The 136757-nt window shown below is 40.8% G+C and overlaps 5 protein-coding genes and 1 long non-coding RNA gene across 10 annotated transcripts; 2 read left to right on the top strand and 4 right to left on the bottom strand.

Moving 5' to 3' along the window:
• Window positions 1-8147: 8147 nt before the first annotated feature.
• Window positions 8148-8818, bottom strand: LOC119908074 (lactose-binding lectin l-2-like). The gene has a single exon (XM_038725811.1). The coding sequence runs from the start codon at window positions 8736-8738 to the stop codon at window positions 8250-8252; it is 489 nt and encodes a 162-aa protein (XP_038581739.1). The 5' UTR covers window positions 8739-8818; the 3' UTR covers window positions 8148-8249.
• Window positions 8819-12272: 3454 nt separating this feature from the next.
• Window positions 12273-12892, top strand: LOC119907127. The gene is made up of 2 exons (XR_005445077.1): window positions 12273-12445; window positions 12540-12892. It is a non-coding gene; the product is annotated as an uncharacterized LOC119907127 (long non-coding RNA).
• Window positions 12893-18137: 5245 nt separating this feature from the next.
• On the bottom strand, window positions 18138-80522 carry rapgef5a (Rap guanine nucleotide exchange factor (GEF) 5a). Of its 3 annotated transcripts, none has more exons than XM_038724733.1 (26): window positions 80165-80522; window positions 67958-68008; window positions 59168-59274; window positions 58555-58676; window positions 57130-57307; window positions 49475-49556; window positions 49275-49323; window positions 49051-49124; window positions 45245-45421; window positions 38290-38435; window positions 37265-37365; window positions 33632-33710; window positions 33375-33519; window positions 27260-27351; window positions 27103-27133; window positions 26540-26618; window positions 26132-26281; window positions 25739-25836; window positions 24431-24553; window positions 23731-23909; window positions 23542-23632; window positions 23392-23442; window positions 23146-23233; window positions 22971-23035; window positions 21951-22005; window positions 18138-21562 (listed from the first exon to the last, which is right to left on the bottom strand). In XM_038724733.1, the coding sequence occupies exons 1-26, from the start codon at window positions 80306-80308 to the stop codon at window positions 21444-21446; spliced, it is 2676 nt and encodes an 891-aa protein (XP_038580661.1). In that variant the 5' UTR covers window positions 80309-80522; the 3' UTR covers window positions 18138-21443. The 3 variants fall into 3 exon arrangements, with proteins under 3 accessions (XP_038580661.1, XP_038580662.1, XP_038580663.1); XM_038724734.1 differs by having other exon boundaries at window positions 57130-57304; XM_038724735.1 differs by having other exon boundaries at window positions 67958-68005.
• A 19650-nt stretch (window positions 80523-100172) lies between these two features.
• LOC119907781 lies at window positions 100173-108273 on the top strand. The gene is made up of 10 exons (XM_038725465.1): window positions 100173-100188; window positions 100280-100458; window positions 100598-100693; window positions 100795-100938; window positions 101656-101838; window positions 105965-106025; window positions 106117-106310; window positions 106445-106540; window positions 106637-106780; window positions 107465-108273. Exons 1-10 carry the CDS (start codon window positions 100173-100175, stop codon window positions 107702-107704), a joined length of 1353 nt encoding a protein of 450 aa, XP_038581393.1. The 3' UTR covers window positions 107705-108273.
• A 1313-nt stretch (window positions 108274-109586) lies between these two features.
• tomm7 (translocase of outer mitochondrial membrane 7 homolog (yeast)) lies at window positions 109587-113879 on the bottom strand. The gene is made up of 3 exons (XM_038724627.1): window positions 113713-113879; window positions 110796-110844; window positions 109587-109951 (listed from the first exon to the last, which is right to left on the bottom strand). The coding sequence occupies exons 1-3, from the start codon at window positions 113813-113815 to the stop codon at window positions 109936-109938; spliced, it is 168 nt and encodes a 55-aa protein (XP_038580555.1). The 5' UTR covers window positions 113816-113879; the 3' UTR covers window positions 109587-109935.
• Window positions 113880-115023: 1144 nt separating this feature from the next.
• On the bottom strand, window positions 115024-136196 carry fam126a (family with sequence similarity 126 member A). Of its 3 annotated transcripts, none has more exons than XM_038724624.1 (12): window positions 136031-136194; window positions 127263-127344; window positions 126448-126549; window positions 125818-125997; window positions 124873-124953; window positions 124661-124776; window positions 123261-123356; window positions 122373-122489; window positions 121571-121658; window positions 120133-120295; window positions 118703-119046; window positions 117115-117252 (listed from the first exon to the last, which is right to left on the bottom strand). In XM_038724624.1, exons 2-11 carry the CDS (start codon window positions 127311-127313, stop codon window positions 118748-118750), a joined length of 1293 nt encoding a protein of 430 aa, XP_038580552.1. In that variant the 5' UTR covers window positions 127314-127344; window positions 136031-136194; the 3' UTR covers window positions 117115-117252; window positions 118703-118747. The 3 variants fall into 3 exon arrangements, with proteins under 3 accessions (XP_038580554.1, XP_038580552.1, XP_038580553.1); XM_038724625.1 differs by lacking the exon at window positions 136031-136194 and adding an exon at window positions 132819-132983; XM_038724626.1 differs by lacking the exon at window positions 118703-119046 and having other exon boundaries at window positions 115024-117252; window positions 136031-136196.
• Window positions 136197-136757: the final 561 nt, after the last annotated feature.

Genomic DNA, 136757 nt, shown 5'->3' with positions numbered 1-136757 from the left:
ACAGTACAAAGCTTCAGTGTGTCCTCTCTTTCACCGTGAGCTGTATTTTGTTTTGTTTTAACATACAAACAAGAACATTGCTTCAAACATTACTTTTACACAGTCATGACAGTGGACGTTAAAACACTAAATACACCTTCCTGTTGGTTTCCTGCACTGGTAGACGAAGTACACAAATCCTGTACTTGAGTAAAAGTACAGATACCCGTGTTTAATATTACTCCACTAAAAGTAGAAGTCTTTTATTTAAATTTCTACTCACAGTCTCACAGTACAAAAGTACTTGCTTTTAAAAATACTTAAGTACTATTTCAGGGGTTTCGGACATGGCAAACTTTACTATTTATTAAACAGGTAATTATTAACACATTATTATTATAACATTTATTAACATTTATTATAAACAGGATGTTCTTTCAATAATAATAAAATAAAAGTTACTCAGTGTGTGTGTGTGTGTGTGTGTGTGTGTGTGTGTGTGTGTCAGTGGTGGATGAAGAATCCAGTAGAAATGAAAGTACTATGACCACACTGTAACTGAGGTGGTGATGGCACAATGGATAAGACAAATACCTTTGGTGTGAGAGGTGCGGGTTCAATCCCCACTGTGGCCATCTACCATTGTGTCCCTGAGCAAGATGCTTAACCCCTAGTTACTCCAGAGGCGTGCGACCTCTGACAATGTATAGCAATTGTAAGTTGCTTTGGATAAAAGCGTCAGCTAAATGAATAAATTGTTTTAAATGTTTCTTAGAAATGGGAGGCCAACGGACAGGACCTCCAGAGAAACAGGAACATGCAGTTAAAATCAGCAGCTGAAAAATGCTGATTCCAGCAATGAACTAGTAAAATTTGTGCAACCTTCTGTGACAGCCTCTCCTCCACATTCTTGCATTGTGCATAAAAGAACAGAAAAGGAAGCAGGTGTAGCAAGACCTGCACAGAACTATTGCAACTACACCACCTAGGGGAATTTCGCCCACAGTAAATTCTACGCCAAATGTTAATATCCTAAGAACACACAAATTCATCAAGGAGGGTTTTCATTCAAAAAACTATGAAAATCTTTATTTAAGTAATCATAAGAAAATACACGATTCTAAATTGCCACACGTCAGACTACATAAAATTAGCACACTGACAGGAAAGGGGGAAAGGGAGCAGGGCTGTGGCATACCGCGAAGCGGGGGAACCCAAAATAAGGTAAATCATTTTGGGTGACAGGAAAAACCTTTCACTACCGGCCTGTGCAACTTCTCAGCCGTGGCAGGGAGAGCAAGGCAAGACCAATGACAAGTGGAAAAGGAACAGACACTTAACCCTTGTGCTTTGTTGACCAAATTTTCTCTTTACTTCTGACCCAATTAAAACCAAATATGTCTTTATATAAGGGCAAGACTGAATGTTTAGGCCAGGGGCGATTCTAGGATCAGACCTGTAGCGGTGCTCAGCCCCTAATGAGAATGTAGCATGCGTACAATGTCTTGCAAAAGTGTTCACTGATTGGTGGAGAGTATAAGTAGGCCCACTAGAGAGGAGCTGTTGCGGAGCGGGTCAGTGAAGGGCGTCACTTTGTGTTGAAAAGTGGTGGGGACATTAGGGTTCAGGTTAGAGGGATGATTATACATTTGGGTCATGAGAACAAGACAAGAAGATTTTTAGCACTATTTAGTAGATTCAGTATTTGATGCAGAAATATATGTGCGGAGGGTCTGGGGGTCCTCCCCCAGAAGATTTTGAGCATTAAACTTGTAATTTCCTGCATTCTGGAGACATTGTCTGCTCCAATTTACGGTGGGAATGTCTGTTTTTATATGAAGGAAAACTATATTGCATTGCATGTTTTCTTATTGTGTAAATCAACATTTCTCAAAGCATTTTCATTTGTTAGTTAACATTTGTTGGTGCAAGCTGTTTTTTAGAACATTTTTAACAAATGCTTTCAAAAAGTGATGGGGACAAAATCAGCCATTTTAAAAAGGGGTTCGGGGCCAGCGTCCCCTGTTTAAATGACCCCTATGGGGTCAGTGGACCAATTAGGGTCAGACAGCAGTGTGGAGCTGTGTGCTCATGTTTACTCCCTCAGAGGGTGTTAAAAGCGTTTCCTAATTTAAGTGTTCAATCTTGTGTTTTCAGTTCAGTCTTGTTACATGCTTGCTTTCTCTTTTAAGGAAGTAGTTTTCTGTTACTGATTGAGTTTAATTTGTCACACCAATACCACACTGTAACTGTGTGCTACTTAGAAATGGGAGTCCAACAGACAGGACCTCCAGAGAAACAAGAAAATGCAGTTAACAGGGCAAGAGAGGGTTTTTATTCAAAAAATATGGAAATCGTTATTTAACTAATCATAAGAAAATACACAATTCTAAAATGCAACACACCAGAAAATACAACACACTGGCAGAAAAGGGGAGCAGGGCTGTCGCATACCACGCAGCGGGGAACCCAAAAAAAGGAAAATCCTTTTATCTAACCACCTGTGACACGCAAACAAAAAAAGGGAATCGTGAAGAAACATCACCACCAGGGACTGCTGCCTTGACAGCAAGAAGAGAGGAGGATCAATAAAAACCTGCAATGGGTGCTAGGAAAAACACTAGTGAAGACACTCACCTGAGCACCGATGTGATGTAGATCACATGTAAGCTAGCTGTAAAACCAGACCAGTGTTTCCCACAAATAGGCTTTACTTAGGCGGGCCGCCCAGGTATATTAACAGCTGCACAAGTAAATTCGGCGAACCATTTTAAATCTGTCTGCATATAATCGCTGCGCACCTCCTCTCACTCGTCCACTCTCTCTCTCTCTCTCTCGCAAACACATTGACAATGGACCCGTCTGTGAATTGAATGGTTAGAATCATAAACACCGCTGCACTGTCCAACACAACACTGTCAATGTAAGTAAGTAGTCAGTAAGTAAAGTTTATTTGTATAGCACCTTTCACAGATAAAAAAATCACAAAATGCTTCACAATAAAATGTAATACAGTACAATGTAACGGGGTAGACCTGTATCAGCCAATTTTGAGTGCAGTGGTAGTGTGAGGGGTGAGCACTTAGAGCGAGTGTGCATTTGGTGGGTGTGGTTTTGCACTTGGGTTAATTGCATGGGTATGGACTAATGGCAGACAGGTGTGCTTGGGCATGACAACCATCTGCAAACAATTTAACCAGCCACCCACTGGGCTCAAGAGTCTTCTGTTTGTCTCCTGTGTGCAGATACAGAGTGATTTTGACTGTCTTCTTCCCTGGGGGTAGCTCTTGTTATGTGGGCTGGTGGTAGTGTCTCTATGGGATGGTTTATAAATTGATGTTGTTCAGAGTCTTCTGTTTGTCTCCTGTGTGCAGTGTGCGGGTGTGCTGAGGCTGCTGATTCTTTGCAAGAGTGTGGTACACGGCTGGGTCGTGGTCTGGGGAGCTGCCAGTGTAGCGCCACCGCTACTTAGTAGAGTTACCAGAGGCCCAAGCAGTGAGGCTACAACCAACCAGCCTGTGACCAACAGCAGACCCGTTCCTGTTGTGTTTGGCTTCGCCCACGCAGGAAGACGAAGTTGAGCACACCCAGCCATGACGAACTGCAGTTCCGTTTAACTAACAGTTTCCCCCATTTGAACTCTCTTTTTAACTATCTTAGCCTCAGTCTTGTTTTAACCTTTACATGTCTATTTTATACAAATAAATTTGGAGGTTATATTTTGTACAGCGTGTTCTATTGTTGCCTGCTTATTTTATACACTGGTTGGTCAATTGGGAACTAGTTTGGGGGTGTTACAACTTCATAGTAAAATACAATGCATAAGAAAATTTTAAATACAAATAGAAAACAAAAAGCAAACTCTCCCTTAACTAAAGCCTGCTTGAGTTGCGTTTTAAAAGAATCGACAGAATTCAGACAACGTAGAAAGGGAGGCAATGCATTCCACAGCCTAGGTGCCACTGCTTGGAATGATCGATTTCCCCCCCTGGTTTTAAAATGAGTGTGGGGAACCACTAACAGCCTCTTACCTGATGACCTCAGACCACGGGTCGAAGGAACTTGACCGTGCAGGGCTCTAAAAGTAAGAACCAGGATTTTTAATTGAATTCTATACTGGACTGGTAACCAGTGAAGTGATGCTAAAGCAGGTGTGATGTGCGCCCTATTGTTAATGTGAGTTAAAAGCCTCGCAGCAGAGTTCTGACCAGCCTGGAGACGGTAAAGCTCCTTCTTGCTCAAACAAGTAAAAAGTCAGTAATCTATGCGAGAGGAAATAAAAGCATGAATGATCATCTCCAACTCACCCATTGACACCAGTGTTCTTAATTTGGAAACATTTCTTAGTTGGAATGAACAATTTCTGACTAATTGTTTAGAGTGGTATTCCAAGGACCTCGCAGAATCAAAAACAACACCTAAACTCCTAAGTCAGCAATATGCTCTTTAATCTGAGGTATTGTACTTTCAGGGGCAATAATTTGTTTTTCTGTTTTCTCTGAGTTCAGAAGCAGGACGTTGTCACAAAACCACTGTTTGATACTGGTCAAGCAGTTAATTAAAGAAGACAATTTATGGAACTCAGTTTCCTTAAACAAGCAGTACAATGTCATCCGCATACAGATGGTAAGATATGTCACTGATCTGACTAATTATCTGTCCAAGAGGAATATATACGAAAGGAACAGGATGGGTCCCAAGACAGAACCCTGAGGTACCCCACAGACAACCCTGCAGTTTCAGACATGATCTGATTTACATAAACACTACAACTTCTACCAGAATGGTAGGATGAAAACCATTTTAACACTGATCCAGACATCCCAACCAGATCATGAGTCTATTTATTATAATATTATGATCAGTATCAAAGCAAATGAAAGGTCCAAGAGAACCAAAACTATGTATTCCTTAGAGTTAGCTGACATCAGAACTTTGGCTGTGTTCGAAACGGAAGGCAGTTGCCTCGTTGCCTCTCTACCGTAATAGACAGCTGCCTCAGAAGGCATCACTTTCAAGTGAAGGCAGCTACCTAGCTATTGAAAAGCCAAACGGCTAACAGACGCCTCAGAAATCATACTAAACAAACTTGGTTGGTTACATTCACAGGCTGATATGATACTTCAGTGTTTAGTTCTCGCTAGCTTTTCAAAAATCGAAGCGAGAAAACTACTAAAAACCTTTAAAAACGTATATTTGTGTACAAATTGTCCCCATCTTGAACAGTTTTCGAAAGCTACAGTGGCCGCAGCCGCGCTGCTTTATGGGTAATAGTGAGGGTCAATGCTGCCTTCAAAACTGGCCGTAACTGGGGCAGCTTGAAGGCATCGCAGGAGACAGGAAGAGATCGTTTGAGCGGCGGTTTCAAACAGCCCTCGATGCCTCGCTGTCCTGTTAGACACCTTCTTTAAGTAATGCAGTTTCTGTGGGATGCATTTTACATAAAACATTTTTTAAGGACAGGCTTAACAACAGCATGTTTAAAAAAACAAGGAACAACACCAGTTAAAAGTGAAGTATTAAGCAACTCTACAATACAGGGGTCAATAGAATCAAAAAATAGCACGTAGGGAGAACATCCATAGGACAAGATTAGGGTTTCAATGTATGTAGTAGAGAGGTGATGTCATGTAATGTGACAGGTTTAAAAGAGGACCAAGAATGAGCAGGTCACATGCAGAGTTCTGAGAAATTGATGGTGAGATGTTGGCCCTGACATCTCTGTTCTTATTTACAAAGAAGTGAAGGAATTCATTACAGTCCGATTTAGGAGACACAGGATTGTGCTTATTTTAGGATATAAGCTGAGAAAAGAAGTGAGTTCTCACAATTCTCAGCATCTTATTTAAGGTAACCATATAGTTTTTTTTTTTTCAAGACTTGAAAAATCTGGTGCCATTTTATCTAAAATAGCTAAGCACTGATTATTAAAAGACTGGATAAAAACATCTGCATCACATCAGTGAACACGGGTCAAACAAGCAGAGAACCTCTGATCATCAGCATCATGATTGATAATCCGCCTTTGGACCCTAATTCTCAGGGACGGAGGATCCAGAGGAGACCCACCTTCATAAAAGTTATTAGCAAACATGTAAGGAGCCTAGCTAATTAGGATAGCTATGTTAACGTTAGAATACAGCTGTCGAAGTTAGCACGTATACATAGCTTGTGGTCAAGAGGTGCGTTCGAGAGGACTGTGGCTGACTTTTGCTGACTTGAAAGTCTGTGAGCTGCAGGCGACTGCAGGGGTGGGGTATGAAAACAGTAGCCTGTAGCCATGCAAGCCCAACTTACCACACATCTCCACAAACACACATCTACTACTTATGCTACATTTGTGTACAGATGGTGAAATAATATAAGCAGTAGGCCTACCGTATGTAACAGCAAGGGCATCACTTTGGGTTGAAAAGAGGTGGTGATATAAGGTTTGAGAATAGGGGTGATGAAAGACTTTGGTCACGAGTACAAGAGCAAAAGACACTATTTATAAGAAGTATTTGATGAGGTTTTAAGATTTTAAACTCTTAATCTCCTGCTTAGTTTTTTTAAGAGTACACATAGCCTACAAGAAGACCAGGGGTCTCCGTCTTACCGATTCCAGCAACATCCATGAACACAGAACATTGCAGAAAAATGTCTTCGCACACACTGCTCTCAACATTGGAATACACGTGAATAAAAACATTACTCACTAGCCAACTTATTTCTGCTCTCCTTGCCTTTCCTTCTAATATTTCCACATAAGCACTGAACATACACCTCTGCTGCAAAGACAGAGGATCGCCCTTTTTCCCTCTCCCTGTATTTGTCGCCCTGTTGGCCAAAATGACACAGCACTCGCAATTTCCACCCGCAGGTGTGTGGAGGAGGCTTGTTAATGAGGAAGCAAATCGAAACCGAAACCAAAATTGTACCCAGTTGCACCTGCAACAAAGTGTTCACTGTTGCTTTACCTGGTCCGTGCTTGTGAAATATCCACCGTCTGAACCTTATAACGTAATGAATGATCATTTCCCTCAGTGTTTCTCTGCAAAATGCTTAAATGGGTCGCCAAATATAGTTAATGTACCTCAACGGCTGCCCCAGTAAAGCTGATGTGTGGGAAACACTGATGAATTAACATCAATCGGACTGGCCCACCCCAAAACAAATAGTGCGGCCCATCTGGCATATGCCAGAATCTGGCCTTGGATACGAACTAAACCATAAGAATGCGTTTTTGAGATAAACCAATTGCATACAACTTATCTAAAAGTAATAGTGATCCACCAAATCAAAAGCTTTCTTGAGATCAATAAAAAATAGCCCCTGTAAGATTACCTTTATCAATGCTGAAAACACATCATTAGTTTTAAAAGAGCAGCAGTTGTTGAAAGATTAGGTCTAAAACTGGATTGAAATAGTGAAAGGATAGTATTGGTCTTAAGATGCTGTGACAATTGATTTAATATTAGTTTCTCATATACTTAAGCAGTAGAACAGATTATTAATGGGACCGATGTCTGAAGTGTTTGTAATGGCTTTTCAACTGTTCCTAAACTGTTTAGGATTTTTTAAATTATTAGAGAGACATTCTTTATAATAATTAGATTTTGCGTTCTGGGTCATGGTCTTAGAAATATTTCTTAGTTGTATGTTAGTTGAGAGGAATTTCTGCAGGTGAAATTTAAGACAGTAGTTCACAGTGGCTCCCTTGATCTGCAGGAAACCTCTCCAGACCAAGGAGTGCCAGGATTTTGTTACCTTTGGACAGAACCATATCAGCCTCTTCCTCCTGTTTGCAGCCTTTTTAGTAAACTAAGCTAACAGACTGCTGACTGTAGCTTCACATATAATAATCAGTAGATGATGGACAGAAAAAATGAACAAATATCTAACTTTACATGAACCTGCAGGACACAGAAAGCTGTGAATGAAATGTCATTATGTTTACTGGATAAGGCTTTAATTCTAATTCTCCTAATAGTAGCATACATGTTTATTTTGCACAATGAATGGAGATTATCATTATTATATATATATATATATATATATATTAGTAAAAGTCATTTTGAGATGATCAAAAGGGGTTGGGAATACTCCAATTGATCAACAATTGGAGTGAATGTCCAACATTGATGAAAATGAAGATTAGTAAAATGACTTCTTGACACACACACATGAAAAGTATACATTTGTATCTTTATTGTGGAGGTCTAATGCATGTCAACAGAGCAACAGGTTACATTGACCAGGTTGAATCATGACATATGTAACTATCCCAGTTACTGAGGACTGGTTATGTGAGATACACAAATAGAGGTACGATTCATAGAACATGGGATGTCATTCCATTTCAGATCAATCACATAGTTTATGTGAACACAATGTTCATTTCCCCTCGCGTTGTCTGGCTGTCCGGCACTCCAGATGTCAAAGTCCACTGCAGACCCATCAGACCACATCCAGCTGCCTTCTTTGTGGACATCACTGAGTCCGATCCAGCTTCTTGCCTTCACCTCGTGGTCAACGTTTTTGGTCAGGGATTTGACAAAGTCCTCTTCCTCCAGACTGTGGATGGACACCAGGTTGGCTCCCTCTGACACACAGTTCAGCTCTGCATCAGCCCAGGTCATTGGTGTGGCGACGTATTTGTAGTAGCGGCCGTTGAAGCTTTGCCAGCCAGAGTTGCCAGGCTGTACTCTCACTTGATGGTCATCTGAAGCAGACACAGCACCCAGAGCCAGACCAAACAAGATGAGGATCAACAGCATGTTGGTGTCAGAGACTCTGTCCAAGTCTTCGGAGTATGTGATCTTCCCGTTTGGATGTTATCAAATATCTTGCAGACACAGTTGAAAGGCCACTTTCTTTTATACGCTTCAGAGAGGGTGTGTTTTTGTTAATGTTGGTGTAATATCATTGGTCAAATGTCCTTGGCAAACACTTTCAGTTGGAAACAACTACACGGTATCTGAACACGAGCCAAGAAAAACCACAAGCTCGCCCCAGAGATGTCACATAAAACATAGAATTTATTCATTTCACTAATAATTGACGTAGTAAAATACAGCTTTACAAAATGCATGTGGCTTCAGCTGTCAAAAGATTGAGGGAACACAAGGTGAGCCGTATTGCTTTGTGGTTGACTAACATTTACAACTGATGAATAATAACAACATACCAAACATGCGCATTGATTTACACATTAACAATATTACAACAGTACAAAGCTTCAGTGTGTCCTCTCTTTCACCGTGAGCTTTTTGTTTTGTTTTAACATACAAACAAGAACATTGCTTCAAACATTACTTTTACACAGTCATGACAGTGGACGTTAAAACACTAAATACACCTTCCTGTTGGTTTCCTGCACTGGTAGACGAAGTACACAAATCCTGTACTTGAGTAAAAGTACAGATACCCGTGTTTAATATTACTCCACTAAAAGTAGAAGTCTTTTATTTAAATTTCTACTCACAGTCTCACAGTACAAAAGTACTTGCTTTTAAAAATACTTAAGTACTATTTCAGGGGTTTCGGACATGGCAAACTTTACTATTTATTAAACAGGTAATTATTAACACATTTATTATTATAACATTTATTAACATTTATTATAAACAGGATGTTCTTTCAATAATAATAAAATAAAAGTTACTCACGTGTGTGTGTGTGTGTGTGTGTGTGTGTGTGTGTGTCAGTGGTGGATGAAGAATCCAGTAGAAATGAAAGTACTATGACCACACTGTAACTGAGGTGGTGATGGCACAATGGATAAGACAAATACCTTTGGTGTGAGAGGTGCGGGTTCAATCCCCCACTGTGGCTCATCTACCATTGTGCCCCTGAGCAAGATGCTTAACCCCTAGTTACTCCAGAGGCGTGCGACCTCTGACAATGTATAGCAATTGTAAGTTGCTTTGGATAAAAGCGTCAGCTAAATGAATAAATTGTTTTAAATGTTTCTTAGAAATGGGAGGCCAACGGACAGGACCTCCAGAGAAACAGGAACATGCAGTTAAAATCAGCAGCTGAAAAATGCTGATTCCAGCAATGAACTAGTAAAATTTGTGCAACCTTCTGTGACAGCCTCTCCTCCACATTCTTGCATTGTGCATAAAAGAACAGAAAAGGAAGCAGGTGTAGCAAGACCTGCACAGAACTATTGCAACTACACCACCTAGGGGAATTTCGCCCACAGTAAATTCTACGCCAAATGTTAATATCCTAAGAACACACAAATTCATCAAGGAGGGTTTTCATTCAAAAAACTATGAAAATCTTTATTTAAGTAATCATAAGAAAATACACGATTCTAAATTGCCACACGTCAGATAATACTACATAAAATTAGCACACTGACAGGAAAGGGGGAAAGGGAGCAGGGCTGTGGCATACCGCGAAGCGGGGGAACCCAAAATAAGGTAAATCATTTTGGGTGACAGGAAAAACCTTTCACTACCGGCCTGTGCAACTTCTCAGCCGTGGCAGGGAGAGCAAGGCAAGACCAATGACAAGTGGAAAAGGAACAGACACTTAACCCTTGTGCTTTGTTGACCAAATTTTCTCTTTACTTCTGACCCAATTAAAACCAAATATGTCTTTATATAAGGGCAAGACTGAATGTTTAGGCCAGGGGCGATTCTAGGATCAGACCTGTAGCGGTGCTCAGCCCCTAATGAGAATGTAGCATGCGTACAATGTCTTGCAAAAGTGTTCACTGATTGGTGGAGAGTATAAGTAGGCCCACTAGAGAGGAGCTGTTGCGGAGCGGGTCAGTGAAGGGCGTCACTTTGTGTTGAAAAGTGGTGGGGACATTAGGGTTCAGGTTAGAGGGATGATTATACATTTGGGTCATGAGAACAAGACAAGAAGATTTTTAGCACTATTTAGTAGATTCAGTATTTGATGCAGAAATATATGTGCGGAGGGTCTGGGGGTCCTCCCCCAGAAGATTTTGAGCATTAAACTTGTAATTTCCTGCATTCTGGAGACATTGTCTGCTCCAATTTACGGTGGGAATGTCTGTTTTTATATGAAGGAAAACTATATTGCATTGCATGTTTTCTTATTGTGTAAATCAACATTTCTCAAAGCATTTTCATTTGTTAGTTAACATTTGTTGGTGCAAGCTGTTTTTTAGAACATTTTTAACAAATGCTTTCAAAAAGTGATGGGGACAAAATCAGCCATTTTAAAAAGGGGTTCGGGGCCAGCGTCCCCTGTTTAAATGACCCCTATGGGGTCAGTGGACCAATTAGGGTCAGACAGCAGTGTGGAGCTGTGTGCTCATGTTTACTCCCTCAGAGGGTGTTAAAAGCGTTTCCTAATTTAAGTGTTCAATCTTGTGTTTTCAGTTCAGTCTTGTTACATGCTTGCTTTCTCTTTTAAGGAAGTAGTTTTCTGTTACTGATTGAGTTTAATTTGTCACACCAATACCACACTGTAACTGTGTGCTACTTAGAAATGGGAGTCCAACAGACAGGACCTCCAGAGAAACAAGAAAATGCAGTTAACAGGGCAAGAGAGGGTTTTTATTCAAAAAATATGGAAATCGTTATTTAACTAATCATAAGAAAATACACAATTCTAAAATGCAACACACCAGAAAATACAACACACTGGCAGAAAAGGGGAGCAGGGCTGTCGCATACCACGCAGCGGGGAACCCAAAAAAAGGAAAATCCTTTTATCTAACCACCTGTGACACGCAAACAAAAAAAGGGAATCGTGAAGAAACATCACCACCAGGGACTGCTGCCTTGACAGCAAGAAGAGAGGAGGATCAATAAAAACCTGCAATGGGTGCTAGGAAAAACACTAGTGAAGACACTCACCTGAGCACCGATGTGATGTAGATCACATGTAAGCTAGCTGTAAAACCAGACCAGTGTTTCCCACAAATAGGCTTTACTTAGGCGGGCCGCCCAGGTATATTAACAGCTGCACAAGTAAATTCGGCGAACCATTTTAAATCTGTCTGCATATAATCGCTGCGCACCTCCTCTCACTCGTCCACTCTCTCTCTCTCTCTCGCAAACACATTGACAATGGACCCGTCTGTGAATTGAATGGTTAGAATCATAAACACCGCTGCACTGTCCAACACAACACTGTCAATGTAAGTAAGTAGTCAGTAAGTAAAGTTTATTTGTATAGCACCTTTCACAGATAAAAAAATCACAAAATGCTTCACAATAAAATGTAATACAGTACAATGTAACGGGGTAGACCTGTATCAGCCAATTTTGAGTGCAGTGGTAGTGTGAGGGGTGAGCACTTAGAGCGAGTGTGCATTTGGTGGGTGTGGTTTTGCACTTGGGTTAATTGCATGGGTATGGACTAATGGCAGACAGGTGTGCTTGGGCATGACAACCATCTGCAAACAATTTAACCAGCCACCCACTGGGCTCAAGAGTCTTCTGTTTGTCTCCTGTGTGCAGATACAGAGTGATTTTGACTGTCTTCTTCCCTGGGGGTAGCTCTTGTTATGTGGGCTGGTGGTAGTGTCTCTATGGGATGGTTTATAAATTGATGTTGTTCAGAGTCTTCTGTTTGTCTCCTGTGTGCAGTGTGCGGGTGTGCTGAGGCTGCTGATTCTTTGCAAGAGTGTGGTACACGGCTGGGTCGTGGTCTGGGGAGCTGCCAGTGTAGCGCCACCGCTACTTAGTAGAGTTACCAGAGGCCCAAGCAGTGAGGCTACAACCAACCAGCCTGTGACCAACAGCAGACCCGTTCCTGTTGTGTTTGGCTTCGCCCACGCAGGAAGACGAAGTTGAGCACACCCAGCCATGACGAACTGCAGTTCCGTTTAACTAACAGTTTCCCCCATTTGAACTCTCTTTTTAACTATCTTAGCCTCAGTCTTGTTTTAATCCTTTACATGTCTATTTTATACAAATAAATTTGGAGGTTATATTTTGTACAGCGTGTTCTATTGTTGCCTGCTTATTTTATACACTGGTTGGTCAATTGGGAACTAGTTTGGGGGTGTTACAACTTCATAGTAAAATACAATGCATAAGAAAATTTTAAATACAAATAGAAAACAAAAAGCAAACTCTCCCTTAACTAAAGCCTGCTTGAGTTGCGTTTTAAAAGAATCGACAGAATTCAGACAACGTAGAAAGGGAGGCAATGCATTCCACAGCCTAGGTGCCACTGCTTGGAATGATCGATTTTCCCCCCCTGGTTTTAAAATGAGTGTGGGGAACCACTAACAGCCTCTTACCTGATGACCTCAGACCACGGGTCCGAAGGAACTTGACCGTGCAGGGCTCTAAAAGTAAGAACCAGGATTTTTAATTGAATTCTATACTGGACTGGTAACCAGTGAAGTGATGCTAAAGCAGGTGTGATGTGCGCCCTATTGTTAATGTGAGTTAAAAGCCTCGCAGCAGAGTTCTGACCAGCCTGGAGACGGTAAAGCTCCTTCTTGCTCAAACAAGTAAAAAGTCAGTAATCTATGCGAGAGGAAATAAAAGCATGAATGATCATCTCCAACTCACCCATTGACACCAGTGTTCTTAATTTGGAAACATTTCTTAGTTGGAATGAACAATTTCTGACTAATTGTTTAGAGTGGTATTCCAAGGACCTCGCAGAATCAAAAACAACACCTAAACTCCTAAGTCAGCAATATGCTCTTTAATCTGAGGTATTGTACTTTCAGGGGCAATAATTTGTTTTTCTGTTTTCTCTGAGTTCAGAAGCAGGACGTTGTCACAAAACCACTGTTTGATACTGGTCAAGCAGTTAATTAAAGAAGACAATTTATGGAACTCAGTTTCCTTAAACAAGCAGTACAATGTCATCCGCATACAGATGGTAAGATATGTCACTGATCTGACTAATTATCTGTCCAAGAGGAAATATATACGAAAGGAACAGGATGGGTCCCAAGACAGAACCCTGAGGTACCCCACAGACAACCCTGCAGTTTCAGACATGATCTGATTTACATAAACACTACAACTTCTACCAGAATGGTAGGATGAAAACCATTTTAACACTGATCCAGACATCCCAACCAGATCATGAAGTCTATTTATTATAATATTATGATCAGTATCAAAGCAAATGAAAGGTCCAAGAGAACCAAAACTATGTATTCCTTAGAGTTAGCTGACATCAGAACTTTGGCTGTGTTCGAAACGGAAGGCAGTTGCCTCATTGCCTCTCTACCGTAATAGACAGCTGCCTCAGAAGGCATCACTTTCAAGTGAAGGCAGCTACCTAGCTATTGAAAAGCCAAACGGCTAACAGACGCCTCAGAAATCATACTAAACAAACTTGGTTGGTTACATTCACAGGCTGATATGATACTTCAGTGTTTAGTTCTCGCTAGCTTTTCAAAAATCGAAGCGAGAAAACTACTAAAAACCTTTAAAAACGTATATTTGTGTACAAATTGTCCGCCATCTTGAACAGTTTTCGAAAGCTACAGTGGCCGCAGCCGCGCTGCTTTATGGGTAATAGTGAGGGTCAATGCTGCCTTCAAAACTGGCCGTAACTGGGGCAGCTTGAAGGCATCGCAGGAGACAGGAAGAGATCGTTTGAGCGGCGGTTTCAAACAGCCCTCGATGCCTCGCTGTCCTGTTAGACACCTTCTTTAAGTAATGCAGTTTCTGTGGGATGCATTTTACATAAAACATTTTTTAAGGACAGGCTTAACAACAGCATGTTTAAAAAAACAAGGAACAACACCAGTTAAAAGTGAAGTATTAAGCAACTCTACAATACAGGGGTCAATAGAATCAAACAAATAGCACGTAGGGAGAACATCCATAGGACAAGATTAGGGTTTCAATGTATGTAGTAGAGAGGTGATGTCATGTAATGTGACAGGTTTAAAAGAGGACCAAGAATGAGCAGGTCACATGCAGAGTTCTGAGAAATTGATGGTGAGATGTTTGCCCTGACATCTCTGTTCTTATTTACAAAGAAGTGAAGGAATTCATTACAGTCCGATTTAGGAGACACAGGATTGTGCTTATTTTAGGATATAAGCTGAGAAAAGAAGTGAGTTCTCACAATTCTCAGCATCTTATTTAAGGTAACCCTATAGTTTTTTTTTTTCAAGACATTGAAAAATCTGGTGCCATTTTATCTAAAATAGCTAAGCACTGATTATTAAAAGACTGGATAAAAACATCTGCATCACATCAGTGAACACGGGTCAAACAAAGCAGAGAACCTCTGATCATCAGCATCATGATTGATAATCCGCCTTTGGACCCTAATTCTCAGGGACGGAGGATCCAGAGGAGACCCACCTTCATAAAAGTTATTAGCAAACATGTAAGGAGCCTAGCTAATTAGGATAGCTATGTTAACGTTAGAATACAGCTGTCGAAGTTAGCACGTATACATAGCTTGTGGTCAAGAGGTGCGTTCGAGAGGACTGTGGCTGACTTTTGCTGACTTGAAAGTCTGTGAGCTGCAGGCGACTGCAGGGGTGGGGTATGAAAACAGTAGCCTGTAGCCATGCAAGCCCAACTTACCACACATCTCCACAAACACACATTCACTACTTATGCTACATTTGTGTACAGATGGTGAAATAATATAAGCAGTAGGCCTACCGTATGTAACAGCAAGGGCATCACTTTGGGTTGAAAAGAGGTGGTGATATAAGGTTTGAGAATAGGGGTGTGATGAAAGACTTTGGTCACGAGTACAAGAGCAAAAGACACTATTAAGTATTTGATGAGGTTTTAAGATTTTAAGCATTAAACTCTTAATTTCCTGCTCAGTTTTTTTAAGAGTACACGTAGCGTACAAGAAGACCAGGGGTCTCCGTCTTACCGATTCCAGCAACATCCATGAACACAGAACATTGCAGAAAAATGTCTTCGCACACACTGCTCTCAACATTGGAATACACATGAATAAAAACATTACTCACTATTCTGTGCTGTATGACTGTTTATGCCAAGAGTCTTAATGTGTCAAAAATGGGCCGAACCATCCCCTGCTGCATTAGGGGTGTTGACCTCTTACCTTCCAAGAGGACGACGACACAGATTGGACCCAACTGGACGAAACACTGAAGATGCATCTTTCTAGCACAGCCATTCAACTTAGCCATAATGAAGACACTCACCTGAGCACCGATGTGAAGAAGATCACATGTAAGCTAGCTGGATAACAAGACGTAAAATACGTTTTGCAAATAGTGTTCAATATATAGCATTATGAAAAGTATGTCTGGGCTACAGAACTGAACTAGCTACAAAGAAAAATCATGGTATTCGGAGGAGAAAGATATGAATGTAACTTTATGGAATAGATTCAGGCCAGCTAATATTAAAGCAACATTAGCTGTTAATAATGTTGTTAGTTTTTCTTAACAAAAGACCAATGTTGAAAACAGAGCAACATTTACACACACTGCTGTGTTGCTTACCTTTGATGTGAGGGTCATTTTATCTCCGTTTTGCATCTCAACACGTTCTCACTCCCGACTCGTCGCATACTGACGCTTTGTCAAGGCCCTTTGGCGTAGCTTTTTAACGCCTTGGGTACCCATTTTAGCGCCATTTTTAGACTTTTAGGGCTCCGTGGTCACTTACCAACAACAAATATGCAATGTCCGGTTAGACTTTTAAAATAAATTGCAATTTGGTTAGATTTAGGCACAAAAAGTACTTGGTTAGGTTTAGCCAACAAAACTACCTGGTTACGGCTAGGAAAGGATCATGGTTTGAGTTAAAATAACTACGTATGTCAGTAAACACGTAAGTTAACTTACGTCACTTACGTATCTTACACAATTTACGTAACTTGCTTAACTTAAACAAAAATATTTAATGTAGACTTTTTGTTTCACACAGGAAACGAACCACGGTCTCCTGGTTCAAAGTTGGGGTTCTGGCCCTCCTTCCACTCCAATCACCTCCTCACTCACTTTTCTGTTTAATATCATATACCTACCTTTAGCGGTACAGGGCTTCCCAATGCGTTGAACTACAACACTATAGGGATCCCCAGTGCGTTACAAACTGATGCTGATGGGTCTTGACCATGCATCCATATGTGACGAGTCAGGGAGTCAGAAAGGGTTGGTTTTTCAGCAAATTTCTGTCCAAGAGTCATGGGACATATGTAACGTACATAAGGTCAGGTACACCTTTTCAACGGTCATACGTATGTCGTTTTGGGACAGTTAATAACCTACTTGTTTTATTGTTTAGGGATGAGGACGTATGATTTTCTTCATCTGCACGGTGTCTTAGCAAATGTACGTTACTTAGAAATGGGAGACCAAGGGACAGGACCTTCATTGAAACAGGAACAAGAAGTTAAGATGAGGCAACTGAAAAGGGCTGATTCTAACAATGAAATTGTGAAATATCTCAGACCTTCTGTGTGACAGCCTGTCCTCTACATTCTTGCTTTGTGCAAAAAAAGAATCGATAGGGAAGCAGGCTTTTTGGCTGTGGGGACCTTTAGTCTTTGTAACCTCTTACGATTTTAAATATGATAATTTCTGACCTAGTTTATTAGGGCTGCAATTAAATATTCTTTCAGATTGGTCTGCCAATGATTATCTCAATTAATCATTTTATTTTATGTCCAATGCCCGTCACAATTTCTCAGAGTCCATGGTGACCTGATACAACATTTAAGTGCTGAATAATAATCACTAAGCAATGTTAAATAGATAGAGTCCTAATTAACAAAATGTATAACAATAAACAGTGACTGGGGATCTGCTTCAGTTTGCTGATGAGTATTTTTGTAGCGGTGTAGCAGCAAAAAATTAGTTCCAGTACTGCCCTTATTCACATGATGGCGTGCCACCGTCCCCCTAAGAAAACCCTTGTGCTATAGAAATGCCCTACACTGGTAGTTAGTCTCTAATTTGGTAATGCTAAGTAATAAGTTGTTAATAATCATAAGCATTCATGCATTACAATGAGTTCAGCATTACGAAAGTCTACTGCAGCATGTCAACCCTTTCTTATATGTCTCGTCTCATCCAGGTTTTGATAGGTCAGTTTGCAAAAAAGTGACGTTAAAGAGCGCCTCAACTTTATGAAAAGCTGAACATGTTTTAACAAAAGGTACCTGTTAAGGTTACCCTCAGCCCTGTATTCTCTGTGACACTAACAATTACACGGTATCTGAACATAAGCCAAGAAAAACCACAAGCTCGCCCAGACATGTCACATAAAACCTATAATTTATTAATTTCAGTCAAATCTGACATAGTAAAACGCAGCTTTAAAAAATACATGTGGCTTCAGCTGTCAGAAGGTTGAGGGAACACAAGGGGAGACGTATTGCTTTGTGGTTGACTACTTTTTTTTCCCATTTACAGCTGATAAATAACAACATACCAAACATAGGCATATATTTACACATCAACAATATTACAACAGTACAAAGCCTTCAATGTGTCCTCTCTTGCATTGTGAACTGTTTCTTTTGTTTGTTTTAACATGCAAACAGGTTTTAAACAACACTGCTTTAAAAAAAAACGTAACTTTACACAGTCATGACAACGGCTGATAAAACACTAAATACACCTTGCTGTTGGTTTCTTTCCGATTACAGCATCTGACCCCAGAGGAAACAGACAGGCATCGTCACACTGACTTGCTCTTCTGCTGCCCTCAAGTGGCCCCAAAACAAAACAACAAGTACTTTGACATTCCAGCATCATCTTCTAAAAATGCAATTCCACATGGTTGAACCTCTCTGAACATGGCACATGAACGTTTGTCACCTCAAAATAAATAAATAAACAATATATTACAATAAATAACTAGTATAGCACAATTATTCTGCTCTTTGAACACGATGCACAGAGGTGTGTTTGTGCATGTGTGCGTCATGTACAGGTTAATAGTAAAAATAACTACCACAAGGCCTTTCTTTGACACTGAATATGAACAGATCATGGTGTGACTATCAGCTCCAGCAGATGAAGAATCACTGACTTAGTTTTGTTTATGACTATTCTTATCATTGTAAAGGTGTATATGTAAATGTAATATTTGTGGATATAAATAACTCCCTGTAAAGGAACAATCTCAAGACTCACGTGTGTTATCTCATGGAACACTTCCAGAATAATAAATAGACTTCTTTATCATTTCTTTAGATTTTATATCTGAATAATAAATACTTAAATGGCTCAAGTAAGCTTCCAATTTGAATTAATCAATTTGCAAAAAACTGACTCCACATTCAGTTTAAAAGCATCTACAAGAATATTTAAGACAATGACTATGCTGCTCGTCACAAAAGAATTGTGGTTAAAAGTGAATCTTCACCTTCATATCTTCTCTGATGGTTTTCTTGCAATGAACCAAAGATGCGTTTGGCACAAGAACAGTTTTGGAAATCTAAGTCCTCGCTTGTCTATTTGATTCTTTAAGATCTACAAGAGAAAGCAGGTCTGTGCTCTGAAAGATGAAACACGTGTGGCAACAACATTTATATTATTATAGTATTGCACTTTATCCCCCATGTTTTCTAACTATGCAAACTATGCAAGACGTGCACCGCTACATAACATTTAGGAATCACACTCTTTAGATGTTTCCTCCTACTCAGCAGAAATGAACCACTGAAGTGACTGGCTATGCATGATGCAGATACAGGGCACAGACAAAATAACACAAACATTAATAAGGTTGAGATGTGAAGACTGCTCATGGTCTTATCATTGTCACTCCCCACATCCCAAGCTGCATTTCCTTCCTGGTGACTACAGACTAACTACTGAGTGAATCTTATCAACAAGACAGGCAGCTCCATCACTGATCTGAATAACAAATAGATATTTCCCACTTGTCACGGCCTTATCAGGAAGATATTGTCAGAATTGGATGATTTGTTTCGTTTGAAATGAACACATTTATTTCAGCCAATATCTAATTGGAGGGCCAAAATAATGAGAACCAACGTTAGAGTGATAACTGTACTACCAAAAATCCTGCTGGATTCTGACCATAACAGAGGAAGTCTTTGCCGTTTACACAAGACCACTTCTGAATGAAGTGATCTTTTCAGTCAGTAAGAATGAATCACCAGTCAAAATCTCCCCATGAACATGATTTTGTTGAATAAAGCCATTTCTTAAAGGTCTGTGGAGTATCGCTTTGACATTTCTGTTAACATAATATAACTCGAGGATTAAAAAAATAAAGCAAAAAAAAAAAAGCTCTATTATGGGGCTGTGTTTCCATAGCAACCCAGGGTGAGTAGGCTTTTATCACGCACCCTTGAAATCAGTCATTATAGTGTCAGCAAGCATCTCTGCGAGGAGTCAGATGTGTTTTACATGATCAAAGAGCAGACATCATTCCAGGTCTCATTCAAGGAAATCAAATTCTGTGATTAAAAAAAGACATTCATTCCTAAACAAACCAAGAGCTCTACAGTACGTCTATGCTGCAGGACTCAATGTGACATTTGGCAAAGTAAAATGTATAGGTCCATGTTATTTAAAGTATCAATGTAAAATTATCATTATCTATTCACACAAAAACATCACAGAGAGACAGAGAGAGTGTTTGGCTAAAAGTCAACCAGGAGTAAAATGGAAAAAACAAACAAAAAAAACAAAAACAGGTAGAACCAAAAAACACTTACTACTCACTAACAGTTTTTGAACTTTGCACGTTCAGGAGATCTTTAGTGTTTCAAACATCACATTCAGTAAATGCTCCGACAATGCTTCCTTCACGTGACAGATACAATACACTGTTAATGTTGCACCAACCCACTGAGGCTGTTAGGTCATCAGTGGGAAAAGGCAAAAAAGCAAACAAAGTGTAGGTATGTTAAAGTGTTGTACTGCTTCAACAATGGCTCCTGCTTCTGTTACATAATATGCCACCACACCATAACCAAAGAAAATCTGTATCATACACCTAAATATCTATGGCATGTATCCTGGAATGTGGCCATCAGGTTCTAAACAAAGCTAACTCCTCTACAGTCGGTTTTGTGTTTGAAAACTGAAATGATGAAGAGGCTATCAAGTCCTTGGTAAAAAGGAACATTCCACCTGCTGAACAGGCTGATAAATAACCAAAAGCTCAACACGAGAACAAAAACATATTCAGTCCAACAGATACTGTACAAACTAATTACAGCGTCCTCTACTCTAGGTCTCAGTTTGGCAAACCTCCATCTTGCTGTGCAGAATCTCTTCCTGCAGACAGTTCACAGAGCGTGTATGAACTTTATTTCTTTTATAAGCACATGTTCAGTGTCATAAAGCCTTTGGAGAACAGGTAGTGTGCAGCTCTGTGTCAGAACACATGGCACCCTATTGTCCACTTGGCACCACTGCTGGTCATGTGATTTTGTTACTGTGTATGTGTGAGTGTGTGACATTTTGCTGAACAAAGCGTCCTCCATGTCTCACGCACTCTGGGTGCAAGCATTTCCACTGCGCTGTGTTTTTGTGTGTATGTGTCTATGAGGGCATGGGTGTGTGTGTGTTGTGTGTGTGTTTAAGCGCGTGGCTCCAGTTTGTGTGACAATTCGAAAAGAGTCTGCTGATTGTCGATAATGTGCAGGTAGTGAACGCTCGCCCTCACCTCTGCACTGTCAACCCCGATTACCTCGTTGCCTAAGAGACAGACACAAAACACGCACATTAGTCATGCAGGAGAGCTTTCTGACATGAACACACATTCGGTACACACACACAGACTGTATTACGGCCATATAAAGAGAATAAAAGCCTGTCTGGAAATGGTTGCTTAGAAACTGTAAGAGAAAACTGAGTGGGAGAAACAACACTCAGGTACAGATGCAATACACCAACTCAGGTGCAGATGGCGGTAGATTCCTCACAATAAATGCATTCACCAATGCAACACCAATATTTCATCCAACACTAACAGTTTGTCACAAGAGGGGAAACATTAAGTCTGAACAACCCCTGTAACTTAAACTATCTTATAATTTGTGATGTCTTGACTGATGACTTCACTCAGAAGAGTGAGAAGACTCACCTGGCTGATCGCTTTGGCAGTGGCGAATCATTCTCACTGTGTCTGCGATCATATGCTGTTGGTTTAGAAGAAGACACGTTGCATCAGCGCAATACCAGACAATCAACACTTCACAGCAGATTTGTACTTGCCCCATAGCACTAAATATCAACATAAATAACATCTAGACAGTTTTATTCAAAATGATGCAAAGCCTCTTCCTGAGCTGTCACCTAATGAATTTTGACCTTATTTTTCTTTATGGCAATACAAATGTAAGTGTGCAACAGTTTTACTTTTAGTGATGGTGAGGTGAGTGAAGTTAGAGTCACCTGTTAAACAGAAAGCATGGCACTTTTGCACAATAGAGGTTCGTCTAAGTGAATTTTCAATATATTGTATAAATAAAGGTTTCAATCTATCAGTTAACTCATTGATCTGGAAAAATAGCACGTTCCCTTCCGTCATTGGTCACTTCCTCCTATTCTCAGACCTGACAAATTTACCTGTTTCCACTAATAAAAGTTGCACTTTTTTTATGACCACAACTAATTAACTAGCCATTAATGCTGTTTCGGTGCTTCTGACTGATTACGCGGTTTGTTTCTTCTTTTCCCAACTTGTAAAAACTCTGAAAGTTCTTCTTTTTTTCCATTTTGGCAACATGCTGCTCTGTTTAATTACTGTGAAACGAACATATGATGGGAGCAGCTGTGGCTCAGTGGGTAGAGCTGGTTGGCAGTGGGATCACCAGCTCCTCCTGTCCACATGTCCAAGTGTCCTTGGGCAAGACACCGAACCACAAATTGCTCCCGCTCGTCAGGCCAGCACCTTGCACAGGAGCTCGCTGTGAGTGTGTGTGTGAATGAGAGGCAAATTATAAAGTGTATATAACCCCTTTACCAAAAATCACTTGGTGATGCATCTTATCGTATTATGAATGTAGTGACCAGATGACAGTATAACAATCACTCATTTAATATGTGGCCTTTGCTGTGTTGCATTTTAAAACGCAAACATTGAAAGGCTGACTCAACTTACCAACTTCTCAAAATTGACCAGGTTGTCATGGAAGGTCTTATTTCCCTCATGGATAAAGGTGATATCTGAGAGCAGGGAATTAGTATTAAGTATTAGGGTTCATTCTCCAAAAACAATAATGTGTGTGTGTGTGTGTGTGTGTGTGTGTGTGTGTGTGTGTGTATAGAGATGATACCTTTCAGGAGAAGAGGCATGAAAGGGATCTTGGGAGGTTTCATCCTCTTGAAAGATTCCCTATAGGCTTTGTGGTTCAGAGATGGATCCTGAAGAAAGATGGGTGGTAGATGGGGAAAGACAGAAAACAAAGAAAACAAAAGGATTGGAAAAGGAGATGGGACTTCAACATTTGATAATTAAACCAAAAGGGGACCATATATAAAGCTCTGCATCTATCGCCGTTTCTGTACAGTAAGTGTCTCACCGTGATGAGCTCGAGCTCTGAGAAAAGCTTCTTGAACTTCCCTGGACATTTCTGAAAGGAAGGTGTTTGGTCAGAATTCAATTTAAAATACAGAGCTGTGTGTGTAAATACACTCGCAACGCAACGCAACGCAACAACACGCACGCTTACCTCCCAGGTTTGATTGAGTCGGCTGACAGCTGCTGTGTTAAGACCCATGATGATGGCAAATGCAGAGTTCAAATTTCTTTGGGCTTTACAACTATAATTACACAGAAGTGTGAAAGTGAGCATAATGAATAAAAATCTAGCTGCTGTTGATACATGCATTTTTATTTGTATTTCTGTGTGTGTTCTTACTGAGCTGCGATCTTGATGAACTTCTTGAGCAGCTGTACTCTCTTGTTGAGCGATACACACATGAGCACCTCGGACATGACCCACTGCTGGACCTCGTTACAGCGCTGGAGCAGAACTGAGAGTGCTGCCGTGTGGCCGGTACCAGCAGCACGACTGAGTGTGTAGTACACCAGCTCTTGCTGCATGTGGTGAGAGGGAAGGGTGTGAGTCGAAGGTTTTCAGAAAAATGCAACACAAAATGTGTACTCCCTTCACCTCAGGTACCATAACATTATTTTCATTGTTGATTCATCTATCCATTACCTTTTCATTTTCATTATTTGTTTATTCAGTCACAAATCTTCAGAGCCCAAGGTGACATCTCAGTATAGCTCATTTTATCCACCAAATTGTCAAAAACCCGTATAAAATCAATTAATATCATCAATCATATAAAGCAGAGAAAAGCAGCAAATTCTCACATTTGAGAATGGAAATCAGCCCGTTTTCTACCCCCATTTTTCAAAATGACAGCCGCTCAGCTGCAGGAGACTTTCTGTACTCATGATCCAGCAAGTCTTATAGAGCATTTGCATTTTAAATGCTTATGTTCCAGCAATCTCTATTATGAATATGAATTTATTATTATTTAAGTATGTGACACACCACAAGCATATATTTGTGTGTTTGTGTGTGTGTGTGTGTGTGTGTGTGTGTATACCTCATGGATGGATTTGAAGAGGCTCCAGTCCAAGTGTGTGAGAGCAGCTGCCACATCCCAGGTGTTAATACCTAAGAGTCGCACCGGCCTCCTGCTTAGCTCAGCACTGTCTGTTAAAGGAGGCTGCACACATACACAGCAGAAAGTTAAGTTAGTACATAGAAATATAAATAACACACAGGTACCGTCTATTTACAGGAATAGGGCTATCTCTACATAAGCTAAACAATCTCACCTCATGGGCGGCTTCAGCTAACACAACATTCAAAAAATTTAAAAGAAACAAAAAACAATATGGCACAAGTCCATGAGAGCAGTGCCTCCAGCCTACATACAAGCAAAATTGAAAGCCTACAAGGGGTGCGGTGATCCTAAAACATAACTGTTCTGTCCAACTCTGGTTCCAGGCCACTATAATAACTACATTTCTGCATGTGAGCCTGACAATTTATGTTAACTAGTCATGGGTCATTTGTGGGGTTGTGATGGGGTAGTGGATAAAACACATGCCTTTGGTGTGAGAGACCTGGGTTCACACATGGATGGACACATCTACCAATGTGTCCCTGGGCAAAACACTTAACCCTTAGTTGCTCCAGAGGTGTGCGACCTCTGACATATAGTGATTGTAAGTCGATATGAATAAAAGCGTGAGCTCAATGAGTAAATGTAAATGTAACCCAGCAGACAATATGCAAAATAAAATGAAATATTACCAGCCTACTAGTTGGACAGTAATTATTTTGAAACTGGAGAAATGCAGAGGATCTACTGGTTTCTTAATGACAGGCTGCTAAATATACATATCAAACAAGAAACCAAAATCCCTAGAAAGGAACCAAAATGCCCAATATTGCAAAATTCTTTAAGGATTCACAACTGAAACTCTACTGTAAAAAACATGCCATTACACTTAACACTTGGCCCTGAAACAGCAGTTTCAAATCCTTCTGTCACGGTTGGGCAATAGCAAAGTAATTGTGGCTCATACCTCTCTCCTATCGAGTCAGAGTTGATAACAATCACACAGCCTAAATTTTTCCAGCTTGCTTATAATGCGTGACTCATCGTATTACTGTGAAAATGTGTCAGTTGGGGAATTAAAATATTAATTTTCACACCTGCTTTAGCCTGAAGACAATACAGAGGCCAACAACAATATCAAAGGGTGCAAATGCCCAAATAATCCTATCTTTGAGAGCTTGAGGTTTGTTTCAAACCTGCAAGCTGCATCTTTAGCCTCTTTTAACGCTTTTGAAAAATTGGAAAGATTGACTGAAGCACAAACAGGACAGTGCATTTACGTACCAAGATCTCAGTGAGATCCCTGCGACAGACCATGAGCTTTCCCTGTGGGGTCAGAGACTCTGAATATACACAGTCACTGGGCTGTAACACTCTCCGCTCTGCAGAGACAAATATATACAGAAAAGAAGGATAAGAGAAAGATTATGATAATAATTTAGAGCCAAGAGTGTAGAACAGTAATTCCAAACCAGGGGTACTTGTACTAAACTAATTAGCCAAGTAATGGATAAAATAGACTGCTACAATAATACATTAACAGTTGAAATAGTATAAAGTATTGGATAAATTGTGAATATACAGATAGATAATGGTTAAGCATTGTAGAAATGGTTGTAATACCAAAAGGTAATTTATATGTATTGTATGTTTTATTTTGTGTGTTTGCGTGCATACCTCCGGTGTGTGAGACCACAGCAAGCACCATGTCTTCTTCTGCTCTGTCCATTTTCAGACCCACAATCCTTAGCAGCTCATGGGCCTCAAGTGAGGGGTGTGTGTGGATACTCAAATAGGAATCAGTGCTCACGTACACGCAGCAAATAACTGAGAGACACATGGAATTTATTAATTGTGAAATACTGTAAAATCCAAATGAAGCAGATGCTGGAAAAACGTACAGAGGAGACTCAAGTTAATTTTTGTCAAGTGCTCAACAGACAAAACTGAACACATATTTAAGAAATTTGCATGTGCACTTTGTAATTAAAACTCATAGCCTTTCATTATGCATAACTGTCCTGGGGAATGCGTTTTGTGTTTTGTATGTATGTGTGGGTGAGTGTGTTTGTGTCTGTTACTCACCCTCTCTAGTGTCAGTCGGTAGACTTCGTAGTTGCAAACTGTTTTCCTTTAAACTCAACTGCTGATACGTTTGTTTACTCTGACAGAGAGAGAGCAGAAGAAGCACAGATGTATAATAAAGTATTTATTCTTCACTGAATATAGTTACGGACTGATAACATCTGTAGCATAGCATTGGTGTCTTCACAGCTCAATTATCACAATTTAACCTCTATGCCTTATTTTAAAATATAAAGCAGTTTACTGTATGACTGAATGTAACTCTTTTAGTTTTCCTATAACTGGCTAAATTCATGGTATACTATTGGCATGAAAGACTAATTTAAGGTACTGGAATTGATACTCAACATCACCTGACACAATCAACTTATCCTGCATACAGGGTCGTGGGGACTTAGTATTCATAACATTTTTATTTATTTGTACCATTTAAACATTTGGAAGCTAGCGCCTCAGGTTTAAAGTAATAGCAATAAAATGTAGCTGACAGTGCCAAGCAGCATCGATGTAGTAAATATTCCCTCTCACCACCTCCACCTTCACCCCCCTTCTCTATGGCTTACCTTTTGGTTTGGAGGGCAGTCATCCACAGTGCTACAGGAAAGAAACAAGCACAACAGTGAGGAGGGGTGAAGGTAGGCATGGGGAGAAAAAAATCAAACACACAGACAGTCATATTTAATAGAACAAAGTCCCTATGCAGCAGACAAACACACTTACTGTCTGCGGCGCAGAAGTTTCTGAAACTCCTTCAGGTCTTTCTCCAGAGTGGGGAACTCATACAGATCTTCTAAAACACACCTGTACAGGGTCTGACAGAGAGAGGGAAAGAGAAGAAAACCAAGATCTATGACATCACACCCACAATTACAGGTTGTTGACTGATGGGAAAATAGTTGTTTTATCTGGCCCATCAGAAATGCTGGTAACTAGTTGCAGGAACAAGATTTGAATGTCTTAGTCTTTGGTGTTTGAATGTTCTCAGACTTCTACAGTCTACACACAGCTGTAGGATAGCACATAAATCTCAGCATGTCAGAATTATAATCGCTAAAAAAGTATAATCAAGTACAAATTATGCTGCATAGTAGGGCTGGGCGGTATATCGGTATATAATATATACAGTTTATATAATATATACCGATATAATTTCAAAAGAGATATGAAATTAGACAATACCGTTTATACCGATATAGTTTGATGCTGAGTTACTCTCAACAAGATGGAGGGAGACACGTGGCAGGGGAAGTGGGGGAAAAAATGGAGTCAGAGGAGAGTGTGGAGAACGAAGAAGACACAAGAGGAGTTATGAATAGGAAAAGGAAGAAGGATAGTGTCTCAAGTGATGGCAGCCAATCAAGAAGAACTGATGAGAGCCATCAAGTTGGTATGATAACAGTGACAAGAACGGATGGGATCTTCAAGGATTCGCACCAGGTTGGAAGATTCATTGGAGATAAACTCGGAGATGTTCGGTCCATCAAGATAACAATGAGTGGGATGGTTACCATTGACTGTATGTCAAGGCGTCAGAGAGAGCAAGCTTTGAGGATTAAGATGTATGATTACAGCAGTGTGAGATGCTTCCCACTCGGGGCAGAATACAAAAAGAAAGGAGTAATAAGGCATACCGCTGTCAGTGGAAGATGTGGAGTTTCGGGGCATTGAAGGTGTTAGTGAGGCGAGAAGACTGACAAGATTCCATCAAGGAGAATGGGAGCAAAGTAATTCCGTGTGTTTGACTTTTGTGGGAGATTTGCCAGAGAGGTTATATTTAGAATACATGTGTTACAGGGTAAGGCCTTATGAAAGAGCTCCATTAAGGCGCTTCTGTTGTCAGGAGTATGGACATGTAGCAGCATTATGTAGAGGAGACAGGAGATGTGGGAAGAACAACTGTGGAAGAGGGGAGTGTGAAGAGGAACAAGTAAAATGCATTCACTGTGCAGGGAATCACCGTGCGGGGTCTGCGCAGTTTCCGGAAAAATTAAAACAAATAAAAGTGAGTAAAATCTGAGCAGAAGATGGTCTAACATATGCCAAAGCTACCAAGAGACTGGAAAGAAAGCAGGAACGAGCAACAGTGCAAAAGGAACAGGACCCGAAAAAGAAGGAAGATGATCAGAATATATGCATCGACAAGAAGCGATTTCTGGCATTTATGGTGGTTAACTGTGAGCAAGTCAGAAAGGATCAAGATGGTGTTGGATGCGGCAAGGAGATTCTTGGACACTGTGGACATATCAGGAGAAGAAATTGACACTACACTGAGGGAAGGATTTACACTATTTCAGAGTCTGAGACATAGAACGGACAATGCATTGAATAGGAGTCCTTTAGGGTGGTCACTGTAAATACACTGGGAAAACTATTTCATTCAGTAGGTGGCGGTAATGCAACATTTTAGATGCCAACCGCCATACAAACCCAAAGAAGCACAAGAAGCAGCAGAAGAAGAAGCGGAAGATGAAGAATGTTTCTCAAGTCTCTTAATTGCATCCACGTTTCCCTCCCTTGTGTCTTTTCAAGCCAGGAGAGAAGGAACAAGGAATTATGTTTTTAGAGACATGAGATGTCCTTTCCTCCGAAGCGTCACGTAAAGTGACGTCCGTTTCTGATGATGGTGGCAGCTGATCACTGATGGATCAGCTGTAAGTCAGCTGTAGAGACTTTTGATGGAGTTTGTGTCGGTTACTAATGAAGTCTCACAGTTATCAGTGCAGAGCAGCATGATTCTGTTACCTGTTTAACAAACACCTGCACATGAAATTATAGGTTACTCATAGCTTATGTCCTGCTCAAAGGCACAGGATAATTTCTACTGGCACAATGCTGATATTATCTGCATTTATATTTGTTGATTCTGATTGTAAATCCATTATTGAATAACCCAGAATATGATCATGATGTCTTGGGATTTATTAGCCTAAATGTTTCAGGGAAATTGAAATGAAGTAACTTCTATCAAAGGTGACGCTCAGTTTTTGGCTTTCCATTTATTTCCTCTACTGATATCCTTTAATACTACTTGTGTGCGCATTTTACATCACTCGTCATCGATCAATCACTGCCTTCCATCATATCAATCTGACGCTTTTTTGTTTTTTAGCGCAGCAGTGCTTTCATTCACACACTGGCTGCTTTCATCAGATGCTTTGCTCGCTTCATTAGATACTTTGGTGCACTTTAATGACTTGTCCGACTCCTTACATGTTTACTATGTTTTACTGTTGTCTATTTCAACTAAACACGTGAATAGAAAGGACGATAAATTATGTAAAACATGTTTCTTGCAGACAGACTGTCTCACTTTAATTGTCTCCATAATAAAAGTTGATGGGAGAAATTTAAAAACAGGATCTTTCTAATAAATAATTAAAGTTGTGTGCGGGGCTTTTGTTGTTCAGACCTACAATGAACACAGATTTTAACAAGACAGTGAATCATAAAACAACTTAAATATAAGACTTTGCAGCGATACACTTTTTAGTTTAGTTTAATGTTGTCTGTTGTAATGTATCAGATCAGTCCGATCAGCTGCAGCGTCCAATCAATATAACGACTACCCATTAAGGGGGCGTGTCGGTCAGTAAAAGACTTCCGCGAAGGATGCACTGGTGTATCCTCGCTCATAGCTCCTCAGAGATCGCTCCTCGATCCTTGCTCCTCAGAGCGCAAATAAGAGCTTTGGGACGGCCTGCTAGATGGCGGAGCAGAACAACTTCTGATTCAAGCGAGGATCGTGGAAACGACAAATGACAGACTTGGGGCGAGTTCAATCTCAAAACGTTTTGCACCAGTTTGCAACGTTTTCTGATTGAACAACATGTTTCCTTGCAACGTTGCGCAACATTCTGCAACGGGCTTCGAGGTATGTTTTCTCCCGTTTGGAGGGCGTGTCTGAGGTGTTATCCAATCAGCTGCCACAAGTTTGTAAACACAACGGCGTTAGAAAGGCAAGAAAATGCAGTGCGCTTGCGTACACAGTAGGGTGTTAAAGGCACCACCGTTTCCGTTTTGCCACAGTGCTGATCGACACTAGTGATGTGCGATACCACTTAATTCCTATCCGATCCAATACCAAGTAATACCCAGGCTGGTATTGCCGATACAGATACGAATACTTTTTACATATTTTATTTCTAGTTTAATGTGACCTCCCCCCTCCCGTTTCTGTATTTATGAGAGAAATAAGGAGCAGGCTGTAGCCTTACCAATTCAAAATAATAGCTGCATAATGACAAGACATCAAACTTAATATCCTATAACTCATATTCTTTAATTAGAATGAAAATATCCTGCTCAGAACTGCTGCTTCATAACATCATCATATTATTTTGACTTAATCGCAGATGTTTAGCTAAGTTTGCAGTGTTGCCAAAGTATTTCACTGTCTTTGCACACACAGCTCATTATTACCTTCACAGCTAAAATACAGCCAGACATGATTGTTTTTACAGTCAGCCATAGACAGTATTCAATTGCGGGAAATGTAAAGGGCTGCAGCGGCTCACTTCAAAGACGCTCCGTCACAGAGCCAGCGCAAGCATGACTTTGACAGGGAGAAGGAAAAGTAGTTCCTATCAACCGAGTAACCTATAATTAGACCATCCTGGTGACAGTAAGATACTTATAATAAAAAAAAAAAAACACACACTCACTACAGATTACTGTGTTTAGATATAGATTCTTTTATATGAGTATCGATCCTAGAGAAGGAAACGTTGGTATCAGAAATATTGATACTTTAGGATCGATCTGCACATCACTAATCGACACTGTTAAAGACCTGGCTTGTAAAAACAAAAGCACGGTTCATTCAGTGTTTCCCACACATACACTTTTACTTCGGCGGCCGCCCAGGTTAGGTGACACACGGTTGCATTTATCAGAGAAAAACAGTGATTATGTTACAAGTCACGACACTGTGGATATTTCACGAGAGCGGACCAGGTAAAGCGACCAGTCAGATGTTATTCGTTAGCTACCATGTTGGTTTTGTTTTGATAGGCTACGTCTTCAACACGCCTCCTCAACATGCAGCTCAGCTGCTGCTGTGAAGGGAATCAACGGAGGAAAAATCCAGAAGACAAGTTCTGTTTCCTTTCGGTGACTTTAAATAGCCTAGCCTACTACTGATGGAGAAAGTCACTGAAGCGGACATAGACAGACAGAGAGAGACGGTAAAGCACCTTTTCCACTGCACGGTACCAGCTCGACTCGCCTCAACTCTACTCGCCTTCTTTTGGTTTTCCATTGTGGAAAAGTTGTACTTGTACCTGCTATCAGGTGCTTTTTTCGTATCACCTCCGTCTTATCTTTCTTTACATTCTGAATAATGTTGAAACGTTTTAACTTAAATCAAGAGACAGCTGTGTGTGCGTTGCATTGAACGTTACGTCGCGGCAGTTGTGTGTGGCGTTCGCTATGACGACCGGTTAGATTGAGGGGTGCTATCTCTGGGTATTATCTGCAATGGAAAACGGACCACGGTCAAACCGAGGTGAGTTGAGCTGAGCTGGTACTGGTAATGGAAAAACGGCATAAGAAGCGGGGAACGCTGATGTGTTTGCAGCGGAGACGTTAGGTCTGTGAGTGGGAAGAGAACTGAAGGAGGCGAATTCAATAAGTGAGTGATACTTAAGATGTAGAATGGAGTATAATTAAAACGGTGAAATAAGAAACAAGCTAAGTTACTAAAAGTAGTAAAAACATGCCCGCTAAAACCGCCCTCCTCCCCAGCCCGCTTAGCAGAAAATATCGACATATATTTTAAAAACAGAAATATCAGACAAATCTGTACTTTGTATAACATCAGGTGACTAGGCACACACTGTAGTGTGTGTGCATGGCAGGGAATTAGCATGAAAGCTCAGGAGGCAGTAACACAAACAACACACACACACACCTGCTTATCGCCGTCATTGACCCACCATAGTCTCTCATCCCAATTCCCCTCTCATTCCTCTGTTACTAGGCAACTATCACCTGGGTTACACACTCTATATGAGATTAAACCCATGCAAACCCTCGCACTTTGGTTTCCACGGCAACCTGGCATCGAGCTCTGGAGCCGTCAGGTTACGGAGGGACGAGTGATTGATGAGTGTGTGGATGGGCATGCGGGTGATCGTGTTGTGTGTGCGCGTCTTTCCGCGTCACGTTTCATTCACGGGTATTCAAATCCAATTCAGCCGACCATGTGAAAATACAGCAGGAACACAGCGGATACAGGCAGCATTTGTCGTGAGAAATACAATAATGTGATACTACGAATGAGTACGTTTGTGTTTTCAATGTTCATGACTGTCCTGTGGAGATAATGAACTTGTACAATACAATAAGCAGCAAAATACTTTTGGATACTTTTATGGTTATTTGTTGTTTGATATAATGGATGTTTATAATTTTATATAATAAATAATACTCCTCGTTCCTCATGATACATCATGAAAGTTCCTGTATTTTTGTCTCTCTCTTAGTGCTTTGTCAGAAAGAGATGAAAACATCAACAGAGTTTCCCTGTGGAAGAAAGCTGACACACAGTTCAGTTCAACAGGAGATGCAACAAACAAAAAGATGAGGCAAGACACACACACACGCTTTTCAGCGCTCTGTCTTTTTCCAAAAAGTTTTTGATGTCCTGTCGAAAAACCCCATTTAAGAAAAAGCGGAGAGATAAATGAAGATGAAAGAGACGCCTTCTACAGTTCTTCAGTGAAATGCGTGAAAGGACACCCGAGGATCAAACTCCTTGTCTCTTGTATTTCACTGATTTAGAGTAAGAAAGTTAGGAAAAAATCAGATGTGGTGGTGAAGGCGAGTAGCGCCGTACCTTCATGAAGCTCCTGACGTGCTCCTCATCCTTGAGAAAGTCCTTGTAGAGCCTGCTCCAGTGGGAGACCAGCTGCAGTACCTTGCGCTTCCTGAAGAGGGTGTCTTTGCCCTCCTCCTGGCCCCGGCAGCGGGCAGTGCTATAGGTGACAGCCGTCAAGGACACAACAGAGAATGTGTGTGTGTGTGTGTGTGTGTGTGTGTGTGTGTGTGTGTGTGTGTGTTTGTGATTGTGTGTTTGGTTGCCAGTAAGGATATTGTCCCAGTAGAGCCTGACAGAGGTCATTGGTGGACATGAACACCAGGTAGGTCAACAGGAAGTCATCCAGCAGCATTTCTGAAACATAGGAAACACATCAGTCACTACAGAGGCAAAGCGGTCCGAATAAAGTTCTTGTCACATAAAAGTATAATTTAGTTTCTTCCTCTGTCCCTCACTTCATCTCTGATCAGCCACATTACAAATAGACTTAACTTCAAGAATAATCCTTCCGGTCCCTTTTCATTTGCCCCTATGTAGCTTTAATGTGATAATCAGTAATTTTACATCAACAATTTGATCAGTGACGATGTGTAAGGGATGCCTTGTTTTGTTTTTGGGGCCCACAAATGTTTTGGGTTTACTTTCAACACTCATGATGTAATTTTTGTCCACAACAGGCAACAGTTTTCAGTTACAAAGCTCAAAAAACTCATGAAAGGCTACAAAAGGCAGAAAAAATAAGCAACAAGCTGGTGAAAATAGTGGAGCATTTAGCAGAATGTGTACCATTAATATGCACTGTCCCTTTCATATAAATAAACAAATCAACTTAAAAGGTGATACAATGTTTTATGGCTGTGCCCTTGCGTCATAACAAAACAGTCTTCATGTCTTGTGCATAATTGTATACACATTCAGCCTATTTAGCTGAAGCATGAGTTTGGGATTGCAGAGGTTAAAGGTTGCTTGCTTACGTTGCCAGCCACTGCCAATTAATTATTTTCCAACTACACCACAGTCCTGATGCTGATGGTATATTTTTAGTGTTTACGTTTTAATAAATGATACCTAAAGATGCCCTCCCCCTAAATATTAGCTATGACTGCTGCTTATTTTGTCATGGACATGTACTGTTATAAATATTTAGGATTTGAAAACAAGTTTTCAGGGGCTTTAAGAAAAAGCAAACCTTTTAGTCACTAAATATATACAGGGTTTTCTTTCTATTGGCTCATATTATTTACTTCAAAAACTAAAAAAATTCTGATGTGCAAGTGAGACGGAAAGAGTGCGTGTGTGTGTGTGTGTGTGTGTGTTTGTGACTCAGCAGGTGCTCAATGGGTAAGAACAGAGTATAAACAGCCCTAGTGGCAGATGGGTAATGAGCCATTGTTGGTGGTGTGAGGGAGCTATGGTGTGTGTGGTGTCAAACTCTTTCCCGGGGAAAATGTGTGACCCAAATATGGCTCTGTCGGGCAGAGAGCAAAGAAATCAATTATAGAAGACTGAGCAGAGGCCGCGGCATTAATATTTGATCAACTGTCTCCTCTTTAGAAATAAAAACATAACTTTTCTCGGGAAATATTTTTAGGCAGCTCTGACTGAGCTTATCACTTTTTCAAAACCCTCATCTCTTACATTCATTTCTTGTTTCTCTTTTGAGCCCATCTGTGGATGCAGAGTTCCTCCTTGACCAGCTACCAGTCTTGTTTGCCGCTCTCACTCATCCACCCCCCTTCCATACACCCCCGGCTTTCATTTTCTCCTTCTCGGCAGTTATATTTCCTCCCCGCTATGACTCTCCTCCTACGCTCGCCCTCTTTCAGCTCTCTGTGATGATAAATATCCATTTTCATCTTCAACATATGCCCTCTGCGTTTGCCTGCTGGCACGCACAAAGTCAAACACATACACTCATAGACACAGCAAGACACACACACACACACACACACACACACACACACACACACACACACACACACACACACACACACACACACACACACCCACCCTGATGAATAACTCATTCAGTTCTGACCTTGGGGACTTTATCTCTTGTGAGAGAGAAAGGAAAAAGGGAGAAACTGTGTGTGTGCTGAACTAATCGCAGTAACCTGATACTGTGATTTTTGTTGTTAGTGTTTTCATGTGTACATGGGGAGGGGTGGTTGGGGTAATCACGCTCACTCTCTGTGGAAGCATGTTCGAGCCTGTTCAACATGCTGCACAGCTAAGCCCGCTAAAACAACACATTGATGCTCAGCACCACCCCAGAAGGCCTGCACACTTACACACACTGATACACTAATCTGCTCACCCTTCATGCTTATTCAACACACACACGGAAACATGCACACACACACACATACAAACATACAAAGATACAGAGACAAAGACAGCCAAACAGGCAAATACACTTGATCTGCATCCCTGCTTTTGCCTCTCCCTCTGTGCCCACAAAAAAATAAAATAAAATCAACCAGGGCCTTGAGAAAAAAGGTTGACTTTTCTCTTTTGAGTGAATAAATATCAGGCAGCCTTCTTCCACAAAGACCATCTTAGTTCTCTCTCTCTCTCACTCTCTCTCCTACATTCATCCCTCTTTCTTCGTTTGCTTCCTGCAATTCAGTGAGATGGCTCCCTGTGGACCGCTGGGAACTGGTGGTGCTGAGGAGTTGATAGATAAAGACGCCTTGTCTTAAAACGGCACAAAAAGCAGGTTTTATAAAATACAGGTTGGGACCCAGATATCCCTGTGTGGTTGAAAGTATTATTTTACTGGACGTGGGCACGGTGGTACTGAATTAAAACTGACTATGACAAGAAATGTGTTCATATTTTTACTAACAGGCTTCTGTCTATTTATCTATGCAGGGAAGATGATCTTATCTAACAATATTTTAAGATAAATGGGGGCACATATTGTAGTCACCATTACAACCTAAGTCAGCTCACATCCACATGCACTTTGATTTATGGATTAGTCAGTCAAGAGATATTTAAGCTTGATAAATAGTAAAAATGCCAAATATTCTCTGGTTCCGGCTTCTCAAATTTGCAAATTAGGGAGAGAGACATGCAACACAGGTTGCCTCACGGTGCCAATTGTTCACTTTTTTTTTTTATTACTTTCTAAAATTTTATTTATCAAACAATACACTGATTATGTGCAAAAGTAGTCCAAATAAATCTAAATGAAAATCATTAGGTACAGCCCTATTTTTAATGTGGTCTTTGTGCTCACTGCGGAGCAATAAACAAATAACAAAACAAGACCTGAGGTAAAACAGTAGTACTGTAACTGCTGCACTCTCAAAGAGCCGCCCGATATTGTACTGCAGACTTGAGGATTGAGAAAATGAAATATGACGGGTAACAAACCACTGAACTTGTTTGCAGCAGAAATGCCTACAGCTCCCTGAGGGAATTGTTTCACAAACCCAACAGAGCATTTAACATCTTGAATGTGCCTCTATATTTACAGGAAATGTCTGTAAAGCTAGCTGAATGAATACACGCACGCACCTGGATGTGGTGTGAGGGCTGACTGACTCATGTAGCCACAGAGTATAATTGAGGGGGAGTGCATACCTCCCCCACATGCCTCCCTAACTTGGGGGAAAATGACAGAGGAAGGTCCAGGTTGGGCTGTGTTGTAACTTGTTGTGTGGCACTGAAGGTAAAATTCCTTGGAATCAGAGGGTGGGGAGTTTTAAACATATCTTTGGTCAAACAGCAGAAACAAACATTTCAATTGATTTATTTATATGACAAATTTTCCACTAACTTTTTTCACTCTGAGTCTTTCTATCTATACATTTCTATCAGTGTAAGGAGATACAGCCACATTGTGCGTATGAATGCCCTCTCTCAGATGTGTGTGTGTGCGTATGTGTCGACAAACTTACCGCTCTCCCTGCTCTCTGGTGCCCCTCTTTGGTCGTCCAACCGCAGATCACTTAGCAGATGCTCCAAGATCTTGAGAGGCGTCCCCGACACCACCACATACCTGTAAGAGTCGCAACAGTCTTCCTCACTAGAGAACGAGCAACAAGTATGACCACGTCCATCCCTCCATCCTTCCTCCCTCTCTACATCCTTATTCTCCTCCACATCATCGTCATCGATGAAGCGAAAATGGGGAACATCAAATGCACAGATTTCTGATCTTCTACCATGTTCTTCATGACTGCTGTCCTCATCACTGTCCACCTCATCATCTTCATCATCTATGTCCTCCTCCGCCTCGGCCAGCGTAGCTAGCTCGGTGGTCATCCTCATATCTAAACACTTGCGGAGGTTCAGCCCTCATCTAAGCTTTGCATACCCTGGAAGGGTGCTCTCCTTTGGGTTGCCTTGCCATCTGCTCCTGTTAGCTAAGCTTCAGAGATTAAAATCCTCTCTCTGACAGCTCCTTAAGTAGCATTCAGAGGGAACTGATTGCTACTGAAGATCCTGAGCGCTGTATACACACACAATCACACACACCCACTTAACCTGCCTGTCACTGACACTCCCTGCATTGTGCCTTAGGTCTTGGCTCAGACTGGCTTAAATACACACAATAACATAGAAACCGACTTTAAGAATATAGGATATGATTGTAACAGCATACGCTGACATGTAGAAGGAAGTAAACCAGTTTTGGTGTCATCTTTGTTGCTCTTTCAGCTGGAAACAAAGGCCATTCTATTCTCTCCATTTGCGCCAGAAGCTAAAGCATACATTATCTTTGACAATCAAACACAGAGTCACATACACACTGTGTTACCAGCACTACTGATATTTTGCATGTACGTGCAAGAGTGTGTTTTGTTGTAACCTGAGATGGCAAAGTAGAAAACTGAAAACGAGAGGGAGGAGTACTATGATTAAGCTTTTTGTTGCCACTGTCGGTTTGGAGGGCTCTTATTATGTAGGAGGAGGGACTGACCTCTTGTCACAGTCCTCCTCTCTGGACCCGCCCCCTGACGATGTGGGTGAGGGCCGGTCCGATGGTGACGTCACTGATGATGTCACTCTCCGCAACACCAACACGTCCCGTCCTCTCTCCTTCAGACAAACCCTCCCCAACGCCTCCTGAGAGAGAAAAGGAGAGAGAGAAAACAGAGGGACAATGTGTCACAGAGTGAGGCAAGGACAAAACTGTCAGAAGGCAATTTAAAGAAGTGAAGACACTGGAGAACACACAGACACTTTCAGCCTCAACCGGCAATAGAATTAATCTGATGCATCTGTCTACATTATTTGTATACTCATTGTGTGTAGGCCTACTGTAACTGAAAACCCAGTCAGCCCTCATATAAGCTTTACATACCAAGGAAGAGAACAAAATACCGGTGTAACCTGTAAAGGCTGACTGACATATCAGGCGTCCGACAAGTAAGAAATTACAGCACAGAAATGCCAAAGATATGTTTGAGGTAATTTACAGTAGAATTTCTTTGTCCACTCGACAGCATTGACAAGTGTCATTTACATCCACCTAAAATCTTGGTCACAAATTTATTTATTTTTATTGACCAAGTTTAAGAGATTACAACGAAAAATGTCTTATGTAACGTGCTAATGTTTAAAAGTGAATATCATCGTTCTCAGATATTTGAATAAATCTCATATATTGATAATTTTATCGACAACAAAAATCCAGTATCAGACCCTTTCACTTAAGATTAAAAGGTTAAAAGCAAAATGCAGCACACACACACATACGCTCACCAATCCACACATGCAGACACAGATTATATGTTGCAACCATTTCAGAGGAATGCAATTCCTGCCTTCAGAAGAAATAGCATTGTGTAATAAATAACAATGGGGACATCTAGGAATGGAGGCTGACACTTGAAATGATCTCCTGCTCCTAAAAAGGAACAGCAACTTGATCTGTGACTCCAGCACACACGCACACCTGCAGTGGCAGTGAAACAGGAACAGAGTTCCAGATGGACAAAAGAGCACAAAAAGAAACAGCCTGAGGAGAGGAGAGGGAGATCAAAGGCAGAGGACAGGAGTAGGAGTAGAGATAAAGAGGCAATGTCTCTCCTCCAGCTGCTCACTGCACTTTCTGTCGCAGTCATAGGGATCGAGCAGCAATCACAACTGTCACAGAGAGCTCTCTATGCAGGGCACACGCATTTATACACTGCACATACTTGTATTTAGTTGTCTATCCACATTTATATGCCACAATTACATCATACCACATGGATGATAGCTTTTGTTTTATTGAAAAAACATCAGCTGAAGCTTGAAAAAAGGTCTGTGGTCCTGAGGTTCATACAAAGAGCCACAGCACAGTAATCAATAAATGTGATACCATTTAGAACCTTGATTTCATGTTAGACATCCTGGAGCCTAAAGTCTACTTATACAGTCACAAATACCTCTGTAACAAATACCCCCCCCAAACACATACACGTCTCTGCAATGGCCTGATGAAAGAAGTTGTCTGATCCTGAGAAACAGCAGGTCGGGTCTGACTTGGGTCAGACAAAACAATATGCCCAAAGTGCTTTGTGTGATTGTGTGTGTGTGCGCCCTGATGACTCATATCCTACAGGTGTGTTGGTTTGTGTGTGTCACTTTCTCTCCTAAAAACTAATTCACTCTTATTTAACAACTTAAATCTACAGTTTTTGAAATATAGTTAAATAAAATAAAGTACTGAAGTACTTTATAAAATTTTACTTTCTGAAGGTTTCTTGAGGGATAGAGGGTGCGCCCTGTGCTGCACAAGTTGAACATCCCTTTTAGGCAAATTTGTGATTTGTGGTTTTACAAATAAAAACTGACTTCACAAGTCAAGCTTTAAGTTCCATGATAACTGTCCATGTCAACATTACCGTTAAATGATAATAATGATGTTACTTGCAACTCCACCACAGAACATTTAAATTTTTTTCGACACCTTATAATGATTCATTGTAGAGGTAGTTTACAGGTTAAAAAAAAAAGATAAAAACTCTTGCCCACCACTGCAGAGACTCTGGTTACACACCCAGTAGCGGCACTTGTATCATGGCTGAGCACTTAAAAAAACAAAACTGGAGGTGTTCAACACAGCACAATGTCTTGTTTGGGACTCTTCGCTAAGATGAAATGGAGCTTCATTTTTTAAATATCTTCAAAATTTATTGCTTAGTCCTCCTATCCAATCTAATGACACCAGTATTTAACAGCACTCTATCATTTCAATGTAGAATAACACTGTATTACTACTAAGCCGTTGTCTCTTCTGGATCTGTCTGGAGTCCAGTAAGACAGGTTTCCATGTTGCACACAAATGAAATACCCAGACACTGAGGTATACAAACCCTTCTTGATTTTCACTGTAATATACATGTCATGGGTTAAAGCACACAAAACACTACCAGCTCTTGAAAGTGAACCCACCTGCGGACAATGTGTACTTTCAAAGAATCATTGCCATTTCATTTCGCAACATGCTGAAATTAAATGTTCTCAAGGTTTAGCAACACAGAGATGCATACGGCTGATAAATAAGGTAGTGACGGCTGATGTAAAGAGATCTGACACTGCAGGCCATTAATTACAATTTGGCCTGGCACCCAGACCGCACCCAGCAGTGCACATGTGATGATGTTTGGTGGGTAAGTGGTCTAAAGGGGACATGCCATTAGAGCACATCATTCAGGGTTCAAATATGAACCAGGGGTGCTCTATCACAAGTCTCCCACTTAATTTCTTCTGACCTTTCCCGTCTCTCTTGCAAATAGCCATTTAATAAAGGAAAAGTGCCCCCAGAAATACTGTGAAAAAGAGAGAGAAAGAGATTATGTAACCAATTCTAAAGTAAGTACTATAAAAACAAAAAGGAGAAGAAAATGTTGTGCTATGTTCCTGAAGCAGTAGCTGTTGATCTTTCCGATAACACACTCACACTCTTTAAACAGACGCCAAGAAAAACAACTCGGAGCCAAGAACAGAGCATGGCTACACACACACACACACACACACACACACACACACACACACACACACAGAAGATCAAAAAGCTCCCAGAAAATGCACCAAAACAGAAGCTAAACTTACAACATTCCCACTATGCATATGTAACTTTGCATGCACACACATCCACTCACTCACGCACACAAATAATCTGTAAGGTTTGCAAACAGCTGCTTACAAAAACAACATTAATTTAGCCTGAGAAAGAATGCAAGCCATGAAGAGGGGAAATATACAAAGTACGCACTTGAACTCTGTGGAGAGGAGGGGTCAGAAAGTTATGTAATACAGAAACAGAAGTAGAGAACAGAAAGAAAAGAAAGCAAGATGAAAGACAAGAGACCAAGGCGGAAAGTGAGAGACATGGAGGAGTGTGAGGAAAAGTGAGAAATACAAGAAGCACTGAGAGAAAGAGACAGAATGATGAAGTGGATGTTCTTAAATGTAAAAGGGACATTTCCAATACATCTTGATCAATCAAATCCTGAAAGAATTGATTATTTGATTGATTAGTTTCTTTAGTCACAGCCAACAATGGTAATGTCAGACTTTGGTTTCACAGACAAAACAAATAAAATGAAATTGACAGTTATGTAATATACCCTGTAATCGTTGAACACTGATCAAAGGCAGTCAGTTGTTGCCTAGGACATTTCTGGGCAGTTATGATGGACAGAACCTTTAAAAGACAAAATTTTCCAATTCCAAACTGCTTTATGACAAAACTGGAACAGTCACAAAAAGGTATATACAAACCTCCATAACTGTGTCTGTGAAGTCAACTCTCAGGATGGACACTTGTTCTCAGCTAGTAGGTGTGTCAGTCTCTTTCCTTCCATTTCTTCCCATCCCTTCCTTGAATTCAACCATCTGTACTTCCACCTAATCTCCACCCTTTCCTCCACAGTCTCCCCTCTGCAGTTTTTATGTTTCCTCTCCTTTATTGCACTCAAGTCAAGTCTCTCTCTGTCTTTGAATGGTCACACTTTCTGCTCTAGAGGTTTGAGATTTGGTAAGAGAAAATAAAGACCAGAGGCCATTGTACTTGCTGCACCAATGGAGTCATAAACTGCATACACACATGCACGAAAAACATCTTTGGCCTGTTATGAAATCAGGACTTCTGTGACAAAAGCTCGTCTCCTCTCTCTCTCTCTCTCTCTCTCTCTCTCTCTCTCACACACACAATATGACAAATTGGATATAGGAAAGGTGGGCCTTATGGAGAGCCTAAAGGAAGTACTCTTTGTTCCCTTCCTGTTCCTGTGTGTATGTGTGTGTGTATGTTGTCTGTGCTGATAGTGACCAAGCCATATCTGTGTTGTGATAGCTCCAGGCCTGATTCCTGAAAATAATGGATAAGAAAATGAAAACACAATGCTTCTAGGTCAGAAGCACACATACATGCGCAAACACATAGTGTTACACAACTATTAGAGAGTAACACAACCTGCCAAAAAAGCCTGCATGTGTGTCATGCATGCTGTGGCCTTGAGTAATCCCATGTGCAGGTTGACCTCTAGTAGACTCTGATGGCTGAATCTAAAACTAGAAGGCAGAGATGCACCCAACATGCTGTACTGACACATGATTTAAATCACTATGGAAACAGCCCACACCAGTTTGTCAGAGCTCGTCTGTCACAGAAAAAAAGGAAATAAAAAAAAAATATATACATCACCATGACAACCCAGTAAAAGGAGAGTGTCTTTGTAATGAATTGAGCGGTTTGCTTGGTTTTGGTTTCTACCACGTTTTGCAGTCTGAGCTGGACAATGAGCTGGCTAAAAATGATAATCAAAGCATTTACACATATTCTCTATATATTTGTGGTGCATTACTGAAAAACATTCATCTCTATGCACTCTTAGAAATAATTATATATCAATATGTGCTTCCTATCTGCTTTGAGAAGACTAAGAGATCCTTATTTAGTCCCTAAACCTACATAAATCATTTGGTTTATTTTACACTTTAATGTAACAACTGGTACCAAAATGGCTGATGATTTTTAAAATATAAGACAATCTAACATGGATGGATACTATTTGTATCCATATGGTCTAAATAAATAATATAAAGGAGAATGGAGCAATTTTCTGATGTGCGTCTTTGATACACATCTGCCAATGATTCTCCTCCGCTCCCTCCTCTATGTCATTTAAGGATTTCACTGCTTCCACAGCAGTGACGCAGTGGTGATATTATTCCATAATGTTCATTGTATTGATATCTGCAAATATGCTATAAGTCCTGCATGATAAGCTTGACATTAGTTTCTATTTTGTCTGACCTGAAAAATAGCACACTGTGTTTACCAAGCAACAGAATGGGCATGTGTGTGCCGAAGGATCATTAATTCTTCAACATTATTCCAGATGTTTCCCTCAAATCTCTCTTAAGTCGATTTGAAGTCGAAGAAAATATTTCCTCAGTCTATGGCATATTATAATATTTATCTGCTTGTTCTTTGAAACTATATTGTGTCTATAGTCAAACAAAAGTCAACACAATTTCTTGTGCATCATTTCATGGACATTCTCCTGTAATTCAGCAACATGTATGTCGGAAACTTAATTATCTGGACTAGTATCTAAAGTTACATGGATCAGAAAGAAACAAAATCTGCAGATAATCTGCTGGTGGTACAACTGCATTTTAAAATGGAAAACTAAACAACACAAGACAACACAGACATTTACTCACAAACCATAATGATTCAGCAGTGAATAAAATGTAGGTTCACTGATTATCATGAGGTTTAGAGAGAAACCTTAAATTAAAAACAAATATTCATACTTTAAAGGAACAGTCTTATCCTGATAAAGTTTATACCCATCTAACTTCAGTGAGCAGACTTTAAATGATACTTTGATATTTAAGTAAAAGGTTCATGTAGGTATGGATTGTGTACAGACAAATCTAGTTCTCTCTCTGAATTCATGCTTCAAAAACACTACATAAATATGATTCTGCAGTTTCATACAGCAGTAATGCAGTTATATGTTTTGACTTTTGTATATAAGGAGTGAAAGTGAAATCATATGCACTTTGGAAAATCCTCCATGCTGGTCTTCGGTCAGACTCTGAAGACACTGTAGGTTTCACAAACATATCACGAAGTGCAGTTAAATCAGACTGCATTTGCTTCGTTTCCTGCCCTCAGGTGTACTGTAGAGCCGGATTATACAGTACAACGCTTCACTAACACCCCACTCATTATACACACACTCACTGACTCAGCCTGCCACAGCACCAGCAGTGCATGAAGAACACACACACACACACTCCCTCCCACAAATGATTATCTGCTCTAGCCAGAAAACACACACACACACACACACACACACACACACACACTACTTGACAGACTGTAAAAGGAGATCACATTGCACTAAGCCATCATTAACACCCACATTAGACGAGATAGAGAACTGGTGGTTGTTTAATCTGAGGTGATCTGAATGAAGCAAAGCTCTATGCATCTCTAATGATAACTTCAGTTTGCATGTGTGTGTGTGGGTTCTTGTTGGGGCAGAGATGTGTCCTCATGTGAAAATGAATAGGCACTTTGCGTCTGCGTTTTAGATTGACATCAACACAAATCAGTACGGTCCTGATGAGGAATTACTCACAAGTTCCCTCACCTGAATCCATGAGTAACTCACACCTGAAGAGTGTGTGTGTGTCTGTGTGTGTGCTTAAAAGACGACACTAATGACAACATTTACCACATGATGACGTCCATTACTCTCTACTCATACTAACCATATAACCACAGCTCTCTCTGCAGATTACATGGCGATTGACCAGCGAGGTTGCAGGACAACATCATCAGGCCTATCAGCATTGAAGATAACTGTATGACATTAATGACATTTCAAAATGTAAGTGCCATTATCACACTCCGCACTCACCGCCTGGTTTCTGTCGGGCAGCCGGTAGTTGTGGTTCTGTAGCAGCCGACAGCCGTCCTTGGCCAGCCGCTGAACGGCCTCCAGCCCCAGGCGGCTGGTCAGATCCTCACGGCCGCATGTCCCCATTCCTCCAACGCTGCCTCCGCTGTCACCCCGCAGTGCACATACCCCGCCCAGCTGCAACACAGGAGGCATGAACACATATCTCAACCCGCAGTCCCAAGACATGGTGGAAAATGTCAAAAAGTGGTTCTGGGATGGAGGTCAGGAAAGTTCAGTGTTTTGGTCCAAGAGAGAATGAAAGTAGTTTAGATGCAATCCTGGAACATGCAATGACAAGTTTCCTCTTTATGTCCATGTGAGGAGAATGAGATGAAATGGTAATCCTGGTTCTGTCTGTCCCTTATTCTTTTTATCTATTACAGTCTGTAATTCACTTTATCTGTTGCACTTCCCTCTTTGTCTCCTTCTGACTGCTCTGTGTCAGTGGATCTAGTGGAGAAAGAGTGAGTGAGTGTGATTAGTAGTATACTGTAGGTGGGCGGGAGTGTGCGTCTGTGTGGGAATAGTGTGTGCTGGGTGTGTGTGTGTGGTGTCTGTCTGTCTCCTCCCCTCTATAGTTGGGACTTGTCTTAACCATCCTGGTAGCCCAAGTGAAGTAGACGGACAGAGAAAGTGTATAAATATATATATCTAACAGTGATGTCTTAAAAAGAGAAAGAAAGAAAGACTGAGAAAGGCAGAAAAATAAACACAAAAATTCTTTATAGATATATAGAGAAGATATTCAATTACAAGAGCAGCAAGATCCCGGAGACTCGATTTGTTCTCGGGTAGACCAGAAGACAGAAAACATGACGTATGTGCTCCTTAGGGTGCTGCTAGTAGGATGGTTATCACCAGCAGCCTGGTCTGTTTATTTTCCTTGGAAGAGGGTGAGAGGGGCATTTCATTTGGCTCAGAGTTGGTAAACCCTTCCTGTGAGCTCAACTATCTCACGGTGCCATGCTCTAGCAGAGACGCGCGCACACGCGCACACACAGGACATGACATACTTCCACGCTTCATTTTGTTTACTGGGAAAACTCCCCCAACGATAACTCTTATCTAGTAGAATAGCCATGTACAGACATTATATCAGAGCCACGGCCCCCTGTTCCTTGGTGCTTCCTGTTAACTGGTTTTCATCTTCTTGTCCTAGACACAGAACATACCAAGATAAATCTGTCTGGCTGTTTGTATTTGTATTGTGTGGCTGTCTCCTTCTCTCTCCCATTGTATCTTTTATTTTTCTTTGATCACTTGTTTTTGACATCTATGACAGCTAAACCTTACAGTAGCATAAATGGACTACAGTCCAGATAAGCTACTGTGGAGATGAATTAGCAAAATATTTACTTTGTTTTTTTTAAAACCATATAAAAATGGTCTACTCTGTACATTGAGGACCACAACTCTACGACTTTCTTGTGTCTTCCTTGACATTTTGTAACAGTGTGTGGTTTATCGGTCCCCTTTAATTATGTCAAATGAACTAGTACTCATGTTACACTACAATCTGTAGTGGACCAAACCACTGTGAGGTATATGAGGGGGGAAGGACATAATCTTTTTAAACATAATAACACATTGGACGTAGCAGTGAACAAGAGCTGTTGACTGTTTACGATCTAAATTATTGCTTCAGTAGTTTAGGAGCTTCAACAATTCAGTAGTTGGTGGATATTGGTAGGCACATGTCCCTACTGTCCCTACCAAATTCTACGCCCTTGCATTTACAGCACAACTAGTATATGTATTTGTAGCTCGGAGTGATCATCATTGTCATATGCAGGTACAGCCACAAAGCATCTGCTACCACATCTTAATGAGCTACAAACGTGTTTTCAATATACTTGTTGTCAGCAGAACAACTGTAAAACTTGATATGTGGCTGACAAAGAGACCACTTCATACCTCCATAATGATCCAAATACTAGAATCAACTAATATATGAGAGAGGAAAATTACTCCTGTTTGCACTCTAGAAGTCATAGACATAAGCAACCCGTGATGAGGGAGTCATTTTTTGGTATTACAGGGTCACAAGCCAGGTGAAATGCTTGAAGAAAGTATCTTCCAGAAACTGGCAGTAGGTTTGGGAGCTGAGTTTCAGTCCATCTTCAAAAAGGTCCAACTATCTCATCCCTAATGATAGCAGCCCATACCAGTACCCCTTCACCACCTTGCTGGTGCCTCAGTCGAAGTTGTACCCTGTGTCCATCAGTGATCCAGTAACAGGCCCATCCATCTGGTGCATCAAGTGTCACTCTCACTTCATCTGTCCATAAAACCTAAAAATCTGTTTGCAGGTATTTCTTTGCTGAATCTTGACGCTTCAACTTTGTTAATCTTATTCAGTGGGGGTTGTGTTTCAGCCTTCCTGACCTTGACCACGTCTTTGAGCACTTGGCACCTTGTACTTCTGGACATACCAGGTAGGTTGCAGTCCTGGAGTATGTTGGCACTGGAGGATAATGGGTCCCTGGTAGCTTCACGCACCTTTTCTTTCTTTTCTCCATGGCCTTTTTTGCACCCCAGTTGGCTATTAGCAACAAAACGTTTGATTGTGCAGTGGACAAGTTTCGGTCCGTTTTACCTGAGGTAATGAAGCTGCCTCATAATTCTGCAAACCTTGATAGATGTTCATGTTGATGTGGTTTGGAGTTGGAAAATGTGCAGAGAAATAATGATTCGATCAGAATAACAATTGTGCACATAACGTAGTACTGTATGTATGATTGCATTTTTTCCTGTTCTCCTCCTCTCTGGTGTAATCAAAGAATGAATAATTGATGGAGAAAAAGAGGCTTCCACTGTAAAGAGATGGGACCAGAATGCAAACAGGCCTCCCACTTCATTCTGTTCTAACTAAGGCTGCACAATATTGGAAAAAACTGACATTGCAAAATTTTTAATTTCTGCGATGTATATCGCAATATGAAAAAATACACGAATTTTTACCAGATGACTTCACTTTCTCGGTTTGAAAAGAAATAAGCAACCTGGAATTATTGGGGTGATTTTGTAGGGAAAATGCATTACAATGGGTGCTTACAATCCTTTCTTGAGCTTCAGTGCAATAAACATATTTTAAACAGTTAATTTGACACGCTCGACATTGAATTGTTTTGTGATGTGACTATTGCGCAGGGGCACATTGCAATGACGATGCTGAAACGATATTGTGCAGCCCTAGTTCTGACCCCATTTTCTATGTATAGTCCAAAAACAAAGCTTTACTTTGTGCCCTATTAAAGCAACTTCTAAAGAAACTTCTTCCAAACACACACTGGTGCAACAAGTAAGCAAACTGTGGAGCAGCATGAACAAATAAATAGCATCCAGCTTCATTAAATAATTCACAATTCGCAATGACAACGTGTGTTTGCCAGCTCAGGTTGAAATAACAGCCACTTCAATTTTATTTCAGCAACATTTAATAAGCATACCACGCATCTAAAACGATGCTGCTGATTAAAATAGTTTAGCTTTTTTTGTTTATGCTGCGTATGAAGAGAGGTTGTCCAAACCTTCCTGCCTTAACAAATCCAGACTAGCAATACTCTCTCTACTGATGTACAAAACTATTTAATGCAAGTTGTATTTTCTCAATTTGGAGATATAAGGAATATTTCTATGGCAAATTGGACTGGATTAACAAATTTTATTGAAGGCCAAAAGTAAAATGAAATTTAAATATTGGACCCAATTGGCATGTCATTTAATTTGCGTGTGTAAGGTATGTCTTTCTGTATGTGTATTACCGGGCTAGTCTCCTCGCTGGGTGTGCGAGGCTCCTGTTGGCTCGTCTCTGTCGTCTCAGAGTCCTGCTCTGATACTGCAACCAACCACAAAGGGAATCAAGTTATTAATGACAGTTCTTCATATTTGTTACGTAAAATCTTCTTCATGTTCTCATAATGCAGTTGGAAACACCAGGAGAACTTCTTGGGAAAATGTACACACTCAAAACTAAATGCATACTTACAAGCTTTGCGAGTCTTTCGGGCGAGAGCAGCCGCCAACTCACTTTGTACCTGTTGGAGAAAAAAAGGTGTCAAAACAAGGCAAAATATGAAACCTATATATGATAAATTAAAACACAACGTAATGAAGCAGCAAATTAGGAATTTTGTTTATATCATTTGGTGATAATGTATTTAACAATCTTCACATGCACACACTGACCGTAGAAGTGAGCCTCTCAAGAGCTTTCATCTGGAGAATCTCACTGCAGATGTCCCTGTTGCCTTCAGAGTCCTCCTCTGACCTTAGAGAGACACAAAACACACACACACACACACACACACACACACACACACACACACACAACAAAGCTGTACTTTTGACTGCAAAGTGTATTACTCTGCTCAAAAAAAGTTTCCTGCAGAGCTTTTGTCCCCTCTACGCTGCCCCCTGGTACACCTAGAGTGGAACTACAGCTTCCAAACATATCTACTACTCAGCTGGCTGTAGACCTTAATAGTTTTTCAACAAGTCTATATTTAATTGATTTATAAGTCTATATTTAAATTGATTTAAGTGGACATATTCCACTTATCTATTTTAGCTCTTTGTATTAAGACACCTTAACATCAGATCAAAACAAAAAGATATTGATAGATAGTGGCTTTTCAATGGTTCCCAAATGGTTTCTCAGAGACCACACAAACAGGAAATCAGACCATTGTTCTTCAATCCAGCACTAAAACATGTTACAAAATAATGTTACATAATTAGAGGTGAAACGATCAGTCAATTAAATCATACTTGAATTAACTGCTTACATCATTTATCAAGTCTGCTGGTTCCAACATTTCTGTTTTGCTCCAACTTACTGTACATTACCTCGCGATCCTGACGAGTTTATTTTCTGTGTGAATATTGTCTATTTGGCAGAGACGTATCTACCCATTTTATTTTCTGTCTTTCTAGTTCTTCACTGCTCGCATGTTTTTGTATCAAGCATCTCTCTCTCTGCGCCCGCCTTCACTCTTTCATGTGGTTTCATTTAAAATAGCTCCCAAACACACCCTTCTATTGATGTTAGTGAGGGTCTTTGTGCCGGTGTGTGTCTGTGTGCGCGCGCTGATGTGGCATCTCTGTGTTCAGAATGTATATAGACGTGTGTAACGCTTGTTGAGTACAGTTATGATACATTTGTGTGTGTTGCTGCAACAGGTGGTTGTTTTGGTGTAAAACTGCATTTCAGTCTCATTATTAATGAACGTACACAGAAGGATTCACAATTGTATTTCAGGATTTATATAACAATGGCTCACATAAAAGTATTTATTGTTGTATATAAATGTAAAACAACTCCACAAATAAATATGGTGCACAAATGTGTTTGCACACAAATATTTTTTGTTTTAAATATCTGTAATAGTAATAACAAATATATGTATTTGAAAGTATCTGCAATATTCATCAAAAACATATTTAGATGTTGTTACATTTATATCCCAACTGTTGAACCTGCATTTACAAACTGCTTGTCAGTTGTGAACTTCACAACATTTGTGCGTGGGTTTTTGTAATTCCCCTGCCGTAGCTCGATTCACAAATGCGTTTTTTTCCCCCTCTAGCGAATTATCTGCAGCCAATTTGATATGGCTCCTTCCACTTCAGCCAATTATGTAACAGTAGATTTGAGGGTAATGTGATCACTTAGCGTTCTACCCGCAGGTCAACCTTACATGGGGTCTGGTAGCTGCTCTTCACAGGTAAGTGATAACTCTTCTGTCATGCGTGATTAAATCCAGTATTTTTGAGTTTTAATTGCTTGCTAAGCTCGTGATGTGGCATTTCACACTAGCATTAGCTAACAAGTTAGCCATATAATGCAGATAGACAACTTAGGGCCATCCATAGCTAGCTAGCTAACTAACTTAGCAAGCATTCATAACACAAACATATTTAATCGGGTTACCGGGTTCAGTGTTTCCCACAATATGAAAAAGTCAAGGTTTCAAAAACACAAATATTTCCGTTATTCCGTTTCTGTTTTATAATGTGTTGTCACATTTATACAACTGTTTATGTCTTCCACCATTGTGTACATTTGTTAAAAATTGTAACATTAAAAAAAAAATACATCATCAGCTGGCTCTGGTGTCTTTCCCACTGTGTGTGTGTGTCTGTGTGTGTGTGTGTGTGTCTGTGTGTGATTTGATTTATAGCGTTATTTGATATTATTATTAGCAGCAGTAGTATAAAATATATTGTGTTCAATGGAAACAAGTTTGTTTTTCCCAGACATTTAAAAATCACACATTTTAAGGCTGTAATTGCAATAACACGATACCGTGAAACCGTGACATTTTTGCTTAAGGTTAACATACTGTGAAAATATCATACTGGCCCATGCCTAGAGTGTCAGTTATATATTAATCCTTAAATATACTGTAAATGTGAATTCTTCAGTGTGCATTCATTAATATTGAGAATGATCTGACTCCATATTATTCCCACAGCAATAATACAAGGTTATAGAGTTTGTCTTCAACAGCGGCAGACTGCACCCGAGGGCCCCTCATCTAATATGTTCTCTTAAAAAAACACTGTTTGGATTGGTCTCCCACACACTGCCTCACCCCCACATAGGACACACACACACACACACACACACTTTTTTCCTCAAGCACACGCGCGCGCACAGACACACACCAATTTGCATACAATTTGGATTTTATCAACAAATCCCAGTGGCACTAGTAATAGTTGTGAAGGAAAGAAGATGAAGCCCTGTGTGACTGTGTGTGTGTGACTGTGTGTGTGACTGTGTGTGTGACTGTGTGTGAGTGACTGTGTGTGACTGTGTGTGACTGTGTGTGTGACTGTGTGTGTGTGTGTGTGTGTGTGTGTGTGTGTGTGTGTGTGTGTGACTGTGTGTGTGTGTGTGTGTGTGTGTGTGTGTGTGTGTGTGTGTGTGTGTGTGTGTGTACACTGTAATCTGATAAGGGAATGATAGATGCAGAGGCGGAAGAGATGGTGATAACATGTAGCCCTGAGCCTGACACTTCAGCTATCAGCTCTGACACAGACAGAGAGAGACGGAGGCAGGTAGAACTAACACATGCCTTAAAGGAGTGTGAAAATACCATTTTGTTAGTGTCGCAAAAAAAACGTTTTGGTGGTTGTGCTTTCTTTTCAGTATTTATGGTCAAAATTACACTCTCCTTTAAAATAAGATAACTGACGCTCAAACTTCTGCCAAAGCTGGATGAACAAGGCAATGCTGGGGAGCGTTTTCTTTTGTAGTTCATTAGTGGATCATGAGATGTACAAAGTATAAGTCATCATGCTAGATTTATTCTCTTTGGGGTCATTAAGTTTTTTCAGCTGGCATTCATTTGGTAATTTGGTGACTCACCATGAGCCTGAACATACCAGAGCCGGAAGCAAGGCACAGTGGGAGTTGTGTCACCAATCATTAAGCAGCACAGAGCAGTATAGATTGAGGATTACCATGATTGGTGCTTACAACGCCTCCGTTTTTACCAGGTCATAAATGCATGCAGCAAGGTGTAGTCATGATTTGTGACTCACCAGATCAGATCCTATTTATAAGCTTACTAATTCTACCTGTGAACAATGTGTCAAACTATTTTCCTTAAGAAAGAAATATAACTACATACTTCAGTCTATCTAATACATATATGCATGTGTGGTTCTGAATACTGCCTAACACAGAATTTAAAGCATTTGCCAGAATGATTTGAGGAGGAGGAGAATGTAATCTCTGTAAAAAACAGTGATTGTTTGATTGCGCTCCTCCCTGGCCAAAATGGTCCTTCAGCATTCTGCTGAGTCCATTTGGCATTTTGCCCTTTTTGGACCACAGCACCATGCAAAGTGTTTTCTCCTTCCAAGCTAAGGTGTTATATTTTAGCTCCTGGCAATTCAGCACTTTCTGCACACTGATTTGCAGAGAACATTGTATTTGCAAGGCAGGAAAATGTGCAACTCAATTGTTACTGACTGATGCCAAACATGTATATAGTCAGTGCACTGTATATAATGTACAGTTTAATATCAGAACAAAGAGAGAGTCCTTGAGGAGTAAATACATTTGCACACTAAATTGTTGTATTTTGAGATTTTTCCTCCTTTATAATAATAATTAATAATTAATAATTATTTAAATCATGTCAACTTAGGTTACACAGACAGTGGACCAAATATCGTATAATGAAATATACAGAAATATCCCTGCCAGAAAATGTGTATTTGTGAAGCTGACACTGTAATTCAAGCTGCTGCTGTAGTTAGTTTAAGGTATTATTTGTATACAGGGTAACAAAATATTAAATATTCTAAACATAATCTGAACATATCTAACCCACAAAGCCTTTAACGTGTTAGTTGCAGGGCTATTGTATTGGACAACATTATACTGTGCAGGTGTTCATGTTACGATGTCCCTACCTTGTGTTTTGTGTCTATATGGAAGTTGTATCCAATTGATATACAGTAAAAAAACTGAAAATAGGGGAATACAGTTTAGTGTGCTAGATAGGGTGGTGTTATGTATAAACATTAACTTCTTCATGATCAGTTTACACTCAGACAAAGCTAAACTTGGCATGGACTGAACATTAAATTAACAAATGTAGTGACTTCTGCTGCAGAGGCAGTGTGCAGAAAATCGTTTCATGGTTAAACTTTAATGTTGTCTCCTTACACAGCACTACTAAAAAGTACTTGCCCTTATTGTAATGTGAGGCAAAGTTGGAGAGAGAGAATGAGACAAAGTAACTTTTCTGCCAATAAGATCATTAAATTGAAACTGAAATGAATTCAAATGAGAGAGATGTTTTTTGCATAACATTAATATTTGACTCTGTTAAAATAACAATAGTAAATGGTTAAGGTGTTATGATGCATGAATCTGAAGTTTGAAACCTGCATTATAATATTCTTTTCCAGCGAGCACTGCAGTGAACAATAAACTAATCAACTTTAATGACCACAATGTGCCTGGTAGTAAATATTATTGTTCAGACACAGCAATCCTTTGAGACACACTGGCAGCGTCGGCACAAACTGAATAAGAAACAAACTAAGAAACATCTTCTACAACCAATTTAATTAGTAGCCTGTTGTTCTTGGGCTTCACTTAAGTAGAAATCACTAGAAGGAGGCATAACAGTCAGCTAATGTTGTCTTATCAAGTATCAAGTTATCAGTATCAATTTAATGCTTGCCTCGTTAGATTAGATTTGAATTACTGCATTTAATCGTCCTACGTAATTCGATCTCAAGTATAGTGCAGATCCAATCACCCTGATGCAGCCATGAGCATTGCTGAGCAGGGCTTTAACAGATAGTTTAACACACGTTTGCACGCTTGGGCATGTTCAGACACTCTCAGACGGTGTACACAGCCAGGATTTTATTTAAAGGCTAAGGCTGTGAGACTATTTCTAGCTCCTTTTTACAATTTCAACAACGAGAATCAACATTAACCACTGGATTAATATATAAACCAACGCTTCATAAAGTCTCTTGGAAGCAACCAGTGGAGTTACATCAGGTGTTTTTCCTCACAGCTACAGCTGTTCTTCTTTACACCAAAGGGAGAGAGAGAGATAGAGAGAGAGATAGAGAGAGACAAAGAGGGAGGGAGGTAGGGAGGGTATGAGATAGAGAGAGACAGAGAGAGAGAGGGGAAGACTGCAGAAAAATGATGCGACAGTCAAAGAGACACAGCAGCAGGGTCAAAGTGACAGACAGCGTGAGAAAGTTGAATGCATAATCTCATCTATGTCTAATCTGCTAAAGTGAAACATATTTTTTTATGTTGATTCAAGCAAAAACCTGTAAAATATTTGGTCCAATACAGTGTTACGCGTATAAACTATAACTGTACAAACAGTTAGATAACAGACATTTATTTACGTTCCTTCATATGTGTAAGAATACATGAAAAACATAACATGATAAATAAATGCTTTGTCATGTAAAATGTTGTCTGTTTTCAGCTTGCTGTAGACACAAGTAGATAAAACCAGCCTTGTGAAAAAAGCCCTCAAATGAAATCCCAACTTCTCTCTGTAGTAGAGTGCCTCTAAGTATGCATGTCATTCACTATAATGTATATAAAGTAACTGATGGACAACATGGAGGTATACAGTATGATACATGAGATTTATATTAGTATAAGTATGACATTCAATTCCCCTCGCTGTTGGGCTCTCTCCCTGGTGTCTGGAAATACACCCTTTGAAGTTGACACACAGACGCATGTGTTGACGTGTGCTCTTGTTCCTTCGGTCTCCATATATACACACTTTATCTTTTTTGTTACCCACTCCACTCGTCTCACTCTCTTCCCTTTCTCTGAGTGACAGATTGAGTTCAGTAGCAGCCTCAGCAGGAATCCCACACACAGGAGCAGCAAAGCAGGGAACTCTGGCTGACACCACTCAGCGTGTGTGTGTGTCTCTTTCTCAGAGCCCATCTCGTATATGTGCGATGGCATTATGTGACAGGTTTTGCATATGAGTATCTTCTATGTTCGAGGGGTGCGTGCGCCTGCACATAAACGTGTCCTTCACATAAGCAGATTGAGCATTTTAAACAGTGAATAGAGATTAGTTTTCTAGCTGGGATCTTGGAGAGTGTGTGTATGTATATTAGAGTATATATTATGTTGCAAAACAGTCAAGTACTTGCAAGCATGCACTTCCACCAAATCAAACACAGTCACTTGTCACTTTTCAAGTTAAATCATCAGACAGACAAATGACCTCAATCATAAATCTAACCGGAAACACTGTCACTTTGACTTTGATATTTCACCAGAGCAATGAGCTTCCACTTCAGGTCAACGGAGATCATGTATAACATTGCAACTGAGTCATATTCACTGTCAAAATTCTGCAGCAGTTTAACATGTTGGCCGTAATAACAGAAACCCAGTGACAACATTGGAAACCACTAATTAGTCATTATAACCGATAAATATGAATAATTAATTAGGGCTGAAATGATTCATCAATTAAAATCGATTAATTTGATTACTAAAAAGCATTGACGCAAATTCTTTGCACCGAGGCTTTGTTTCATCCATATAACTACATAGCACACTGTTTTGCATGGACATTTATTACTGTCGCACATCGCGCTTATGCTGTGTGAACACGACGTGATTATGATGGCGCTGTTTGCAAAGTGGAAGATGGAAGAAGAGAGAGAAGAGAAAAGAAGAATTTAGTCTCCAAAGTATGGGATTATTTCAAGCTAAAAGAAAACAACTCTAATGTTACAGTCCGTCCACTGTAAAATGAAACCTGTCGGCTAACGTTACCGCAACAGCACGACGGCTCCTGAGCAGAAAGCACCCGGTGTTATGCCAGCGGACAAGGCAACATTAACAGCAACTTTAGCATTTAACTGAAATCATGATTGATTGTTGAGTTGAAGGCTAGCCAAAGTAAGCCGCAATCCTCAGCTGAAAATATACACACATGTATTTGTTGTTCTCCTGGTTGGGCCGTGAGTTTGGGTTGTAATATCACAGTCATGAGTTAACTGGGTGTCGGGGAGCTGCACCTTAGTATAACTTGTATAGCACTCGGGTGATGTTTGTGTTTGTAAAGCAGTTGTCCGGTTGTTGGTCTGCTGATGTTGTTGGTCTGATGTTTGCTGTATGACACACTATGAATTTCCAAAAGGACTAACAAAAATCTATCATCTATCAACTTACACAACTGAACCCGTTACCGGGGGGGGGGGGTTGATTCCAACTAATGTGTTAATTCTCATTTGTTAACTATGACATTTAACCATCCAACTAGCACAGCGTAACTTGTAGTCAGATTTTAATGGACACTTACGGGCTGTTGGCCCCTCCACCAGAGCGAAACTGGACATATGGGGCAAGTTGTAGGAGAAGCCTAACTGCCTCTGGCCATTCCCCCTCATTGGAGCGAAACTCACAGGAGGGGGAGTCACACTCCTCAAAGCTGAACTGGTAATAGGAGTTGGAGTCCGAAAACACCACCCGCTGGTCTACTGAAGGAAGAATAGACACACAAATGCATGTGAGAGGAAGCATCGTTCACATTAATATTGAACAAGCTATTTAACTTGTGAAGTCAGTAATTTACAGGTATCAGCAATGCCACCATATTCAACCAGGTACTATTAAAAAATGCACAGTGTCAATATTGCAATATATTGATGGTATTTGAACTTGAGCAGGTGGCATTTTTAGTTTGCATAAGTGGCCTCAGTATTCCTTTCTGCTTTGCCAATATGGACATTATGTTTAGGCTACTGCAGTTAAATTTCTTCATGTTACAGCCCTGCTGCTTAGTTTGAGTTAGAATAAGTCATTTAATATGATTAAATGACTAGGACTATTAAGGAAATCCTTCAATTTGATGTTTTACATAAAAATGAAATCATGGAATTGTTAAGCCATGCTGATTACACTCAATTTAAAACAACTATTAAAATAGAGTCAAATGTATTTGGAACGTGGGTAAAAACCAGTTCCTGAAGATCTGAAACAGGGCGGGCATTGCTTCGTGCATTACTTATATTTATATTGGTGCACTACAATGGCAGCCTGAAAGAAATTGCCAGTTTGATGTAATAAACAATTCATAAAAATAAATTGTGTAAAATATACATTAGTGGTGTTTAGCACAAACTGTTTAATTCTAGAGAAAGAGTAGAGACATGGTGACAACAATAAATCCTGGATTAACTCATTCAAACTCAGTTATGGTGGATTTATCATAGCAGATGAACCGGACTTAAGCAAATGTCCAAAAGCAGGCAGCCTCAAGAGGAGGAAGTACAATAAGTCTGGTTTCAACACAAGACAGGGTAAAAGAATAATATAATTTCTAAATTTTCTTTAGCAGCTCTACTGAATACAGAAATCACATTCAGGGACTGTAGGTGTGGTGATAACAGATGCACAGTTTATCAGAAGATTTAGTGTGTAGTAAAATATAAGTTGTGCTCTTTGGTAAATAATGAAAGAGGATGTTTTGGATTTTTAGTGGGGGGACTGATTGCACAGAGCCACAGGGTAATTTTAGTTTGTGGAAAGTGGAGCAGGTGAATGAAGCAGTGAATTCATCTCTCTAGTCTGCTGGAAATAACCTGGTGAACTGGTTCATAGTTTGTCTCTTTACAGATGTGAAGATTGTTGCTGATGTCGCTGGAAGGTTGCTATGTATTTCAAAGTACAGTACGACCTCCGGACATGTTACTGTGCGCACGCATGTGTGTGGTTGTGTTTTTACCAGACAGCAGGACTCCCAGCTCCAGCAGCACCTGCCAGACACGCACAGCAGTAGTCCGACAGCGTACATACACACACTGCTCACACAGCCACTGCACCAGCTCCACGCCCACGTAGCTACGCCTGTTAAAATACACACACACACATTTTCAGCACACAAGTACAGCCACACATTGTTATGATACACATGCTCATGCACACACACACACACACCTCTTGCAACAACAAAGCTTGTCTATTTTATTTAATCAATATCCATTGATTATTCATTAGTTCTCTGTAAGTCTTTTCCTCTGAAACACTGAACAGTTTCCGTCTACTTTCCCCCAGGATAAACTCTTGTTTGCGTTTTAATGTGAAATGCCGGTTATCTATTCATAATTGTGTCCAGACGTCCACAAGATTTTGCATGCACCTGTGTGCACTGTTTGTACAGAATAATGCATGAGTGCGCATGTATTCCCGACCATCATTGCCTGTCTTACAGCTTAAACAACTTGACTGGCCAATCAGGAAGTGGCTGAATACTGGACTGGTGAGTCATTGTATATGCTTCACCGGACACATCGATTCAGACACGTCAGACAGACACACAAACACAGAGACAAGTGTACCGTATGATTCTGGCCAGGTGTATCTTGTCTTTGGCTGGATATGGTCCATGAGAGAGGAAGGCATTCCTCACAGTCCGACCAGCACATGGAAAACTCTGGGAACAAGACTGAAACACACATACACAGGACCATATCAAAATAAATGCTTTTTTTTGTAAAATCTGAACACTACAAATTACAAAAACTTTCTCTCAACATTGTTTTGGACATGAACAAGAGTGCCAAGAGCTTGTGTGGCTACAAGCAGCTGTCATTGACCAGCTCACAAGGACAGCTCGATTTCTTTCCCCCTGAGGAATAAACACGCTCTGCCATAATCCTGCTATTGACACTATGGTAAATCAGACCGTATTTCAATTAAGCTGTTTACATGGAATGCTTGTTCTGTTCCATTCATATTCATATTTACATGCTACAGAGGACAGCCCGCTTGATGACTGATGAGGCTCCATTCATATTATGTTATATATTTCCTCTAGTGTCAATTCAACCTCAAAATCATTGATAAAATCTGAATCTAAAATCTAAATAGGAGCAGATTTTGAAAATGACTGTACTTCCATTACAGTAAATACACCTTTCAAAGTAGGATGATGTGTTAGATAAATGGTCTGATGTATTGCAACGTTAAAGGTACCCTATGATTCTTGACCACTAGTAGCGCTATGGAGTGATGCTTCTTAAAGTAGGTCCCTGTTTTGTTGTTGTTGAATCTCGTGCACAAACAAAAAGACGCATATAAAAAAGCACGACTGACATAATATGCATTCTTGCAGATTGTTTTACGCTATTCCCGATTGACACTTGAAACGGAAGATGGATAGGCTCTTCTCACTACTTGAGAGATTAGTTGAATCAATTCAAATAAAGCAATTGTTAAATATATTGTTTATTAAATTTACAGGTCTTTAAAACTATTTGCAACATAAGGAGTGGAATATTTAAGGTGTCTGCAGGTCCTTCAAAAGGAAAATAAATTACATGAATATTAGCTATTAGAAAATGTGTGGGGTTTGTTTTGTTTAGCTGAGCAGAGAGTCACTGGCGGTGCTGCTGGACCTGGTTGGAAACCTGGTGGTCTTCTGTCAGTGGGACATTATCTGGGGTGGTCTCCAGAGTGTGTCTAGGGATGCCTCTCTCCACTGTCCATCTATCTACTCAATCGGTTTTAGCTGATTAAAGACAAAAGCATTTTTAATAGGGTTGTATTAAATATGAAATGCTAATGTTAACATTACAGTTGACTAAAAGTATATACCAATATTTAATCTTTTACTAGAGTAAAAATTGCAATAACAGTGTAAAAATACTCTGTTACAAGCAAAAAACCTGAATTTAAAATCTTATTTGAGTAAAAGTACAAAGTATTAATCTCTCTCTCTCTCTCTCCAATACATCAGAAATTATTAGTTGATTTACATTTTGTATTAATAATTTGAATGGTGGAGCATCTCCATTTCCTCTACAAAACTGGCAAAAGAAAAAAAAGATAACAATTAACATGTCTGAATCCATTTCTAAGCCAGCTGGGTACCGATTGACAAGTGCAGCTGTCAAGGTTGCTAGGCAACAGGAGTGTGCTTCATGAGCTAAGGGTGACAGCTGGTGACGCAATTGAGAAGTCCAACGTAGACCAGACTGTCTCATTTAACAATGCTCGGCACACCATCGTAGAACGCGTCTTTCGGAGGATGCGGGCACCTGAATTGAGACACAGCTAACATGTTCATTAGCCCTCAAGGATACACACATTGGTGACAATTTGAATGTAAACATAACTGTGTTTATTTTAAAGGAAAACTCAACAGGGTAAATTTAAGGTTACGTTAAGGTGCCATTAGCTCTATCTCACACAGGCTCCGCCCTCTACTGGACTCTATGGGTACTACATCCTCCAATCACACGCACGCACTTGCCCACTGAAATTTTATCGTGCACATAGCCGACCAATAGGATGTCGCTACCGATACGTGCGTGACGTATAAATAGCAGTGTCCCTACTGCCTCAGCATCCTTTTTTCTTCAGCAAACGGCGAACTGCTCACTGAATTCACCACCTCCACGGATGGAGTCGCCACTTCTAGAAAATTATCTTTGCACCCGGGCAAGGTGACCCATGTCCTGCCCGGATGAGTCCAGGCCCCCCCGCCAGCTGACCTGCGGCTGGGGAAGGGAGCGACTGGCCAAGTGACCGTTATGGAGGGAGAGAGGCCTGCTGTCTCTGCCACAATCCCCCATCTGGTGTTCAAGATGCCATTGTTTTACATGTGCTGCTTGTGTAAAACTATGGTAAGGCTTTTGAGAATGTGGAAAGAAAGAATGTTTGAGTAAAACATGTTAAATACATTCCTCAAAGAGCCAAGTTATCTTCTCTCATCAAAGAGCTAACGTTAACTCCAGGGGTGAGGCTAAGGGTTCACCCTGCGGCCTTGTGTTCACGAAGCCACTGTTCTAACATGTGCTGCTTGTGTGTACACTGTGGTGATGCCTGTGAATGTTAAACTGTTTATTAGAAACACATTACATTCTTAGAAGTGCTAATTCCCCACCACCAACCCCATCTCATTGAGCTAGCCGTGTTGAACGCACCGCTGCGCTCACCGACGCTAAGCTAACGGTTCGCCCTGTGGCCCACGGCGCTCTCCCGGTCAGAACCGAGTGAGAGGGTGGGTGAGGCCCGGGCGTCCACATAGCTAGCATGACCGCCGAGTCCACGCGGCCATAATGGTCCGCTTCCACGACGTAATAGCCGAGAAACGAGCTGTTCTTACCGTGGAAACTTGGCAATGGAGCAGTCTACTGTAGCGCTGCATTCCCAGAGTGCCCACGAGGACTTGCACAGCCGCGTTGCTAGCTCACCGGCAGTGAAAGCCTGTTACGTAAACAGACACGCTGCCCTGCCGACATCTCTTTCGCCGAGAAGACACAGCGCAGCTAGGTAAGTCCGCTATAGCCGGAGAGAGACAGCCAAAGTCAGGTCTCTCTCGGAATAGCGGGATGAAAGAGATCGCTCGCTGCTTCGGTTGGTTTCGTTTCCTCCACCAGCGGCTCGTAGCGCCTGTTGCAACAGGCGAGGCTGTCTACCTGCCACTTCTTCACAGGGAAGCTGTGAGCTTGAGGCTGATGTCAACACCGGGTGACGTGTCAACCACAGTCACACCGGCTGTGGTGCGTTCAACCTTTCGAAAAACGGCCCATGGTGCGTTCAAGGACGCCACGGCCTTTTTCGATTGCAGCCCTTGGAAAAAGTCTAAGCTTTATTATTTATTTAAAAAATAAAATAAAATAAAAAGAAGGGTGACAGAGGGACAGAAGCTGATGCACACCACCAGACCTCCTCCCTCTGTTATGTGTGGATACATAACAGAGGGAGGAGAGAACAGAGAGAGACGGTGGGAGGGCCCGGGTCTTTGATGCACTATTCAAACCACTGGGATAAAAGCCCATGTCCCACGTCGCTCTCCTGGTGGTATGCGAGTGAGACAGTAGTAGGACCTGGGCTTCCTCCTTGCTAGCCGGCTGTTCGGCCCGCGCAACGGGTCGCCTACATCGTCTGGCAGCCGAATGAAGGGCTGCTGCCATGGCGCTGACACAATGCAGCAATGCGAGCTAACTCTGCGTTCCCCATGCACTCACGACAGTATCCACGGGAACACTGCTAGCTCACTGACAGTGTATGTGTGCATTCCTAAAACACACAACCACATTGGCGACATATGCTCAACCGAACCAGCACAGCGTTTAGCTGACTAGCTGCAACGGCGAGTCGAGATAACGCCAATCTAGGTCAGATATAGCCAGAGAGACACAACCAGACAACACGTCTCTTCCAGCGGTGCGGCCTGTGGCACTTTATCACAGTGAACAGCGGCTCATTCTCCCAGCAGTGGAGAGGAGGATGCCTAGTCCTGACACAGCTTCACTCGGCAGCTGTGTTGATATTGACTGCTCCACTGACGACGCGCTCACGGTGACAGTGTTGCACGTTGAGCCATCATTGGAGCAGCGAGCTGTGGTGCGTTCAAAGGCACCAGGGCGCAACCCCACCCCCCCTTGGGCTAAACTTCCAGTTTAGCGGTGGAGAGTGCCAAAGATGCATTGTTCACTTGTACACATTTTCATGCAGAATGGCGACGCCGCTGCATGCTGACAAGCTAGGTGGACAGCATTCTGAGACGAGGCTACTCTCTTCAGTTCTGCTGCATACCACCAGTTTTCCTGGACATTATGGAAGCCAGTCTATCCTCTCAAGAGGAAGTGGACTTCCTGGCCGCCGAGATCCAGCAACTTCTGCTGAAGCAGGCTGTCTTAGGGCATCTCTGCGCATGACATGGACAGAGGTCTTGCACCATGTACTTTTGGTCCCCAAAAAGACGAGAGGCTTCTGAGCCATTCTGGATCTCGGCCATCTGAACCAGCATAATCGACAAGAGGGCATTTCCACATGCTGATGGTCAGGGAAATGCTGGAGCCAGTGCAGCCCGGCAACTGGTTCACCGCCATCGACCTGAAAGATGCCTGTTTCATGTCGAGGTGACACAGTAACAGTAAATTTCTAGGCTTCTCCTCTCAGGGGGTAGCCTACAAATACATTAGGCTCCCCGTCAACTACTCGCTAGCCCCCCCACACACTCAGCAGATGCATCGCACTGCAATCGTTGTGCGAGAAGGGCATGAGGGTTCCTTTCTACTCACGACCTCATGGTCATGGAGAGATTGAAGCCTTGAGTGATCTCCACACAGCCCAGCTGATTTTGCACCTCAACAGCCTGAGGTTGTGATCAATTGGGGAGAGAGCCCCCCCCAGCCGCCGCAGCAAACGGAGTATCTGGGGATTGTGCTCAACTACAACACTCCAAGAGCGTATCTGTGTGCTTCGCTTGGTGGTCCACAGGTTGCAGCAGTTGACAGCTGCGGCAGCGCTGTCAGTGATGCTGCTGTTGGGCCTCAGGGCAGTAGTCCATCAGGTGCTCCCTCTCTGGGCTTGCTGCACATGCAACTGCTACAATGTTGGCTTGCCAGCCTGCATCTGGACCTCAAGAGGCAAAGGTGATGCATGGTGATCCCCGCCTTTCACCTCTAGTGCAGGAGGACCTGCGAATCTGGGGGTCTCTCACTGTTTGGCAGCGTGGGTGCTGCTCGGCAGGGTGTCTTCATCCGTGTCAGTCTTCATAGATGAGTCTCTCACTGGATAGGGAGGGACCTGCCAGGGGAGTGCAGCGAGTGTTGTGGCTCCCCGAGGAGAGCCGAGGGGGCCACACACCACACATCCACAATCCACTCCAGGTTGGGTTTCTAGTGTGGTGGTGCATTTCCTCCAGCGCGTACATCAACAGACAGGGCGAAGTCCAATCCACGGCTCTGTTGGCGCTGGCAGGGAAACTATAGAAGTGGGCATCAGAACACCTGCTGTCTTTGAAAGCCCTCCACGTTCCAGGCTTGGAGAACGGCGGTGGCTGACCTCATGTTGGCCCCCAACCGAGCGGGTGGAGACTACACAACAATGTGGTTCAGCAGATCTGAGCTCAGTTCGGGAGAGCGAAGGTGGTTCTGTTTGCCAACACCCACTGCCCGCTGTCCGCTGTAGTTCTCAATTCAGCCATAGGACAGCCCACCCTTGGGGATGGACGCATTACACACGCGCCATTGCCAGAAGGGCTGCTGTTTGTGTCCCCCCCCACCCCATCTCATCCCTCCAGTTAGGTGAGGTGGGAATGGTCGTTCGTCATTCTGTTAGAAGTGACGCAGCCTACAGCAACAGAGCCCTGGCCTGTACCTATGGTCTGGGGGGCTCTGTCTCAAGGGTGAAGCTTCATATGCACAATGAAGGTGTTGGACCAGCGAGGCTGGAGAGGCAGACTCAGGCTGGTCTAGCCGCTGAGGTCGTTCAGACCATCCAAACGGCGGGCAGTCTCCAGCACGTCTTGCTGTAAGCTAAGTGGTTGTGCTTTCAGAGTTGATGCATTGAGAGGGAGACGGATCTGCCTACCTGTTCGGTGGGATCCGTTTTCTCTTTCCTGCAAGGTCTGATGGAGAAAGGGCACTGCAGCTATCTCTCCTGTCACAGGGGGTTTGGTGACAGAACAGTCTTCACCCACTCCCTCATGATGCGCAGGGTGTGAGAAGACAGCGACCGGTGTCATGTCTCTCAGCACCTCAGTAGGACTTGCTGCTTGTGTTGGTGGCTCTAATATCTGCACCTTATGAGCCTCTGGAGCAGTCCTCATTGAAAATGCTATCTCTTGAACAGACCTGCGCCTTGCTCTCACCCCTGCTAAGAAGGTGAGTCGTTTCACCCCAGCTACATGCTGATTCTTGGTGTCCACAGTGCAGCCAGATTGAGACAACACACCTCCTTTGTTCTTAAGAACATAAGGAGCATGTTCAGGTCCAGGACAATAAATCTGGATGCTTTCTACCCCCATACCCCACTTAGGGTGCAGGGAGGTGAGAGTGCATCTGTTGTGCAGTTCGTCTGTTTCAGTGATAGTGCAGTCAGTAAAAACCCTGTCCAAGAAGAGCCTGGCCAGCTGGCTTTGTGAGTGAATTTTCCAAGCTTGGATACAGGCGGGAACAGACCCACCCTTAGCAGTGTGTGCACACATTCCACTCAGAAGTGTGGAAGTGTCTACGACCCTTTTTCAGCGGGGTGTGTGTCGAAGAGATCTGCACAATGGCATCTTGGCCCTTACTGTGCCCATTTGTGCGTTTCTATCTCTTGGATATGTCGGGCTCCTTCTCGGGATCCAGCTCGCAAATGCGACCTAGGATCTGAAAAGTGAACATACACTGGCAGTGCCTGACGTTCCAGCGAGAAGCCCCTATTGGTCCAGCGACCTTCTCAGGGGTGTCCCACCACTCTGTCACTAGGTGAAGTGGTGGTCAGGTCTTTGGCCGGCCTGTGGCCGACCGGGTTGGTGTGGTGCACTTTGGCTTGTCGCGGCTAGCGCAGACAGTCATCGGGCTCCACCCACTGTACCCAAAGAGTCCAGTAGAGGGCGGAGCCTGTGTGAGATAGAACGAAGGTTACGATATGGTAACCTTAGTTCTATAAGCACAGGCGGAGCCCTCTACCGATGAGCCCTGCTGCTCTGACGCCGTCTGCTGAAGAGGTGGTTGGATGCTGAGGCAGTAGGGACACTGCTATTTATACGTCATATCGGTAGCGACGTCCTATTGGTCGGCTACGTGCAAGATAAAATTTCAGTAGGCAAGTGCGTGCGTGTGATTGGAGGAGGTAGTACCCATAGAGTCCAGTAGAGGGCTCCGCCTGTGCTTATAGAAGAAGGGTTACCATATCGTAACCTTCGCTACCGTCCTAATCAGAAAAATGCAGTCTACGTACGTGAATTTTACACTGTGTGTCTTGGTCTCAAAGGAGGTTTCTGACCTCAAAACAGGATTACTGATAATCATTGTGGCAACAAGGTGGTGTCACCAATGCCCTTCAAAGAACCTGGGCTCAAACACTCTCATACAGCCAGCCCTCAAATTTTACTTCCCACACTGTGGTTTGCTGAGCTGAGATTGGCATTTTCTTCAGTTATGGGTGTTGCCAATACAAGAAAATGACTTGAGAGTATCATGTTCGATCAAGTTTTGATAAACAATGACAATTTTCTTTACAATTTACAACCCTACCTTTGCTGACACATGTTTTGATTCAGATTTTCAAGCTTTTCTAAAAACCTTGCCAAATGGCACATTAACTTTTATCTACCGAAATGGGTTTTAGAGAATCACTCTGACGTAGCAAATAGGCTTAGCTAGGATCAAGATTAAAGCTTTTTTTGGAAAACACCTCCCTGCTTAGGTGCTCATGGGCCATTTTTATTTTTACCAGCGTCATACAGCTTTGGATACCACATCAATGTTACAGGTATAGCCATTTCCACTGAGGCAAGATATAAAAGAAAATGTAGTGAAATACAACCGATAAAAAAATACAACAGTGCTGAGTACATACAAAGACTTTTGGCACAGGGGTAACAGCAGTGCACATAAATAAGCAGCAACCAAGCTACAGATGGTGATTTCTTTCATTTCTTAAAACTTTTTATTTCTTTTGCCTATGTTTTGGCATCACGTATCCACTTTAAGGTATTGCTTCTAACATTTAAGGCATTAAATGGTCTTGCACCCCCATATTTGTCTGATCACCTACCGCCCTGCACAGTCTCTCAGATCAACTGAACTTGGTTTATTGTCCATCCCTCGTTTCCGGTTGTCTACAGTAGATGGAAGGTCATTTAGTGTTAATGCTCCAAAATTATGGAATTCACTGCCCCTTTCACTTCGAAATATTTCATCTGTGGCTACATTCAAGACACAGTTAAAAACATATCTATTTAAGATGTATTTTGTTTAAATGTGACTATATGTATCCTATGTGTTAAGTTGTGTGTTAGTGTGTAAATGTATTGTAAATGTACCATGTAAAGCGACCTTGAGCTCTGGAAAGGCGCTATATAAATAAAACTTCTTCTTCTTCTTCTTCTGTTTTAAATGTTTAAAGAAACCTATACTCACGGTAGATATTTCAGTCCTAAGGCCTTTTCAGAGTACAGTGCTTTTAATATTTGCCAAACCACATTATTGTGATGCATGACAAATTAAGGCTCTCTCTGAGTGTGTGTGTGCGTGTCTTTGTGCATGTGTGTAGCTGGTGAAACTTAATTGGAAAAAGCCCAAGGTAATATAACCACTGATGTCATCTGTATTGGGGCTAAACAAACACATTTTCGCTTCATAGCAAAACCGGGATGACATCACCTGTGTGCGTTTCCTTACCTTGTGTACTGCAGGTCCACTGCTTGGTCCGGGGATAGTGTCAGGTGACTGCTGTTGAAACAAAAATACACAAAAGCCATCAGAGCCAAAACACAATGACACACACACAGTAAATACACTGAACAAACAAGACTGAGATGAGCTAGACCAGTTTTGCCATTCCAAAAGCATTAGTCAGGTTTTGTTTAAACTGACAGCAGTACCCTGTTACTGCAATACACTTGGCCCTTAGAACATGGCCCTCCATTTCTACCCGTAAAGGGTATGACGATAATTTGACCTAAATGGTTTGATACAAATTCACTCAAGCTCTCATCAATACAAAATCAGTGCAATAGTAAACAATCTTAAAATGACATTGATCAGTTCAATTTCTCATCAATAAAATCTGTCCGTGCAAATAAAATTGTCAGTCCAACTTCCCCTATATTACAATGACACCATTATAAAGAGTTAGTTTTAGGGTCTCTTAATGGTTACTATGTAGCCTTTGCCCCGGGTATATCACACTCCACCTCTACTTCCCTTACCAGAAAATAAATTCTTAGTCTTTATGGATTATTATGATGCGAGAGGAGCTAGATGACAGCGTTTGACACTTTGGCAACACAATGATCATAAAATTGATTTAAAAAGTTTTACTGCTCGAGGAGGGTAGTCTGTTTTCCTATTTCACCGCAGTGCAATACATTGTGATGTTTTAATTTAGTACCACCTAGTCTTGGTTGCTCTGCTGCTGAATTAAAAGCTTGCTTCAATTATTTCACAGCCTCATTTATAAAATCAGATAATAATACTTGAGTCTAATAGTTCTTAACAGTTTTTATGAGTCCTTGTGGTTTATAAAAGATAGAACAGAAATATAAAAATATCAAACATTACATTATTATAATTTAATTATGTCATACAAGCTTTAAAAAAAACATTTGTACTGGTCCGATGTGAATTCTTACTGCCAATATATGGCCAATATACAGCATTAATTATATTTTTAAAAAAACATTTCATTACAGTAAGATTCCGGTCCATGCAGGGAAACCTTTACAGGCTCTATAAAAGGTTTTTATTGTTTTATAACACTAAATCACAGTGGTTTGACAAAGCTTTTTGAAGCTGATCAGCACTCTGATGTTAAAGTGAACAATCTCTACAAATGTGTCTAAATTAAGTAAACATAAAGCACAGTGCATAAATATGTACCCCCTTACCAATGACACACCTAGATTACCTTTAGGCAGGGATTTTGTTGAATTGCCTGTGTGTAATCAAGGTGTGACAAGTGATTTTAAATTAAATACACCTGTATCTGCAGGGTCCAATAGCTGGCTAGTCAATTTTTTAGCTAAAACTATACATAACCAAAACAAAGGACGTTTTATTTTTTATTTTTACAGCAGACATTTTCACTTGTCAGGGGGGGTAAAGGCACAGCCGCACAGTTGTTACTCATAACAAGTGTTCTAGAAAGCCATGTATCAGTGACCCATCATGCACCCTGAAACTGAAGCAGCTAAATGGAATTCAGCCTCCATTCATTTTATTATTCACATTTGTTTTTTTCCCTACTGTGATATGTCAAAATGTCTACTCCAATCGTCTGTCTATTCCAAGCAAATCTGTGCCAGCTTTATTGAAAACTACCACTCAGTGGAAGGATTCTGGAGCATTGTCAAGGCACTGAATAGGGAGCAAAGTAAGGTCAATAGTTAGTAATAGCCATCCTCAATAACGGGGTGAGAGGGAAATTTATTAGTCAGGTTTGTTCAGGTATCAGATGAGGTTTGGCTTATGGGGCGATTGTGGCTCAGGAGTTAGGGCGGGTTGCCCGTTTATCAGAAGGTCAGCGGTTCAATCCCCGGCTCTTCCAGGCTGCATGTCGAAGTGTCCTTGGGCAAGATTAAGATATGGAATTACCCCTGGTGGCTGTTAGTTTCTGTTTAAGCACTTAGGCTCACAGTGTGTGAATGTGATGTAGTGTAAAAGCTCTTTGAATGGTCGAAAAGACTAGAAAGGCGCTTGTTCTCTTCCTGTCTGGACTGATAAGAGAGTGTAGATCAGGCATCAGGCTAGCAGATATCTATGTTCTCAGGGAATCTTATATGTTTACAGAATTTACTAACTCCACAGATTACAGTGCAAATCATTGATACTATTCGATTTCAAAGTGACTTAGGTGATGCATTGGAGTCCAAACATCAGGCAGACTGGCTGCTCTGGTTTAGGCCAGATAGCAATGACCTGGTGTGGAAAAACCTACAGACACTAGAGGGAAAAGACAGAAAAATAAATTGGGGACCAAAAGATGGTTTCGTCAGATTTGGTGTTGGCATTGCATGTGTTCGCACGTTGTATGCCAGCACTGCATCTCCTCTGCCAAGTCAAATTAAACATTGCTGTGTAAGTCTTCATTACTTTTCCGAAAAACTTCATCACAACTGACACCTGGCTCATAATATTTCTACAACACTGAGTGAACATGGGCAGTGAGGGAGGCCATCAAGAGGCCTATAGAAACTCTGACAGAGCTACAGGTTTTATGGCTGAGATGGGAGACGCTGAGCAAACAACTCTAAAACAAAGTGGAAGAAGTTTCAACGGTCTGATGAGAACAAAAGCTTTTTGACCATCTTACTAAATACTTGGTCATGGCAGAGGGGATGCATTTCTGCAGCAGTCCTTGAAACACTTTGAAGATAGAAGCTAAAATGAATGCAGCAAAATGCAGAATAATCCTGGAGAGGAACGTGCTGCTGTCTGCAAGAGAACGCTGAATTATTTTTCACCAAGATAACAAGGCCGAGGCAAAATGGGTTTCCTGAAATGTGCTGTTCACCCATGCTCTCCAGGTTGAGCAGATTTGCTGAGAATGGGGGGAAAATGTCAGTTCCAGTTGTATAAAACTGATAAAAATCCACACAGACTTAACTTATAGATTTGTTTTCAACTTGACATTAAAAAGTAATTTCTCTGTTGATCACAAAAATATTAAGATGAAAAGAGGATGAATATACAATACAATATACAACACAGCATCTTTATCGGTGCATATGTGTGAGACAATATCAGATACTGGTATCTGCTTTAAAAATATCTGATAAAAATGCAAAGCGTAGAATTGTATTAGGATGGGGATCATGTTGCCAGCGTTCATTACAGACAGATGAGAATCTCCTGCAATAGGCGTGCAACCATTCTGTGAGCTTAGCCAGTGAAGCAGGATCACTGATAAGAGTTGTAGGGTTGATTCCCTCTGGAAACCTTTACAGAAAACTGAGAATGTGCTACAATCGCCTCTCACTGGCTGACATTAACAAACCACCAGATGATGACGAATAGAAAGATACAGATCAAATAGTGGAACAAATGAAAAGCACCGAAGCACGTTGGAAGATGTATGTAGATGAAGAAATATAAACTGGTTAACCTGCAAGAGGAGAAAGAAGAGAGGGAGGGTGAACAAATCACAACAGTCTATGAATATATGACAGGGAATGTGAGCATGACAAATGGACAGGGAGAGAGAGATGAGGCGGTGAGATCATTTTAATTGTAATTGCAATAGAGAGAAAAAGTGAGCAAGACAAAGACAGAGAGGGAGAGAAATGCATAGCTGTGGCTTTGACTTGCAAGAAATTGAAATAGAGAGATGATTAGAGGGATACAGAGCAGTGTGTGTGATCCTCATTAGAGCGATGATGCTGTGTGGCATGTCACACACTCACGCACAGGAGCAATGGAGTAGGCACACTCGCACACACACATTATCCAAAGCAAGTCTTCATTAAGGAATAGTTTGACATGCTGGAGAATACGCATATTTGCTTTCTTGCTGAGAGTAAGGAGAAAAGAGCGATATCACTCTCCTGTCTGTGCATTAAATTCGAGGCTATTGCAAGTTGCCTTGTTAGCTTAGCTTAGACTTACGACTGGAAACAAGGACAAACAGTTAGCCTGGCTATGTCTAAAAGTAACTAAGTCCGTCTTACAGCAAACCAAAACGTAAAATCAACAATTTGTGGTTTTCCAGAGGGTAAAGTGCCTTAACCGGGTGCAGTGACTTCCTTATCACCATGAGGTTGGCAGGCAACAACGGAGACTCCCGGAAGCCTTTAGACGGAGACAGTATAGCTGTTCAGCCTGTTTCCAGTCTTCATGCTAAGATAAGATCAGCGGCTGCTGGATTAGCCTAACTGTATATTTACCACAGACAGATTTTAAAGTGATATTGACAAGACAAGATTTACTACAATGTCAATGTATTCCTTTAAGACAATGTCCACACGTATCTGGACCCATCCTGTAGGGTTGGGCGATGTTTACAAAATTTCCATCTAACGATGTCTACACTGAAACATCGGGATGGACAATGGCATAACGGTCGTCTTATGTGCATGTGTTCCCTCGCACAGACTTCACTAGGTTAAAAACTTGGTAGCCTATGACGTTACAAGTCACGGAGGATACAGCACAGACCAGGTAAAGCAGCAGTGAACACACGGTGCAGATGTTGGTTTCGGTTCACCTGCTGCCGTGATAACGGATAACATTTATAATAATGTACCTCCATGTGAAAGCAGGTTTTCACATGGAGGTATTATGTGAAAAATTTAGATTTTTTTTGCCAGTGGCGGGGTTTTATAATCACTATACCTGCTCAACCATCGACCATCTGTCAGCCATCGCCGATGGATGATGGCATCGTCTATCGGCCCAACCCTAGCATCCTGCTCTCTGTGACCACCTATACCGTGTTTTAATACAGTCACAATTTAGTTGCTGCCATTTACATACTTTTACGTTTCTATTGTCAGAGAACTGAACAAGCACAAAATAGTGATTTGACCTTTACTCGATGACCAAGCAAACAGTAGCCCCTGCGCTGCTGCACTGAGGAATCGAATCCCTACTTTATAATCATAAAGTAGGCTGACAATTTACTTATAAACACAAGTTAATCCGGCAGTGAAGCATGAGACAACAACACACTTGAGTCCATAAACAGAAAATTTATTTGAAACTATTTTGATAATAGATTATTCAAGCTGAAAGACACATCCTCTGGTTTCTAGTTTCTCAATTATGAGGTTGTCCTGCTTTTCTTTGTTTTATGTGACAGTGAACTAATATCTTTAGGTTTTGGATTGTTGGCAGCACAAGCAATTTGAAGACACCATCTTGGATTTCAGGAAGTTATACAGAGCCATTTTCCGACATTTTAATGGTGAAAATCTGTGAATTAATCGACAAAGAAAATAATCAGTCAGTTGCAGACCTACTGTAATACTGGGAGCACAGCGAAGGCTGGAGGTGACAGAAAGCCCAAAACCACAGCTTTTCCCATTCACAATAAAACACAACGTCCGGAGTTTCAGATTTACCCAGATTGGAAAACATTTTCAAAAGAGCTCCGTTTTTGGTTGTGGAAAAAAAACCATCTCAGTGTGGACGTCCCCCAAGATAGCCGTAACGATGAGAGCTTTTTTTCTGTTTGTATTCTGTGAAGACATGCAGTGTTTGGACTGGGGGTTAAGTAGAGCACACCAGTCAGCCAAGCACACAGACTAAATAAATTGTTTCTGACTCTCTATCCCTGTCTTGCTCAGTCTTTCTCTTCTCTTTTGTCTCGGTCTCTCTCGCTTATCTCTCCATCTCTTTGTCTCCCTATCTGGTGGATACAGATCTTTCAAGAGGTCTTTGTTTCTCCACTGTCATCTCTTCTCACAAACACACTTGAGACACACCAGCAACTAGAGGCGATTCATTCATACAGTATCACACAACGAGAGAAATGTCTGGCCATGTTCCTGTGAGTCTGTCGGTGCCACAGTTTCTCACAAAGACACCCTCCTCCATCACTGGGTGTACAGTCCATTGCTGTCAGTACACCGGAGGCCAGAAGAGAATGACAGAAGAGAAGAGAAGAGAAGACAGGATGAATGAGGAGGAATGAGAGTTATAAAGACAGAGCACATGCTGACACGCTTATCTGTGTGATGACTTCAAAGTGTGTATACAGAGAGAGCGCAGGAGAGAGCGGGGTCATTATCTGCAAGAAATGGATTACTCTCAGATTAGATTGCTGAGCACAGTGAAGAGCTGTAGCACGGTATGCTTGGCAAGCCCCGTCTCACACACACACACACACACACACACACACACTTCACATTCACACTAAGCTCCTGTCGACTCCTCGACAGATTCGTCATACAAGGAATTCAAAATGGAGACATCAAAGCAGCTACAGCTCAATGGACGCACACACACACACACACTATATCTGTGCCAGCCCACGCCTATCTGCCAACACACATAACAACGTATTTGTCGATAGATAATTTCAGGAGTTATCTATCAAACAGAAAATACATCAGCCACAGTTTCGATCAATCTAATAAGTCATTTGTTAAGAAAAAAGTATGAAAATTCACTAGTTCTAGCCTCTCAGATATGAATGTTTGCTGTTTTTTTCAGTCTTCAATCATAGTGAACTGAATTAGGGCTGGGGCGATGTAATCGATTACATAAATACGTCGACTCGCATTACGTGAGTTGAAGCGTCGCTGCACCCGGTGTTAGTCGGATTCCCGGACAAGCTCCCACAACGAAAGACCACGCCTTTGACCGTCTAAAGTTTGGGACTATTTTAGACAGACACTCAACAACGTGGTGCTCGCCCCGTGAGCTTCACTGCAGCACAAATGCTGCCCACCAATACCTGAAGCAGCATGAACACGTGAATCGTATCGAAGTATCCCGGAGCGCTGACGGCAGCACCGCAAATCCTGTTTACTTTCTGTCTCCACACAAGCACTGCGCATTATCAGCAGGATGACATGTAGTCTGTTAAAATGTATTTCTTCATCGCCTTCATGTTAAAAGTAATTTCTGCCCTGCTGTTGTCATGGTAACGTAACGTTACACCATGTGTCATCTAACATTCGGCCGTTTCATATTAACAGCTGAATCTAAGATTACATACAATCAGTGACTGTCTGTGGTATGTAATGGTTTCAGTTGTTTTCTTTGCCCCACACTGATACAGAAATACTTTTGATTATCATACTGCATATTACTCAATACTGAAATAAATCCATGTCAGAAACATTATTATCACAACACATCAGTGACGTGGAAATTTGATTCATTTTAAGATCGGTTGTCATTATTCTAATGTGATTCATCTGGATGATTGAATAAAATATTGATTTATTGTTTAGACATGTTTTTGATATTTATTTTGGATAAATTGGTATGTTAATAGGCAACTTTTTTTTCTTTAGAATATACAAAATTAGTCTTAGATTAATCGACTTGAAAAGTAATCGATATGTACAGCCCTAAACTGAATATCTTGCGATTTGGTGCAAGCAAATTTACATTTTGATCAGTATTTTTCACTTTATTCTCACATTTTATATTTCAAACTTTCATTTCATTAATTGAGACGGTCATGATTTTAGAAAGGTTGTCTTTGAAAATAGATGTATCCCAATATTTGAATTCTTCCGCTTAAGGTTCTTTTGAGACAAGCGTTCACCACCTGTGTGAAAATGTTCTCTCTCTCTCTCTCTCCACCCCTCACTTGCCCTTTCATCTTTCTAATCTCAATGTATGATGCAGTTATGATTATATATATATATATTTTGCTGGCAGACATAAAAACACATCACAAGCCACTGTTTTCAAATGCAGAAATGAGATCATCTTCTGATGAATGTCATCAACTTTCCTCCAAGAGAGTGATCATGAATTCTGAAAGCTTCCAATAGGACTGTGATAATCTCATTTTACAGCCATAACGATTTGTCTTGAGCAGCAAACTGTACATTTATACACAGTGTTTGGAAGGGAAAGAATTGTAAGTCTATGTTTGTGTTCAAGTTTTAATCCACAAGAAGGTTTGACTCCACAGTTAGTCTATTTTTCCTAAAAAAAATGTCTCATTTAAAAATGAAAAAATCTGGTATAAAATTTGGTACGGTATGGGGGAAGCAATATAATTTCAAGTATGGACATATATCCATTAGAAGAAGACAGAAAGACTAATGATCTGCAACCCCAAACAAAAGTGGGATTGCACCATAATCCAGTAGTTTCCGATTCTTTCTTAAAACAATGCTACTGTATATTTCCACCTCCTCTCCCTTCAACGTGCATCGTTTTCTTTGCTTGCACTAACAATGCAGACACACTGAATGGCAACTGCGACAACACATACTCACATGCAGAACATGCACATATTATAATGTGTATGTCTAACTTTTGTTTTGGAGATTCCTTGTGGTTTTCATGTTCTTGCTTTTTTTTTTTTGATTGCCTAAGGAAACCCTTCAGTAATCCCAGTGTACTTGTACTAGTGTGCCTGTGCAAATTGCAAATAACGTCTCCACACCTATTTATCTGCAAATTACCATTACAACAAATTCTATATTACGACATTATCAAACGTTGACACACACAGAGCTAGGGTCGACAAGGCCTTATAACTCAGCTGTTTTCTGATGACTTTTACCAGCGTTCTTTGAAGAAAGTTTCATGTCCCACAATGCCACACGCACTGGTTCTTCCTCTATTTTGGTGTCAGCAATGAAATCCAACCAAAACTAACAGTCCACAGTAAAACTGTTTGCACCGACTTGGTGATTGAGAGTATTGATAATAGTACCCATCAGTTTGACCTGTCAGCATCTGTCTTTCAAGTCCAGATAGCGGTGCTGCTGGCCAGCTAAAGTAACGGCAGCCTGAGCCTGTGGCTTCCTCTGACACATTTCCTCACCAGTGGGTTCATGCACGTATGTTTTCTCTGACAGCATAAAATGTCAAGTCCATTGCACATATGTATTGTTGAGTGACTTTAGCTTTCTAACATGTGGCTCCCAAGTCTGACAATTGACTGAGCTGTGGTCAACTCTTTAGAGGAGGAGAAAAGAAAACTAGCCAAGTTTTCCCTGTTTACCTTATACAGCGTGACTTCTGCACAGAGCACCCTGGCAAATGTAGCGATAGCTGCAAATAGGGATGAAACGATTACCGGTTTAGCGGTAAGCCATGGTAAAATTCCCGATGGTTATTATTACCGTACATATTTAAATTACCATGAAAACCGGGTACGGTTAACCGCGCTATTATAATCTCACGGCAAACACTGTCCAGCGTCTCCCAGAAGCAGGCGCGCATGCGCAGAATGCAATGTGGGTTTGTTTGGGTCAATGACAACACGACGGAGATTTTTCAGCCAGTCTAAAGTCCGGTCGTATTTTAGTTTTTATGACAGTGCTGAGGGAAACTTGATAGAAGAAAATAACCTCATAGTGAACGCAGGGTGAGTTAACTTTTAGCTTTGGTTTGTCTCTCTGACTTGCTAACAGCGTGTAAACTGAAGCTCTCAGTGTTGATGCTCTTGTAAAAACGCTACACATTGTTCTATTGCTGTGTGCGTTGTGTGTCGGCAGAGTCTATTCGTCCACTGCACGTGATAACATGTTACGCAGTTTAGTCAACCAACCAGCATATCTAGAAATGCTGCAGACTCCTCTGTATTTATTTCAGGTTTTGGGCTCATTACAGTTACTATCACTGTCTTCTAAAGACTTATTTGTTTTCATGTAATTGTCCACAGGATCATGGTATTACCTATATAATATAAAAAATAAAATCTTGATAATGCATACTTAGATTTTCATTTGTTTACAAAAGTTATTTGCAGTTATTTTTTATGCAAACAAAATGGCAATTGTATTTGTAGTTTTCAGTATAAAACTTGTTGAAATGGTTTCAGTGTGTGTATCAGTACATTTTAATATTTTTTGGCACATTTTTACAATACCAATAATACTGATAACCGTGATAATTTTGGTCACTATAATCGTGATATGAAATTTTCATACCGTTTCATCCCTAGGTGCAAAGTGAGTAAAGTGTTCCTTTGAGCAAATCTCTCTGCTCCTGTTATATTATAGCTAATAAAGGACTGATAACTGAATACCAGAGCAAGTCACAACAGAGAAATAATGTAAAATAGGATTGTTAAAGGTGAGGCTGCTGCAGGTTGGAACCAAAGGCGACAGATGGCTCTGTGCAGTTTCAATTCACTTCATAAGCTGTGAGCAAACATCAAAGAAGCACATGAGGTAATGTGAAAATGCCTATGTCAGATGTTTTGCTGATTTTTTTTCAGGCCCCAATTTTTAGAACAAACTACAATTACTGCCTCGTGATTGTTTGCCTTCGCCAACCAGCCAAGTCGCACTTGACATACATTTCTGTCCAAACTCATAATATATGTAATGAGTTATCCAATAAGACGTCTGTGTGAAATTTTGTCATAATTAGCGTATGAATTCTAGAGTGATGGCCAAATATGTGTTTTGTGAGGTCACAGTGACCTTGACCTTTGACCACCAAAATATAAGTTCACTCGAGTCCAAGGCGACGTTTGTGCCAAAGAAACTCCCTCAAGGCATTCTCGAGATATCGCGTTCACAAGAATAAAACGGACGGACAACCCGAAAACATAACGGTCGACAGAAAGACAACAAAAGAAAGTTACAAGGTGATGCTGTCATTTGATACCATGGCACCATTATCTTTTTTACAATTTCATTTCCATTTTTTGTGTGCTATTGTAGTGCAGAGCAAAAACAATCCACAGCAGTTCCTCTCTCACATCTTTTTGGAGATTGTGCATATACAAACAAGTGTGAGTCTGTTTGAGTGTGTATGTGTGTGTGTGTCAGGTGAAGTACAGCCAACTGACAGTGTCTAGAGAGAACCAGTCTGCACAGAACAGCCATACCTTTACACTACTTAACCACGCCTCATCACTCTCACCCACACATGCACGCACACACAAAGTTAGATGAAGACATTTACTCTTCATCTACTCAGTATTCCCTTCTTTCCTTGCCTTCAAGCTCAATCACAGGCACAGAACATTAACACAAAGATGATGCGGTACGTGCCACAGTTAAATGCCTGAAACACAGTCTGCTATTCAAGTAATCCATTCATTCACCCATGCATTCTTTATGGTTCCATTATACTGTTGCATATTCTCTTCTGAGATAAATAACAGGATTTACTATCACTGATTTGTTACTACAAGAGAATTTTATCGGATCAGTCAGACAGGTAACGGGAACACTAAGCAGCCTCAAAATATAAGTCTTTTAAACATCAATTAAAATGACAAGACGTAATATGACAAACTGTTCATCTCCTTTATCCAAAGTGCATATTCGCAGAACATATCTTTTGGCACCAGTGGGACTGGAAGTCCTGGCACTCCTGGCTGCCGCCGATGATGAAGACGAGTGGAGCTGACACTGAGCAGATATTTGGCTTGTCAGGTGTGTTCGTTCCACACCAGGGCACACAGAGTCACACTCATTTACCGCTTAGTAGACCAATCATCAGAAACCAGAACTGATAACCCAAGAGGTGCATTTTAGATGTCAGATCTACATCTGGGATGGTTATAATACAGATAAAAGAGAGATGTGTTTATTTACTACAGAAAAGAGCTATAACAATTAGTCGACTGAATATTAATCTGCAACAATTTTGATAATCGATTTGCTGTTTAAGACGTTTAATCAAACAAAAATGTCAAATAATCAAACAAAAATGTCAAATATGTCTGGTTTTTTGTCTTACATATCATTCTAAACATAATAGGCTATTTGAGTTGTGGATAGCTGGATGGAAGAAACTATAATACATTTGAATACATCACCTTAAGCTTTTAAACAATTACTGAGTTAATTCAACAAACTAGCCTACAGGATAATCAATAATGAAAAAAACATTTGTTGTGTAGGTGCACAGAGCTTTTTGTATATAAATATATATAAAAGTGTGTATTTTGTATTGTAAGTGCTGTGTGTAGTGAATCTGTTGGGGGTGGTAGTGTTGCCTTGACTACGGAGTGTGAAGGTATGATCTCCAACAGCAATTGGTTTTTATGGATGTAGCGCACGCGCGCGCGCGCACACACACACACACACACACACAGCCTCTGCGACAGTAATGCATGTAACAAAATGAAAACACCTGAATCGTGACGGGGTTACGAAACAGCCTCACAGCACATAGCGGTGTCGGGGGGTAAAAAACATGGGATTGAAAAGATAAAAAGCGTCAGGCGCTGCTAAAACATTAAACACGGAAGGACGGACAGTCAGCCAGCGCTCGGTTTGAAGTACTCACGCTCTTCTTCCGCAGGTGCAGCCCGTGCTTGAGTAGCCCTGGCAGATCCCGGATTTTGTGTTTGAGCTGAGCCTGGTCCCGTGCGCTCCGGTTCCAACGCAAGCCCGCGAGCAAGCCGTCCTCTGCGGGCTCAGAGTCCTCCATGGTTCCTTTCCTTTCTCCTGTCAGTCCTCGAGCTGCAGCCTGTCTCCGCTCCGGGTGTCTACTGTATCCTCACGAGGCGCACCGCCGCCCGCTCCCGTTCGCCATTTCCCCCCCCTGCCTCGCGCTCACACTCAGCGACCTGCATCTGCAGCCAAACCGCGCGCAGCTACGACCTACTGAATGGATTCCGCAGCACGCGACGCTGCTGCTCCACCCAATGGCTCGCGCGTCCTACTCCTCAGTACTAGTAGGTTGGTTTGTGTTTGTGCGTGGAGGAGGAGGAGAGGGGGGTGTCACAGGTGCATAGAAACATTGCATCTGAGCAGTCTGATAAAGTAAAGGAGCGAGGAAAATTTAAAGCCATCATATTTTAACTGTTGCACCGGTGCAGCTGACATTACAGTATCATTTTAGGCATATGTTGTAAATGTAATCCAAAAGTCAGGGGGAGGGGGAAAGGAAGCAGAAGGCACTCTGTGGGGCTACGTCACCACATTACCTGGCTCAAATTTCCATAGGTAAACAAAGAGCAGCCACACAGTGTACATCTCTTTGTGGGAGGAAGTAGGACTGCGTGAGACATGGCAGCTAATTTTTCAGGTATGGAGCTTTTGTCTGTGAACATGCGGGAATGAAGCCTGGAGCTTGGCATTCCGGTTTAACCTGAGGCGGAAAGCAGGTGAGCTGAAACATGAGAGGGTCACAACCCCCTCCATGCTGCAGGTTGTTGAAGGTGAGACACCATGTCTCTTAAGTGCTTCACCTACCCTATACATTTTCATAATGCTAATAGTCACCATCAGATGGTACTTCTAAAGTCTTCCCTCTTCCTAGATGTGTTTGCATAACATGCTGGTTAGATTGAAGTTAAACTCGCCCCAGCGTGTGCCTCCTATTAACGAGAGCCTGATGGAAAAATCAGCAGGGCAATATCATCACAGATATTTGGCACCTGGTGCGCAAGAGGGAGCAGTGAGTTGGAAAGTGATGATATCTAAGGGGAAGCCTGTTCTCATGCCTCTGATAGGCTGCACCACTTGTGGATTTTAAAACTTATTTGCAGTTAAAGTCTTAATTAATGAACATAATGAAGGACTCAGAATGAATCCCTGATTATGCCGTTACGTTTGTCCAGCAGAGAGGACCGATGGGGGGGGGGGGACTTTTACTCCTGGAACAGTTTCCAAAGAGTTCATGAATAGAATAGTTGAGCTTGAATGCACCACAAATCCAGCTACTGCCCATGATGGGAAGTTGTGACATTGGTCCCTCGAACTAATCATGGGGGTAAGCAAGAGTTCGAACACTGAAGCCGACCAAAGGCAGGGTTGTGACCTTTTGGGCATTTTTGGGCCTACATGGAACCCTCCATGCAGACCCAAAAATAACGTCACAAACCTGCAACATCGCACATGTCTCACCTGAGAGATGTAACCACATTGTGAGAAGTTCCCGGGGAATCTACAAAATCTATTCGGCCATCAGTGACACTATGTTGGAGTTTGGCTAGTGAGCCTTGTAGGTGGACTAATTAAACAGAGTCACAATCCAAGACAGACAAACACACTGAGCCAGAAGTCTTTTTGTTGGTGCAGTATGGTGTAGCCATGCAGCTACCAGAACTACAGTGTTTCTGCCGTTGCTCTACATCATTAAATTGCTCTGCGTCATATACTGCGCAATCATGCGCAGTAGACCCTGTTGCCAATAGGAAGTAGCCATGTAGTAGTACTAAATAGGACTAAAATGGGCTTCACTGTTCTGTATTTAAACCCGCGGAGTGGCTTCGTCCATCAATTATCCTGTCTATGGAACAGGTCCCTAAAGTAGAGTTTCTGTGTCAGTGTTGTCATCTCTAGGGGCTACAGGTATGCTGGAAGCTGCAGTGATGTAGCTCTCTGATGCATCTGACGCAGAAAACTATCACTATCGATGTACACACAATCGTGTTGAAGTCATAGAAATCCCGCTTTCTGTGTCAGGCTGAGCTCAAACGCACATAAAACAAAGTCAGTGGTCAGCAAAGCAGAGAGGCTGCTGTGGAGTGAAGTCAAGCAGGTGAAATTAAGATAATTCCAAGATTAATCAAGTTGATGACAACTACGCTCGTTACTGTAAGTGCAAAAAACCTTCACGAAAAAAGCCAATACCTAATCAACACACTAGCGTATAGTATTTATAGTATACTGCTGCTGTAAATTGCTGCTCTAGAACCACATTAAGTTATCGTTAAAATAATAAAATATTATATTTCAAACCTGTTCTGAATGTATAATTTTTTTTAAATAATGTTTTTAAAGAGCACTTTTAGTTATGAAAAAGAACCAATAAGATTACTGATAAAGAACCAAAACGATTAAAGTTAGTAGTATTGCAATAATCCTTATGATGCCAATCCCATAACATGAGTTTAACACTACAGTTTATCAAAAAACACACGTTTTATTGGGGACCCACTTAATTTCCCTGGGACTCCCTCAAATGACCACCTGTGGGTCCCGGGGACTCACTACATTGAAAACCTATTAACATCACCGAAGCTGTCGAGAAAGTCATCAAACCGATGGTGGTGGTTTGCTTTCTAATTTCCTCAAACATTGGTGAGGTCTTTCACATATCTATTCAGTTAATGTAATGCTAATCTTGATTATTTACCATTTGTGTGTTTATTGTTGTTGGAGAGGAGAGGAGAGCAGGAGAAGAGAGGAGGAAACATGAGAACAATAGTAGAACCTGTTGAACAAGCAGTGTCATCAAGTCTGTCGTCAAGAAAATCAAGGGGAAATTATCAGTAGATTTTGACAATCTCTGTAATCTTAAGTAATTTTAGTAAGAGATTGTATGTAGAATGTTTATAAAAAATCTGTGAATGTAAAAACATCTTTACTGATTATCCTAGTATTCCAGTTAAGATGGGTGCACTTCCCCGGCATTATAATAAGAAGCTTTTATTCTTAAGAGAAATTCATTGTATGGCTTGAAAAAGAACTCAGCCCTCTTGGGAAGCTGGTGAAAGTGCATTCAGTTTGATTAAATATTTCAAGTGAATGTGATCTGAAAGAGAATTAATTTGAATTCAGTAGATCCAAGAGGATCAGAGCCTGATACCCCAGAAGACATAAATCTAAATAGAGTTCAGCTTGAGTGCAGTGGGTTCAGTTGTATAACTCAGATGTCGAGTCTGCTTTCCTGATAGGACTTGTAATCTGGGATAATTGGCCCCTTTCAGGGACTCAGATTATACCAACACCATCGCTGTCAGAGGTAATAGGCCAGCATACATACTGCTTGACAGCTGAATAACACACGCGCACAAGGAAAGACTTGTTTGGATCCAAAGCTAGCTGTAACATTTCATCTATTAACATGTTAAACTACAGTTTGGTGTGGAATCCAGACTCAGATGGTAAGTAACAGTGATGTGCTCATAATACTTAACACAGACATGCAATTATGACTTCTTTTTTCCACAGTCTCCCTTGCTCTCCATACTTGGGTTGTCAGTGTCACCTTTCCTATGGCAATACTGACATTACACACTAACAAAATCTGAAAGTCCATTCAGGATAAAGATAAAGATGCACCAACTGATGAAAAACTGATTTAAATGAGGGTGACACAATGCTTACCGAGACTAACGGTAGTGTAGTCACGACAGTAGTCGACGACAGCGAGAACATGCAGACATAAGCATGGTAAGTTTTTGTCTACTTTGTTTTAAAATCCTTCCTGTTAAGTAGGGATGGGGATCGAGACCCGAAAATCAATAAGGTTCGAGCTTATCGATACTGCTATCGTGATTTACTGTTCCTATGATGTAACGTACATGTCTCGAGCGTTAATTCAGTTTTATTTTGCAACGAAATGGATAAGAAAATCAAAAGGCTGCAGTCTCTTCCTGCTCTCTGTCGGCTGCACACACACACACACACACACACACACACACAGGCAGCAGAGCGAGAGGCTGCAAGTAAAAAGACATTAGTTTATCAATACACCTGTCTGTAAGGTAACGTTAAACATGTAGAAATGGTTAATTTAATCATCTCTGTCCTCAGTATCTCATCCTGTATGTTTTATACAAAAACAGCAAACGCTAGCTTGGCATTAACCAAATGTTAAAAACAAGCTACATAGAAAGCTCTCTGTCTGGAGCACAGACTGGTCTGTAGTCTTAAAAACTCAGCTGCTGGCTGAGACAAACCAGCCGCTCCTCCTCCTACCTGGTAACTTTACCTGCAACCAGTGAGAGAGGAAGAGGGACTGATACAGACTGATGTTCGTCACTCACTACTTGTGATGTCTGATAAAGTTATTGATTTACTTTGCTGTTGTAAACATTAATGTTGCTGCTCTAGAAACAACATTTAGCTGTATTTAAAATATTAAATTAATAACAACAACCAGGCTGTTAATATGTACACTTCAATATATGTTTATTTATCTCAAGTGATATGTCATGTCAATATATAACATTATTGCACATTGAATATTTTCCTCATACCATGCAGGCCTACCTTATGTTCGTTGGGTCTGGTCTTACCAAATAACCATCACTAAATAATAGTAAAGTATCGATAGTGGTATCAATAAAGAATCAGATCGTTAAGCAGTCTCAATAAGGGTATCAATATCAATAAAAATTAACGATACTCATCCCTAATGTTAAGAATGCGCAGCAGAGGCTAAGACAAAAAAATGCTTGTGGAACAGCCAGAACTGCTTTAACTGTTTTAAAAATTGTTTGTTCATTTAGGACCCCATCACTCATAGTAAGAAGCTGATTGATTTTGTAGTATTGATTTCATTCACGATTTAATACAGTTAGGTTGACGTCTGTATATTAAGGTTGTACACAAGCATGTAGTCCAAAAAAATGTAAATCAGCCTTGACGTCAGTTTGTTAAACTATTTCTCTGTGGAAATAACAAAGAATGCGTGTTTTGAATGGAAGGCTTTCTTATATTTGTGTTTGAGAGAAATTGGCCTTGTGTGCCATAATCAACAAAACAAGTGCTAAAGGAAAGCTAAGCACAATTACTGGGAACCCAAGGGATCATCGTTCAGATAGCTGCCCTCTGAGATTTGGTGGACAGCGCCAAAGGAAACTACAATCAGCTGTGAGGACGAGATATTACTGTTGAGGGTAATACTGCCAAAGATGCCACTGAAGATTTTGCACGCACTAAAATAAACAAAGCCATTGGACAAGACTGAGGAGAAATAATCAGCATTGTGTCTCAAAGGATTCAGTTTGGAGTTAGCATGCGGCACATGACTAGTAATTCATTAGCTCAACAATAAATCTGAAGAAAAAAAAGAAGCAAAATTTGTATTTAGACTCATAGCACCAGCAGCCGCCTGAAAGTGAAAGGGGGAAATAAGGAAAACACTCAGTGTTTGCTGAATTGCTGAAGAAGCAAAAGAAGAGAAGGGGACTTTGGGCTTAGAGGATGATGAAATATGCTGCTCTGCGGTCCCTGGGGACTACTGAGGCCAGCCGCTGATACACATGCACACACAGTCACATATGCATGCACAGCAAAATCAAATAAACCTGATAGTACAGCATTTGAATGAATGAGCCCTACATAGTAGTGCACATACAGTGCTATACAGTACATCAGGGTGACATGATGATGCACAGGGAGAAGAATGGATTATAGGGGGGGGGGGAGTGGAGTAAAGGAAGAGATGGGGAAAGAAAGAGCGAGAGGAATAGGAGGGCCAAAGCAGGAGGAGAGAGAAAGCGAGAGATAGTAAACCAATTACCATAGGACTCGAGAAAGCCTTTCATCCCAAAACTGTCACCACACACGGAAATAAACACACTTCTATCTTTTTTTCGTCTGCCTCTCTCCTGCATACAAATACAGTATCCACACATACATGGTCGGACATCTCTCTTTATCGCTCACTCACACACATATTCAGAGCTCTCTTCAAACAAATGCACTCTTGATTAAATATTGAGGAGTGCCTGTGGCGAACTGAGCGGAGATACAATTTCTCTTGTCTCTTATGGAGCTCTCTGTCTATGGAAGAAGGAGGAAGAAGTGCCAAAGGAAGGGAGAGAGAGAGAAGAAGAGGCAAGAACACAGTGGACTGAGAAAAAGGCACAAAGGGAAGTGAAGGATGGCAGGAGGGATGGGAAATGGGTGAGAAACCAGCTGGCTAGTGATGAAAAGACAGGAAAGAAGAAACTGATAGAAAAACAAGAAGACCGAGCACAATCTGAAGGGAAAGAAAAGTGAGGGCTGCCATATTAAAATGAACTAGAAGCTATAACACAATATGACAGATAAGGTCATATATAAAAGAACAGAAGCAGGGCTCACACCATGAAAGAGCCGATACCGTTCTGTGCACTTTTAAGTAACGGCAATGACCTTTAGTTACAGAAATAATTTTTTAGCCATGCTAGTTAGCTGGTTGGTCCACCAATTTGGTCCAGACTGAAATATGATTTACTATGTTTTTTATGTGTCCCCCTCAGGGTGAATTGTAGTAACTTTGGGGATCCCCTGACTTTTCATCAGGTGCCATCATCGGGTTGAAATTTGTCCATCAATAGCTGTAAACTGCAATTTTATATAATCGCTAACATCCTTTTGTCCAATCTGTATTCACGTATTAAAAATATGTAAACACAATTAGCTTACATCTGTCTGTTCAGGACCATACCATTAACACAAGTCATGTTGTTTCTACAGAGCCACAGCTAATTCCATTCTCAATCATAGACATAGCCAGGTGTTGAAGTTCTTTCAATTACATACACAATGCAGTGAAAAGGGACTTGAGTTTATCCGATGTGGATGCAGAACAACACAGAAGAGGAGCGAAAGTAAGATGAATGTCCAGACAAGGGAGAGCAATAGTTGGGCCAGGTAGAAGATTAGCTGAACCAGGGAGAGGAGTAAGTTGGACCATGACCAAGAAGAAGGATAGGTACCGGCGAGAGGAGTAATAATGTGTGGTGGTGTTCAAGGGAGAGCTGTTGTCACTGGTGAAAGAGCAACCATCATAGAGAATGTGATAAACCATGGTATATTACTGGGAGAGTCTGGTGAAAGAGTCCAGCCTAATCTCAGACAGATGTGTCTTTATCCGGAATTTCCAACAAACCAACAGGTAAGCAATGCATTTCACAAGGGCTTCCTCTATCATTAAAGAAATGTTGCTATCTGTCACAGTAACTGTAGGCCCAATGTAAAACCAGTATGTTGTGTTTTTGTTCCTCTGGGACGTAGCTTCTTCCTACCTCTGGGTCTTCCCCCAGGGAAAACTCTTCAGTGAAGACCAAGAGCATGCCACTGTAGGATTGGTCATTGCTGATAATGCAATAAAACCGAGAAACATTTAGACCAGAATCAGGACAACCTTGTATTTCACAATGTGGAAAGCAGTTGTTGAATGAAACAGTTGTAAGCTACACAGTTCCTTATAAAAAGGAACAGTTAAGGGGTCAAGAAAATCAGGCACAAATACGTCCAGGTATGTTATCTATCTGATGTCTTGTTCTAAAGTGAGTTTTATAATTTGTTGCTCTACATGCAGAGATGGGGACACGAGTTTGAGACTCGGACTCAAGTCTGACTTAAGTCTCACACACAGTGACTTCAGACTTGTCTTCAAAAGAATTCAGACTTGACTCGGACTCGAGGTCTCGGACATTGAGGACTCTGGATTTTATTTCAAGACCAATCAAGACCATAACTTTGGGAATATAAATAAATTGCTTCTGCATTGTCTGAATTATTTGGTAACATCCCAACTTTGATTGGATGTAAAACATATTTCTTCAAATGCAACCAATAACCCTAATAAAAATGTGATGTTGCCATTAATGACAGCCACCCCTACACACGAAGGTAAGCATGGAAAAGGAGTGTTGAATAAAGATACTTATGTTGATTTCAGCTCTTAGTGTTTGAACGTGGGTGTTTTAATGGGAATGTGGATCTTTCAGATCAATTTGAGAAATACCTATGATCTCGTTCCACATTTTATTGTGTGTCATGTCATGTGGTGAACTGGTCTTGGTCTTCACTTGGTCTCCCTCGGTCTTGGTCTTGACTTGGTCTCGCTTTGGGTGGTCTTGACTACAACACTACCTATAACCTACCTAGGTAACACATACTATGTATCTGCTGCACGTGGCCACACGTGAGAGAGGACAACAAACACTGGCAGCTGCTGAGCCATTCATCATAACCTTTGGCTTTAAAACTTCATACAACAAGGCCAAAAGAAGGGCTGAACGCAAATTAAGTTAACGTTACACTGGGTTTGAGAGCCTGCGGTTGGTGTTGACTTACAGTAAGCTGTCATAAGTTGCATTGCACATTACATGGTTGTGGTCTGAAAAACTGGTTACAGTTACAGAATTCCTTATAGCTATGCAGTTTTATAAGCAGCCTGGTTTGAACTCAGCAGGTGATACAACAACATTATAACAACGAGCAACTTGAGACTTTACTTGGACTCAAACTCAGTGACTTGAGACTTGACTTGGACTCTAGCTCAGGGACTTGAAACTTGACTTGGACTCTAGCTCAAAGACTTGTGAGCATCTCTGTCTACATAAACATGAGTTAAAGTACTGATGCTTTGTTGGATTTCTCTCAGAGAGTCATGAAGTTTGGGGCTAATTAAACCCCACATGGAAATATGTATGTAGATGAGGCAGGGTTTAACCAGGCAAAAAAGCCAGAGTGGTCCCTACAACACTGAGCGACTCCTTTAGTTTTTAGATGACCACCACTAACGACTGACGACTAATGAGAGTCGTTGGTGGTTGTAGGTTGGAGGAAACATGAGGACATTTGTGATTGCATGGGACAATGTAACATTTCACCGTGCACATGCAATCACAAACTGGTTTACGGCCATCCAAGAATGGTTTCCCTTTTCCTTCCCCCTTACTCTTGTGGTATTTACCTTGTTTTTGCCTACTAAAACACCTTCACCCATATACATTCATGCAACCATCATCCTGCACAGACACTACTGAAAACCACAGATTACATACCTTGAGGAATATTTTTCTTCCTGGAGGTGGAAAGTGTATGATCATCAGTCACATGACCAGATGTCTTTACTGGATGCAATGGTTGCCGGCTGCAAGAGACGACATTAGATGGGATGTGGATGAAAACATGTGACTAAATGCTGAAGATTGCATGGATTAGAACGGGACTGTGTATTTTTGTTTCTTTCCCTTCTGTGCCTTTTTTTGTTTCAATGTAATTGTGTATTTAACAGTAATTTTACACATCTTGCACCAAAAGCCACATAGGTTAGATTATTTTCGATCAATTTCATGTTGCTACTAAAGCTTTTACTTCTGCAATTCTGTCTCTTACATTTTTTTCCTACTGTACATTCTGTAAAGTCAAGATGACTCATTCACTTTTTCATAGTTTGCTGCCAAAAATGCACACATTCGACCCTCAAGCCAAATATTTAGGGTGGTTTACAGTAAAAGGAAACAATTACATTGGTATTTAATGGAGAAAATATGGTTTTGGGCAGAAAATGTGCTACTTGGCTGAAGAAGGATCTTAAGTAAAGGTAAACGCTTGTTAGCAATTGAAAAAAACTGTAAATGACATTCCCATCTGCCTCAGCTGTACGTTGTGTTCAATGCTAATTAGCAAACATAGATGGTGAACATTTCTAGCTTTATACCTTCTGAGCATCAAAATGTTAGCACTGTGATTGTGTTAGCACTCTAACTCTAGCATCTAGCTCAAAGCACCACTGTAATGCCTCACAGAGACGCTAGCATGGCAGTAGACTTTTAGTCTTGTTTAACTCAATCTGGATATAGGGTCAGTTTATACCTTCAAAACACTGACATGTACATTGCAGTGTATGAAGTCAAAATGAACGTGCACTAGGGGCAACATATGAGATAAGACTTGAGTATTTTTGGTTTCAAACACATATGGTAAAAATTTTTAATGGACTTCAGGGTGATCCTTTCCTGCTGAGACAATTAAAAAGCCATTAGATGATAAATACATCACATACTCCACAATAATTCGTACATGTACATCATACTCAGACTCATAACAGAACATAAATTCAAACTCAAGCCCAAACACACAATTACATTTCCACGAAGGCAAGCAATTTCTGTTCAATGTGAAGGTCATAAATTATTGCTGTAGCGCATGGGCAAAGCACAGAACAGTCCTTTCCATACTGTTTCCTCAGGATGTCACCTTTTCAGAGTGGACTGAATGTACCTCTCATCATAGATGCTGTGTGAGTGCCATCTAGCAGTGACCATGGTGAACTGCAGACTGAACATAAGTTCAGTATCATTTATTCCAACCTCATTAGCTATCACATCATTTAGTGCAAACCTTGAATACCCTAGTGATTTCAAAGGCATGTGACTGGGGCGCAGGCATTGCACAATTCAGGGCTTTTAAGATCAGACACTGTAGTGCACAAAAGAACACCTGGGGGCAGGTAGTAGAGAGCTGAGAGAGAAGCCAGTGCTCACATACTGCACACAGAGTCCTTTATCTGTAAAGGTTTCTCTGAGCACAGAAAACCATAAAGCACTGTTTTGGTCCTGTGGGAAACCTTTGTGAAACACTTTGGGATTCAATCCTCCAGCTCCACTTTCAACCACAGAGAGGTATGTGCAACTGTACAATACAACAATAGTTTTTAATGATTGCACTGACCTTCATTTTTGTCTTGCCCAGATGTATTTTGATAACAGGATACATCCGAGTCTTCCATCCATTTTATTACAAGGGGATAAAACTATGCACAAGTCAAATTTCTGGTTGATTGCACAGCATCACTATTGCATTGCAAATAACATTATAATTAGGCAAAGGCATTATCAAAAGGAACCAAAAAAAGACAAATTCATTCATTATTTATAAAAAATGGAATGCAATGGATATCTAGTCCATTGTAATTGGTTTCTCAAATTAATTCTTTCAAAATGTGCTGTACAATATCATAATATTGTATAAATTGTGATAAAAGTTTTTATCCATACTACCAACTCCACTTTTTCTATGTGTGAATTTTTGTGTATTTTTGTTCTATTTATTATTTACCAAAGATATAATGAAATGTTAATTTCCAGAAAAGTTAAGATATTTTCCAAAATGCAATAAAAACAAAGATCTGTGTTGTGCAGTTAGCTCAGTTGGTAGTGACCCCATGTACAAAGTGTCACTCCCCATCTCTCTCCCTCTTGCCGCTCACTATCCACTGTCCTTTCAAAATAAAGGCAAAATAAGACCCCAGAAATATCAAAAAAATAAAAATAAAAAAATAAGTAACATGAACATTTTCTGACAAAAGTGTACAAAAAAAAGATTGGCAATAGTTTTACTGATCAGTTGTTGTATATTGTAATTTGTAAATTTGAAGTTATAATTTCATGCCTGTAGCTCACTCAACAAAAATTGGGACAGAGGCATGATTACCATTGTGTTACATCCCTTTTCCTTTTAATAACACTTTCTAATCATTTGGGAAGTGAAGATACTAATTGCGCCAGTTTTGCAAATGGAATTTTTGTCTATTCTTGCTTGATACAAAATTTCAGTTGCTCAACAGTCTGTGGTCGCCATTGTGTGATTCAGGCTGGCCTTTACACTTTTTGCTGATAACAATCTGGATGGTCTTTTTCATCTTTTTGTTTTTTCCTGAAAACAAGCTGAAATGTAGACTTATCTGACCACAGCACACAGTTCCACTGTCTTTTGCGTTTCTGCATACAATAAATGTATGGCTTCGTCCTTGCAAAATAGAGTTTCAGGTTGTATTTATGGATGCAGCGACAGACTGCGTTAAGTGACAACGGTACAACCGAGCCCGTGTGGCTATATTTGTCACAGAAGCTTTTGCCTTAGACCGCTTTCTAAGGCAGTGCCACCTGAGGGCTCGAACATTCAACAGTGGTTTGCCACGCAGATTTCTCCAAATTCCCTGAATCTTTTCACAATATTATGTACTGTTGATTTTGAAAGACCTTGCAAAGAAACACCTGCACACTGTCTGCAAAAAATATATTTATAAGCTGGCAACGTTTTGGTGCTAGACCTTCATCAGGAAAATGGTGTTACATACTGAGAAGTCATCTTTTGGAGGAGGTGACTTGTTTAGCTGCACAAATCACACACTTACACATGAAATAAGGCAACACTCTCTATAGTAACAATAATATATCGTCCCAGAGAGGTCTCTGATATATGTAAACCAAAAAATAAACAGTCAAATGCATTCATAGACATACATTTTCTGAAATCTTGCTCTTACCTTATACATCAATAGATTAACATAGGAAATATCATAGTGAACACAACATGTGACCTCACACGAGATTCAAGAGGCAATAATTTTATACTTCATTAATTTAAATGTTAAGTAACAATAATACTTGTAGAAAAATAGATACTGTCATCACCATGAATGTTATAATATTCGTGCGAGGAGTATTTATGGTGAATGCAAAACTATTGTAACATACACATTCAACTTGATGGCACTGACTAGTTTATTTTTGTACAATGTTCATAGTACAACTAACACAATGGGAAAAGTGAACTGAATTTCCCTATAATTTGAGAATCATTGATAATGAAAGAACAAAAGGAGGATCTAAGTGTTATTAAGGTCCTTGAAGAAATTGGAGATTTGAAGGAAAGACCAAGTGGGAAACTTAATGGATGCATCCCTTCACCATACATGTGGAAATAGGTTATAGATGACTATGTGCAATATTAAGTCAAAGCAATAAACACGTGAAGGTATGGATGGATTTTCACTGCACAGAATGGACAGAGATCCAGCGATGTGTGGGAAGAAATCGGGAGGAGGCATCTATGTGAATGAAAGGTGGTGTCTCCCTACCCAAGTCACGGTGAAAGAGAAAGTGTGCAGCAGAAACATTGAGCTGCTTGCGGTGAGCTGCCGACCATATTAGGGGAGACCGGGTACGGTTGTAACATGGGGAGAGTTGTAACAACACCAATTCCACCAAATAGAGATAAGATAGGTGATCATTTCAGTATTTACCTGCTTCCTCCCTGATCGGGCATTGCAGTTATCAAGTCTGGAAACAGGTACATTCAGAATATATAGCCTAGAGAAAAAACTGATTTGATAAGTTTTTGACCAAGACCATTTTTTGTTTAGTATCTGTACTATTGCAGATAGAATTGTTTGACTTATATTAGATTGAAATGTAGTTTCTTAGGCAACACGTGATGCATTTTTTCCTTTCTAATTTCAAACCACTATGGTAATACAGCTAGCTAAACACTGGCTGACAGGGGTGGGGTGGGTTGTAACACTTATTTAAAATGGGTTACAACCATCCACTATACATAAAACTAGGTAATTTCATGATTTTGATATTTTCCAGCACTGACTGTGACTCTGAATAAGAATATACACACATTGACACACACGTCTTTTTAGTTAGACCTAGAGACCTTCTTTAATTAATTACATTTTAGTAGTATTTATTAAGTATACTTTTAAGTAAGTTTATTCCATAGATAAATTTACATACACATACTGTCCATGCACGTGAGTCATCAGACAAAGTCTTTTACAGCAAGAGAGAAACATTTTTTTTTTAATTCAGTGAGTTATAGTTACTGAAGCAAAAAGTGTTACAACCATACCCGGTCTTCCCTACATTCCCAGGGAGTTTTCTAATGTTGTACTTGTTGTGTATATTCCTCCATCGGGTAATGGGAAGCTAGCCACTGATATAATTTCGAGAGTAACACATGACTTGCAACGTTCCTCCCCAGATGCTCTGGTTATTATTAATGGGGATTTTAATCACTGCTCACTCTCATACTCGCCCCCGTCCTTTAAACAAATGGTGACATGTCCTACGCAGGGTGACAAAACTATTGATCTGTTCTATACGAACATTAAGGAGAGCTTTTTATCAAAGATGCTACCAGACCTTCTTTTTTTTTTATTATGGGTGTGGTGTATAACATATGTGCATTTGACCATTACAGTTTAACATAATGCTCTGCAGCTGGGGAGAGGGACAGTGAACCCTTATGGGGAAGTAATGATTGATGGATGTACAAAGAGTGAACCCTCCTATAGAATTTGACTTCTGACCCAGTGTTAGGGGAAGAAGAGATTAGTGTGAATGAAGGGACTGTACCCTTCTGTGGTGTCTAACAGATGGTTACACTTATTCTACAGCACTGTGCCCTTATATGGTGTTTAGCAGAGACCTAAACATGTCCTATATAACCTGTGTTCGATGTACAGAGAGACAGAGTGGTCATCGGGCTGGGTCACTCTCCAAGCTGCTGCAGAGCTTGTAATTGATGCTGAATTCCTTGATGTAATAAACTTTTATAATCAAGAACAGTGTCAAGCGGATTTCTTCTCAACACATCATCGCAGCATTATCGTTCGGACACCACATGGGCATTCGGACCATAATTTAATATTTTTGACCAGATACTCACCTGTGGCGCGGAGGCAGCCGGTTAAAGGAGCAGGAGTGTGCGGGTGTGGTCAGATGACGCCTGTGAATTGCTAAGAGGGTGCTTTGAATGCACTGACTGGGCTGTCTTTTTTGAAAACGATATTAATGACAATAATATTGACAGCATCACTGACAAAGTCACCTGCTACATTAATTATTGTGTTGAGTCCGTCATTCCTTGTAAACTCATAAGAGCATTCTTTCATCTCTGGCATCATGTGGTCAGCGAGAGATCACTATTACTGATGATGGGGTCCAACAGCAGCTGGAGCTCCACAAACATAATAAAGCAGCCGGGCCGGATATTGTCCAACCCCGCACCCTGAAAGTCTGTGCCGACCAGTTGTGCTCAGTACTGCACACAATTTTTTCGTTGTGTCTATCGTCATCACAAATTCCAGTGATATGGAAACATCTGATTGATTTTTGTAGTGCGTTTAACACTATTCAACCACACATTTTAGCCCAAAAAGTAATTAATTTTAAATTACACAACACCACTATTGCTTGGATTTTAGACTAGGCTACCTCTTGTTATGTCCCCAGTTTGTCAGATTTGATAACAAAATATCTGACAATATTCTAACTAAAACAGGAGCACCATAGGGCACAGTTTTATCCCCTTTTTTATTCACACTACTCTACTCTTCTGACTACAGGCATAGTGAGGCATCTTGCCACATTCAGAAATTTTCGGATTAACGCTGCCCTTGTTGGTCTTCTTAATCGTGGTGATGACCAGGCCTATAAAAATGAAATTGCCTCCTTTGTGAATTGGTGTGAGTCAAAGTTCCATCCATCCATCCATCGTCAACCGCTTATCCTGCGTACAGGGTCGTGGGGGGGCTGGAGCCAATCCCAGCTGACATCGGGCGAAGGCCGGGGTACACCCTGGACAGGACGCCAGTCCATCGTGAGTCAAACTTTTTTCAACTAAATGTTGAAATGTATTGACTTTAGGAGGAAGAAGGAGGAGGTTCTTCCTGTGATCATCAAAGATCAGCAAATCGAATTTGTCTTGTCCTATAAATATATCGGTGTTTGCCTGGGCAGTAAATTAAACTGGAAAAAAACACAGACATTGTTTTTAAGAAGGCCCAGTCAAAGCTATTTTTCCTAAGGAAGATCCTTTGATGTGAGCAGTAATCTGCTTTATACCGATTATTATTATTACCAAGGTACTATAGCCAGTGTTCTTTTTTATTCTGTGCTTTGCTGGGGAGGCAGCATTACCTTAGAGGATAAAAATAGGATTAATAAGTTGATTAAAAAGGCTGTGTGTCCTTAAGACACTTAGTAGTTCCTTTAGTGGCCGACTTAAGATGCCTCGGTGTTCTACTGAACGGCCAAGAAGGTCTTTTATTCCAACAGCAATTCGATTTTTTAATGAATATTTCTGATTTTTGTCTTTAAGCTTTTCAGCTGGTCACATTTTTAAAAACCTGTCATCTCTAATCAGAGTTCTCAAGGCTTTAAATGGGTGCATTGTATTTTTTTTTGTTGATGTTGTCTTGTTTGTACATACTGGTTGTCCTTTCTGTTTATACTGTATGTTGTGTGGTATATGCTGGTGGCAATTGAGTTTCCCCATTGGGGATTAATAAAGTTTTTCTATTCTATTCTATTCTATGTGATTGCTTAATGTATTTGCACATGCAGACGAAACATATAAACCCTGGTGGTGGGTTGGCGTGTAAAAAAATGTCATCCCCACCTTTCCTAGTCATAAGAATTTCAGTAGAAGCATGACAGAAACAAAACTGCGGAGCAAGAGCAAGTCAGCTGATGGACTGATACAAATGTTGAATAATGTTTCTAAGAATGTAATTAACATTAATCCTATGACGTTAAAGCAGTTCATTGATTGATGAGTTATAAAGTTTTAATGTTTTAACTCATATGAATAATAATGTCTGTCATGATAGCAATGGTAGTGTCCGTGACTCAGCGTCTTTGCCTTTGACCTGCTGACATCTTGCTAACTTCTCCTATCAAAGATCCTTCGAGAAAGCAAGAAGAGGAAAATGAAACAAGCTTTAAGGACCTCCTTATTGTCATGGCAGTAAGAGTGACACTTGCTTACTGTAGAGTTGATAATATTTGGCCCCAAAACTGCTTCACTAAAGGTTTTTAGATGATATTGACAAAATTGCTTTAGACTATTTTGTGTTAGTTATTTCACATGATCTTCATTACTTGATCAGCTGCTAATAAAGAGCACACAATATGATTGAAATCTCAGTACGGCTATTAATTTGATCTTTCCTTTGAACACATTTTTAGTTTGAATCATTATTTTATAAATATAGCAGATGACAGATATTTTCAATTTCGATTGAAAGTTTGGAACTCATTCCTTTATGTGTTTTCTGAGCGCACCACTAAATCATAATGTGCATTCCTTCCAAGCTGCTTAGTGTTAAGCCCCTTTTAAAATGCAAAGTAGCAAAACAGAGAAGTAAAGTAAACATTACAAATACACACACACACACATGTGCGTGTACATCTTGCCATGCACTGAGAGGTTACAAAACAGTACAAAGCTGCTTTATAAGTGTTTATTACATTTTTTAGAAAGAATAATAATTGGATTTTCAAGGGAATTAATTTGCAATAAAAGAGGCACGGTTTGTCTGTGGTTGATATAGTGTGCATAATGTGGACATTTGTGGTAAACAATGAATTACTTTGGTTACAAAAAAAGAAGAAATGATTCAGAGCACTTCTTCCAGCTCAGCAGACTTTCTTCCTCAAACGAGAAAAGTGAGCACAATAATCACACAATAAATTAATGCTCCTCAAGGTCTAGAATTATAATAGATGTACAACTCAAAACTTTGCATGTCAAACTGAAAGTGTTTCTTTAAGAGAATGTCCAGGATCGGCACTTCCCATTGACCTCAGACGGCGCGCTGCAAACCACTGAGCTATTCTGAAGTCTCAGATTGTCCACTGAAAGTACTGAAACACTCCCCGATCAAAAGTGGACACAAACCCTTTCTTACAACATCGCCCATAAAGCAGATAAAGCATCAATTTGTATGCAGGTTACTGCTTTTTTTTAAAAACCAGTTTGGGAGTTCTCCGGTTTGATTCCCCATGAGTAATCCCAAGTGACAGGAGGGAAAATTACATATCAAAAATAGTAGCAGATATTTTGATTACCAAGCATGTCACAGAGCCTATGGAGTAAAGCACTAATGAATACACGTTGCCATGCTGAATTAAATGGAAAGTAGTTGCAACTATTAGTATTGCAAGTATCTGAAAGGAGAATATGAAGAAAGAAATAAAGTTGTGAAAACATGGGAGTTGGTGGAGGAAGGTGGCTTTTCTTTGAATGTTTAAGGAAAAAGGAAATGATGTATCTCGAGCTGATTAATTCTTTGGTACTCACCTCTTTTATTCTATTTCAAGTGATTACAAGAAAACAATGTGTGTGACTAATTAGGCACACAATACAGGTGAAGAACAAAGCTCATATCCAAGTTAGGATCATATTTTGGCAAAAGTCTCAGGGTCATATCAGAGACGATAAGGACTTTGGTCATATCCTAGCCAAGTTTCACAGAATGGTGACGTACTGTACTGTCCTCAAAGTCGTCACATTTCGTCACATTTAAAGACTCAGATATAGTCTTCTTATCTTTGCATATTAACACTGGAAATTTAAATCAAAACACAAATTTTACTTTACAATAGAAACAAAGAATACCCTTAATATGTAAAACATTTCGGGGAGGAGGAAAATGGAAGAAGCACAGAAAAGGAATCCTCTTCCTCTGCTTTAGTGAAAACAAGCTGCTAAACAAATGTCAAGAAAAAACAGCTGCGGACCACTAATACCATATATTTCAACTTGGAAACAAAAAAGTTGGCAAATGCACCTACATTGAACTTGCACTAATCCCTGAGAACAGGAACCCACACTATTGTGAGTTATATCCCTTCTACCCTGTCACTTCTGGAATGCAAGACCACAATTGGTCCCACGATGGTAAAACTACACAGGGTTTAAACCAGAATGATAACACATTTGAGGGTTAATGTCTATTACCACTGCAGGGAGAGCATTCCAGGAAAGGGAGGGAGACAAGAAACCTACAGGAATTAGTCAGTGCCTAACAATCAGTGGGTGCATGGCAGTAAATGGTACAGTGGTAGCCCATATTATACATGAAATCATATCAAAGCCACTTCAAATTAATATCAGCATGAACTTAGAGTGTGTGTAAGGAGTCCCACATAGCTGGCATGCAGCCAACTATAGTCATACAGTATTTTCTTACTCCTATAGTCAAAAAGTCAGGCAGGAGCTAGGGAGTAGTAGTAGTAATCAAATCTTTTTGGACTAACATTTACATCCTGCACTGTATCTGAAAACAATATGGAGAGGATAAAAACAAGGCCTGATGATGGCGCCCGATAAAAGGTTCAGGGATCACAAGTAAAGGAAGGGAAATGTTGTTGGATCACTAAAGTTATTACAGTTTATCCACTGGGGACCATGAATATCTCATGGCAATCCATATAACAGTTGTTGAGATATTTCAGTCTGAACCAAAGTCATGTGCTGGCCGACCAACCAACAAACCACTGCCATCCCAAAAGAGAATCACTAATTTCATGCACTAATTAAACTTCATTTTATAAAAAAAATATTTTGATACAATACCATGAGAATTAAAATACACAGTTGGATATATTGATCAGCTGATCATTTGGGGGGGGGATTATATAACATAAGTGTTGCAAATCCAGACAGTTGCCTGGAAAAGGCAACTTGTCCCTGAGTGTGTAATTCAAATTCAAAACCCACCATCAATTTGACTTCACGTCACCGGATAATGTTTGTATATTTCATCGATACTGATTTTACCACCACAGGCCATCAGGAAGCTTTTATGCAAATGTATGGTTTTGGTGGATTTCCCTTTAAATTATATGGCTTAAAATATCATAGGGATTTTTTTTCACAAGTATGTCAACACTGACTTTGTGTGTGTGTTTTAAACGTGTTTCATTATTGGTCAAGTTATTGAAATGATTACTTATAGAGCATTGTAGCTGTTAATTTGAACTACAAAAGAATCAAAGCATCTTGTAAATTCCTGCTCTTGCTGGTCATTTTTAAGGATGGACACTTCTGCCATCTTCATCAAAATCACCATCAACCACAGATAGATGACACAAACCTTTAAGTCCGTGCCTGTTGCAGTGGGGAATTGGGAAATCCCTCCAAACTGAAGAATATAAAATGACAGCCCATCACAAAGACAGAGCACCTCCTTCTGGCCCTGACAGCCCTCAGCATCAGTGGAAACTCAACTTGCTTCCCAGCAGCACAACATGCCCTCTAAACTCAGTAAGTGATTTGCAGCCTGTGGTGCACATGTTTCCCGTGTTTCTTCCTCTTTTCAGTCAGTCATTCATTCATGCTTCTCCTCCCCGCACAGACGCTTACTTGCTCTCTGCAGTGATGCTGGCAGCTCTGCTCCAGCTCGCTCCCGGAGCTCCAGTTGTAGACGCGCCCACCGACACCCTGGCAGGTGACACCTCAGGTGAGGAGGAGCCGAAACTGTCTGACCTACTCAGGGACTTGATGCTTGACAAAACCAAACGCCACAAGGGGGAGGTAAGCGTGTTGCCTGAACATATTGAGGTGCACCAGTGAAGGCCAAGTTTTACCTACTAATTTTGAAAGTTAGAGTGATGTAAAGTAAACTGCACTCCTGACCTCCATCATGTGTTTTTTATCATTTGCCCTGTATCAGTTTGAAGATGAATTCAAAGACGTGCAATATCTCATTCTGGACAACTACAAAACCTCCTCACTTCCAAAAAACTGCTCTAATTCCAGCATCAGTGAGGTAGTTATGTTTCCTCCTCTGTCATCCTGTTACACTGATGAAAGAAACTGGGTGGTGGGTTTCTTTTCATCACTGACAGTGATTTTCTTTCCTCTCTCCAGGAGGTCTTTCTCCACAGTTTGGCCCACGACTTGCTTATTTACACTGTTATTCTCAAGTTTGTGGAGAAGGAGTTCCCTAACAGCCGGATCCCCAAAGAGGCCAGAGTTAATGGTGGTAATTTGATTAGCCTGATCAAAGGAAAGGTGGGTCTGAGATGCTAAACTAAAAATTATATTTCAATTTGTAGGTTGTTAAGCCCTATGGTGGCCTGTGTATTAGCCCTGTCCTGGTCTTTATGCAATTGTTTTTCATCTGGCTCACTTTTTCATCATGTTTGTTGTAGTGGTGAAAAAAGTATTTACATCTACTTACGTAAAAGTAGCAATACCACACTGTAAAAGTACTAAAAGCCCCACCTCCTGTCAGTGTTACATTCTTATATATTACATTATTGGATTATTTTTGCTGATGCAATAATGTGTCAGTTGTGTTTTATAGTTGTAGCCGGCCAAGGTGGAGCTCACTTTACTTTGTATACTGTTTAACAATGGCAGTGCTTTGTATTTTTTTAAGCTTCTCATGAGTATTGTATGTATCTGCAAAGCAACTTGTAACTATATCTGGCAAATGACAGTAAAAATGACAATAATTTCTTCAGAAACATAGTGTAGTGGAAGTAGCACAAAATTGTAAGCTCTGTACTTCAGTAAATGTATTTAGTTACATTCCACCACTGGTTATAGCTCAGTTATTTAATGTCCTGTTTTTAATTTCTTTTAAAACTAAATGTCAAATTTTGTTGTTCATTTTCAATCCTGTCTAATTGTAAATGACATTTTAATGGATTGACTTACATAGGTTTATTATTACATTACAGCACTGTTAAGTCCTGTTACACCACTGTCACCTCTGCCCCACAGATGAGGAACCCTGAACAGGTCACGGCACTCACTAGCAGCCAGGAGGAGGTGCTGCTGAAGGACCTCGACAACCCTGACATTTTCCACAGAAAGATGACGGCACACAGCATCCTGCGCCAGCTCCACTACTTCCTTGTCGACTGCAAAATAGAAATCAACAAAAGGAGCCCGTCATCTGACACTTTCTAACACCAAAGTTAAAATAGCTGAAAGTATTAAAAATCGCTTATGAAGGAATACCTCAGGGAAATGGGGTGATGTTAAGGGGGTATCAGAAAGTTCATGCTCTGAGTGCACTAATTCTACTGTAGGTATCTATAGCAGTCTATGACTTAAAGACAGCAGGGCTTGCAACGCCCACTATTGCACAATTTATTTAACCTATTTATATTTGGTGAAAAGTGTTATTTATTAGTTAAAGGAAAATCCATGATTGTGCACTAAAAATGCAATTTTTACTTGATACAGTTTTTTACTGTTAATTAATGTCTTGATTGTGACGTTATTTGAGCAACATTGTTAGAAAAAGCAATAATTGCATCATCTTTTTTGTAAACAATGATTTTATATTTACAGTACTTTTAACTGTTATTTATTCACAACTATTATTAGCATGCTGAATTTGCTGTTAATTTAATTGCAATGCAATAAAAGAGCTGTGTTTTGAACGCACCCCACCAATTAGTGACAGGAAGGAACATTTTTTAAACTTGAAGAAATAAAAATAAATACATTAGCATATACAAGAGACAGGTGGTTTCATTCCATTATAAAATACATATTTAATGTCATTGCAGAGATGTGACACATTTTCTGTTTTTTTCCACACACCGTTAATGATACTTGCAGATTTTAATCAGTGTCCTTACGTACATATGTTTGGTGTAAGCTGGAAAATGCGACTGTCAAACTGTAAAAGCAGATAAAATCAAATGTGTTGTGAGCAGTGATCTATGAATCATTATTTCTATTATCTTGCAGAATTTTGTATTGAATTCCAAACATTAAAACTTCATGGACCTTAACAAATTACTTTAACACACAAAATTCAATCATATTCTGTTTTTCTACAGAACTTTTATCATTTTTACAATCAAGACCCAGTTTTGGTTCTTAGAATAAAGCATCAACATGATGCCTGGTCAGTAGCGACGGAAGTATTCAGATCCTTTACTTGAGTGAAAGTACTGTGAGGAGTACCACATATATCATAGTCATACAGTATTTTCTTACTCCTATGGTCAAGACTCAGGCATGTGCAGAGAAATAGCACTAATCAAATATTTTTGGACAAACACTTACATCCGACTCTGAATCAAACAATATGGAGAAGATGAAAACAAGGATAAGAGTCTACAGCCATGCTAGAAACTCTGTGAGGCTGTACGCAGGCACAGCTGCGGTTGAGCTAAATGCTAATGTCCTTAGTCCTAAACCAAAGTATTGGAAAAATATGACCTGATGATGGTGCTCGATGAAAAGTTCAGGGATCACCAAAGGTATTACAGTTCATCCTGAGAGGAACATGAACGAGCATTTCATGCCAATCCATCCAACTGTTATTGTTAATTTTATAGATAGTGAGTGGAAGCATATAGGGTGAATATCAGTGGGCTTGGAAGTGGGCCTTCTGGTGTCCCTGTCACAGTCTGTCCCCTTTCCTGGTTCCAAAGGCCCTTTCACTGCCATTTTTCATCAGTCCACCAGATGACCATAAACATCACCTGACTGCCCCACCCATTTCCACACCTTTTCTACTAATTCCTTGCCAGATCGTCCAATGCTGCTTGTTTTTTTAATGACATCGCCTTCAAGCCTGTTACCTGGAGCCCTGTTGCCTACAAGCCTGTCTGACTGCCCTATTATTTGGACATTGATTTCATGTCTGTTCCCTGTAGGATTAATTTGCCTGTTGTGGACTGCCTTTCTGGCTTTGGACCTTGCCTGCCTCATGATCCTGTAAGCCATAAAACATTATTTTCTCATAAATAATTGAACTTCATCTACTCTGCCTCTTTCATCTGCATTTGAATGTTTTCTGTATTCCTGCTATAGTGCTTGCACCAAACGTGTCAGTCCCAGCATTTATTTTGTGAAATATCTAACACAAACTGTCTAAGAAAACAATACAACCACCAATACGTTCTGTTACAGTGTAAAATCCAAGATTACTGTAGTTTTTTTTTCAGACTTGACAGAGCTTCTTCAGAGCCACAGCGGACAACTGTTGCCACAGGATAAGCAGTGAAACGACCTTATGTAAAATGTGGGGTCCCCATTTAACCGAAGTAAAAAAATGTAAGAAAAATCATTCTAACAGGAGTGCCCCATGGGTGGTGTCCCCACCACTCACTGGGACTCTCACCACCCACAGGTACTGTCCATTACCCGCTGGTGGTGATCGTGGTTGACGAAGAGAAAATAAGTAATTTTAATAAACCAAAAAAAGCCCTCATCCACAGGATGTGGCATAAATTATCCAATTCCTGGCACTAAACTGGATGGTTTAAAAGTAAACAGCTTTCAATAAATATGGGCTAGTGTGCTAATATATTTTACTTTTGATGAACTCAAGGACATTATATTGATTAATTTTACAGTGTAGAAAATGACAAGCCCTTACAGGATTATTTAAAACATTTTGTAATGACAAGTTCAAGCCTAAGACATTGGTACAAACTTGGAAAAGTAATCTAAGAAATCCTACCTGGACCACCATCAGGCCAAAAAAAATCCATATTAACTATCCAAGAGGGAGACAGGTAGCCTGCCATGGCTGTGATGTCATCAAAAGACATAATAGATGTTCATGTTTCTGACAACCATCAGTTAATAATTGTTGTCATATTATGATCTTATGGGCTGTGTGATCAGTAAATGACATTTAAAAGCACTAACGCAGTCTTACAAACGCCTTAAACAGATCAATTATCAAACTCATATTCAAATGAAGCTCAGGGTAAGTTCAAACAGGAACACTATCCTTAAGCTTCATACATTCAAAACTCACAGTCAGCTGATTAGAGAAGCAAGGTTTTTCTCAAGTTTGTGGAGAAGAGATGCCCCAACAGCCTGATTCCCAAAAAGGGCCAGAGTTGATGGCGGTAACCTGATTGGCCAGAAATGTGTAGCTCTGTTAAGCCCTGCTGTGGCCTGTGTATTAGCCCTGTAGCCGGTGGTGGAAAAAGTACATCCTTTACTTAAGTTAAAGTGGTAATACTGTACACTAGAATTTCTATATTATGAGTAAAAGCCCCGCCTCCTGTCAGTGTTACATTCTTATATATTACATTATTGGATTATTTTTACTGATACAATAATGTGTCAGTTGCGTTTTATTGTTGGAGCCAGGCGAAGCTCACATTCACAACTCTCTCTCTCTCAGGCTGCCTCTTTCTCTATTTTTCTTCTGCTTCTCTTATCAGCTGACTGTGGGAGTTCACTCTTGAGTTAAACCAACCAGGTTTTGCCACAAACCCATATTCATTGTGCACATGTGAAAAAAGGATTTGTTCACTCAGATGAAGTCTCTCCTGAATGAAGTAGTATCATGACTAAAACTGGAACAGGAACCTGATGCATCACCATGACAAAACAAAAGAATCACTTATTTCATGCACTAATTAAATTTCATTTTATTAACATATTTTGATAAAATACCATAATAATAAAATACATTTGATGACTTGATATAGCCTTTTGACCAGCTGGTCAACTGAGGGAAAGAACATTTTAAATACCTAAATGTTGCTAATATTGGGAAAGACACTCTATGCTAATAATCCAGACAGTTGCCTGGGAAAGGCAACTTGTCCCACAGTGTGTGATTCAAATTAAAAATCCACCGTCAATTTGACTTCACGTCACCGGATATTGTTTGTTTATTTCATCGATACTGATTTTACCACCACAGGCCATCGGGATGATTTTATGCAAATTTATGGTTATGAGTGGATTTCCCTTTAAATTATATGGCTTAAAATATCATAGGGATTTTTTTTTTCACAAGTCAACGCTGACGGTGTGTGCCTCTGTTTTAAACGTTCTTTATTAAGTTTTCAATTACTGAAATAATTACTTCAGCATTTCATCCTTTAATTTGAACTAGAAATGAATAGAAGCATCTTGGACACTCCTGTTATCTTCATCAACATCACCATCAACTATACGGATGCCGTACCGGATGCTTGACGCAAACTTCTAAGTCCGTGCCTGTTGCAGGAAGGTATTGGGAAATTCCTCCAATCTGAAGAATATAAAAATGAGAGCCCATTGCAAAAGACAGAGCACCTCCTTCTGGCCCTGACAGCCCTCAGCATCAGTGGAAACTCAACTTGCTTCCCAGCAGCGCAACATGCCCTCTAAACTCAGTAAGTGATTTGCAGCCTGTGGTGCACATGTTTCCCGTGTTCCTTCCTCTTTTCAGTCAGTCATTCATTCATGCTTCTCCTCCCCGCACAGACGCTTACTTGCTCTCTGCAGTGATGCTGGCAGCTCTGCTCCAGCGCGCTCCCGGAGCTCCAGTTGTAGACGCGCCCGCCGACACCCTGGCAGGTGACACCTCAGGTGAGGAGGGGGAGACTCGCTCTGACCTACTGAGCACCTCCCCGGTGTTGACCAAGGTCCTTGCCACAACCCAACGCCACAAGGAGGAGGTAAGCGCGTTATGATCTTCAGGAATGCCACTGAACGTATTTTTGCAGTTGCTTACATCAGTAACATCTAAGAGCACTGGTGAACTGCACTCCTGACCTCCATCATGTGTCTTTTACTGTTTGCCCTGTATCAGTTTGAAGATGAATTCAGAGACGTGCAATATCTCTTTCTGGACAACTACAAAACCTCCTCACTTCCAAAAAACTGTCCTAAATCCAACTTCAGCAAGGTACTTACGTTTCCTCCTTTGTTATCATGTTAAAAAAAGATGGTGGGTGATGGGTTTTGTTTGAGAACTGACAATGATTTTCTTTCCTCTCTCCAGGAGGCATGTCTCCACAGTTTGGCACATGGCCTACTTATTTATACTGTTCTTCTCAAGTTTGTGGAGAAGGAGTGCCCCAACAGCCTGATTCCCAAAGAGGCCAGAGTTGATGGCGGTTACCTGATTAGCCTGATCAAAGGAAAGGTGGGTCTGAGATGCTAAATTAAAATTTATATTTCAACTTGTAGCCTGTTAAGCCCTGTGTTGGCCTTTATGCAATTGCTTTTCATCTGGCTAACTTTTTCATTATCTTTGTTGTAGCCGGTGGTGGAAAAGGTATTTTTATCTTTTACTTAATTTAAAGTTGCAATAGGCCTACCACACTGTAGTAGGCAATATATATGTTTAATGTATGTATGTTTTGTATGCAACTGGATACTTGAATTTACCTCGGGATAAATAAAGTATCTATCGATCTACTACAAGCGCCACCTCCTGTCAGGATAACATTTGTATATATTACATTATTGGATCATTTTTACTGATGCAATAATGTGTCAGTTGCATTTTATTGTTGTAGCTGGCCAAGATTACATACAATACTCATGAGGAGTATTGTATGTAATCTTCAAAGTAACTCGTAACTATAGCTGGCAAATTAATGTATATGAGCAAAAATGACAGTATTTCCTTCACAAATGTAGTGTTGTGGAAGTAGCACAAAATTGCAAGCTCAGTACTTGAGTAAATGTACTCAGTTATTTAATGTCCTACTTTTCATTCAGTAAATGTCAAATTTTGTCTAATTGTTAATGGCTGATTACTGGTTTATTATTACAGTACAGGACTGTTTAGTCCGATTAGATTACTGTCACCTCTGCCCCACAGATGAGGAACCCTGAACAGGTAACGGCACTCACCAGCAGCCAGGAGGAGGTGCTGCTGAAGGGCCTCGAAGACCCAGACACTTTCCACAGAAAGATGACCGCACACAGCATCCTGCGCCAGCTCCACTACTTCCTTGTCGACTGCAAAAGAATATTTAACAAAATGGAGCGGCCCAGAAGAAGTATAGCCAACAGGATCATGGCACCTGTCACTTTCTACCACCAAAAGCTAAAAAGATGAAAGTATTAAAAATTGCTTATTAAGGAATACCTCAGGGAAATGGGTGAAATGGGGTGGTGTTAAGGGGGGAATCATGACAGTGCATGCTCTGAGTGCACTAATTCTACTGTAGGTATCTATATGACTTAAAGGCAGCAGGGCTTGAAACGCCCACTATTGCTCATTTATTTAATCTATTTATACTTGATGAAAAGTGGTATTTATTAGTCATAGGAAAATCCATGATTGTGCACTAAAATGCGCATAATAAATGTATTGATTGTGATATTATTTGAGCAACATTGTTAGAAAAAGCAATAATTGCATCTTCTATTTTTGTAAACAATGATTTTATATTTACAGTCATTTTAACTGTTATTTATTTACAACTAGTTTCATTTTTATACTGAATTTGCTGTTAACTTATTAAAATGCAAAGAGTTGTGATTGTTTCCAGTTACTGAGTGGAAGGAATGTTTTGTAGAAATAAAAATAGACATTTGCATAGAGACAAGTATTTTCATTCCAATGCATAATACATATTTTCTATCACCGCAGGGATGTGACACATTTTGAAACAGCTTTTTCCACATCCGGTAACAACACTTTTAATCAGTGTCCTTACTTGCGTATGTTTGGTGGATGCTGGAAAATGTGAATATCAAACTATAAAAGCAGATAAAACCAAATTTGTTGTGAGCAGTGATCTATGAATCATTTTTCTTATCTTACAATTCTGCAGAATTCCAAACTTTAAAACTTCATGGACCTTAACAAATCACTTTAACACAATGAGGAGTTGTTTATATGACTTATGATTTTTACAATCGAGACCGAGTTTTGGTTCTTAAGATAAAGCCCCAACATGACGCCTGTTCTGTAGCAATGGCAGTATTCAGATCCCTTACTTAAGTACTTATACCACTGTAAAAAATTATGCAAGTAAAATTCAGCATTGAAAATGTTATGAAAGTATAAGATGTAAGTATAATCAGGCAAATCTAACAATTAAAGGTTCAGTGTGTAATTTTTAGGAGGATCTGTTGACACAAATGCAATATACATGTCCACAACTATGTTTTCAGTGGTGTATAAAGACCTTATGTAAAGACATTATGTTTTTTATTACCTTAGAATGAGCCATTGCTATCTACATACACAGAGGGTCCGCTTACATGGACGTCGACATATTGCACCCCCAAGTTTCCACAGTAGCCCAAATGGACAGAAGCTCTACAGAGCATGTTTCGTCACTACGTTGAATACAAAGAAGTAGTAACGTTAGTAGTAGTAGTCAATTGGTTTATTAGAAGCAAGAAGAGAAGTTAAATTTGGACAAACGGAGGCCCACAGGTATTATTTAGCACAAGAGCCGACAGAGCACGTCAGCCACGGTAGCTTCTCCTGCATGCTCGGAAAGGGAGGGTTGAGCGGTGCATTCATGTGGTATCGGAATAATAAGAATATTTTTTAGAAGAACGACTTCATAACTCGGGAAATGAATGCACTGTGAGCCAATGGTTGCAATTTGCAACCCTCACCACTAGATGCCACTAAACTTTTGAACTATTTTCATTATGGACTCATTCTGCTGTTTATTTTCTCCATTAATCGATTATTTGGTTTGTATATATTCAGAAAATAGTGAAAAATGCAGTCATAATTACCCAGAGCTCAAAAGGGACACCAACCAGCAATCCAAACTTCAAAAATCATTAAAAATCAAATTTAAATGAAAAAGAAAAGTATGAAATCCTCACATTTAAGAACAGGAAATGATTATCAAAATTGTTGTCAATTAATTTTCTGTCAATCAACTAATCAGTTAATCGTACTAGCACCTCAAATTTGTACTTGAGTATATGTACTTTTCACCACTGCTCTTGGTAAGAAAGACAAAACAGAAATTTCTGTGTGGATTTATTTTTCAGAAATTTTAAATTACAAATAAAAAGAACAAACATGGAATGAATGGCATATCCAAACTGCTGTCACACATTCCCAACAAAATAACTACAGATTGACCAGTCAAGACAATGTATTCTCAGCGACAAAGTCTTGATTCCAGCTTGTTAATCCAAACAGTAAACAGTATGGCTGCAGATAACATTCATTCCTTTACTTCTTGGACATTGGACAATATGATTTATGGAGAGGAAAGTGAAAAATAATGTCCATTTCCTGGATTTCTGTTGACGGGTGGGTCACATGGTCTTGATGAGGCGAGGGGATTGGCTGTGTGGAGACGTTTCTTAGCCCCACAGTAAACTAGAAAAAAATAAAAAATAAAGGTTCAGCTAGACTCCTGAAGTTCCACAGTTCACTTACAGAGCACAAGTGCTGCTGTATCATCACCCAGATGTTTATTAATATAATTTAAATATATAGTTTTTAAACATTCTGTGATGATACACCAACACAAATAACTGAACGCCCCTTGAAGATAAAATTATCTCAAATGGTTCAATCAGCCACGTTACATATGGGGTATTAACCATTCACCAACCATCATTATTTTCATGTCCAGTTATTAATTGTAGAAAGTATTTAATTCACCTCTACAGCAACTAAAGCTAACTAAAAGCTAACATCTAGACAGACATTCAGGGTTTTCAAGTGTTGGAAACTCCAAGTATTTAGGGGAGAAATTAAACTAAGTGAGTACTATTCCTGCAGAGGAAATCTGTTTATTACATTTCTATCTATATCATGAAGGGTTTGAAGAAAAAAGGAGTCAAGAACTAAGTGACCTTTGTTTATAAGAAGAATGTAATCCCTTCCAAATGGAGGGATATTCAAAGACTTCACTAAATTAAAGAGATGTCCTGACGTACATTGAAGGACAAGTCAGGAAATAGAATCATTTGTCAGTCGCCGCAATCTTAATACATACACCCAGCATGTAGAACTACAGATTTCACTTTCTGCCAGTCAGCAAAACAACTTGTGCAACTAAGTACAGTTAGCCCAACTATTCCATGACTAACGGAAAGAAGTCCCAGTGTTGCATAGGTGTGAAAACTCCTTCTTACGGTCACATTTCACTTCCTGCTTCTGATATTACATTTATGACTTGACAGGAAGCACAACTCTAAAACCAAACTGTTCTTACCTTAAAACTGTGGGTTCAGGCATTCCTGGATCTGCTCCTCGTTTGAAACCTGTAAGTTGAAAGCAAAAAGAAGAATTGAATCACACCGATTTATATTTGAGAAAACAGCCCAGAAATGCGACAGTGAAAACAGAATCTTTCTCATCCGGAAGAGCTTATTATGGTGAGCTGCAAGCATCTAGTATAGAAAATCAACTGGCATATAAACCATATTGTATGGTCCCCATTTTACAGTTAAATGTGTGAAATCCCTATGCACAAAGATGATATAGCAACAATCTTCTCTGACAATAACCTTGTGATTTGCAAATGTTTCACTGTGAGTATTTGCACTTAATCAGCAGATTGCCTCTGCAAAACACCCCTTTGATTAAACAGCATCATTGTGTCAGAAAGCTCTGACATCAACAGCTGTCTTGCAGGTCTCATTTTTTTTGGAATAGTATAGAAACAGAGCAAAAGGGCCATAATTACATCTGACTCATTGCCTCCGCCTTACACACAATTTCCCCAATATCTTTTCTAGCTTCCTTCATAGGTCATTACTGGTGCAAGTGATTCTTAAGAAACAGATAAGAGTGATTCCTGGAAGGCTAAAAATAATCTCAATTTACTCATCCCTTAATATGGGGCTGCAACTGAGTATTTTCGTTGGAGTTTTACAATTGATCAATTAATCTTTAATTGTTTTCGGAGCAATCAACAAAAGTCAAAAAAAGTCCTAAAAAATCCAGTACACATAAAATAAGAGTCAAAATCAGAAAAGCTGAAACCTACAAAAGCCAAACTAATTTATTAGTAATGATTTAATTGACTATCTCATAGGATACCAGATATCAGCCTGACAAAACCAGAGTTATTCAGATGGTGGTAACACAAGAGAAACTAATGATATACGCAATATTATTCTGCCGTTAAGAAGTAAAAGAGTTGCAAAAGACAGAGAAATGCATGTAAAAATAAGAGGGAGAAAGTATGGCATCAGCTTTGGTGTTTCGAAAATGCTGAAGTTGGAGAATTTTTCCCGAAACTAGACCCTCGCCACTTCCACTCTGACACGGAGTTAACTCTGGTCGGAGTCAGCCTCACAGCCAAATCGAGCTCCCTACCCTACCCCCCAGCGTAAATAGGATCCGACGTTACCGCTGTAGCCTAAGCCTACTCACTGCTGTAATACATGTATCAAATAAACAACTGTTCTATTAAGATTCAGGATTGATGTTGAGGAAAAGTGTGTTTTTTTTGCAATAACTAAACTGAAAGCATTTGTTATTAATTTTGTGTTTGTGTCAAATATTTCTTTAAGAACGTGACTTTAGACACGAAAAATAAATATTATATTATTTTATCAAAATATTTATATTCATTGTTAAGAAAAGCCTAGGCTATATATTTGAACATCTTTATCCTATATGAAAAATATTACATTCTCAAATGCAACATTTCAATATAAATCAAATATTATATTGAAGCATTATATAATCTGAAGAATTTATTATTTTTTGTATAAAGACTTAACTATTTTTCTTTAATGCCTTTGTTGCTTGTTATATGATCCCCTGTGTATTTAGTTATGCCATGTTCTATTCTGTCCTTGTGTAGACGATTTTATTTTGGCTGAAGATTTTCACATGAGATGAATATTGTTCAATAACATCAACAGTTTTATTGTCTATCAGACAAGAGCCTTTTTTATTTAAACACAATATAACCTTTGGGCTACATTGTTACCCTGTAAATGGTAATATGATATGTTAGTGTAGTTTCGGAATTAAAAAATCCTACATGTCAACCTGCGTAGTCACGCAGAAATCGCATGTGAAAGAAAGGTCCCCCATCGTGCAGCACAGGGTGTTCCAAACATTCAACAAGCCAGCATCGGTGCTCACTCGGAATCTGAGGGTTTAACAAACCACTACCACTGCCCTCACTGGTTTCGTATGCCACTCAATGTGACGGACCCTCCGCATGAACGCTCAAACGGAGTGGAAGTAGGTAGGGAGAGAGAGTAGCAAGCAGTTTCGGAAAAGGCCCATAGAGGGCAACTCCACCGGCTGTGAGGTCACACCTGCAAAAGTCTGAACTTCCCCCATGTTTACTCCAAACCACAGCCATGCAAAAGTCATAACTTCCCCCTCTCTTCTCCAAAACCACAACCAGGTATTTTAGTGCCCCTGACATTGGGTACTACAGGAACCGTTTTAAACCAACTAACGTTACCCAGGACTTATTGCACAAGTATTTCCACGTTAGCCGTTTCCGACCGTTTTAGATACAAGCAGAAGGATACCTGCACAGTCCTTAGTCCATCATAGAGATCACTGAAAAATATATATCCCTCTCTCACGTCCTAACGTTGGTATAATCGCCAGTCAAAGGTGTCCCAGCTTGATTTCAAATGGAGTTCATGTCATTTCATCACATCCGTTTGGAGTATCTGCACTGATTCAACAGTTCACTAACGTAACCATGTGGCTTAACGTTACACTTCTACGCCCGTTAAACACCACCATGAATTACATTACATTACATGCACTAACGTTGCATCACTTATCCTGAAAGGGGAATGTAAAGTCGACAACCCCTTAGGACCCTGTAATGCTAAACATGAAAGCTACAGACATTTACATTTAATGTTACAAAGTTACATACAGACCCAATGCAACTAACGTTAAATAAAACAGCGCCTGGAAGCCTTGTTGTCTTATTAATTTGTAACTATATGTTGCTCAGATAGAGGGAGTCAATGGTCGGCGTTATTAGTTAAGGTTAAGTCTTGCCCGCCCAACCAACCCGAAAAGTTACATTATTAGTTTAGCTCATCGTTGAAGGCTAATGTGCTATAAGCTAACTGGCTAACGTTAGCGAGGTGTGTCTCCTCATCCCGTCTACCCCCTGCTCCTGTTCGGATACTGACCGAGGTACAGCACGGTTGGGATAAAACCCCATCGGATGACAAACTGGCCGCACTGGAACAGCTGCTGCAGCCGCTGTTTGGTCTCTTTGCTCAATTTAGCCATGTGTTTATCCTGAACAGCAAAGATGCTGCTGCTGCCAAGGACACGGTTAGAGGAAGTGACGTAGTTGACTCGGCTGCTTACCGACGTTATCCCTCTGGTGCGTCTGTCATAGGCCGCCATCTTGTGGCCAGACGTGTGAAAGCGCGGCTGCTACAGTTCACATATTAAAGCCTCATTTTCACTTCAAACTCCCCTCTCAACGAGATCTAGACACATAATGATATTTATTTATTATTTATTTGTAATGACTATGTTACACCTTTATTCCGGCTACTCAAAGTTTTGGGAACCGCTCTAACCTTGAGTGGGCCAGTTCCCTGCAGCTCAGAGCAGGAGGGTTTTAACCAGTTTTAACATCTTTCAGTATGAGAAGACTAAATCATTTCAAACGCATAACGAAATTTTACAGACCACTTTTGAACACTGGACACAGACTATGGATTTTATTGAATTGAGTGAATTGTTGGAGCTTTTTAAAGTAGGCCTATCAGCCCCTTTAGTATGCAGGACTCTAGGCTACCACATTGTAAAAGTAGTATGTTACAAGTAAAAGTAGGTTACTGCATTGAAAATGTTAAACTACTTAAGTAAAGTGTAGCCTCTAATTAGTATAATACAGTCTAAGTAACCTACTCAAAGCAGTAAAACTACAAAGTACCTACTAAAGCGTTAGATAAATGTAGTGAAATAGTACAATATTTCCCTCTGAAATGTCGTGGAGTAGAAGCAGAAAGTGGCGTGAAAATAAAATACTCAAGTGCAGCCTACCTCAGATTCGTACTTAAGGATCAGCACCTTGACAGCTCTGCCAAGGTGCAATACTTGATTTTTGACTCCTCCTCATTACTCACTCTGGCATACTGCAGGATTTCAATATTAAGTTATTGTAAAAAGCCCACCTGCCCACTCAACTCTGACTGTTACATCACTATACTGTAAAGATAGATAGAACAAGCTTTTCCTTTAAAGCCAAAATATCTTTAAACCGATTTCTCGGCGCAATGAAGATTACACCTATTGTGAGTTTTTGAGCATGGACACAGGAAGTAAGGGTGGAGAAAGAGTCGAAAGTGTCGACCGGACATAAAAACATTCTTTGATCATGAAGCCAAATGCTGCTCTCCAGCTCTCATGCATTAGTTCTGGTTGTTGACAGTGTAGGTTGTAATGTTTGCTGATGCAGAGACAGAAAAATGTGAAATAACAAGTGAAATATAGAAACACTTTATTCCCAGAAGTTGTAAGAGTGAGTTATCTTCAGACATAGAAAGGCCAATATAAACCAACTTTAGTACAACAGTATGATGTACAACAAGAGCTTACCCTTTCACATTCTGTAAACCCACATACAGAAACACGATGATTGTTATTGTCCCACCAAGCAATGGACACTGGGCAGCTCTAGTACACAGACAACTTAACACACTTTTGCTTGAGGGTGGGGCAGCATGAAGGCTGGATTTAGGACATCAAATGTAGCAGATGGGTGGAGTTTAATTCCTTTTTTTGGTACAAGAGACTATCACCATGTCTTGTGATGTGATGATGAGGATGATGAAGATGTGAATAAGGAGGAACACAGGAAACACATCACCAAAGTACTACTAAACAGCTGGAATGGTGGGGGGATCAAAAGAGAGAGAAGATGCCTTGTTGCCCCCGCTCGCCTTCCCATTGCAGGTCGATGGTATCGGATTCTTTTACCTCTGTGCAAGTAAGTGGACTTCCAGTCTGTGTGGTTTTGGATCACTGGCTAGATGCAAGACGCGTAGAAATCCGTACGGGGCAACAAAGAATCGCTCTCTCACAGGACAATACCACAGTTGAGAGTCAAACCTCTCTTGTTGATCATAAGAAAATACCAAAGTTGAAAACCAACTTGTTTGCTCGTTCAAGTGCAAAATTCAGTACTTAAAATCATACACACCCACTGTCCCCAAAACCTTAATCATCCTCGTAATGAGGACTGGATTTTTATTTTTTGCCATCAAACACACAGAAATTCAGGAAAGTGCTAGAGGAGCGAGAGGGAAGGACACAAATATTGCTTCTCATCATGATAACAACGCAGTGCAATTGTAAACATAAAGAACCGATTCTTCATACTGGGTGATTATTGTGTGGTCGTTTTTCCTGATGTTTCAAGGGAAAGAATGCAGATTTTTCTTTCGATAAGCACAGCTGTAACTAGTGTGAACGATGGGAGCTTGGGTAATCTTCCCAAAGATGGAAAACACAGAATAGGAGAAATCTGTATTGCTATGGGAAAGGATCTATTATATTTTAAAATGTAGTATAGACACTTGTTTCAACTTGGAGAATCATATAATTGTTCATTGTATCAATAAGCAGCCTTTATTCTAAAAACAATTACACACACACACACACACACACACACACACACACACACACACACACACACACACATACATACTCAACATTTCACCTTTGACAAATCAGAGCATGGTCAGGATGGATGTATGGAAAAGCCATGCAGGGCAACAAATGCCAATTAAAATACTTTCCCAATACTTTCCCATGAGGACCTATTTACGACGGGCTGCTCTGCGATGGAGTTACCGTTTTGTCCTGGTGCGACTTCTCTGCAACAGTGCACTACTAATCGTTGAAGACAGTAGTGGTATCCCTGACATCCCGCCCCCTATCAGGCCCAGAGGAGACTCTGGAAAGTTGCCGAGAGAGCAGAAGTAACTCTGTATGTCTGAATGGAGGAGGGTAGGTAGCAGGCTGATTCACAGCACAGAGAACCAAAGCTGTTAAAATGGAGTGAAGAGGGGACCAGCGGGAGTTGCTTGTTCATGTGTTTGTGGTCCGTTGCAGTTGGCATGGCTTGGAGTTCCAGGTCACAGGTACAGGGTCACAGGATCAGAGGCGAGGGTTCAGGTAGTCAGGAGTCACAAGGGTTCAAAGGTCAGAGCCAAGGTGCACGCTAATGCTGGGAGAGCGCCGAGTGTGGTTTGGTGCTGGACTCAAGTACCCCAGCCCTTCCTCCTGCAGGCTGCATGAATAGCGGCCAGCTTCGGAGGCAGTGTGGTTGCTGGAGGGAGGGGCGTTGCCGCTGACAACCTGCTCAAAGGAGCGGGAGAAGACGGCGCTGGCGGTGCGCGTCAAACTGGTGAGAGCTCCTGCCTTGGGAACCGATTGGCTAGAAGTAAGCGTCAGTCGCTTGACAGACAGCTCTGTGTTCTCGCTGGCGGCCCGGCCCGTTGTTAGAAGGCTTGCCTCCTTGTCCTTGCTGGTGCGCCCGCCGAGCCGACACATCTTCATGGCCTTGGCCCCCAGGTTCAATGTGGTGACGCTGTTGCTGATAGTGATGGTGGGTGGGGTCATGTCAGGCCCCACCCCACCTGGCCACATCCCTTCATCCACCTCCGAAATATCCATCAGCTCATCCGGGGAACCCAGATCCACTGCGTCTGTTAGACAGACAGACACATGGAGACAAAACAAACACTGAATGAAAAACAGCAGCATGCAGAGGAAAAAATAACCACCTCATCTGTAATTCAGCCCATGATCCAATCAAGTTATTCAAATTAACATAAACATATAAGGTTGGACTTTGAGCTTTGTGTAGGGCTGCATGACAGAGGAGCTCCAGCAGGTGGCGCCTTCACACTGTAAGCTCAGCTAACATCTCACCACCTGACATGAGACACTGCAAGTTGTGTATTCCAGCCCAGCACACACGCTGTGAGACAACAGTCAGTGGTTTATTGGCAGAGGAGGGCATGTTTTGTCCCAAAGACAGGAGAGGACAGAGTCTAAGAGCATTAAGCCTAGGAAAGACCACAAAGGGAAAGAAGACGAAGGAAACCAAAGTAAGTGAACCCTAAATATATCTGTTCCTCTTCAGTAACTCTAAAGACACACCCACACCCACCTTTCCTGTTTTTTTTAACGGCATGCATCCACATCTGTGTGAGTGGCCAACTACCCATATATGCACAAATACACACTATTGATCTGATGCTATCACTTAATCATAACAGCTGGTAAACAGACAGATAGGCAGGTCCTGTCAAAATCTTTCATGGTCAGTTATTTCTCGTCCAAAATCGGTCAGGAGTCGTCAGATTCAAGTCTGGATTTAACATTATGAGCAGCTTTTGCATCAAAAAATCTAAGACCTGCATATCTTTCCTCAGCTCCTAGCTATCAGTCAGAAGGAAGTAATCTGTCTCCAGGTGCAACCCAGGGGTAACGTGTCGAGGCGTACCAAGGTGTGCTATGAGAGACCCAAAACCTTACTAACCCCTCTGGTAAACACTCCGTTAGGAATTAGATCCCTAAACAACATCAACAATAGCACAATCTCATGGTACTGGCACTGCTAACATAGCTACGATATCTGGGCTTTATGATGCAAGTGCACCAGGTGTTTTTGTTATCAGTGACCTGCCCTCAGGCCTTAGAGAGACTTTGCCAAAACAAGATAAAGCTAGCCACAGTGTTTGCAGTTTTATATCTAAAGTATGTGTGTCCTTTCTAATTTCCATAAACCTACTTTTATACCTGTTTGTGTTCCTTGTTAAACTGATGTTCTGCTTCTAATAGGATCCACTCAACATAAACATGTCACATTATTTAGATTCAAGCACATATCATTATTATACATTTTTACAGGTTATTGATTTGTTATTCAGTTAGATCTTAAATAATTAATTTGTTTTGAAGGGATCTCAGCAGAAGATCTCCACGAGGAAGCTTTAGCCACAAAGGAGAGAGTAAATGAATGAATGACGTTTGATAGACAGATGAGAGGAATAGTGAAATTAGGCGAAGAGGGTGGTGGAGCCCAGCGCAAAAAGGTAAGGCGGGAAGTCATCATGCAGCTTTTCAGACAACGCCCCCACACACGGTTACCTAGGTTACCCCGGGAGTGGGGCAGGGGGAAGGAGGGGCAGGACCTTAGTGCTGGCTCCTCCCTGTGGAGGCCGACCCAGAACCCTCATTCTCCACCATTCGCCTCACAGACTTCTGCCTCCTGACCTCCTGACCCCGTGTGCCGGAGTCATGACCTCGAGGGTCCAGGCTGACCTCGGAGGCGGCGCCCAATGTGTCGTAGTCGGGCTGGGCGCGGCCGTCAGAGCGTGGCCGCAGGGAGTCTCCGTTGGGCATTCGCTCGCCGCTCACACCTGTCACACTGATCTCGGGGATGGCCACACCCCCCAGCGTAGCATCACTGTCTACACTCACCTCCGAGGACTCTGGTGGTTGGGGGGAGGGGGGAGCATGGGGGTAGTAGGACAATACATAGCCACACACACACACACACACACACACACACACACACACACACACACACGGACAGACACGTTATCATGCACACATACGTGGAAAACAAAAAGACGGCCATGTGCACAGGCACACACGACCACAGTAACACAAGACACACAGAGGTAATCAATGTAATGGCAGAAAAATAAAAGACAAAAATCATAGTGATCAGAACATAACACATGATCAAAATAAGCTTTATGAAGATGAACACAGTATTTCAATGGAATCGCATTTCATACTGGACCACCACTCATTCCTATACATTAATTAATATGCAATAGTATTTTCCCTCCATCATTTGGTTCCAACAAAAGCTTTACCCATAAACTAGCTCTGATACGGGGCACCAATGAGCAGGATCCATGAGATGAAAAAGGGGTGTCAGGCTCGAGATGAAACCTACTCATTAAACTAGCCGAAGGCTGTAATTTACCTGCCGTATCTGTACTCTGGGGAAAAAGGCTCCCTCTTAATTCACTGACACTTATAAAATAGAAAGTCATTTGTTATACGGTCACTAAACATTTCTCTGTCTATCATACTATAAATACACGACCTGCACTCTGATTTCCTGTTTCTGTCAAATTAGGTTCATGTTCTGTGTTGAATATCTCTGCCTGGCTTTGTCGTTCCATTTTTTCACTGACTGTTCTCAAACTGAACTCGCCTGTCATGGTTTTGAATGAGGAGATTTTAAAAAAGGAGGTAGACAGCACTAGTAAGCAAGCTGATGAGAGTTGCTCTGCGGGATTCGGGACTGAATGACAACAACAAAAACGACACTTATGTACACAGTGATTTGTAGGACATGAAATGGTTGGGGTAAGTGAACAATGAAGAGATCTAAACCTCTTGCTCTCTCTCCTTTGGCATGGATTTGTTCTTCAATCAAATCATTCTATTACCCAATAAAAACGCAAAGTGCATGTCAGAGCTATTCTTTTGTTTCAGCGACTCCCACAGCTTTGTCCCTAACATCTCAATCTGCTTTTTTCGACGTATGCAAGTCTCACCGTGTCTCTTCCAGCGGTGACCCCTGATGGAGAGGGAGGTGACAGCATTTCGGGAGATCCTGGAAGAAGTGGGTGTGATCTCCACCTGGATGCTCCGTGCGCCCTCCTTGTTGTTGCTCTTCAGTGCTGCACCGTGCAGTGACGACTTAATGGCATTACCCACCTGAGGGCGAGGAGGAGCATCGACAAACATTAAAGCTTCAGAGGAGGGAGTTTCATGGAAGGATTGTCCCTCAGCCAGTGAGGAACTAGACCGACAGGTTAGCATGGACTAACATGTTTTATACAGTGTGACTTGGTGGTAATCCTGTTACTTCTCCTACTACTCCTACTCCTATCTCTCCATTCTACTACAGGGCCACTTGTTTTTCTGTTGTGCTACTTCTGACCAACCAGTGTGGACACAACAATTCCTGCTAACTCAGTTTTGCCTGTTGGGCACTTGAGTCTGGGGAAGTGTCTGTCCCATTGCCCAATTAAGGACAAACCACATAAAAAAAAAAGATCCAAGCGTAAATACACTGACTCAGTACACAATGCCTGTAAGAGCCGCATTTCTGATACCACTAAGATGCGTTGTGCTCTTAAGTCAGACTGAAGCTCGGATCATGTGACCAAACCAATAAGCGCTGATCAATAATCCCATTGCTACCAGATTTATGCCTAGGGATAAACCTAAAAGCTTAGTAAACACTGAATGAGTTACACAGACTAGTGATATAAGAAAAACAAAAAGGCTTTGTATTTCGCTCTGTATAACACTGTTTCACAAGTCTTTCTATAATAAACCTCTGTTCTCGCTGGTAATTCTCAAGTGGCACTTGCACTAATGATCATGTAACAGTGGAGTACGTAACATGAGGTAGAAGGCATCATAATCACAACAAGACAAATGTCTTTTTTCTGTGAGGCTGCAACACATCTCGTCTTGTGAGGGGCAAGTCACCAAGCAATGCTAAGCTAGCAGCCACCTGATGAGTTCCATCCTAACACAATGTAAACACAAATATTGTGCATGTGTGTTCATGGTATTGTGTCCACAAAGCTGTTTCTTTAATTTAAAAAACCCTTTTTAAACCCCAACACCATTGTTTTTATTTGTGAATCCAAAGGTCGTGTGTTTTGATTGTTGTGGAGGAGTACACCTTGACTTGTGTAGTAATACTGTGATCTTAGGTTCAATCCTCTACTCCCTGGGCCTCAAGGATTAGAGCTTATCGGAGCAGAGTGGAAAGCATGTAAATAATCTAGTGGGATTACACTCTGCTTGCAGTCTCTGACACACGCAGAGACCAGTACAATACAGGATAGTGTGCTGTGCATGAATCAAAACTGCAGGCGAGCATGTGCGTCTAAATCACATGCTTGCTCTTCGACACATTTTAAAAACACACAGAGGAGGGTGATGTGATAGTAGCAAAAATGTGATTACACGCACCAACAGGGCTTCAGGGAACAACTCTAGCTGGGCCCGGTACAGAACGTCGTCCAGTGCTTTGGATCCAAGTTCAACTTCCCCATTACACCTACACACAGGCAGAAATACACAAACATGTAACACAGCGTATGAGTCTAAGATACGGATTTAAAGTTCCCTGTGAAGTTTCTGACCTATAGTTGCACAGTAAAATTCCCAATGGTTAGTATTAGCTCTTCAACTTTAAGTTATTAAAACCGTGCGCTTTGAAAAACTCACGGTGAATACAGTCCAGCATCGACCAAAGTTAGCAACAGTGTCCCAGACACAGGCGCGGTTTGTTTTGGGTCAATGTAAACATGAAGGGAGCAGTTTCAGCCTGTCTGAAGTCTGGTCGTATTTTGGTTTGTAACAGTGCCGAGGGAAATTTGACTGAAGAAAATTGCTTCACAGTGAATGCAGGGTAATTTAACTTTTAGCTCAATGCATGTTGTGGAGATTAAGGGAATAAGGGAAATGTGATGGTTTGTCTGTCTGACTTGCTAATAGTTTTAAAACTGAAGCTACCTCCTCGTGTAAAAACACTGCATGTTGTTCTGCTGCTGTATGGGTCGTATGTCTGCAGACTCTATTCGCCCATTGTACATGTTAACATGTTACATAGTTTAGTCACCCAACCATATTTTGTACATTTAAAATCCAGAGAAAAGAAAAGCATTTAGCAGTGCATCCACTTAGAAATAAGACACGAAAGGTTGAAGCTGATCAGTGAGTCTGTGCCGTGTTAGTCTGGCTGTTTGTGCAGGCATGTGTGTACACTCACAAGGCGTAGTGTATCCCTGTGATGAGCTGAACCAGGAACTCTGACGTGACTGTCAGCCGTGTGCTAATGCCTTTGTAGCGCCGCATCTGTTGCCGTGGGTAACCGCATATACACACCCTGGAGGATAACCAATAAAAGCACAATAAGGGAGCTTGTATCGGTGAAACAGGGAAGCTTCAGTTGGGGAAGCCACTCCGCTGAACTCCATTAAGGCAATTTACTTCCCCGTGGTGAGCTGATAAAAACAACAATGAGCAAATAATTGGTAGACATGAATGTGCGTGCATGCACACACACACACACACACACACACACACAGATTTATTTAAAGGCTTACTACATTACCCTCAAGATTTAAAAGTACTGAACAATTTCTGAGCATAAACTGTAGTTTATTATTTCCAAACATGTATCATACAAGTTGCAACAAAAATGATTAAATGTAAACTGAGATAGCACCTGTGCATTTGAAGCTAGAGGAGCTTCTGTATACTGTACACAGCTGACACACAAAAAACTGTTTAGGGGAAAGCAAAGCTGATGACTTCTCTTTATCTCTGTGCTTATTGGAGCAATGCTCAACTGCAGTTGGCAGATTACCAAAAAACACAGAGCTGGGATGTGTGTACATTGCAGCTGCCAAATAGCAGTATCTTGGCTCTCTCTGGTTTTAAAGTCTATAAGAGGATCAGATAAGCAAGTGCTTGCAAAGAAGTGCCTGTGTGCATGGCAGTAACCTTCTAAAAAAAAAGGAAAAAAAAAACACATAAAAGGTCAAATAATATGAAATTAGCGTGTGTATGTATAAAGTCCTAATGACAAAGTGACCCACAGCTCGCTACAGTATATTAAGTTCTGCTGACATTTGTGTGTGTGTGTGTGTTTTACCTGGAGCTGAACTGACAAAGGGACTGGAGGGAGGTGGCGGTCATGTAGCTGAGAGCAGCGTTGTAGCACAGCAGTAGGAAGGTCAGCACCTCAAATCTCAACAACACAAACATACCCTTAAAAAAAGCACAACTTATGTCCAACTTCATTACAACATGACACATAAAACAACATTTGAAACATATTAGATCAGAAAATCACAGACAGAGTCACACTTCCTAGTGTAGATAAAAAATACCAGAAAAAGATTAATAAAAGCAATTTTGAAGTAATAAGATAAATTATGGGTTCTTTAAAAGAGTACACTCGCAGCAGAACCAGGGATCTTGCCTTGTATTATTTCAAGCATTCTTCTTAGCACCTACATTACCCACAACGCAACTCAATTGCAAACCGATTCGAGTGTGTTTTGCTTGAGGTCTGGTAAACTTACTTCTTTCTAACTCCACCCCCCGTAGACTTTTTTCATTTTTAAACATTAAGTCTACAGCCTCAACTGACACTGACATCACTTGAGGCAATTTTTCAGCTTTCGCGCAGGTCCCTCAAGAGCCACAAAAAGGTTTATACAACTCTTTTTCACAAATGCACTAGTACTCCCCAAACCCTGTAAACAGACTCTGATGTGTAAAAATCGAGTTACTCATTTAAATTCACAGTGAAAAATGCAGCATGCACTATTAAGATTCACTGGCCAATAACGTCGAACAACTACTACTGTATTGAAGAGATTATAGTATCTTTGCATGATCTTAAAAAGCATCCAAAACCACAACGACCTTCAGAGTTTAGCTTCAGTAAGGCCTCATTAAGTTAATTTAAGAAACCCTTACAGCGATATAACAGCTTCAAATAACAACAAAGTAAAGACAACTGCCACGGGCCATCACTGACGCAAGTGAACCATGCATAGAATAATTGGCCCCGGCAGCAGCTAAACTCTGTGTCACTACACAAGTGAGAGGAAAGGAGTCACTGAAAATTGACACATTTTTAAGGTAACCTACCATATTTAATGAGACGGTCAGACTAAATGTCACTTTAAATTTTCTTTTGAGTTTAGTTTTGATGCATGTGTGTGCCAACTTATTTTCCCACTGCCTGCATAAAAACAGTATCTGAACGGATTGTATAACTGGTTCCTTATGGATGAGATTTACGGACTGTTGTATTAAGGTACAAATGTATGATGAGTCAAACAACTGATAAACTGTGTTTCTAAATCCAATTTAGCCTAACACAGCAAAGGAAGAAATCAGTTCACTTTAAAAGCTACTTAATTAATGCGTGTTTCTACTTTGGGTGTTGGCGGGTGTTTTCTGTCAATCCACCCTGCTGATACATCACCACCCGCCCAGCAGATGTTAAAACAAGTGCACCCATCAAGCCTCTTAGCCTACCTGTTCTGTGCTGTGAAGGTCTCTCTCTGGAGGTGTGGCCCGCTGTACACCACCCTGCTTAGCCCATGATTGGCTAGAGCCCCTTCTGTAAGGGCAATGGAGCCGATGGCTGAAGGCTGAAGGAGGGAAATTAAGTTTTCAAAAGGAACATGGAACTGGGCAAAACCAATTTTAAAGATCTGTGTGCATGTGTGTGTGTGTGCGTTTCTCACCTCATGGTACACTGAGGGTTTGGAGAGGGAAGGGACGGTAAATGATAATATTTTACTTTGTCCATCTTTATCAACTATTTCCTGTGAAGGAGAAAGACAATGAGAAAATGTTTCTGTGGGCGAGAAAACAACAGAAAACAGAAGCTTTTTTCGGTCTGCGCCCTCTACCTCTAAAGAGCGAGTGCTTATCTCTTCAAGCGCACTCATCTGTAATGTGTGGGTGTTTGTGTGTGGACCTCAGGGTCTGCGTTTCCCCACTTAGTCTGTGTGTGTGTGTGTTTTGCTTATTTGTGTGTATTCTGTGCGAACACACACGCACAAACCCCAGGGTTTTGGTGTCCCCTCTGTGCATGTTAATGTCAAATAGATTAATGTGAGCCAGTCAGTGTGCTGAGTGACAGCTGACCTATTCTGCTATTCAGAGAGGAAGTTAGGAGGTTAGGGGACAATGTACTTTGCTGGTACACAGACCTTCGAGAGCCAAAATGGATGAAAATAGTACTCCACACACTAACGACTAGTGGTGGCATCTGTGTGGGAAGCTTGAGGGCATTTGCGAGGTGCAACTCCTCCATGCTGTGTATCTGCAAAGTCACTGTGTTTCAGTTCCCCCATTTCTAACCCATATGTCACTGTAGCTGTCTAACAAGGAAGAAAGGGCATGAAGTAATCTTTCAAAACACATGACGCAGATCCTAGAAATAGTTGAGCGGTTAAGTCCCCTGCTTCTGGAACTGCATGATTACGCCCACTTGCTAAGGATCAAGGACTTTTTTCTTGTGTTTTTCCAAACCATGCACTTATCACACTGGAAGCAATTTATTGTTATTCACAAGAGAAGCACTCCTCTATTGATAATAAATAAAAACAGATCAGCTGCGACAAAAGAATATTAAGCTACTGACACACACATACAGCAAGAACCAGCTTCCTCCTCTCCCCTACCAGGTTGTAAATGCCCAGCAGCAGGGCCTCAATGCAGCCGGAGGCGTGGGGGTCTCTGGCTGCACTGGCGGACAAGAGGCTCCACAGGAGCTCTGGCAGGAACTGTAGCGTGAAACGCTGCAGCTGCGGCTCACCACTCCGGTAAAATTCAAACAACTGGTGACACACTGGCTCCAGCAACTGGGGAGGACAAAAAAGAAAAACATGGCCACATCATAACTGCTACTGCAACTGTAATACATTTTGCATTTGGCATTCAGGGTTCATCAATAATGTCAGGATGAAGCACAGCAGTGTTTGGGAAATACAGTGCGCTGGACAGATAGATAGATCCATCAACCAAAAAAAATAGGACAAAAAGAACATAAGAAAATCAGGGTTGTGTAAAAATAATATAAGCTCTGATTATTATTACTACATCTCAATGTGATCTAGTATGGGTTATGTTGTGGTCATATTTTGTATTCTATTGTTTTTACTGTGGCTTTTACGGTGTTTCATGTCTGGAGCAGTGGACAAAACAAAACTCCCTGTGTGGGATAATGATGTTGATCTGAATCTGATTGTGGTCAGGTTATTTATAACAGATAAGGTTGACATGAATACAAATAATAAAGTGTGTGTCCATACATCGCTGTAGTTCTCCCGGATGACCTTGTAGAGTGCGGGGACCAGGGAACATTTTTCTTTTAGCGAGGCGGCATAGTTGGACACAGCACTGTCAGGGAGGGTCTGAAAAAAAAACAAAAAACACACACATACACTTGAAGTCTGATACACTAACTGACCAATACTTACTTACCAACATTCTAAAAATAAACACACAGCATGACAAGTTGTTAAGTGAGAACTGACCAGTGAAACATTTGTTAATGCAGTCTGAATGTATGATCTGTTTAAAACTTGGCACTCCAAGACACACATATCATTTTGGTTACAGGTGAATGAGACAGCATTTATATTAGCCAAAATGAACTGGCAAATATAAGCAACATAGTAATACATTCTGTCTTGTGCAGGCAGACTGCTGCTAAATGATATTTTGACTAAAGCTGGCAGAAACAGGCACTGATCATGTCTAAAGAAGCTGCCAGTCACATCAGTCTGTTTGGTCTTTTTGCATTTAGAGGTTAACTTCACTGAGAGGGGACGACAGGTTAGTCCTCATACGGTCACACAGGAAAATCTCATCTGTTCCTTTATTATTATTATTACTATTACTACTACTACACCAGGCCTCACCTTTGGTAGCAGTCACGTTTCAGTGAGAGTTCATGTTTGAGAAGGAGCTTACCATTATCTGGTAACAAACTAAACAAAGCACTTCAAAGAGTGTGTTTGTTTGTGTGTGTGGAAGACACAAGCAGCAGAGACCATGCTGCATACTGATCACGGGGATGTGCTTTTTAGTATTGCTTTTTGCAACACACACACTAAAGAAGTACCTTAAATTCTGACAGCCATTCCTCCACCACTCCTTGGTCCATAGCCAACATGTTCCCTCATCTGCAGTGGAGTCACCTCTACCTAAGAGAGAAAGAAATACTGTATAAACACACGCTCTGCATAATTGACACACAGTAAATATAAAGTGCATTTCCATGTTCTCACACACAAAATCACAGCAACAAGGCCACCGTTTATTACCTTTCTGTTATTTGTTATCCTGATAAACATATTCCCTCGCAAACCGCAAACAATGCCATGGCACGATGGCAGTGGTGAATAGTGAATGTACACGCTCCAGGCATCAATTCAACACTCTAAACAAGCATACGTCCCTCCTTCCCTCTCGCTCTCCTGTTTCCCTCTCATTCCTCTCCAGACACACACCTCTGCAGCAAGTACCTAACCTGTTCTCAACTCAGGCTCGCAAAATGAAAATTCACCCACACAGAGAAGCCTGGCTGGCTTCACTGTTGAAGCACTGAAAAAAATAAAAAAATAAATATATGTGGCAGAGCAGAATTTAGATGCTTGTTCAACAGGCTGTACAGTTTGGATTGCTAAAACAGAAACAGTCTCTTACATGCATTAGCTAACATTAACTCTTGGTGAAAGGATCACTCTGCTCAGCCTTCATCCTTCATGTTATGTCTGATATCCCTTGCTATCCATCACAGCACTTTACACCGTCTGCATCTTCACTTCTCTCTTTCCTCTTAGCATGTAGCTTCTTTCCTATTAAACATCCACAGTCAGCTCTTCTCTTGCTTATTCTCTGGACAGTGTTTCTTTTGCTCTCAGTGTCATTTTAATTATCTCTCTCTGTGTTTTAATAAAGCATCTGCTAGTTCCTATTTTATACTGCTGCCTTGCAGTCGGGAGGGAGAAAGCGGAAGACAAATATAGAGAGAGAGCACAACAGAGAGACAGAACAATTTCAAAATATCTACTACTACAATGTGGGGGGCTGGTGATGACACAGAACAGTATGTTTGGATGGCTTTTTTATTCAGACATAAAAAGGTAACACAATAACTGTGTCTCAGTCTGACTGTTTTGAAAAAGAAATGGCTCTATAGCTTTAAGTCTTAAGTCTTCTATTACACTACACTATCTATAGCATAAAGCATATACTCTGTGTGTGTGTGTGTAAGTGAAATTTATGTTATGTTTATGTTTACTTTATATCTGTAATGACAGAGCACAACGCCGACACTAGTAGGCACTAAGGGGTTTGCGATATTGACATAAAAATGATCTCTATATTTTCAGGGGGTTGGTTGGTAATGATATATTTTGCATCCTTCAATGCGTTTGTAAAAGCCTAATATTCTACTAGCTCGCTCTAACTAATAGGATATTAATTGTCGCTCATGACATTAATGGAAATAGGTCTTACTCATTTACTTAAAACCGAAGCATTCAAGTAAAAACAATGAAATCAAGTACTACTGATATCAAACAGGGCATGTAAGAGTAAACCCTTCAATGTACTGCATGCATGACGCAATGAATGTGCAGACAAGGTGTTTTTAATTGTTTTTTGCAGAGTGAGTGATGTTGTTAATTAAGATATTATGGCTTCATACATATCGCATACCCCTACTAGGCACGTTGTGGGAACGTGTGCAACCCCATGGTGATAATTGGCCTACACTGTGCCTTTTTATACTGCCTGGTAAGTATGGTGACATTGCACGTACCTGGATATCTACTGTTTTGTGAATGTAAAAGGCTGACGAATGAAATGACTGGCTATGCTTATTACAGTACTGCGACAGCCACAGATACTGTTGGACGGACGGGGATGGACTTTTTCATTTTTGGGTAAGAGCATTGAATTAATTGATTGCTGTGGCGATGTAAAGAGAATTTCAACAAATATAACAAAACATCGCTTTTGAAATGAATTGCCTACCCCAATCATGTGAAAGAAAATTTATATTTTATTTTATACTAAATCTATGAACTCATAATAAAAGACTATGTGATAATTAAAATCAGTAGTTGAGGTCCTAGTCTTTCCATGTGCTGGGGTCACCTTAACAAACTTCATTACGAGTGTCACCATAAGACAATTGCTGACTAGAGACATATGCTTTCAGCTGAGGAGGACATCATCTCTGTATCTCTGTTGGATTATCTGCTGTCCACTAGCAGTCTGTTTTCACTGTGGGGTATGTCGTGTCTGTGCTCTGTTGTCGTGTCTGCGCTCTGAAGCTGCAAGCACAAGGCTAAATTGGCCGTCTGAATGCAGAAACAAAGTCCATGTTTGGTATGTTTGGTAACATAGTCGGAGATGAAGAAAGAGGGAGGAAGAAGCACTTCTATGTGCACACATTTCATGTAGAAGCACGCTCAAAGTTGAGCAGAACGTGGCATAATCCCATTTCTAGCACTTGACTTAGTGGATGACAGACACACAATCTCCTCTTAAGAAAGTGTTAACATTTCTGGCTGTGAAAGAAAATATTTCAAACACATTGTGGAAGAAATAGCAGATTGCAGATTCAGAAGAGCCTGATTTTCAATCACCATAATTATTAAAACCTTCTGACATGCATATACATGTGACAACGTATCTGTTTATGTATGTGTGGCAATAAAAAAAAGAAGTTTATGGTTGACTTTCACTTCTTCATTTCCCCATCCCTGCTTTGCTTCCTCTGTCCCTCCCACACATCATTCCTTTCTCTCCTCATCTTCTGAGCTTCCTAATCATCTTTCACACATCGAAATGCTTTATTCTGTATTAGTATGATGTTTGGTCCCTCCATGGCAGCCAGGTGTCTATTTATGGACTGTACCAATGACAGGAACGACAAGGGGGGGAGGGGAGCCAGTGACTCATGAAATAGGGAAGGATTATAAAGCAGAATAGCCTCCATTTAGAGAAATTAGTCTTTTGTGGCGATCTGTTGTTCTGTTCTTTCACGCCAGTGAAGACAACAAGGAGGACAGCGATATCTAAAGCCAGCATTTGCGTTTTGAAAGAAAGACACACTGAATAACAACATAAAAGGCTGTGATTAGACTGTGGATGAGTCAGTCTTGTAGGAGCAGGAGGGTTCTCTTCATACAGAGACTCTTAACCCAGCCACTCTGTCCACGCTCGAGTCTGAGGCATGTCATCTGTAAAAACCTATACCCAAAAAAAGCTACTTTGAGACTAAAATCAGCAGCTGCCTGCCATGCCACCTACCTATGTGATATAGGTGCCTCCTACCTCAGCAGAAACCTAAGCAGCAAGTGCAGCGTCACTAAAGCAGTAGCAGAGGATGGACGCCCAGATACAAAGTTACTGTAACGGGACGTAGTTGTAAATCAAAGAACAAAATAAGCACTAAAGAGCACAGGACATGAGATTTTGACTAAATAAACCTGAAGGAGTCAACCTTACAAGTGAAAAGTCAAATGTGCTGAATATTCAAAATGTTTATTTAAAACACGCACCAATATATGATTGATTGATGAATTAGTTTGTTTATAAAATGTCAGAAAATAGTGAAACTTTTCCTGGAGCAAAAGTTGACCTCTTCAGATACCTTGTTTTGTCCAACCAACAGTCCAAAACCCAAAAGATATCAATTTTTCAATAATATTACACAAAAAAGCAGCAAAATTTCACTCTGTGGAAGCTAAAACCAGTGAATGTTTTTGCTTAATAAATGAAACGATAAATCGATTACCTAAATAGTTGCTGATAAACTTCCTGTCTAGCCAGCTAATTGTTCCCGTTTAAGTTGAGACTAAACAGAATCCATAATTGGGACTACTCACCCATGAAAATGGTGATGATTCAATCTGAAACTGCGTTCAAACCACAAGAGAGCGGTACAAACTTCACACACACCCTTCTCTAAGATTTCTATGCTCTACATACTGCAGACAGGCAACTACTGGAGGAAAATAGAAAACTAATTGCCCTGGGAGTGCACTACAGAGCATAATTATGCTATTAGGCAGATGTTTGTCTTCTGTCTTAGTCTGGCTGTTAACTGTTAGCCATCACTATCTCATTATGGACTCACAGATCATGACAGAAATCAATATAAGACAGAGGGAGCACGCACACACACTTCAAATGATGCAGCAGCTGGTGAGCTTCTTCGGTGCTGTTTAACCACACCAACCAACACACACACACACACACACACACGAATAAACCAGTGTGTGGCTGTGCAAGCTTGACAAGAACAAGTAACAAATCAATGAAGTGATGAAGAAGTAGATGCTTGATAAATGCAGGAGAGGGACAAATAGGCAGTGCAGGAGGATGAACCGGACACACCACAGATCAATGGCTTCATGAATAGAGGGAGAGATAAATGGATGGATAGACAGATCAGGGATAAAACAGAATTTGTCACAACCTGAGGGATTGGGCGGAAAAATCAATCAAAAAATAAATGAAATTGCATAGGCATAATGCAATTTTCAAATTGCATGAGGTGCAATATTTGTTCAAAGTGATGTGTGCATCAAAATACCATTTTAAATGAAATAACATTGTGCTGCAGAGATGTCCTGGCCTACACATCATATTCTAGACACTTCAGAAAACATCTTTGTTTGGTACAGATCCCGGCAAAAACATCATTCATTTGAATATGTTTTTCAGTGAAAATGAGAATAATGATGTAAAAATTATCATTCCACCTAGTATCACAAATCATATCAAAACAATTGCAATTAGATCTTTTTTTTCCAAAATCATTCAGCCCTGCTGAGGGACGTATGATTTAAGAGGAGTGAGACAGTATGGTCAGAGGACCTTCCAAGCTCTGGCAAACACATGAGAAAAGGAAAGACACTGAAAAACACACACACACACACACACACACACACACACACACACACACACACACACACACACACACACACACACACACACACACACACACACACACACACACACACACACACACACACACACACACACACACACACACACACACACACACACACACACACACACACACACACACACACACACACACACACACACACACACACACACACGATCAAAACAGGCTGGAGATACAGATCTAACCAGTGTGTTTAGTAGCCTAGCTGTGGCTCACTGAGCTTTTCACCAATGCACAGCTCTGATGGAGCAAAGTCCGTGCCAAGAAGTGACGGAGAATGTGTCATTGTGTGACAGAGTGTGTGTGTGTTCAATGTCTGGTTTGACAAAACCTGTTCCTGTGAGCTAGCTAAAGTTGACGGTTTGTTCCTTCTGAATTTACACCCACGCTTCTGTCTTAAAAATAAGCTTGTGTGTGTGTGAGAGAGAAAGTTTGACTCCTCCTTTTAAAGACTTCTTCCAACACAAGCAGGTCTCCTTTGAGTTTACATTCCTAATCCTTGTTGTAGGCTAAGTGTCCTCGCATGTCCTCAGAGGGTAACTACAAAACACCAGAGGCAAGACACACCATACACATACAACTTCACATGGATGAATTTAAAAAAAAAAAAAAAACACCACAGGCAAAAATCAGCACTATCAAAACACAGAATGTCTTCCAGCGCTCAGTAGTGAAGTGAGAACGTACCCGTCTAGGAAAGCTGGCAAAAAGCTGGTGGAGAGAGAACTGACGCAAGTCCAAGTAAGAGCGAATTAGGGAGACACCCACGTCCACTCATACACATCCCTCCCTGCTGATTACCTCATTTCCCATTACACATACACTTTGGAACCTTCTTTCTTTCCAGGAAGCGAGTGGGTCAGTAAGACTAAAGGCTTCAATGGAAGGAAGAAAGGAAGCAGAGAGAGAGAGAGAGAGACGCAGTGGGTGGTTTTGCGAGTGACAGAGCTGCCCCAGCTGCTTTTTCCTGTGGTACAGGGTGCAAGCTGCCGCAAACAACTGGTTAGGCTGATAATCACAATGACACCAACGATACTAAGCGCTCAACAAATTAAAGCTACAGGGAGATGAAGTGTTGTAAAGTAGATCAAACAAGCAGAAATTACCCTATTAGCTAAAGTTTCCTCTGCTGACTCAACTCTTGTACAGACACACCCAAACCACTGATAAAATGTTTAACCACACTAACCAATGTCAGAACCAGAGACTGTAGCAACATGCTGCCCTCCACCCAAAATCACCAAACTAGGTCAGTTGTCAACGGTCAACAAGCTGGACAACCTTGTTTCAACTTAAATAAAAGCAAAAGCCGTAAAGGAACTATTTTGAGGAGCAGTGGGATTTCCAAGTAGAAGAAGAAGACATGCTTTATTAATCCCTCTGGGGAAAGTAACAGTGAAAGCAGGGTTATGTAACAGTGGTCATAAAGGACAGAGCGTCATGCATGCCCAGGGCTCACAGCTTGACCTGACCTCCTGTTTACCGGCCGTGCTAAGAGATGTGTACACACTGTTTGTCCATTCCTATGACTTCAGCACTTTGTTTTCACACCTCTCTTTAGTTTATAGCACATCTTTTTCATGCCGCCCGTTACGATCTTCTTTATTTGGACTCTCTGGGCCTGCGATGAACCCTGTTGCATCATCACCTCCCACCTTGCTCTGCCCCCAAGGTCTTCTTCAATAGCAGGTTGCGTGTCACTCGGAGGAAGAGGGGTTCTGATTTTCTGCTTCTGTTTTCTCTCGCGTTGGCACATACACAAACATAGCAGAGGGCTGCCTGCAACCGAGTAGACATGACAACAGAGTCTGTGGTGTTTTGCTGCTGAGGAAGACAGATAGAGAGATCTGACAGGGAGGAATCCTCTTATAGCAGCCTACGCTCTATTCTCCGTTGCCTCTAAGCCAGTGATGCATCTTCGTCCCTACTCTCACAACCTCCAATTCCCCGTCTTCCTGCAGCAACACTGCTTGACGAGACCACTGATTAACATCGCAGATTGTTTTAATTTTAACACTCTCTTTTATCTCGCCTTCTTCTCTTAGCTTTTCTTGTCACGGTTAAGACAACTCTCATCTATTAATCTTCAACCATTTTCGAGACTGTTCATGGAGCTGATCTCCTGAGATCTATGCCTACAAAATAGGTTAATTAATCATTTTCAAATCGAAATTGTGATTTCAGTAGCATTTCAGTATAAGAGCGTTTTGCCTGTCTGATATTCCCTGTCTGATTTTGCCAACTTGTTCAGATTTTGGTTATTTGTTTAGTTGTTTTTTGATTTTTGTGCTTCTACTTTGATCAAGTAGCCATCATAATTAAATTGTTTCTTTTTTTGCCTGTTTTAACTGTGTTCATTGTTGATGTACGATCGGGAATATACAAAGGGTGTTTAATTTTGACTTCCTACCTGGTTCATCTGCTCTGTGCGCTTGACGGGACTTCCGTCAAAAATCGACTGCCAGTGAATACCGACTTCAATTAAAACATTTTTTTTAATCGCAAATCGAATCGTAATTGCAATATTTGGCAGAAAAATCGCAATTACATTTTTCCCCCAAATCGTTCAGCCCTAATACAAAAATATATTTTTGCTGAGAAAATCAATATCTTTATTTCCCCTATAGTGTGCTCGTGTGTGCGGAATTAAATGAAAGGGGAATCGACTGCAACTGTTGCTGCTCTCATTGCTCAAATTGTCCGGATATTTCATGAAACTGCAGGCAATACTGTGATGCTGGATTACAGCAGAGCCCACACGATCTTCTTGCTCCATGGCTTGCCGGGCTTCACTGTCAACAAGCTTTAGGAGGCCTGAGACACTAGCAGCCAGGGATGCCACACATTAGCAAGCATATCAAACATGCGCACACACACACACACACACACACACACACGCTAATTACACAACTTTAACAGTGCCCACACAACAAACCCGTTTATTGGTAAGGACACACCTCTCCCTAATAACAAAGGCAAACACACACACACACACACACACACGCAGAGCATCGAGAGCAAAGGACAACTTATAAACTAAGCCACAAACAGTATTTTATTCAAACAATAGCTGGCGCACCACCAGAGGTATTAGACTCCTGTGAAGAATGAAAAAACTTTTGGTGAAGGAGTTCATATTTCATACATCAGGACTGGCATGGTGCTCTTAGACAGAAGACCCCTGAACTGGCTGAGTGGTACGGCGGAAAACTGCATCACATGACGGCTATTAGAAAAATCCTAACAACGCATTATCTATCTAACATAGCATTCTGCAGGATCTTCCCTGCCCTGCACACACACAGAGACACACACACACACACACACACACACACTGGAATCACCTTAATCTTAACAAGTATCTTAACAAGGTCAAACAAGACCGCACACACACCCATAGTTGTTACTAAACAGGTACAAAGTCTATCTCTGCGACAAATGTGACAATCCACGAACTTAGCAAAACAGTTGCAATGAAAAGCTCGTTAGCTTAACACATTGGGATTCAGCCTTTCCTTCTTGCCTGCTGTTTTATTTCATGTGATCTAACGTTAGCTACGCTGATTTAATTAGTAAGGATGCCTGTCCCCTATAGCAATGCTAACCAGCCACAATGACAACCGGTAAGTTAACGTAGTAAACACAGTTTGCGTTTAAAAAAACGTGCAATTCTGTCTCAGCTGTAAACAGTAGCTTTCCCCGCCATATAATTCAGTGTAGCTGTTAACCAGTATCTTCCAGATACTGTAAAGTAATCCCCTCCCGTCACACTCTCTCTATCTCGGCTTGCTGAATGACTTCGAGCTGTCACCACGGTTGCTTACAGATTAGCTTGCTAGTTAGCTAGCTTGGCTAAGGCGCGACATCAAGTAAATTAGAGGAAGTTATTATTTACTTACTGGCATGCTATCTGTCAATTTCCTGGTATCGCTGTCCTCTATCGTTTCGACAAGACGAGTGATCGGCTACCTACCACTCCGTAAATCTCCTCATAATTCATCTACATCAGCCCCTTCCATCTTCATTACTTTCTCCACTCAGACTACCTTAGACAAGGGGACTCGGTCTCCGCGGAGTGACAGGCGTCTGAGCCAATGCGTGAGCAGTATATAATCAAACTGCCGCACCCCCAAACGCAGCTTCCAATCAAATGAGACGCTGGGCTGTATGTTAATAATTTCTATGGTGAAGTTAGGTTGTCGCTGTCAGTCACTGCTCTTTGACAGAGAGATGCTTGATCAATCACATTAATAAGTAAGTCATAGACAGTTGGTGTATGATTGCATTGTAAGAATACTTTATTATACTGCAGCATTTCCATTTACAGTTGAATTTCCTTTTTTTTTTTTATTAAAAACTATTCACATTTTAATTATGAACATGATCAGTTTTTAACCATTTGTTAACAGGGGATCTAATTAGTCATGAAGGACATCATTAGTAAAGGTTGCCTATATAAGCAGTTCTTTGTTTTATTAAATTTGAGCAATCTACTTGTCTAATTTCCCACACTTTTTCATTTAGAGATGAACAACTTGGTCTCAGGTTGTACCCGCCACATCCTGCACACTTCATGCCAAATTAATCTTTAAAGCTTAAGGTGAAAGCAGTACTCTAAAACTATCT

This window comes from Micropterus salmoides, unplaced genomic scaffold (genome assembly GCF_014851395.1).
Source record: "Micropterus salmoides isolate LMB-PRFRI ecotype aquatic unplaced genomic scaffold, ASM1485139v1 Ms_hic_scaffold_17, whole genome shotgun sequence".
In the NCBI taxonomy this organism is placed as follows: domain Eukaryota; kingdom Metazoa; phylum Chordata; class Actinopteri; order Centrarchiformes; family Centrarchidae; genus Micropterus; species Micropterus salmoides.
This window is presented reverse-complemented; position numbering and strand designations above follow the sequence as displayed.

Coding starts and splice junctions, on each gene's coding strand:
- LOC119908074 (XM_038725811.1), bottom strand. CDS start 8,738: ATGCTGTTGATCCTCATCTTGTTTGGTCTGGCTCTGGGTGCTGTGTCT.
- rapgef5a (XM_038724733.1), bottom strand. CDS start 80,308: ATGGAGGACTCTGAGCCCGCAGAGGACGGCTTGCTCGCGGGCTTGCGT. Junction 58,677..59,167: donor CACCTGGCCAGAATCATACG/GTACACTTGTCT, acceptor GTATTTTAACAG/GCGTAGCTACGTGGGCGTGG. Junction 33,711..37,264: donor ACCAGAGAGCAGGGAGAGCG/GTAAGTTTGTCG, acceptor CCTATGTTTCAG/AAATGCTGCTGGATGACTTC.
- LOC119907781 (XM_038725465.1), top strand. Junction 100,939..101,655: donor TTAGCCTGATCAAAGGAAAG/GTGGGTCTGAGA, acceptor TCTGCCCCACAG/ATGAGGAACCCTGAACAGGT. Junction 101,839..105,964: donor GGAGCCCGTCATCTGACACT/TTCTAACACCAA, acceptor TGGCCCTGACAG/CCCTCAGCATCAGTGGAAAC.
- tomm7 (XM_038724627.1), bottom strand. CDS start 113,815: ATGGCTAAATTGAGCAAAGAGACCAAACAGCGGCTGCAGCAGCTGTTC. Junction 110,845..113,712: donor CCCAACCGTGCTGTACCTCG/GTCAGTATCCGA, acceptor TTCAACTTACAG/GTTTCAAACGAGGAGCAGAT.
- fam126a (XM_038724626.1), bottom strand. CDS start 127,313: ATGTTGGCTATGGACCAAGGAGTGGTGGAGGAATGGCTGTCAGAATTT. Junction 123,357..124,660: donor ACCTTCACAGCACAGAACAG/GTAGGCTAAGAG, acceptor TGTGTTGTTGAG/ATTTGAGGTGCTGACCTTCC. Junction 117,253..120,132: donor TCACCGCTGGAAGAGACACG/GTGAGACTTGCA, acceptor TCTGTCTAACAG/ACGCAGTGGATCTGGGTTCC.